The sequence below is a fragment of the Parasteatoda tepidariorum genome, chromosome 1, assembly GCF_043381705.1.
Source record: "Parasteatoda tepidariorum isolate YZ-2023 chromosome 1, CAS_Ptep_4.0, whole genome shotgun sequence".
In the NCBI taxonomy this organism is placed as follows: domain Eukaryota; kingdom Metazoa; phylum Arthropoda; class Arachnida; order Araneae; family Theridiidae; genus Parasteatoda; species Parasteatoda tepidariorum.
In genome coordinates this window covers 48,545,109-48,660,047 of record NC_092204.1, presented here as the reverse complement: position 1 = coordinate 48,660,047, position 114,939 = coordinate 48,545,109, and the positions used below count along the sequence as shown (strand labels likewise).

The following is a 114,939-nucleotide window of genomic DNA, read 5'->3' as shown; positions in this document are numbered from 1 at the left end:
TATATATATATATATATATATAATTCTCAATTTTATAAATTAAAAAAATGAAAAAAAAAAAACCTGGGAAGAAAGGCGGTTATGCGTTACCTTTATAAAAACTGTTATATAATGATACATTATTTTTGAGAAAATACAAAGTTTCAGTGGCTGTTTATTTGATCACCTTTCTACAGTGGCACCATCACTCGGAAAGTAATCGATTAATTTTTTTCTTCTTTTGTGTGGTGAAACATTTTGTCAAAGCATTAAAGTCACGTATTAAATTCAAAGCATTTAAATCATTAAATTTGCTTACTCTCATTTTTTATAAATATAAATCAATTGAATGTAAAAATGTTTTAATAACTTTAAGAAAAATTTTTAAAATTAAAATTTAATAAGTTTTTTAAAATTTTAATTTGTTAAACAAAATGTTTATAAATATCACAAAAAGTTATTGAAATGAATTGATTTATGTTTGAAAATGATAAACCAAAACTCATACTTTTATAAAAAACAATAGTAATATCGTTGATTACTCCGTGTAACTATATTAATCCGTGTCACTATTTTACGGTATCACGAATAATAAAAATTAGGCATATCCTTAAGTTATAATTCATCCTTTAACTTAATTTAAAAAGATACTGTTCTTGTAATATGAAGTATTAAAAAATTCTAATTAAAATTTATAAAATTTTCAAAATCCAATCATGTTTAAACTGTCAGCTAACAAAGTGAGTTTTAGTTAGCTCTTACTTTAAATTTTTATTAAATAATTTTGCATCTTCATAATTAATTTTAATTCCATGCATTCATCATTTTTATTGAAAACACACACATCTAAGGCATACTTGTTTTAATATAGAAACATTCAAAGAAGCGAATTACAAAATTATATTTTTCGTGATATTTAAATACAAACGAATGCTTTAGAATGGAACTAAAGTAAAAAAAAAAACTTATTTTTTCTTTGAGTTGTATTGCTCACTTATTTATTTAAAGTTTTTATTAGTTATTTACTGCTTAAATATGTTTTGCAGTGTTTTAAGTACACTTATGAATATTTTAATCATTAAAATGCATATTCTAAATAAATAATAATATTAAAAAAAACTGAGAACTTTAAATTTATTACTATTTTTCAATTATATTAATAAAAGATTTTTATTATAAAATCCGATAAATTTTCGAGTAGTTAAAACATCGTCTTATTTTTCTTAACAGTCCGTTAAAGCAATTTATTTTAAATCAACACCATCAAAAATATTCATTCGGGCGGCTCGAGCAAACGAAATAACAAAAAAAGAACTTCCCACAAGAGAATATGCCGACCGCTCGGGTTCATTCTCCGTTACCTCCGTGCGGTATATCCTCGAACTTCTCTGCCTCCAAGCAGTCTGACTGTCCTGCTATGTACGCACTCATCCTCCATCCCTCTTTTTGGCATCCTGCCAACTCCTCCCCATCTTCCTCTATCCTCTAATGCAAACGTCATTGCTACATTTCGACCTTCCTTCATTCCTTACTCTCTCACGAGGAAAGCCTCTTATAACTAGTTAATGTTTCTCTTTTTCGACTAACTAATCCATGATACAGTCGCTTTCTTCGATAAGAAAACTCAGACGATTTTGAGGATCGAATGTTTTCGACGGAACATTTTTATAAAGTGGAGAGGTGGCGTCGATATTTAGTGGCTAATAAAAAAATGATTTTTTTATGATTTTTCATTTTATTGTATTTCTGTTTCTTTTCTTTGGGACTGTTTCGATAAAAACCATTTTTTTTAAAAAAAAATTCTTGGAAAAGTTTGTTAATGTCTTATTTTTGCAGTTGTCTTTGGCATGCTTTTCTTAATTATGTCGCTTGTTGGCTCCCAAACGATCTAAAACTTAAAAATTTGAGTGACGCTTATCATGTTTTCAAACAGCACGTTGCTAAACCTTGATATTTGAATGCTTTCAAATATCGCTTAGCTTGTTTTTAAACGACGTGTTGTTAAACAGGAAAATTTAAATATTTTCAAATGTCACTTTACATGTTCTCAATCGGCACGTTGTTAAACATGGAAATGAGAGTATCTTCAAAAATTACTTGACATTTTCTAAAGCAACTTGTTGTTAAACCTAGAAATTCGAGAGTTTTTAAACATCACTAAACATATTCTCAATCGGAAAGTCGTTAAACCTGGAAATTTGAATGATTTTCAACGTCACTTAACACGTTTTTTTTAAAGCACTTCAGTTTTTAGCTAACACTTAGAAAACTGAATCGAATGTACCCTAACATGCAATCAAAATTTTAAAAAAAAATATTTACAGAAAATTTGAGTAGTTTGACAAACCATTGTATTAAATCAATTATATAATTCGCTGTATGAGATTTTAAGTTGACGTTAATTTTTTGTGTTTATTTTCAATGCATCTACTCAAACATATTTAAAAACAGAGCAACAAAAAATTCTGTTGTGCATTTGTTATTGTAGTTGTGTATTAACATTAGAGCACACTGTATAAATAATCCTGCGTTTTTTAGAATTAAATGTTTCTTTATAGAGTAATACATAATAATTCTACAGTCGTGTTCACATTAAAAGTCATAATTACATTATTTATGTACAGGTGCAATTTTTTTGTTAAAAAAAAATATTGCTTTCAAACTTAAAAAATATTTTCGACCTCTAGGTTTTATATCAATTATTTTACTTCCGTTTACTTAAAACGTAACTTATTACAAACTAGTAAACACATCAACCGATTTTACAAAATAGTATTTATTTATTAAAAAAACCCACTTAAATCTGGCATAATTTAACTTTTTACTGAATTGTTAAGCTATGATCTTAGTAATAATTATTAAAAAAAATATGGTTATGTCTTGCATAATAAATTAAGAAACATTATACTAAGAATAAATGAATAAGTTCATATAAAGGAGATGTTCGTTTCGATGCTTTACAGCTATGCAAAAGAATTAGAATAAAAGCCAAGGCGAAGGTACTGCTGAACAGCACCAAAACGATCTTTTGAATCAGTTACTTGTGCTTACTTTCCTTATTCTTGTAGAAACAAATAATGTAATTAGTACGTGTGAGTAGGCTCATAAAGCAGACGATCATTTCAATGCTATACAAAAGAATTTTCATTAATGTCAAATAAGGTATTTCGGTACAGTACGGAAACGTTCCCTGCTTGTTTGTTTTCATTTGTTTACTTCCATTTATTTTAAATTTTTAATTCATTCTTATTTATCGATTTTTGTTTATTTATTTATAGCAATTTGTTCCACGACCGGCACAAATATATGGCTTATATGTATAATTTTTATTTATTTTTTTTTTTTGGAAAAAAAAATTAAAACCATATTAATTGAATTAATTTATAATCAGAAGTTGCATGAAAAAAATTACTGATAAATTTTTCTGTTAAAGATTATAATAAAATTTTGCTGTTAAAGACTTCACTGTTAAATTTTAACATGATTATTTACACTTAACCACTCTCTTAGCATTCATTCTTTCAGTAGGACTAGCAAGAAATATTCCATTAGATTTATAGAACATCTCTCGAAGAAAAAAAAAAGTGTCACCAGAATTCGAGTCAAATATATCCCCTTGAAACGTTGCCATTGAAAAGTAAATGGAGGAGACCCAACTCCTCTCGTAGTAGTGGAATAGTCCGCCACGGCTTCCGTTTGTGACGTCACACGCCGGTCGAGTAGTCCCTCGCCTCTCACGGAGCAGCGTAGAAATTTTCCCCTCTGTACTTCAGATGGACGAGAAACACGGACGTGTAAGGAGCAGTATCTACTCCGGTCCGCAATAAGCCGCTCTTCACTTGTAAATATCTATATGTAGCAGGCTTCTTTGCGACACTTCACTATTTTCACCAAACTGAATTCTCGAACTGCTTTTCCGAGATGGTTCTGGGAGCTGTTGCTGTTATTGTGGTGGTACCAGCTGGAATCCTTTAATGTTATACCTGCAACAGAAAAGGTGCTTTCTTCATACTTTAGAACCACTGAGGTATTTGACCGGTGGTTAACAAAAACTGTGATTTTGGTTTTCTTTGAGATGCTCAGATATTTAACGCACAAACTTCGCACACAGTCTTTGAATGAAAGTGAAATCTACCATGTCAAGGTAAGCAAACGATATTTTTTTTTTCAGAAATGAAAATAAAATCGTCTGCGAAGTAGATCACTGGATATTTTAGAATAAATAAAGAAAAAATATTGATATCGTTTTCTAAAACACGTTTCTGCGTAAGCAAACGATATTTATTTGTTACAAAAATTTTAAAGAAAATAGTCGTTTGCAAACAAGTGAGATTTCCGTATAATTTAGAACAAATAAAAAATAATTAGTGTTCTAAAACGTATTCCTGCGGGATTTTAAGGCAAGCAAGCGATATAAAAATGTGTTTGGAAAAATAATCGTCCTTAAACAAATGGGAATAATCATAAAAGCAACATTTTCAGTTAATTAAAAAATCATTCCTTTTGGGATAGCGATTTAATTACATTAAATTTAGATTTTGTTTTGCTTGATTTAGTTATAAATATTCGCTTGGTTTCTTTTGTGTTAGGAATTCATTTTCATTGCTGTTTCCTCTTCTTCGCTAATCGTGACTTAGAAACTAGATGCCACATTGATTATTGGATTTTTAACGCCAATGGTCGGTTGATAATCTGTCGACGAGTACTTTGGTCTTAGCTGTACGACAGCGATATTTAATTTCACTTATCTATCGTCTTTTATTTCGAGGTTACAAGTTAGACTAATCTAATTTATCTAACACGTACGGAAAAGTTTTATACTCCTATACGCATCCATGAGATATATATCGTATAATTATAAATTATATTCCGATATCAAGTTGTAATGAATTAAAAGTTATTCATAGAATTTCTAACTAAGATATTCTCTCATTGAGTACTTAGTGAACGCAATCTGGTTCTCCAATTTTTTTTCTTTCCGACTTAGTTTTTTATTTCTTCTCTTATCAGCTTATATCTGAGCATTTCATAAAACGTTTTGTTGATCTACTTATCTCAATTTTTTTCATTTATTCCGAGATAAAATGTATCTTTTTTATCTGGAAAACACAGTTGGATTTTTTTCTTTGAGTTTGCTGAACTCGATTATATCCAAAATGCACTTAAACAGTTTTTTTAAATTTTATGTTAAATGATTTTCACCCTTCAGTGAAACTTTCTTTTAATCAGCATTTCATAATTAGTTTTTGTGACTTTTTATGACAAATTTTAATTCTACATTCGAATGTTCACTTTTTTATGTGCGTTTTACTAGATTTAAAGATTCAACTTTTGTCCGAATTATCGTTTTTATTTTTTTGTGAATCTTTTGTTCGCATGCAAGTGCTGTAAAATGGAGGTAATATCTCATTTAGCAAATTTGTTTGATAAATCTTTCGAAAGAATTTTATACATTTTTATTGCTTTAGCTTTTGCTACACAGTTTTTTATAATTTTTTTTTTACTAAACAAGATTGCGTTTGTGAAAAACTGCTTATAAATATAAAAGAAATCATTATATTATGATACGGTTCTTTTTTTAAAAAAATTAACACACATGTTAATTTTTAACGTTCTACTTTAACGCTTCTCGTAGTGATACTTTATATTTTGATATTATTTATATTATTTTTGAAGAATGGTATGAACTTGAATCGAATGCGTTGAAAACTGTCAAAAAATGTCTTCATCATTTTAATACAATTGGTTTTAAAAAAGATACACGATTTTTTAATTAGTTTTGTCCAACTAAAAGTTCTTTTTTTCGTTTCAAATTCTTACTTATTATGAATATGACAACAAAAAATCGCTGAATTCATAATGAATATTCATTGAATATATCAATTAGTGGAAAACAAAATTTAAAATCTCCAACTATTCATATACGTTTGGTTTCATTAGCTTATTTTTCGATAACTTTATCGCTTATTTGTACTAATATTACTTCTAAAACGATTGCTAAGCGTATTTTTTATAAGTTTACATTTTTTATTGAAACTATCTACAATCGATTAGTATTAACGTGTTCAGCATTTTGCTACTTTGTATCAAGTTCATTGAAATGCTGTTACCTCTATATTGCATTGTAGCATTTTCAGGAATAATCGTTTCATTTCGTGTTTCGAATATTGTTAGACTTTGTATTAAGTTTCAAGTATATTATAATTTAACCTAGCTATTTATTTTTCTTCAATTCATGATAAAATGGAACTTTCGTTGTATGAAACAATTCTTTTTACACTTGACTGCACTTCTCCTAGAATTTGCCGTTGTATTATTACGTACTCATGCGTGGAATTCGTTTCTAACTACTTATCTTGCAATTTAATCGATTCACGTGAAATCATTATTCATCGTGGTTTACTACAAATTATTATTTTCACCATTACTACTCATTTATTGCTATATTTTTAAGTTATATTTTTTTAAATCTTTTTAATTCTCTACATTTCTATCCCAGTAGCTTTCTAACACTTATTTTATATCGTAACTGTTTCACGATGTCAATATACATCGTATTAAGTATTTTAACTGTTATTATTCGACATTTTTTTTTTTAATTTTGATTTATTTTGATTAAGTTATGAATAATTTTTTTAAGAAAAGATATTTCTAGTTTCATTACTTAAATTTAATTAATTAATGATCTATTTGGATAATTTATTTGAATCTACGTAAAGAGATAATCTAGGCGAAAAACGTACTTCATATTACCGATATTTTGTTTAATAAGTTGCAATTCCCTGTTTTTAACATCTTTTGCGCCTGCTTATTTTCTAATCCGGGGGAATTTTATGATTTAATTTTAATTATTATTTTGCAACAATTTTTTTCTCTTTTTTGTCGTTTGAAATTTTGGATAAAATGCTTCATTGTACTAAGCACCTATTTATTAATGAATAATTATACTGTTCCAACGTTTTTTTAGATTTTTCTTGTCTTGAAAAATCAAATATTCATATTTATTTGTTCATTTACTCATGATGAAAGTCCATTTCAGCGTTGTGGCTTTTGAAACAGTTTTAAGAATTCGTAATTTTATCTGATCTGGTATTGATTCTAGGTGTTCAAATTGATTATTGTATCCTATCTGCATGATTGTGTAGTAGTTTTCGCCTGCACTGTGAAACGCAAAACTGCTCGAACTTATCGATACTTGAACTTATATTCATTCGTCTGTTACAATCCGTTTTTTTTCTCTTACGTTTTGAAGAATGCTGAATTTTCTCAATTAAATCGTATCTTTGCCGGTGTGATTAAAAATAATAACATTCCACAATTAACTACAATGATCTTCATTATTTATCGCTTTGATTTAGACTTATGTACATTGAATTTTATAACATTTACTGATACCTATTGATTTTTGAATTTTCGTTCTTATTTAGCTTAAAAGTACTGATTTTTCACAGTGTATGCAGTATGAGTACTTATTCGCAATGAATTTCATGGATAAATTCTATTAATATCCAATGAATTTCAAAAAGCTGACTTCTAGATTCATATACAGATTTTTAATTACTATGTATAGTCTTCTTTTGGAAAATATTGATTTCCATTAATTAAACCTCATCATTTTCATCGCGCTGTGATTTCTATTCTTAAGAAAATGTGGAGCGTGTTACAGTATATAACCATGTTGTGCACATTTACTGTAACCTTAATATGTTGCTAAGTTTAACCATATCATTGTACTCTTTTAACTTGGTGATTCGACATGGTTTGCAAAAACAGGGATAAATTTCACGTCTTAGTACGCTTGCCGTAATGGTACGGCTCAACGTAAATATTATTACTGATATCACTTTTTTCTTATTATTTAAAAAAGTGACTTTTTTGTATACTTAGTTATTATCAGAAATTAAAGTTTTGGTGCATTTTCATTCCGTTGGTATTTTCCATTTCTATTCGCTCTGGTAAAGATTACACCAATTCGGTTCCAGAAACAGCTGAATTCCACGACTTTATTCTATTTGGCATGATCACTTAGTCATTTTCCGTGATTTCGAATTTTCGGCTGCACGATTATCTATTTTACGACCGTTATTGTTCGTCACGCATGATGCCTCTGACGAATCTTCCCGATTGTAATTTGTACTCACGTTTGCTTGATTTTGGAATCTAGAAGCTGATGTTGTATTCATTATTTTGTTCGTAATGTTCCTTTTGCTGATCAAACGAGAATTCCTCTTTCTTTTCTTTCAAGCATTTGTTTACACAAGTACTGAAAAAGTTTTCATTGCAGTTCATTTTAATGTTTTCATAAGTCGCAATTCATGCCTTTCGTCTTTTTGTCTCATAATGATAGTTTCTTCCTATCTATTTAGCTGTCTTTGTTATTGCTATCTGGCAAATTTTTTTTTTGAAATCTTTATTAAATCTCAAGCTAAAATATTTCTCATCGAAAACATAATATTTCTCGTCTTGTAATTAAAAATGAAATATTTCGCGTTATTTATTTTTCCAAATTAACATACATTTTTAATTTTAAAACTTAGATTGTATTATTAATTTATATTTGTGGAATTTCTATTCATTCCTGTGAATTTATTTATTCCATTCCCGTGAATTTATTTATTCCATTCAAGCTTATAAGTTTGATCCTCATCAGTATCCAATTATTAAACATGAATTTATATTATTCCCGTGCATAAATTCAGTAAGCAACATTTAATAATATCCAATTGTTGTTTCCTGTGAATTTATATCATTCCTTTCTATGAATTTGAAGAAAAAAAAAGTATTTTCCAATTATTATTTTCCATGAGTTGAAGTGTATCATTCTCGAGTATGAATTCGAGCAATTATAGTATCTAATTATTATTTATGGTGAATTTATTATTGCAATAGCGCATCATAAGTTTTACTCAATTTCGTTCAACTAAATCGTGATTAAACATTATATTGATTCAGTATTAATGTATATGTATAATGTTTTCATTTAAGGTCTTAAAACGTTAAATCGTTTGGTAAAATAGTCATTCATATGAAGCAAAAATTTCCTTATTTTCTAATGAAAAGCATCATTTCAGCTACATTTTTATTTATTAACTTTATTTTTATGTAACGAACATATAAATTTTTAATTTTCAGTAATTATTTTAAAATTTTGCTGTGTAAACAAAATTTATATTATATATTATGTAATTTCAATTGGTTTTAAATTAATTTGCCTTTATTATGGTCTAGGCTTGCCTACTCTGATAACTTTTTGTGAAAATAACATTCATTAAGCATTGCAAATAAATCCTTTTAAGTTACATATTTTTTTATTTTTTTTAGTGTAAAAAAAAGATTTTAACAATATTTTTTTATAATTTTTTTATAATGATTATGCGTAGTTTATACGATATTTAAGAGGAAAACTTTCTCTTCTCCATTTTGAGCTTTGTGAATTTCGATAATTAAAAACTGAAAATTCACTGTTTAACCAATTTTTATCGTAAACTCCGATGTTTAGTTTCATTAATTTTGATTGGACATTAATATATTCAATATTATAATTATTCAAAACTGTTATTATAATTTGTCTGGAATTTTTAATTTTTGGTATTTCGTATCAAACTCTATTCGAGATCAGCAACTTGCTTCTATCAATTTAATTATTCAAGATCCTTAAAAAAACATTTCAAATAACTTATTTTGGCGATAATTTTTATTTATTTATCTTTTCATGTACTGTTATTATTTTATTTGTTAATGTATTAAATTTAAACTATAGTATTTGATTTATAGTAATTCAATAAAAAAAAATTACATTTATATTGTTAAAAAATGTTGTATCAAACATAAATCACAAACCAATGACTTGCGCGACTATGAATTTCCGCAGTAAAACTCGTTTGACTGCAATTCAGTTTTTCGGCGCATCATCTGAAGTAAACGACTTTGCCCCAATTATCACTTATTCAAGTCTTTTTTTCTTTATGTGACGAAAAGGTGCGATAAAAAGGGTCATCATCCATACCTGTAGCCTTTATCGTATTCTACTTACAGATACAATCATTCGTTTTTTTTTTCTCTCTTCCACCTACCTACCTGCGCGCCCGATTGTGCAATCGGTGATAATGAACCACGAGTAAGCAGAGAGAACGAAGCACCTGCCTAGTTTTGTCGCATGAAGTAGAAAAGGTATTCTGAATTTCGTAGTAAGATAGCATTCCTAGTAGTTGTAGTAAAAATTTTTTTTTCTAAAGCTAAATAAGGAATCGTCTGCTTTGTATCTCAGTAAATGAAGTTAATTTCCTCTCTTGAACTAAATGTAAATAATCGTCTGCTCCTATCGCAGCTGGCAGACAACTAACAGACTAATTAATTAATAGTTATCCTTTTACATTCAATGAGAAGCCATATATTTCTGATTTATTTCATAGTTTGTTGTAACGACTTTCTTCAAAATAAGTTCTTTAATTTCAGAAAGGAACTTAGTTGCAATTAATGTATTTATTAACTGTAACCATTTACACGTTCGTTTGCATTTTCATTTTATAAAGTTAACGGTTTTTGATTATGTAATTGAATTTAATATTAAAAGCAGTAATTGTAATCATAATTTATATTGATTTTATTTTATTCACTGTTCTTCAAACATTCAAAATAAAACTTTTAAAGACTTATTGTGTAAAAGATACCGTATCAAATTACGGTAAATTAACGGCACTCAGGCTGCAGGTACTTTTTTTAGGTAAATTCCATTTATCGATATCCATTATTTTGCAGGTAAAATCCATTTTATCTGGAACATGTTACGGAACAAAGAATCTGATACATTGTAATTTTTACAGTAATAATTATCGTAATCACTCACATTACTGAAAAAATTATCTTATAATATTTTACGGTGAAAATAGATTTTACGGTAAAAATAGATTTCGCGGTAAAATAGATTTTATGGTTAAATGGATTTTGCGGAAGATGCAGATACTATATACCGTAATTTGATCCGTAATTTCTTATAGTGTAGAGCTGAATAACATTTTCACATTAAAATACACTTTCAAGGGATGTATAATAATTTTTACGGATGACTTTTAATGACGATTAAATTTTCTGAAATAGATTTGACTGTTACGTTTTCTATTAGGTAAGGCGGATTATTTACAATTTGTTTCATTGTTTGACTAATTGAGTTAATTTTATTCTTAAATCAATGCAGGAGTTGAAACAGTTTAATAAATGGCTATTAAAATTACTTTTTAAAGTATTTGAGCCATTGTTCTAAAATGTTAAACCGTTACACTACTTTTTATCAATGAAAATTTTTGTCAATGTTATCGCTGATGAATTTTCGACGTGTTACGTTATAGGATGTTCTGTTTCCTTGTTTAATTTCCTTTAATTGCATCATTTTTACATACGTATGAATTTCTGTTATAACTTTATAGGCTTTTTTTTATTACCCTGCTGCTTTCCATAATTCGAGAGCTAATTTAAAAACGAGAGAAAATCAAGTAGCCTGATAAAAATTGGCTTTTTATCTTATTTAAAAGCTATTTGTATAATTTAAAAGCTATTTTTGAGAAATTGCATCTTTGCTGTGTTACTATTTTAAAAAACGTCGATATTAAATTTTATTATTATTTTTTTTATTATTACGAAATCAACCTAACTTTATTTAAAATAGTTCTCAAACTATTAAAATATGCTTAGACGAGTTTATTATTTTCTTTTTTTTTTCAAGAATTATTGTCAAAAATCATGTCCCATTCCCAATAAATTCAGCCTTCTCGTTTACAAAAATCAGGTTGCATAGCAAGCAAATGTATGAAACTAGTCTTATCGCTTGCTTATTTATTTATTTCCATACAAATCGTCTGGAGACATGAAGCATACACAATACGCCGGCCTTCATAAAATCGGACATAACTTCAAACGATATTTCGCGCTCTCAAATCGTGTAAATCCTCCCAGAGATTTCGAAGAATTCTATTTCGTACGAGATTTTTTATATCGAACGATGATCAAATTTCCTTTCCATATAACCCGGCCATTTTGATAACCCCCTAGTATATATATATATATATATATATATATATGTATATATCTATTTTTTATATCTTCTTTTTCTGTGATCCAGTTTTCCTCCACAGTACTGGTCCAAAAAATGTTAAAGTACGCCTTTATATCTTCTTGAAAAGTCTCATGCATCGAATACGTTCGAGTTGCTGCAGGATGGAACAAAGGCGCAAGAAAGAACGTGCTTTTTCTTCTCTCTCCCTAGTCTTTCTTCACTTGCTTTCTTTTTCTGAGAAAGCTTTCTTGATGGAAAAAGATTTTGTGAGCGGACTTCTAAACAAAATATCGCCGGAGGGTGGGGTGGAAAAAAAATCCGAGTTGCAATTTTTCTTTATTCAGATTTGAATATGTTATATGGCTTAAAAAAAGTAGGGACCTTTTTTTCCGAGTGTGATCTGTGGTGTTTGCGTAATAAATTTTTTTTCTTCTTGTTCTTTTACATTAGGTTCACGTTTTGGAGTGTCAGCGTAGTGAAATTGTAACAAGATCTCGGCTTGAAAATACCAATAATTGTTGTGCTGGCGCGTTGCCCATTTCTGGGTTAACTCTACGAAATTGAAAACGTAAACATGGATTAATTTTCTGTTTTTCGAAATAATGAGTTCTCTTATGTAATCTGAGTTCCAAATCGTGAAGACTGACCTCTTAAGAGCTTTTAAAAAGATAGTAAAAATTATTTGCATTATGGAAAAGTATTAACTATCTTAATTGTTTCAGTTTTCATATTTTGATGCACGTTTTGATTTGGTTTTGATATTTTGATAGCATCAATCATCAAAAATCATCATGGGTGGTAAAATAAAATACCGATATTTATGCAGATCATGGGTCAGCTGTCCATTATCGTCGCCAATTCTGATGCATTTTCGTAATTTCAATTTTGCTGAACCCAAATTCAGGTTTAAAGCACTTTTCTTAATAAATTGGCATAAAACTCTCATTGTCCTTTGTGTTGCGTTAGAAAACAATAATAATAAAAACAGTATTTAGTTGTCTTGTCCCTGAAAATCCAAAAATTTAAGCATTGGTTTATCTTAAAACGTGTAACATTAATAAAAATAATAACAATAAGTAATTTGCACTTAAATAAAACCTGCCATTCAATATATGTATTACTATTTAGTATCTATATAATATCTCATATTTCACCTATGACTCATCATTAATTAATAGCCTTAACTTCCCGCCTTAGGAAGAAAATATTCCAAATTTTTCTACTATTGTGTGAAAACAAATGATGTTATACACAAAAACGGGAAAAATTCATGCGGCTAAGACCTTGCTTAAGTATTAAACTGTATTAAATATCCGTGCAACCTAATGTAACGCGCATATTTTATTCACGGATATTGTGTCGAGGCGTAATTTTGTCTTGGCACTTTTAGACGCGAGATTTTGTCCAATATTTGTCACTACCTCTGAAAACTCATTTTTTAACAAGCTATATTTTTAATTACTCTCTTATTAGTATTTTAATTTAACGATATCCAGTATTTCACGTAGATTACAAATTACATTGTTTTTTTTGGGGGGGGGCAGAAACGGCATCTTAGTTTTTTATCACCAAAATTTGGATAAAATATTTAATGGTCGAAAAATCAGGAAAATAAAACTTCACTTTTATATTGTAGAGAATTAAATATAGTTGGAACTAAAATTTATTATAATATCCACAAAAATTAAAATATCAGAGCGTGTATTTTTTCTAGCAAATTTTTGACGTAAAATTTTGCCCAAATGTTTTTCTAAATGCTCATTTTTTAACGTTTTGCACCAGTAATACTGCTGTTTATTAAAAACACACAGTTATTCAGCATCGAAGTTATTTTTGAATATAAATTTTAAGTGTGCTTAATAGCAGAGTCTACTCCTAAAGATTCGAATGACTCGCGTGACTATCGACTTTTTGCGATATAATTTTTTTTTTCCTCTTCAAAATGAATCCGCTGTTTTTTCCCCCTTTTGGTTTAATAGTTTCACAATCAATCCTATAGCATCAGCTACTGTATCAGAATAACAATCATTATGCTAACATCGTAAGTTTAGTTTGTTTATTGGTCGAACAACCAAATGACATTCTGTTATTAGCCATTGAAGCATTGTAGTTATGGAAAAAATAATGCATTAAAAAAAGTTACTTTCATTTGGAAAAACAGAATAAACATATGCCTGATTTGTTTCTTTCATGGGTAACCCAATTAACGGTCGAGTTCTTCCATGCCTTGGTTAATCCATATGAGATTAGAACATAACGTCAGAATGCTTCACTTATTTCTTTTGCTCTGATTTGGAATAAAAAATTGTATACAAATCTATTCTATTGAATGGATATCATATGGGTTATTATATGCAAGTACCTAACTTTGCACTGAAATCGATTTTTCTTTTAATTAAAAAAATGATAGTTGATTCGTTTGTTGTCACATAGAAACTCTACAATACAGAATACATTTAGTAATAATGCATTATTGTATATTGCAGTTCATTTTTCTAAAACCTTACGAGTGGATTATCTAGGGTAGAAGTTTTCAAATTTATGTTACGGTACCACTAGTGGTACAGTAAAACCGTAGATGGAACTTGAAAGATTTTTTTTTTCTCACTTTGAATATTTTAAAAGATAATCTTTGTGAAATATAATTTTTAGTTGTTACTAGGTCTACAGTTATACCGTTTATTCATTTAATTTTCGTACCTTGGGTCAATGATCCCGATTAAAACATAGATATGGCAATATTTTTGTTAAAAATAAAGGAAATTAAATCTTTAAATTACTCGAGCTGTAAAGGGTTAAATATTAGTTTGCAATCTACCATTTGCATATCTTTTTTAATTTCCTTTTTAATAAAATTTCTTACAATACATATTAGTGGTTTACCATATGTGTTACACTATACTGTGTTAAACTATATTGTATTTAATGTTAATAGCATAATATAATTATATAGAGAGAATATGTATTTAATGTAAATACTAGTTGCTGAAAGTTAATAGAACTATAAAAAAAACAATAGAAACGTAATACTATAACTATAATACTACATTGGATCTAATATTTACGTTTGTAAACTATATTCAAAAAATTTTATATGTGTATATGTAACTAAATGTACATACAGAATGTGCAAAAACATAATTTTCAAGTCTTTTGCGAATAACATAATTTATTTTATTAACAAAATTACTATTTTCATTTCAAAATACGAAATTTTTATTTTATTCGCTATATAATAAATTTAAGCAAATATTACATTTGAAAGGCTCTAAACTTCTTCTCATAAACAAGCGTATGGTGTTCATGCAATAATAATGATTACTTAAAAAGTCATGATTAGTTTAGAATTCTACTTTATTTGAATTATAACTAGAGCGGGGAAAATAAACCCATTCGTCCTATTAAAAATTAAGATAATGTTAATTTATCAATGAATGTTTTATTAATTTTACGGGTTACAAAAATATAGCGTAATTCCTTAAGTGAATAAATTAATTATAAGCATCAAAATTTTGTTTCAAAAATTTTCAACGTGCCAATTCACACTGCCGTTATTAAGGAATTAACAAGACAAAGCTAATTGTTGCGATCTATTGTAATTTCTACTCTTATGTATCGCCATATTTACTATTTACACTCGTTACAAATTAACAAAAGAAGTATGTCCATTGTATATTAATTTAAATGTATATTGTTATCGATTATTAAATCTTACTGTATTGTCATTATAGATTTAAATAAGACGAAACAAAAACATTACTTGCCGACGCTAAACACGACAATTATATTCTCTTATCCTACTAAACGCGAAGAGTTTTTTTTTTATCTTTACTATTGACGATTTAGTGTTTGATTGGTAAATACAATGTGTTCTTAATCAACGCGAATGAAAGTTATAACAATCACTTTCTCAATCGTTTGCTTATATCGATCGTTTGCATCTCACAATTCATTCTATCAACGCAAGCGTAATGGAACAATAAAAGAAGGGAAATATTTTTCTTGCCAAATGATAATGTTTTTTTTTTTTTTTTAATTTTTATTTTATTTTGAATAAATCTCAATCTCGTTTGTTGTTTTTATTCCAGAATAAATTATTCTTTTATTGTGATTTAATTAAAATAATTTACATGTGTATTTGTTTAGAATCCCTTTGAGTGCTATAGATTACTTTAAATATGTTGACTATAATTAAAGTAAATAATTTATTTTATTTCTTATACGTTAATTTTGTTTTAATTTTTCTTCTGCAAATGCACTTGTGTTAGCGTATATATTATGTTATCAACGGAGATCCGGTTTTCTATGTACTGAAATGGCATCATGAATAATTTATATTCTAATTTCGTTTTACCTATCAGGTTTTCTTTTGAAGACGGTTCTGCATTTTTGGTACCTTACAGGAATATTTTTAAATAATAAACCTAATTGGTTTAACAAATATAATCAATAGAGCCTGTGCTTTAAAAAAAAACGATATTCGTTGCCGAAAAAAAATAACTATACTTTATTAAAAATTAATTTAAACTGTTAATCTCCGTGGCAGAATTTTATCGGGCTTTCTACGACAAACCTCCCTAGCGTTAATATTTTTCTGCAAGATACTTTTAATAATAACAAATATACATGCGAAAAAGAAAACCAAAATTTTTTACATTATTATCTAAATTAGAAAACTTCTTTACTTCTTTATTTTCAAACTTCTTTTCTTCTTTATCATTTAGAATAGAAAAATCACGATAGCTTATTTCCCCCACCAATGCCCGAGGAAGACATCTTTTGAATATAATTCTAGCGGGAAAAAAAAGCTTTCAAAAATTTCTGCATAAAAGAATAACAAAATGAAAAACCAAAGGAAAAATCTCTTTGCAGGAACTCTGTAACGTTCTGCGACAATGTCGCCGTGTCGCCTCGATTCTACCACGGGGCTGTTAATGATTAGTTAATTTATTGATGCCATTTCAATGAGATCAAATTTTATCTTATTTTATAACCAACCTTGAAAAGCTAACCCATTTGTTAGTTTACGATCACCTATGTTCTACTTCGTAGCCTTATAATTTAAAAACCAACCCAGAAGACATGGGAACGCTTTGGATAAGCATTGCATCGGACTAGCCCATGTGACGAACCACGAAAACCTTCCATGGTTAGCCTTACGACAAAAGAAGTTTTAACCATCATGCACCACTGAATTGTTTTGCGTCATCATTGTGAGCTTAGAGCTTAATTCGTATCGATTAGCCATTGTTGGAATTCGAACCTCGGTTACCTCATTGGGAGACGAGTGCTCTATTCCCTGAGTTACCACAGCAGAATAAAATGATTGAATCGAACAGTTCAGACTCTGTAATTTGGAATAGAGAACGCTGAGAAAGCTTTGCTTTGTGTTCCTTTGCTGCTTACGATTCGATAGAATACTGACAGAAATTAACTCCACCGATAGAAAAGCGGTGGAACAGGATCACATTGTCATCAGGCTAACCCCTGGAAGTATCCGTTCCCCCCCCCTTGGTACAAACGGGGATTAGTTACACTAATATGATCTCCCTCATAGCCCATGTCGCCCTATGCTTAACAAAAGAATTTCTTTGTCCTTTGAGTTGGATTCAAAATAGCAAGGGCACAGAGGATAATGTCATTGACACTTAAATTTTAAACATAAGTTGTACTTAACGTTTATTAATAGTTAATACTGTGGCTCCAAAAATAGGAATGTATTGATTTACATTTGATTTTATGCTACAAAATCCATATTGGTTATAAATTTGTGTAAATAATTCAGTTTACAATGCTTATAGTATAGCTTGTACGTTATTATAAGTATAGCTAAGTACCGTATCCATACTTTTGATTCAATAATATAAATTTGAAAAAATGCCCGTATGTATTTACTAAAACATTTAATTGAATTTCGTAACACTAAAACTTTCCAGTTTTTTTTCTTCCTTTTTTTTTTCAATCATTATTTACTAATTATACCGTTATATAAGCACAATCAGTTTTGGAATAATAAACAGTACAAAATAAACATCCCTATTATATAATTGCAGATTTATTAATTTTCCTTAGTAAAATACGAATAGCTGTAGAATTTCGTTATTAAATACATTTAATGGTATTAAGTATTTTGATTTATGTTTTATTTATGAGAGAATTCCATACAACTAAGAAATGAATACAGATGAAATTTTACGATACTGTTTAGACAAAAGCTGAATAACATTTTCGTTTATTTCTACTGAACTATTATATTAATGTTATTTTGCCCTAAAATTTCGTTACAGGACATTGGAAGGTTATTTAAAGAATCCCTGTTAAACCGGTTTTTCATAGTAGAGATTCACATCTAGCAAATCTTATTTATGCTATTCTAAGAGATGTAAGACGAGACCCTCTTTTCCACTCTTCTTAAAATTATCTTTCATAAATGGTTTAAACTTTTTGGCGATTTTTTTTCGGAGTATATTAAAGAAATAAAATTGCACGTTGCTTTGGAATATTCATTACATAGTATGTTATAAATTTACTTTAGTTATTTAAAATATTTATTCAAATTGAATCGTCTATTTTTAATATATATATATATTTTTTATAATTTACGGTGAATTTTGTTATAAAAGAAACCAGTTGAAAATAAAGTTAAAACCCAAAAAGCAGTTATGTTATTTCAATTTAGATTTTTCGTTCAATACTTTGTATTTGATATTTTTAATAACTATCATGTATTTTTAAATTTCATTTTGTATTATATATTATTTTTTAAAATTAAAACTATAACCTTTTTTTCCGCTAAATTGGAGAAAACTATAAACGTAAAATACAAAATGCATTGTTTAGTCCTTTATTTATAAAATAAGTTGCAACTGTAAACAATAGATGGCGCTCTAGAGGTTCTAGTGGAGCTGGTTTTCGGATTTGACTGAATTGAGGGGATTATTTTATTGATCATGCTTTTGGATGTGAAATGGGGAAATATATCTCTTCTATAAATTAAATAAAATATATACTTATATTTGGTGATTGTAATGAATATTAAAATCGTCAAATAGGGTTTTGAAGAAGTTTGAGTATTTGTTTTTTATTCAGAATTGGGTATTACTAAATTTCCACATTTTAACGTTACGCTTGCTGACTTTGCTTTTCGTGGAGTTCATGTTTTTGCTTTATTATACAATATACATATACGCAACGCAAAAGAGTGTGATTAAAGAAAACTTTCCGCTTCTGTTTTATTTTTTAAAACACTATAATCTTTAGAAATATAGAAGTAATATTCCTCTTCTACGTAAATGTAATCACTATAATATTTATGTAAAATTTTTCGATAGCAAAAAAGCTTACATATTCTTAAAGAGTAACAAGTAATTATTGCACTTTTATAGAATCTTAATTTTCAAATATTAACATTTAGTTTATTATAGACAAGTTTATTATAGTATGTATAAGTAATTGCAAAAAAATTTTAAATAAACATTTAACTTGCATTTTAACCATTTTAAACACAATAAGACTCTTTAGAGTAAAAGTAAAAATTTTACAAATTACCATTGCTATCTTGATGTTTAATACCACCTAATATAAGTTTCCACCTAATATAAGTTTCAAATTTGAGTATATCACTATTTATTAAATATTTAGATCTCATGTATGTTTTAGAATATTATGCAAAATATTTAGATAAAGTTATTTAAGTAATTAGGAACATTTTTCACAAAAATAAGAGATATTAATATTAATAAAAATAAATTTAATTACTTTAAATATTTTTTTAAAAAAAGTTTGTGCTTAATTATATAATATGTTTATCACTAAAAAAGTATTTATCGAATATTGTTAATTTTAGAAATGACTTCTAATTAACTGTATCTTGTTTCTTAAAAAAATATTTTTATTTTATTAAACGGCAATAAAGGATAATTTCATTGTATTTTTTTTAACCCTAACGAAATCTATTAAAAAAATCTTTCTTATTAAAGTTATAGAAATTTTACTATGTTATTTTTAACTTTCTGAATTAAAATAAATCAATAAATAAGAAAGGGTATTTCCAAATCAATTTATACAAGTAAACACAGCTGTCATATTGTAGAAAATTGCAATCTGACGGCTACAGTTTTGATGTCGACTTTTCAATTCGTAAAGACCACATTTGGGTACGCCACTTCCAATTTTAAATTCAATACTCGAATTCAAAGACTATTCTGTCTTATTTTATGACAAGAAAATTGCAGATCTTATTAAGCAATAACACCAAAATCGGCCGGAAACTGGGCAATTAGGTAAATTTCCCCAATGCGATTGTGACAAGTTTTATTTTTTTTGTCCTGGCATTCACAGTTCTCGTCAATTCTGTTTTGGAGTGGGCCATTACATTTTCCGCATCATCACCATTCAGAAAAGCAGGAATTAAGCAAACAAGCAGTGGCAACGCATCAGTAATTGTTCGTTGTTCATGCAGGTGATGCGCTCTTATGAGTAATGGTTTCGAACAATTGCAATAAAACAAGTTCGTCGTTCTCTTTGACATTTTTCACGCAATTACGATTCTCTAAACATCTTGCTTAATTGTCCCCTCACAGAAGCTCCCATTTCGTTACGGGCAGCAATCTCTTCTTCTGCGCTTCAACGAATAATAGAGCTTCTTGAAAGATCTTTTATATTGTGATAATTGTTCTAATTTCCCTTTCTTCTGCCAGAAAGACACTGAGTTTTGTGCTTTGTGGTTTTTGACAGTTGAAGTTAAGGAATTTTTCTTTCTAATTATGTAGAGAAATGATTTTTAACGCATTAGAAAGACAACCACTAGATATTTAAACAATTAAAAAACACATTGATGTCTATAATTTTGGAATTTTGGTTTCAGACAATTCTCTTCGTTAAAAACGTCAAAAGAAGTAAATTAGAGCAAAGCAATGTATTGCACAATACCGATATTTTGTACTGCAGTTGAATCTGTTTAGCTCAAAATTTCTAAAATTCCTTACTTTTCCTTTCTAAAATCAATGTATTTTCCATGTTAATCTCGATTTTTTTTTTTTTTTTTTTTTTTTTTTTTTTTTTTTTTTTTTTTTNTTTCGAATAAGCGAGCACAAATGCCCATACAACATAACAAGCGAAGAAGGTTAGATGTCAAAAATCTTTAAAAAGATTATTCTCAGTGTTAAAGGTATGTTAAAAAGATTTTATGTAAATAGATGTATGCGGTGTAATTAATTTGCAGAAATGCCTATATTTTTCTACTAAAAACAATTAAAGCACTTTTAATCGAATTTCTTAATTAAATTTAATTTTTTAAAGTCCCTGTATAACTCGAAACCTCTATTTCAAATTTTTCGCCTTTCCTGTGAAATTCGAGATAAACAGGTCCGACTGTATTTCGAAAATAATATTGCATTTTGGCGATATATCGTGACTATCATCTCTGACGATAAATATCAAATGTATGATAATAATCATCAACATTAATATTGTGATCAATATCAAGCATACCATAATATTGCGAGCAACTTTTAATCTAAGATAATTATCAGCAACGATAATATCGTGACCCTTTTTAAAAATACGATAAAAATTCTAGTCAAACGTGTCAAAAGAAGTAAATGTAAAATAGACATAAGCAATATGTCATGCAATATCTATATTTCGTACTATTTCGATAACAATATTATATAAATTATCTTGGCGATATATTACGACAACCATCTATCTCTTACGATAAATATCAAATGAATGATAACTATTGACAACATTAATATTGTGATCAATATCAAGCATACCATAATATTGCGAGCAACATTTAATCTAAGATAATTATCAGCAACGATAATATCGTGACCCTTATTAAAAATACGATAATAATTCTCGTCGAAAGTGTCAAAAGGAGTAAATGTAAAATAGAGATAAGCAATATGTCATGCAATATCTATATTTCATACTATTTCGATGACAATATTATATAAATTATCTTGGCGATATATTGCGACTACCATCTCTTATGATAAATATCAAATGTATGATAACAATCGTCAACATTAATATCGTGGCCAATATTAAGCATACCATAGTATCGTGATCAACATTAAATTCAAGATAATTATCATCAACAATGAAATCGTAATTCTTATTAAAAATAGAATAATTAGCGAAAAATGGCATGGTCGTGATGATAAGCGATTAAAATAGTATCGTGCGTACTATCGATAATGGCAATCAACAATATTATTTTAAATTCACAGAATGCATTTAGATTTTTGTACTTATACAACATATATTTATCTAGTGTATGCAACAATGTACAAAGAAATATATATCACTAACACCCGATATAAGAATTATGGTATCTTTATAAATATAACGCGTGAGTACAAATATTGATGAATATTGGAATTTTAAAATTGCTATATATCGCCAGTAAATATGGATATTTCATTATAGATTGTGAAATTTTCCATATTAACCAATTTACATTGGTCAAAATTTTCGTTAATAAACATGAAATTTATCAACTCTTTTAATAATGTCATTATCGATGTAGGTCTTGGCATTATCGTATATTCGATAATGACCGTATTTTCGTTACTTACCGTAAGTCATGATATTCGCGATATATCTCTCGAAAACATTTAAAATAATCATTGCGATAATGAAGAAGATATCGATCTTTTACAATAAATCAATTTTATCTTCTGACTCCAGTGAAAGTATATTTTAAAAATGAAACAGCATTGGGAATAAGTATTTCTAGAGAAACATCTCATGAGTTTCAAATCTCTTTTAAAAAAGCGTTAAAATTGATGCTCACTTATAGTTTATTTTCTTTGCAAGATCGACTTCAAGAATATATTCTTTGGAGGGAATTAAAACCGCGCTGTGGGCGTGTATTAAATCATTTCCTTCTTTCTTTTGCCTTAACGACTTAGTCACATGTGGCTGCACGGTGGGGGTCATTCTGTCTAAATTTAACCTCGAACCCCCAACATTAACTTTTGGTTTGTGTGTCAACGCGGGATCAGTTTCTTTCTCCTGACGCGGGTTTTTTTTTTCTTCCGTTTTTTATTGATGTTAGAAAGAAGGGGAACTATTCGTAATCGTATTATTTTCAGTTTATTTTATAACACCCGATCTGTTAGTCGCATAATCTCTCCCACATTCACACTCGGTTTCTCAATTTATCAAAAACATAAAATTCCTTATAAAATTTTAAGCACTTTTCTAAAATAATCAATAAAAAACTTAATTACATTTAGTTATTGAAAATTATGTTATTTTGGAACTGTTAAGCATGAATTTAATATGACAAAATTAATGTAACAGAAATGGTGATAAAGTCTGTTTGGGATATATTATTTGGCCTTTAATTCAGCTAAATTATATTAAAAAAATCTGGCTGTCTAACAAATGAAAGCAACCAAGGTTCGAATCTCTGTGATGGTTGATCAATTTGTTTACTGCACTCGGTTAGAGCTGCCCTTTCAGTGCAAGTCGTATCATGGTTAAGATTTCTTGGTTAAAACCGTAGAAAATTTTCGTGGTTTTTATTTTCCCGTAACGCAATTTCTGGCAAATTTCAGTTAAAAAATCCTTTACGGAAGCACTTTAATCGAAAGTTCCGTTGTCCTCTGGGTTGGGACAAAAATTGCAATGCTAATGAGTTGATTCTTAGCCATTGTTTAACAGTAGTTATAAACTAAAATGAATTCACCATGAGATTACAATACCGAGTTGATCACAGAAAATGTACTCGAAGAATCATCGATTAGAATTCTATTTAGCTTGGAATTCACAAGGATGCTTCGCCAAAGTTGTCCTTCAATTCCATTACCAATGGTGAATCGTGATACCTGTTTTATCTCTATTTATAATTCATAAACTTTTCCTTTTGATTCATTTTTTATTTTATTTTTGAACGAAAAAAATTGATTCAGTTAATTAATTTTTTATAATTAAAATTGTTCGAAAATTGTTAATTTTTTTTTATTCCTTTGTTCGTTGGCTCTCCAAACAATTTTCGGAGACAAAGATACTGAAGCGGAATAAAATTTTAAAAGTAACTCTTTTAGCTCACATTTTTCTCAACAGTATCTTATTTGTTACGGTGGAATGATTCTAAGTTCAAATCTGACACTTGTTCTAATGCCCGGACTAAAAAATTTTTTTATTCCACATTCTCCCATTTCTAATTTTCTAAACGTTAAAAAGAGCAGTATGCTATAATTTTTTTCTTGTTTAAATAAAAAAGGTATTTCTCCGATTAGTAATATTTAGCGGTAGGTAAAAGTGGATGTAAGGAATAAGAACAGTGTTGCCGTTAAATTACCTACGTGGTAGTCTAAAAATTGCTGCTTGAAGAAAAGAATTTCCTGCTGAGAGCATGCTGCGTGAAATTGACTTCCAAGAAAACCTTTTCTTTCAAACATATTTCATTACTTCTTTTTTTTTTATTTTCTTGACCTCCCTCCTCTCTTCATTTCTTCCACTCTCTACTTAGAGGCAGCTGTTCGTCTTGTCTGCCACTGCCACCGCTCGTTTCTTAACTTTTCCTTGCATATCGTTTGGTGAGCAAGATCATCTTCCGCCATGTTGCTTTTCCACTTCCAGCCAGCTTTTCGGTTATGTGGGCTTAAAAATTTAAACCTCGCCGCTTTATTCATTTCGCCGTAGTATTTTTTGTACTTCTTTAAAAACTTTTTTTTTTCTCTCCCTCTCTCCTATCTCTTTTTGAAGCGTTTGCTCTTAGATAAATGCATAACTTCGAAAAACTGCTTCAAAGTATCTTTCAAGAGGTTCTGCTATAGAAGATCGTTTTTCTTATGCCTCGGCATACTTAAACCACGTTGGTAAGCTTATCTAGCTTTATATAAAAGGCAGGAATTTTCTGTTGCACTGTGTGTTGATGCTATTTGGAACGAAAAACTGAAAAAGGAAAGAAGAATGATTCTCTCAAAGATTCTCCCAAAATACTTCTCGTCCAACAATTTGAGATTATTAAGTTTTTATGTTATTTTGCATTTATATTGTTTACTAACAAAGAGACCTTGAACCATGTTACAAAAAATAAATAAAAATTTGATATTTACTCGCGTAATTTTTTTATAAAAAATTTTGAATAACTTTTTGGTTAATTTACATCGCAAACGAGTTCTCGTATCTTTTGTGTCTTTGATGCATCTTATAAAGTATACTTTGAAAGCACGTAAACATTTTTAACAAATGAGAAGTGTTTTAATGTTATAGTCAAATTAGAACATGATTTATTTTCCCAAAGATTTTGTTAGTTAACAACAAGCTTTATTAGAGTTTTAATGTTTATAAGGCAAGTGGATTATTATATATATATTTTTGTGTGGGTGTTTTAATAATCTTTATTTTTATCCGCCTATTCTGAGACATTCTTCATGCTTACCTGAAAATTCATTTGTTATGATAAAATTATTTTACTATTTAATCGTCTAATGTTAATTGTAAGAAAATAATTTATTTTTAGTGTATTTACTTTTGTTAAAATGCAATATGAAAGGTTTTTTCTGCAAACATACTCTTAACTTTTAACGACAACGTTAGCATAACGAAAATCACCAATTTTTCTTGTTAGCAGTTATAATCCGCAACCTAAAATTTAAGTAAATTTTCTAATCACCATAATATAAAGTATTTGTATTTAACTATAGAAATAAATTAAATGGGAGCTAAAAAATACACTTACGTGTTTAAACAATAGTAAAACTTAGTGCCTTAATTTATCCTTAATAAGTGCCATTGCAGTATTTTGATTTCTAAGAAATACCCTCATGAGTTTAACATGACTGAAGAGACAAAAATTTTATTTTAAGTATTTAAATACAATTCTTTTAATCCACTGGCGGATTAGCAAATGGAAAGAATTATGAGAATGTTTCTCACTAATTCACTTCTTCCCCATTTAATAACATGGAAAAAATGGTTTTGCTATGCGCAGAAGACTGCAGATTTAAATACCACTTTTTACGTGTAAAACCATCAGTGGATAAAAGAATACGTTCTATTATTTAACCTTAGTTTTTTTTTAATTTCTAAATTATTTTTTGGATTACAAATGCAAATTATATTTAGTCGGAACTAATAAACTAAAAAATATTAAAAACTCCTAATAGAATAACGTGTTGATCCTATGGGGCCGTTAAAGTCTTATGCAAGCACTTAAAGAGCAATGGCTATATTTTTGCTGATAAATTGGTGATGTGTAAGAGAGACATTTTTGTTCCAATTATTTAAAAAAAAAATTCAGCTTAATTTTAAAAATAACTCTCTTAATGGAGGTAAAAAATTATGTTGAGAAGCATATGAGTTAAGATTCTCACCAAAACTATATGCTGAAATATCAATTAAACGACAAACGATTTTGTTATTTTATACATAAGTTAGGCTTAACTAGTAAATAATTTGAAGTCATTTCATCGAATGTTTAGCCTTTTATCTATTTAAAATTGTAACTACATATAAAGGAGGTTTTGGGGCAAAGCTTAAATAAACGGAAACTAGTAAAAACCAATTAGATTTTTAGATTATTTCAGGAGTTAGTCAACTTGAAAGACATAATTTTCTCATCTAGAACAACCTTGACTAATCAATCTTGCCACGTACTGAAAGTGGCAGTTTCTAATTTGTTAAACTTTTTATCTTACCTCTTCCTTCTATGTTTTTTCTCTTTATTCCGATATTCCTACAGAAACACTGCCGAACATTTTTCTCAGATCTATGCACCAGTGAATTTTAAGTATTCATCTGGAGTATTAACACAGCGATAACAATTATATTTCCACCTAATTTCAGGATTGCAATTGTAGATAAGTAATTGCTTACTGATCGTTTGTCATGGATTAGTTTTTTCCAAACGATCAAAGACACCTTAAGGCGTTGTAGTCCTTTGGAAGAATGGTGGCTATCAATTATCAGTCCGTGTTCTTTTTTGTTCAAATTTGTATACTGAATGAAATATGACCGATATCAGGTGTTTTTTTTTTCTTTTTACATATGCGCGAGTTGAATATTGATGAATGCAATTTGGAATTATCTGAAACCTAAGATAAAATCATTATCATTCTGTTACCATGAGCGAATTAGTAGAGTTAGCTTTTCTTATAGATCAATATTATCAGCACACGTTAGTTATTGTATTGTTAATATAACCGAGCATACGTGTTCAGAAAAATTGATGTTCATGCCACTACAATAGTTCATTATAAATATTCTAATTGAATCTATTAAATCATTTCATCAGATACTGTTCAATTATGCCGATTTGTTTACTATTATAATAGAGGAAATGATATTATCGTTGGTCATTTTATAATTTATAACACCTAATAAAATATTTTTATTGATTGAATCTCGCTATTTGTAATTTGGTTAAGTTATATCTCAATTCACGAGGTTCCTTGTGACAAATGAGAATTTAAACTTATAAGCCATAAGTTTGTGAATATGATGATTAGATCTAGTTGATATTTTAAACTACTCCTTCAAATTTTAATAGTTTCAGCTGAATATTTTTTTAATTTAAATGATATATTTTCTTTAAAATTGTTTTGTAATAATCTTCATGTTCTTTTTTTGTCAACACTTCTTTTAAAGCTAATTAAAATTGAATGATATTTCAATAACACTTTTGTTTCAATGAAGTTTTATAAAAAATTAGCAACGTAAAATGTGAGCTTGTTAATTTCAAAAAATTCAATTTATTAAAATTTTGATGTGTAAAAACGAAAGTTATTGTATTTAATAAATATTTTATGTATCTTACGAAAATGTACGCAAAATAATTTCAAAGCACAAATCTGTTTTGGCTTTTTTTTTTCTAATTTAAAATACATTTTTTTAACTTAAGTGATTTTAAACTTTCTATTACGTATTATCTCAGAATTCTATAAAACACCGGGTAAAAATAATCAATTTGACCTTTGTAAAAATAATACATTGTATTCTTAGTTTTGCTTTCATAACGACAAGCAAATGCAACATATAACTAACAGTTATTTGCACTAACCGTTATTTGCATTATCCGTTATTTGCATTAACAGTTATTTGCATTAAAAATACCAAACAAATATCAGTTATGAATGCACAAATAGAAATTCCTCCCCTTGGAAGGACTATGCGAGGTCACGCTAGGAAATGTTTTTTTTTTTTCCTTCACATTATCGTATATAATCGAAATGTGATGAAAAATAAATTTATATCTGTTGATGTAGTTGGGTTAAAAACGATAATTCAACAATGAATTCTTATTTGTATTTTCAATGGAGAACATAATGCTTTCTTGCAAATTTTTAGAGAACATAAAACTTACATCACAAGTGTAACAATAGAATATAACACTGTTATAAAGCAAAATAACCTTTATAACCTTGGTTTTATTCCTCAATGTATTTCAGCGAGCTCTTTTGGAGGCGTATTTTATAAACTTTATTTTGCAAACGATTTCAAACCTACTGTGACTATGAATTATCACAAATAACTCACTACCTTTAATACTTACTCACATAAAAGTCCTTCCCTAAAGCTACAACTGTAATAGAGGTCACGCTAAAAAACGTTTTACTTTTCTTTATACCTTCATCTAATCAAACAGAACGTTGTGTCACGAGTTTTATTCTTGGTAGAACGAAAAAAGAAGTTTCTGAATATTCTTTTTAAGCACCGCCTGTGACGTCATTCAAGGAAGTTCTGTAATGCAGAGAAAGTGTATTTTAGTGCCTCAACATGGCATAACGGATAAAGATTTGCCAGGCGAGAGAGTTTTGTTGCACTTGCTATGCCTAGGCGAAGGTCGTTTATCTAGTTGTGCCATTGAAAGTCAAGTTACTATACAACTCTACTCCTCGGGAAATAGGCGGGAAGTGAGGGCGCTACGGATGCTAGTGGTGCCATTGTAAAACGAAAACAACCGGGTTCATTATATTATTCTGTTTAACTAAGTGTATAAAGCTAGTCGATGGAGGGAAATTAAACTTACTTTTTTGGTGTTCTATACCCTGCAGTGTTTGTGTTTTGACCTAATTTTAAAACAACATACCGCACTTTTGCGGTTTTGGAATTTTTTTCCTATTTAATTCGGTGAAGTTATACGAGTCGTTTCGAATGATTTTCTTTTTGTTTTTGATTATTATGAAACATATTCCTCTTGTAACAAACTATGTAACAAGCAAATGATTTCTTTTGAATACTTAATTCTTATTCTGTGTGCTATTTAATAGCTCAGTTCATATTTTTCAACTAACCTAATTGTAGACAAAATTTCATCAATAGAAACGTGCTTAAAAATAAGAATATTTCTTCTTCCAGGAACTTTTCCAAAGACGTTTCAAGATTTTACGGGACTCTAAAATATTAAATTACATTTTTCTTCTTCTTTTAATTTTCTCTTTAAAAACAATCAGCTTAATGCTCTTTATTTCATTTATTTGTAAGTTATATACTATCATAAAATTTTCTAAATGATTTAATAAGCATTACATCATATAAGTAAAACATTTTGCGTCTATGTACCCATTTAAAAAAAATCATCTAAAATATCTTATTTTATTTTCCTAATTCTATAATTTGAAGTTCCTTTAATGATTTTTCTTGTTTGGGTGCATCTCAAATTGTTATGATTATTTCACTTCTATCAGATGCCATGCCTTTTGCTTATCATTAACTATGATTGCAACCAAAAGAAAGTTTTTAAATGTTCAGTATTAAAAGCAAAAATTCTTGGCCTTGGGCCTCCCTACAGTTCTAGCATGCAATTGCTATTAATATTGGCACCCTGCTAATGCCAATAGACTATTATTAATGCTATTTTCAAAAGAAAAAAAAAAGTTCCACTGAATCACTGTTAAGTCCTCCACGAAGGAAAATTCTCCCAATACTTGATCCAGGAGTTCCCTTGTCTTCTGGATTGGGTTCAAAATTGCAAGGGTACGGAGTTGAATATACTTAACTGAAAATTCGGTCGGCTGTTCAACGGATGCTATAAAATAAAATAAAATGAATCCTGTTGAGTCGTGGTGGCGGAGGGGATAGAGCATTTGCCTTCCAATGAGGTGAAACGGGTTCGAATCCCAGCGATGGCTGGTCGATACACAATCAATACCAGACTCGCGTCGACCACAAGTGCTGACGTAAAATATCTTCAGTGGTAAGAGGATAGTGGACTAGTCCACAGGCTGTCACACTAACCGTGGGAGGTTTTCGTGGTTTTCCTCTCCATGAAACGCAAATGCAGGCTAGTTCCATTAAAAAGTCCTCCACAAAGGCAAATTTTTCCAAATGCAGGGACCAAATGTTCCCTTGTCTTCTGGATTGAGTACAAAATTACAAGGCTACGGTGTTGAACATTAGCAGTCGTAAATCTTAAAATTGCGTCGACTGTTCAACGGTGGTTATAAAATTAAAAATATGAAAGTTTATTATTTAAAGTTTTCTGCTGAAAAATCTGGGAAAAAATTTTAAGTTATTCGTTTTAAATTAATATTAAGTATTGATTTAAGTTAAATTCGTGTAAATGATAAGTTATTAGTTTAAGTTATTCATTTCAACGACGGCTATAAAATAAAATGAATCACCGTTATAAAATAGATAGTTGTAAAATTTATTAGACATTTTTATTTATTTAGCAAATGTATTTTTATGAAAATAAACATGCCAACTTTGTTTAAGTTTGTCTAGAAGGTTCATACAAAAGTTTCTTTGGAGACAAATTGATAGACACCATTTGAATCTGATTGAGTTAGTGGAGCTCTATTATTTTACATAAATCAAAATATAAAGTTACACATTTTAAAGGCGGAATGAAACTTGGTGCAAATGTTTTATTACACCACTTAATAATCCTTTCCAAAAAAAGACAAATAGTTTTCTATAACAAATTCACGTGTAAACAGACGGTTGACAAAGAATTCCTCTCATAGCCCCAGTAGTTCCTTGTTTCTAACAAATGTGTTTATTGCTTATTTAATGTAACCTTGCTCAGGGTTGGCACACTCATATTTTAATTTTCTCTCTTCTTAGTCCTTCTTTCATTTGATTATTTTAAGAAGACAAGTTGTTGAATGTGTTTACGGAAAACATCGGAATGCTCGTCTCGAATAACAACCCCATTTCTCATTTCAAATGCAAGACTGTGATAAGATAATCGCCCAGATTTTTCAGTTATTTTTTTTTAGTCTTCTGCAGATGTGTGTTTGTTCAAGTAGTAACTCTATACTGTTATTTTTCATTTATTATTATTATTTTTTAAGAATTTTAGATTAAATTGATATATTTGAAAACTCGTCGATTATATCATTTTGCTACCTACCAAGAAAATTGCTTTGATATTTCTATAGATTCTAGATTTTGCAGATTGCGGAAAAATTTCCAATCGAGATTCTAACGTTCGACGAGCAAATTCAACAGGCAATTCCCTTAAGGCAGTGTTTATCAAACTTATTACTTTTGTGTACCCTTTCTAAATTTTTCGTAAAGCTGTGTACCACTAATAAGAAAATGAATGTATTTTTTACTATAAAAAATTGCACAAAAGTTAAAAATCACAATTGGCTGTTGACACCACTAATTATTAACTGTTAATTCTGCAAAAAATAGCCAACAGAAAAATACGTAATCGTAAATTTTCATGGCTAGCTTTGTTTTTAAATAAATTTTTTTGAAATTTTCGTTTGTTGCAAGATATTTCGCATAAGAACGCGTACCCCCGCTAAACTGTTCCCGTACCCCTGGAGGTACGCGTACCACACTTTGGGAAACACTGCCCTAAGGGAACAAGAAATATCACATACTTTAGTTTAAATGTGGGAAAACACCCGTAATTGAATTTTTTTTAAAGTCATTTGCAGACATGTGCTTGTTCAAGTAACTGTATACAGTTATTTTTCGTTTATTAATTTTTTACTATATTAGATTAGGTTGGTATTTTTGGAAATTCGTCGATTATATTATACTGTTGTCTATCAAGTTTTTTCGCTATTTCTGTAGATTTTAGATTCTGCAGAAGGCGAAAAAATTTCTAATCTAGAATCTAACGCCTGACAAGCAAATTTAAAAGGAAATACTCTAAGGCAGTGGGTTCCAAAAGATCTTCCGCAGAACCCTAGGGTTCCGTGCAAGTTTTAAGAAAGTTTAATAAGTTATTATTCTTTTTAACCAGTAAGAAATTTTGAAAAATCTGATATTTTTTAGAAAAATATTCGTAGACAACGTTTTTTTTTAGAAGAAATTTGAACAGATTTTATAAAGAATAATCTAAAATCGTATTTTTTGCATAATACATTATTTGAAACATGTTTTACACATATTTGTTAAGTTTCTAAGACTTGGTAATTAATGTTCTAAAAGACGAATGGTAAAGCGAAACTTGAAGAATTGAAACTTTATACTGAAGTAATAAGTTTTGTATTGCTGATTTTCTTAAAAAAGATTTTTCAGACATGAATCTTTCGTCATTTTTTCAACACATTTTTTTAAAAAAGAAATTAGAATTTGTTTTGTTAATTTCGTTTTTGTTATTTTTCTGTTATAATCATAGCGCAGCATTTTAACGAAGCGTTTCTTATAGACTTAATTCTTTTATTGTCACTTTTTTACTGTAGGATAAGACAGATAGAAGATTAAAAAAAAGTGCGATTTTCAACGTTAAAGTTGCATTTCAGACCTAAGAACAATTTTCTTCTTTTGTTTCACTTTTGTTTTTTTTATTAACTTTTCTTTATCGGCGTTTTTATTATGATCAGCGTTTTTAAAGAGCGTTTCTAATAAACGTTGTTGTTCTTTTATGGTCCCTTTTTTCTGAAAATACGGCAATGTGAAAAAGTTAAATTGAGATTTGTGACGTTTAAATTTTTTGTTTAAACATTGAGAATGATTTTTGTTTCAGTTTCTGTCTAGTGTTTTCTTTTTCACTAGGACGCGGCAGTAAAGAGGGTTTCTATTAGACTTTATTCTTCGCTTTTACAATAATTGGATAACTGAGATGTTGAGATTTAAAATTTTCTTTCTCAAATTAAGATCGATTTTTATTTTTTCTGTTTCTTTTGTATATTATCTTTTTTATGGTCATATTTATGATAGCACTGCATTTTGAAAAGCGTTTTTAATAGGCTATCTCTTTTAACGTTTTATGATAATTATTTTACCGGAAAATATTATTTTTAGCATTGAAGTTTTGTTTTAAGAATTAAGACGATATTTTCTTCTATTTCCCTTTTTTCAACTTTATTACTTGAGTTTTATTTTAAATCGCGGTTGCTCAGTTTTTGATTTATCTTAAATATTTCTAATTATCTTAGTATCTAATTATCTTTATTATCTTAATTATTTCTATTATACTTTTTTCCCATTACCTACCGCCAATAACATAGATAAGTAAATATCAATTTTCAGTAATTACTAAACTTATTTACGTGCATATATGTAAATAATCATCAATAATATCTATTAATAAAATAAATGTTGTCATTTGGCCAAATCACTATTCATTAACTTCCTCATACATATACTAAAAACAAATTCATAACTGGACTAGATATAGCACAAGGAATTTTTTAAAAATTTAGCCATCGGACATAAAACCTAATTTAGGAATATTTAAGATAAAACGATGAAGAATCTTCATTCTTCTAAGTGTTTGTTTTAAAAATAATCTTTTATGGTTCAGAACGTTCACAATTACTTTAATAAACTTTATTTATAAAGTCAGGGTTGCGTCGAAAAAATTTTGATTGTTTAAGGTGCCATAGAAGTAAAAAAATGGGAACCGCTAATCTAAGGGGTCAAATATATCAACAACATGCGTTTTATTGTTTGAAAACACCCTTATTTTTTCGTAATTGGTTATTTTTATTGTAATTTGATGTTGTGTGTTTATTTTTGTATCAGTATACTGATATATTTAAAATAATTTTAGTTTTTATTGAATTGATAGTTCTGAAAAATCGACGATTTTTATAAAATCGCTAGATTAACAACTAAGGATTTTTCGCAATTTCTTTAGTTTCTGGATTTCGTGAAGTACGTAAGTAATTCCAATGTCATATTTAGAAATTGGTCTTTGACAAGCAAATCCAGAAAATAAATCAGCGGAAGTCGTATAATGTCGTCTTCACCCTTTTTTTCGTGCATAAACACTTATCTTTACTAGTCATTTTCGTCAAAAAATAAATAAATATCGTCCAAAACACTAAGCGCGATTTAATCTATCAAAACATCATTGAAACAGTATCTCGCGCCGCAAGCAAAACGTATTTAAAAATTACATTTATTGTAGAATTACGTAAACGTAAGAGCTCCTCTTAACCAAAAATATGTATTTATTGCTTATCTGATTGTTGAACACTTTTTATCAACTATAAAGTAAAATAATGTAAAGCATTCCCTCAATAGCCCAAATGGGCATAGGGGTCATGGAGGTTAAGACTCCACAATTTCATGACCAACGGTATGATTGTGACAATGCTAAAGATTAATGATAACTTTTCCTTTCATTAAATTGTATTTGTTGTTATGATTAGGTTGTGTACATAATTTTAACGTAAATTGAAGCTTGATTGTGGGTCTTTATCGTTATAGTAACTAATACTCCCCTATAATAATTTTTTCTTGTTAGTTCACGTTTTAGTGTAAATTAAATATTTTTAGTTTTTGTTTACATTTGTTTTTAATTTAATAAACAATATTTACATTGGCATAAAGATTAATATAAACTTGCAAAGTGTCATACTTTATGCCATGTTTTAGAAGAAAAAAATTATCAAATGCATCGAAAATTTCTATATAAAATTTAACCATTTCACAAGAACAGTACTAGATTCAAATGCAATTTAAACTAATTCAAGATATTACATTTATGCGCAATCATAAACCTAATATTTGAACATTCAAAGTAAACAGTTAAAATCATCAAAGTAATGCATTATTCCTGAAAGAGATTTGATTTAATTAAGGATAAACACTAATTCATTTCATGTGTTCACTTTTAGTGTCAATTTACATGGTTGAATCGCTTTTGCTTACGTTTACTTTATTTTGGTGTATTTTCTAATGCGTCAACCCTCCTGTTGTTTACTAATTATCCTCTGTATTATGTAAACTTACAAAACTATTAAAAGCTGTCCGAGACGGTCAAATAACGGTCTTTGTTTATACAGTCGATGTAAACGGGGTGAGAAGTATTTGCTTGGGATCGCTGTAAACATTGTGACGAGATCACGCGTTTTCACAAAAGTTGCGCAACTGTTTTCGAAATATTTTGACACTTCCAGCAAAACTTATCAATCAACCAACTATGTTAGTATTTAGAGCGTGCGTGTGTTGAAAGAGATAAAAATTTTTTTTTAATTCTATCCTTCATCTTGATGAATGTTTCATCAACTTTTCTAAACATTATTTTTTTTTTTTTAGATTAAGTTTTAAAAAACAATAAATAAGAGGGCTGAACTCTTTTTATCCAACTGCATATCGCATTGTAAACATATTATGCATCTTTGCAAATATTGTGTACAGTATAAATATGCAATAGATGATGCATACATTTAGTGATCTTTTAATCAAGTTCATAATTTTTGTTAAGTTATGACACACTTCAAAGTGGCTTTTCCCGATTTTGGTGATTTGGTTTATTCTTTTTAGCTCTTTATAAGGGTTTTCTTTTTTCGTGATTTTAAATGCCAGTACACATTTCAATCTCTGTTATATTTGTGTTACTTTGTAGCACTTGTTTCTGGAAGCTAGGTGTTTTGAGTTTCTAAATTAGGCAGACCTTAATCTTATCTCTACCTATAGACGTTCCGTTAAAACTAATTATGAAAAATTAAATTTTTATTGAAGAAAAATCAAACGTCATTTTAATTACTTGTAAAAAATAAATCCGGAAATTACGCTAAAAAGTACTAGCACTCAGGTTGTCTGTGCTTTTTACCGTAAAATCCATTTCTACCAGAACATGTTACGGTGCATAAATTTCATTTACCGTAAATTTTACAGTAATAACCACCAAATTACTCTAATTAAATAAATATTAATGTAAAAGTTACGATATTATATTTTACAGTATAAATGAATTTTACAGTAAAAATAGACTTACGGATTAAGCACCAAAAATGCCGAGGCTTTATACCGGAATTTTTTACAGTGTATATCGAAATCCGTTTTAGTTCCAATTCTTCGCAATACTATTAAATAGATTAAATTTTTTCACTTGAATTTTTACCTAATTAGGTGTTAAGATTAATATTGTGTTTATTCAATACAACCTTGCATGTACAATTTATTTTTCTTGTTTAAAATCCGTCAGGCATTTTAAAGTCCTTTAGAATAAACGTTATTAAATAGTGGGAATAATATAACGTCATTAAATGGTCTTCCTTAAAACTGTTCAAATTGAACAGTGGCACTTATTAATTTGTGCAATTGAATGGTTCGGATGGGTCTCCTGCATTAGGCATCTAGGACGTTCCATGCAACAAGCTGCTCCTAGAATATAGGATGATCAGAATTTTCTCTTTTCCTCTTGTTCCATCCTGAAGTTCGATTTGCACGTGCACCCCAAAGTAACTTGGCTGGTCGCCAATCCCCTTCCCTTTCAGAATAACAAGGTTAAATTATGTATTAACGTCTCCTGCTAAATTGTTGCGAGCCGCTTTTCCTGCAGCAGTCATTTGGTTCTCGCCATCATTTATTCTCCCATCGATAGAGTTGCAGTTACAGTTAATGGCCATGTTTGTGTGAGAGCTGCATGACTGTTAGCAGACGATCTGACTTACCAGAAAAGCTTTTATTCATTTAGGTACAAGTTGTAACGAATCCCAGCTTGTTTTTATAGGTATAGAGTTACAGAATATCCTAACTCTGGAAATGTACAAGAAGGGCTCAGGAAAAAAATATCTATTTAGCTCAAACTAGCTTATTTTCGTATTAGCTCAAACAAAGCATTTCCTTTTCTATTTTTTTTTCTTGGCTACCTTTCTCTAAATATTATTGCGTTTACTTCTTTGTTGTACCTTACAAGTTTAGTGTTTTGTAAGTCATCGAAGTTGAATTTTTTAGCTACTTAATTTTTTTCGTTTCTTCGAGCTTTCTTAGCAATCACGCTGTTTACTGAAGCATTGTGAGGCCAAAAATTGACAACACAACTGGTTAATCATCTGCATTTGCTTACCTCAAACTGCGGATATTAAGAGGAGGTTTAAATACAAAGTTAAGAAACTCCAGCTTTTATTTCTCATGAGAATCCGTACCTTGTTACCGATGAACCTTTTCATATAGTGGATTTAATGTAATAAACGTTCACTTAACAGAAAAAACGACAAATTTGTTTTTGCGATTTATTTTTAAAATGAAGGAAATCCGACTAGAAAAATATGAAAATATTTTTAGATTAGAGAGACGGCAATAGGACTTTTAACAATTATCCTTGTAAAAGTTTTTACTGAATCGGGATAAATACAACACTTCGTGCCATATCTGGATATAAACCAGGGTCACCTGGGTCGAAAGCAAACATTGATCAACTTTGGATCATCAGGGCTCTCCAATCGGTAAATTGTGATTGCGCAAAATTCGCGTAAATAATCACGATGTTTATAGGCGTGTCAAATACGTGTCACTAAGGCCAGATTGCGCTAATATTGCGTAGCTGAATTCACTTTCTGCCTCAGTTTTTCGACCTCCAAGCTTAACTCTTCCTGTTGCAGTGTATCCAGCCTGGCAAACCCAAGTCAACGAGTGTTACAAATCACTAGATTGTAAAACTAATTGGTATTAACGTTTGGCAGCCACTATTCTTTAAGAGTACGTCGCATCAATTAAAATGTATAGTTGAAGGTTGCACTTGCCTATGTGCAACACGACAAAAATGTTCAATCGAAATTTGTTGTTCCGGAGAGGGTTGAACGAATTATTGGTAAGGAATTCTGAGTGTATCTCATTTTCGTTGCCTCTTTGATATACAACTTCCTCCTGAGTTTCAGTTCAAAATTACGATGCTACGAAATGATAAAGTAAGATTGTTTGTCGAATACTGATAATAAACTGTTGCAGTGCTTCTGCTTTCCTGCATTGAGATTTTTCTTTCTATTTATTCAACACCATAGATTCGAAAAATGTTGATTTTTATACTCCTAAGATACGGAAATCAAATATTAACTTTTTGTGAAATTATGAAAATGTACTCATAATTTTGCGAATTCGTGAAAATAGAGGCTTAATTTTGTGTTAAATCACAATAACCAGTGGTCTGTTCTGATTGTTTTGCAGAGCTTATTTTTATAGAAATGTAAAAAATCTACTAAAAGTTTTGTGAAAATAATATCTTGATTTCGTAAAAATTTATAAAAGCCTGTGACTTGTTCATACTTTTTGTAAAAGGTCTGTTTTTGAGAAATTTGGAAAAACCATTTCGTAGTTCTAAAAATCTTTTGAATGGTCAGTTGACGGACTTTTGATGTCTTATAAAATGACCCCTAAATAAGGAGGCAAATCGAGATAAGTCACCTAAATAGTTTGAAAAATTTAGCATTTACGGTTATTATATAGCTTTTGGTTACGATAAATATATGTTAAAAAGTAACACAAAAATATGCACTCTACAAATGCACGTAACTTCAGGCATTCAAAACTTTTATGGCTTCCTCAACGGCCCCGCACATAACAATCTAACAATGTTTATTTAAGCAGCCTATTCTCACCGACATTCGTCCCACTAAAAAGTATTGTGTAATTCTTCTAAATCTTGTGATACCGTCATAAAGTGTTGGGTATTACCATTTCAAGGTAACTCTATTGTGATCGACACAACACCCATAATGACAAGCTGCTCACTAAACTCATAATGATTCAATTGATCTCCGAATTGAATATTCGACAGACTTTTTGTCAGCCATTTTTACGACTTGTTCGGCGAAATACTGTGTGATAACATCGCTGGTCGTGTTATTTTGCCATTACAATCTAGCTCTGGATATAACATCAACGCTGTAATTTTTGTACTAAAAAAAATTTCAGTCTGTACTAAATAGATTTTTCCTCTCACGGATTCACATTAACACAGGGTTTTCAATAGTTTTCGCTTTTTCTGTCAATGTTCGTATATGTGTTTTATTTCCTGGGAAATTTATACGCGTTTTGCTTTTAGCGTGTCAGACGGGATTCCGTTAGATAATCAGAGAAATGTTTTGAAAAATAGACTTTTATTTTATTGCTGATTCAGTTTTATTTCTTCTAGGTTGTGTTCTACGGTTGCTGAAAATTGTGAAATAACAATCTGAAAAGGCAATGCGCGTTAATGTTTTTGCCTCCCTCATTTGTCATTAAATAAAAATAAAAGATACTGCCCTAAACGTAAATGGTGTTATTGCATCTAGGTAAGCATATCAAACAGTGATATAAGCTGAATTTGAGAAAAAACTTTTATTACTAGGGTCACGATGTGGCTTGATTACGTTTAGATTGATTTAAAAACATTATAAGGGACTAATAAGAAACAATATCCATGTGATAGGCTACGATTTAAAAGATTCGTTAGGACAGTCCCGGGGCCCTGCTCGTGACTCTAGAGCCAAAAAGAAGAGAAATTAACGATTAGATTTAAAGTTGAAGTATTTTATTTTAGAAGTATGACATTTAATAGTGATCTATCTTAAAACACCAGGTTTCTGTAATTGCTAATAATTTAATAAATGTAGAAGGGGATCTATTAATTAGATGTTAAGAAAAGTATATAATTGAGTATGGCCAGATCGATGTACTTAATAAGATTGTTATTTCTGTTCTTAATTTATTATGTAAAACACCATTATTTAAAAATAGTGATATGAAGAAATTAATATTTATTTTATTTAAAATAATAGTTTGTAGCAAATTTTATCATTCCATATATGAACGAAAATTAACATTAAATGATAAAAGGGCAATAAAATTCCCCCTAAAATAAACCTTTTATAAGATATCGCTTCTGAAATAGCAACATCATTGCTAAATGGCGCTGCTAAAATGGTAACATCAACTTGAGTATATTAATAGTTTGATTTGTTTTTTCTATAAAATTTTGAACTAAGAAATGGGTTACTAAACTGATGTCTATCTTGCTTAGCGCAAATTGTGCTTAAGATAATGTTAGCGTACTTAACAAAATGCTTGAGGTAGTTCTTTTCTAAGATCAAAATGCAATTGAACTTTACTTTTCTATAATTTTTTCAAATTGACTTTGCAACTTACGATCGAGTATTGATTTAAAATAATTTGTTACTCCAAAAACGTAGAGATAAACGTCTATGTATTTAATAAATTCGTTAAAAAAAGCTTTTTCGTTACAAAAAAAGAAAACTATTACAAAAAACTATTTATAGAATTGTTTTCCCACTAAGTTTTCTTCTTTTTCTGACTTATTAGGAATAATTATTATTCATATAAAGGCTATCTGGTTTACATGATTAAAAAAAAAGTTCGAATTTAAGGCATTTTTTTTTTATGTTACTGTTTTAAAGTGCACAAGATCGCTTGTTTATTTATGTTGCTTTTTAGTTGTCATTTAGTTTTATTGAAAGTAAAAATAAGGCCCTTCAATGCTTTATTTTATTCTAATGATCGCCACTCTTGTTTAGATAAACAATCGTCTGAAATAGTTTTTGTAATTGATGGTATACGTGACTTGCATCTCGCTTCTTGTCGCCAGTACCACTTGTTGATTTCAAATAGAATTTTCATTCCAACATTTCCTAATAAAGACTGTTTATCACTTTTTGTTCTAAGAACAAATCGAAATGCTCAAAGCTTTCGCTTACTGTCAGCAATCATTCCCTGATTGCATCTTCGAACTTTTGTCTTCGGAAAATCCACTTGACTCGACGTACAACTAGACGACGCCAAAATGAGCACTTTTTTTGAGAGAGCGCCACGCGCCCAATAGTGAAAAGTCTCATTTTAGAATCGTTACCAATGTGCTTAAATAATAATTATTCTTATAAATAGTCTGTCTGAGAGGAAAAGTGGAAAATTGTCTAAAAATGATTGATTCAGCTCTAAAGTGGTCATAAAAGGATTTAATAAAAGTGTAACCTCTACTACGGCTATGGCAATATGAAGTTTTAACTTCCCACTGCCTTTTCGTTTTTTTTTTTTTTCCCCTACTTCTTTCGCAAAAGATTTTATATTCTTCCACTTGCCACTCAACTCTTAACTCTTGAAAAATTAACTTTTTCTCCTTGGGTGAAATGCAGTGACATATTAAAAATTTAGCAGAAATGTTCAAGGGCCTATTGTGGCACACTCTTTATTTCTTAATTTCACTTTCGGGGAAAAGGTATGGTGCACCAGGAGTTCTTTTTTTCTTTCTTCTTTCGTTAGATTTAAGCTCACTTTAACAAGGACGTCGAAGCACCGAGTATGAGGCCTGTCACAAACAATAGCAACTTCTTCTGTAATGAAACAGTTGATGAAGAAGACCTTGGTTCTTTTGTAATTATATTTTGAGCCCGCTCGTGTGTCTAATAGTTTATAATCGCTTTGCTGATTACTTCAAATTTTTCTGCGTTTTAATGAGTTGCTCTCTCTTCAAAAGTGTCACACCTTTTCTGTTCTGCTGTCGGGAATTAATTGGAAAACTTTGCATTGTATGCTGTTTTTAAATTTAATGCTCTAATTGTCTACTGTCAAAATTAAGTTTTTTTTCCTTCCCTTTCGTATTTTATTTTCTTAATTGCAATGTAGATTTTTTAAACATGATTCGTTTCAGTGATTTATTTATTTAAATTGTTAAAATAAGTAAAATAAAACATTGATCATGGAAATTTTAAAATGAATTTAGTACCACTTTAACTTATTTTAAGAAAATGTAACAATATATTGATTGAATTTTAGCTCATTATGTACATTTGACTGAAATTAACATTTCGTTTGGACTGAAACTTTTATTTTGAACTATATTTTTATTGGACCAAATTAGTTGGAAAGTTTTGCGTGGGATACCTTCAAATTTTCTCTTGTCGAAATGAATTTTTTTTTTTCATTTTCTGATATTTAATGTGAATTTTTAAATATAATTATCATGATTTATTTACTTAAACCGCTTAAATTTAAAATTTTTTTTTTATCTTTTTGAAACATAATAATTTTAAATGTTGCTGAACAATTTCAGTGTATTACATAAAATTCCACCAAAATATAATTTTCATCTTTTAACAGATAACTCATTTTGCATTGTTTACATTATTTTTATAAATTTTCCAAAAAATTTATCAATTAAATTTTAGAATATTATTTTCTTATGTTTATTACAAAAATAAAATTTGCCATTTGAGAAAACAATTGTGGAACTAATATTTATTAACATATTTTTCAAGTTTGCAAAAGAAATCGTTCAGATCAGCTTCATGAAATAAAAATTAAATAATTAGTTATTGCTTTTGCATTTAAAAAGAATATAAAACTGTAAGAATTTTGAAAATATTTATTGTTAAGAAACAAATTGTTAGAATAAGTAATATTTTTTTCTCAAAAAAATTTTTTTTTTCAAAGTTGTTCAAAATTTTTATATTTATATTCAGGAAAATGAAATAAAATGTTCATTCAGTTTTTTTTAAAGATTTAAAGTCGGTTGAAAGTGACATGAAAGATAATGAGATGACGTTTCAATTTTAGAAAAAAAAATTAAAAAAACATAATGAAATTTAAACGTAATGTCATCTTATAAAACATACCTAAAATGCTTTCAAATATGACGTAAATTATCCAATTTTAATTTATTTTCTAGCTACAACTAGGTCACATTACTTATCAGATCAAAGGAGAATTTTATTCAAAATTCCTAGTTTATATTTCCTTTTATGATAAGAACAACTATTTAAAGTGCGAGTTAATTTCTTGCACCACGTTTCTATTCTTAATATTTAAAGAATAAAGCATAAATGATATATTATTTAAGATAAGAGATTCGCGACATTTTTCCACAATCATAACGAGATATGTGTACTACGTCATCTTTCTCTACACTCTTATATTCATGGAAAGATAGTTCTTTGGCGCCTTTTTCTACTTGGCATTCTTGGCGATTCTATATCAGAAATTTTCACCTTTTTTTTTTCTTTTTTTTTCTGAATCTTTCTCTCTCGAGATGTCCGATGCTTCCTCTTATTTTTCTTAATTCTTTTTTCGTTATCTTTTTATTTTACTTTTCTCACTTTGTGTCGCTCTTATTCCTTTTATTTATTTCCTGCGAATTGCTTCGATTACAAATGATTTAGATTCCGAGAGTGTGTGGCAGATGTTGCTGTTTTCGCTTTTTTTATTTTATTTTTTTATATTTTTTTTCCTTAATAAAGCTGCTGCAAGGAATGGCCAAGAAGAGGAAAATGTAAAAATAAATAAAATAAAATAAAATTGCTTAAAAATGTAAACAGGCTAGTGATTTATTGTTTGAGCGGTATTGCAGTTAGAGAAATTAATGTTGTTTTCTCCTGTTTTTTGTGTGCTTTGACTTCTAATCAAAAGTAGTGTTATTCTTATTGCGAAGTTCTGCTTTTAATCACGGTAATTTAAATCCCGCGTGTTCTGTTAACTCAACTAGAACTGTTAAATCGTTTTGAGTCTTGCCCAAAACGTTTTTTTCCCCTCAATCAAGCGTTGAAAGTTAACACTGTTTAACTTTATTATTAACAAAGTAAAATATTCTTTTTTTTTTCGATAATGAATTTTGTTTTGGTATGGCAACGATTATGAATAAATTAACAAATCTTCTAATGCGTAACTACTAACTCTAAATTCATAACTTATTTTTTATCTGTACATTATTCTTTGGAATCCCCTCAGTGTTTCCCAAAGTGTGGTACGCGTACCCCCAGTGGTACGGGAACAGTTTAGCGGGGGTACACGTTCTTATGCGAAATATCTTGCAACAAACGATAATTTCAAAAAGCTTTATTTAAAAACAAGGTTTGTTATGAAAATTTACGATTACGTATTTCTCTATTGGCTATTTTTTGCAGAGTTAACAGTTAATAATTAGTGGTGTTAACCAGACAGTTGTGATTTTTAACTTTTGTGCAATTTTTTTATAGTATAAAATACATTCATTTTTTTTATTAGTGGTACACAGCGTTACGAAAAATTTAGCAAGGGTACGCAGAAGTCATAAGTTCAATAAACGCTGCCTTAACATATAATCGCTCTTATTAAATATTTTCAAAATCCTTGTGCCAAACATCATGTATTAAAAATAATCAGATCGCACAAAAATATTTAATCGTGGAGAAAGAACAAAAAATTCTATTGAAACCTTAAGAAACACTAGTGAGGAAGGCGGGATTTAAAACATCAAATTTTTTATGAGTGCTGGAATAATAAGAATAAGTTTGAAAGGGGATTACTCTAATCAGGCAGTTGAATTGGTTTTGATGCTTTTGGTTCCCCTTTCCTTACTAGTCTTTTTTCAGAATTTGTTGATTTTTCCACGATGAAATATTAATTTACATACTTTTTATTCCTTTAGAAAAATACTTATTATATATTTTACTTATATACACTACTTATATTTTAAGAAAGGAATTAAAGGTCAGATAAAGTAAGAATTATATTTGTTTTTAAAATTTAAGCATTATTTTTCTACCCTGATAAATTTGTTTCACACAAAACTCATATGTTGAAGGTTAATACAGTAAGTATAAAATATACATATATAGATATAGTATATTATTTTGAAGTATTTGGTGATTGTTAAAACTACGCGGCAGTGTAGTTTTAATAATCACCTAACGTTAGTTAATAGTTTTAAGAGTATAAGCAGTTTTAATACCGATAGTGTGGAAATAAGCGTCTTATTAATCCTTGAAAGGAATATGTACCGGAGAAAATTACTTAATAGTGGTAAATTTTGATTAATTGACCTTTGAGCAATATCTTCATGACAAGTGATGCTGAATACAGTTAATCTCTATAGATGGGATAACTATAAAAATCGTGTTTTGCTTTTAACAAAAAGCAACCAGGAAGGGCGACAAATAATAATAAATAAATTAATTAATTAAATTTTTATTTACCACTGCTTAATTTTAAAATAAAATTTATTCAAGCATACTAATAACTAATTTGAATTAATTATTTTAAGATAAAAGCAAAACAAAAACGATTCTGTTACATTTGATGTATCCATATTGAGGCAACCACTTTGTTATTTTCACTGATTCATTAATACCCCAAAAATGTCACTTACTTGGTTCTTCCTCTAAGGTCTTCAATAGTGTCATTATACCCGTTTCAAATTTGTGCATGATTTTTTAGTGTTATTCAGTACTGATTAATTTTTTATTTTTTATTTACCCCTTACAAAAAAACGAGTATTATGCTAGTATATATATTTAAATAGCAAGCAAATTTAAAGGTCATTATTTTTTCTAAAATCAAAAAATTAAGTAACATTATTAACGAAACCATGCCATGGATCTGCCTAATTTTAGTTATCTTCTGAAAAGTCACTCTATTTCGGTTTTAATCCCAAGTTATAATTTTCTGTCCTCTTTGATTTGTTTAAATTCTGAAGTAACTACACCAGAACAAAGCTTTATACCAGTGATTCTCAACCTTTTTTTTGGTGCGGCACACTTTTAACGATTTCGAAATTTGACGGCACANATATAGTTATCCTCTTTATATCCTCTATCATATTATCCTCTTTATATAGTTATCCTCTTTTTATATCTCCTTACATAGGCGTATATATTGATATCCATTACGGCTTATTATAGACAGCAAATGCCTAAAACTTGTCGATATTAGCTTTATAATTCACTGAAGTTACCAGAAAATACTTTTCTAAACATATTAAAGTAACGAAAGTGACTGATTAAAATCTCCTTAGTTGACGTACTACCCATATTTATAAATTTTTACATGAATTTTTTCATTACTGATTGAGTTACGAAACTTTTTTTTTCTAGTTATTGCAAATGATGTTGTACTTTATTAATAAATATTCCGGCATTAGACGTAATTTCCGTGCTATGTTAGATAGCTTTGAATGTATTTTCTGATGAAAAGATGATTTTGAGTGAAAAGCATTTATTTAATAAAATTAGCTTCTTGGACTTTTAATTTTCAGATTTTTTTTACAATAATCACATCAATCTATTTCGTTCCGAATCTTGTTCGTCTGCTTTAAAGGTAAATTGCCCAGAAAATTTCATCATTTTCCCAGTTAATGAAAAAGATCGTAGATAAGTACGTGTATTTTAATGTTCCCCCTTTTTTTTAAATGCCGAAAAGGCACTCAAAATTTAAACGATATTTCCCCGTCTTAACTGTAAATATTGGCTTTAATCCATCACCGAATAAAAGTATAAAGGAAAGGGTAAAAACTGAAACTATTTATCCTACTTTTATTGCAACGTTTTCTCCACCCATCTTAAGTGGTAGAAGGGGGGAAGGGGGATAAAAGAAATTACTCATCCTGATGAAAGTGGTCTTTAAAATATTCCATTAAAACCTCTTATAACAGAAAGCTTTTCTTTTTGTGTTGTTCTTTATATTGTTTAAAATCTATAATGGATGGGAGACTGGCTGGCGATGGATTGTTTTAAGTAAAGCAAGAATTCAAGGTAAATGGTACTACATTGTTGGAGAATCAGTTATTCCATTTTTGTTCTGCTGGGGTAAAGTTGGCTTCGTTTTAGAACGAATTTAAAGCATCCGAATCCAATAACTCGTAAGCTTTTGCGATTGGAGTTTAATATGTCGATTTTAATGGTGAATTCTCAAGCCTGGAGCTTTGTGGAACGATGATGCTAATGTCTTTTAAGATTCGAAACTAGGATTTGTATTGGGAATTAAAATTGAAAACAAGTTTATAGTTCCAATTTAATGTCTTTTTTGCCATGTTAATCTGTTTTCTAGTGAAGTTTTTTTTTGGACATAATTATTATTTTTTTTATTTTGTATTTTAGTGTTATCTGAAACAAATGTTGCGTTTTAGAAAAAAAAGTTTATACAATGTTTGCTGCTTTAAAATGTTAGGTAGTTTGAAACGTTTTGAACAAATTTGGAATCTTGCCAGTTTTTTTTTTCTATTCGCTTGAATTTCAAATACGAATCGTGTCGTAATCATCGGCCTAAATATATATTTTTAGAATCATTGTCAAATAATCAAAGTCATTAGAGCCTACACAGGAGTATCAAATTAATACTAATCCAATTAATATCAAGGATCGCAAATTAATGACAAAGACTGCAAATTAAAACTTGTTAAATTAATATCAGGGATCGTAAATTTGTGCTCACCCTGATTAAAAAAGTGGTCTTTAAAATAATCTGTTATAACCTCTTATAACAGAAAATTTTCTTTTTGTGTTTACATTGATTAAAATCTATAGTGAATGATAGACGAGCTAATAATCAATTATTTTAAATAAAATAAGAATTCACGGTAAATGTTTAATGAACACTGGATGCATTTTTTTTCCGTTTCAGATCAAATTTTTAGAATCTGAATACCAATGACTCGTTTACTATAATATCGAAGTTTAATATGTTAATTTTAATGTGAATTCTCAGGACTTGTTCTTCGTATATCAAAAACTCCAATGTCTTTTACGATTCTAAACTAGAATTTATGTTGCGAATTAAAATTTAAAATAAACTTATCCAGTTGAATGTGGTTTTTTTCTGTGTTAATTTGTTAAGTGACATTTTTTTGTTTGTTTGGTATATTTTCCATTGTGTTTCCATGCTGTTTAGAGCAACAAAAAAGAGAGAAAAAAAGTGTTGCTTGATGCTTTAAAACATTATGCAGTGTGAAGTATTTTTAATATATTAGGATACTAATATTTTATGTTGCTTGAATTTAAAATACGGAATTTAAAGTTGTTTTTAGTTATATTTAAAAAAAATAATATCGATTTAACGCAGTATGATTCAGCTAAATTTAATAAATGAACTAGATTTAATCTCGTTTTCATTTATTTTTTTAACATCGTTTAACTTTTGGAACATTTGCAATTGTGATAATTCATTCAATAAAAACAAACTAAATGTGTCTTAAAAATTTAGGTTGTTTTTATTTTTTATTGAAATAAAATTAATGAACCGCAAACTTTTACTTCTGCTTGTTTTGCTACGGAGGCAATTTTTATAATTCTTACATATAAATATGATTCGTAAATCTTTGCGAACTGCTTAATCTAAAAGAAAAACGCAAATGGAAGAAGAAAAAAAATTAAATCAAAATGGGTTTTAGTCTTATTCCTCGACTGTTTCCCCCCTTTGAAAACTAAGCACGACGGAATTAGCTCAATAAGATTGTACATATTTAATTGACGAAACCTTGGGCTTGAAAGTTAGCCTCTTAATGTGCTCTAAGAAAATTTTTATTTTTAGGAGAGTGTATATTAGAATCATGTACGGGTCCGTGCTTTTGAAAGGGGATTATTGGATTATATTCCGTCGCACTTGAGAAGAGTTGAGCGGTTGAAGAAGCAGAAATCGCTTGCCAAACGATGTTTTTTTTCCACGAGTTTGTTTCTGTAATCCGCTTTTCTAACTAGATTTCGTTGTCTATCGTTGTTGCTGGGAGCTGTTATAAATGTTGTCTACCCAAGCAAATAAAGGGAAGTTAGAAATATTGTCTAAGGAAACTAATGAATTTAACTAAGTATGTGAATATTATTCCCCCATGTCCGAATTGTTGTACTTATTTTAACTGTTCTATTTCACGGTGCATTATTTAGGCATACAATTACCCATTTCGTCTGCGTTTGGGGAAAATAATGGTGTACCCGCTCCAATGCGCCTTCAGCTTTTACAGCAGTCGGAATTAAAAAGAAAAGTAAAATCTAGATCGTTTTTTAAAAGTACATTTATTTTATTGAAACCATTAGCTTTGAACGAAATTCGTTTTATTTTCAGAACTTTGCTCTTTCCGTTAATTTTTTTTAAAAGAACGGAATGGATGGCATAAATTTTTTAATTGGAAGTTAAATGATTTCGTTTTTATGGTCGAGTCCTAATTATCAACTATCTTACCGTGTAATTCTGTAAAAATCTAAAATTCTTTAATTTATGTGTTTATATGAAGTTTTAAATTGTGCGTAATTATGTTTGGCGTATTTACTTCTAGACATATATGTTTAAAGCAAAGCACAACTGTATAAAATTATATTTTGAGCAAGTACAATTACAAAATTTTTTCCTGCTTGTGCATTAAGAGTTTTTTTTAAATATACTTCACTATTACTGTATTGCAATTAAATATTTCACTTCAACTATTACTATAATTTACAGTTTTAAAAAATTTTAACTGGTCTGTTGTAGAAAACTGTAAAATGCCTATAAATATTGTCACTATATCGAAGTCTTGTTAATTGTTTAGTTCAAGACATTCACTTTGTCATTCCTTGAACTAAATAAATAAAAAATACGAAATAAATTAATAAAAAATAAAGATATCTATCTCGGGATGTAAGGAAATTATTATGCCCAACCATGTAATTATAATCATATTTAATTGGATACTTGTTAGTGACGTCATGCGTGTGTGCCGAATCTGATTGGCTTCTGAATCAACAAATGCCAAGATTAACCTACAATCACGTCATTTGCAAATATCCATTTAAAAGTCTTAGAAAAAGTTAGAAAAAAGAATCGTTTGAATCATTTGAATATCGTTTTTAATTAAGATACTGTGGAAAACTTACTTAGCTTATTATCATCGAAAAAAAAAAATTTGTAAAAGTTAAAACAAAAAAAAAATTTAAAAATGTGGTACTGTTTGTTTTTGTTGTTTGTGATGTTGTACTGAAAGCTGTTTATCTATTAAATCTCTCTTCTGATTTCTCAAATTGTGCTAATGTAAATATATAGGTACTATTTAGTGTTCAGCACGTTTGCACATTAACAAAATGAAATTTGCAAAAATTAAATTTTGTAAGATTTTAAGTTAAGTTGCAGAAATTAAGTTTTTCTATTTTCTTTTTAAAGTTTAAAAAAAATAAATAATCGAAATAGAATTAAATCAAAAGAATAAAAATAATCGAAACATTATTTTTTGATTAATTTAAAATAAAGAATGTCTCTCCTGAAAGAATATTTAATATTCGAATTCTGTATGTCGACCCGCATTGCACTGTGTGAATAGTATTTTATGTAAAAGTATTCCATTAATTCTTTGTGAAGAATCAGAAGGAAATACAATCATAAAAAATAGAATACCAAAAGAAAGACACATAAAAGAAAGAGAAAAAAAAGGGGGGATAAGAGACAAGGAAAAGAGGATACACAAAATCGGCATTCTGTTCGATTTACGTCCTTTTGTTGCGAAGTCCTATTCACTTAGGCTTAGCTTCTCATTATATTTCTAGGTTAAAAAAATAATACCCACAATACACACGCAAAAATAAAATACCCCGAAAGAAAAAAAAAATAATCCTTCAAATCTATGGAAGGAACAAAGGGCAAAGTTTTCGTATGCTGAGTCACAAAAGACATTTGCTTTTCGCTCCAATGGGGGGGAAGGTTTGGAAGAGAAGTTTGGAGAGCGACAGTTAAAGTAGCTTTGATTGAATAATTATGCAAAGCAGGTGACTCCAAGTTCATTAGCGTCATTGTTCCCGGCCACCCCTTTTCAATGGTGGACCACGGAAGCTCCGGAGAAGAGAAAAATTTGTGATGGCGGTCGCAGTTAGCTGGTGAACAAATATTTCAGGTTTGATGGATGTTTTAGGAAATCCAACAATAGCCCTAGCAGTGGAATTCATTTTTAAGTTCATTAAGCAATTCGCATTCAGTAAGATCGTTTGCAGCTTTCCTCATCGTTTGCGTTAGTACTGAGTTCTGAATAACAAATTTGTTAATTATCGAATAGCTGTCGCGTATATTCCTAATCAAGTTGCCATAATTTATTAGTTTCTTCTTTTTTTCCCCCCTTTCTTGTTTAAGATATTTTAATTAAGAATGGATAGATGTTTTTCTAGAAAAAACTTCTGTTAATGAAATTCTATTGAAGTTCTATTGTTTTACAGTTTTCTTGAAATTGTTTAAAATGTGTGCATGGTAAATTTCTATGAAACTGTTTTCCCTAATGTATTTTGTAATTTTTTTTTTGTATTTACAGACAGACGATGATCGAGATTCTGGGACCGAGTCAGATGATGAAGGTGCTGAAATTGAAGAGCTACAAAAATGTAAGTTTTCGCCAATAGTACTGATTTTTTGAATTATTGATATCAATGCATTCTTTTTAAATTGAAGCTGTGCGTGGGCAGTCCAATGATCAATCCGTTTGCCGACGTACTTTAGTTTGATCCCCCGCCCCCTAATTTTTTCTGATTTTCCTCTTTGCTTATCCAGCCACAAGTGATCTGTTAGTCTACTGTTAATTCTGAATCGGAATGTGGGGCAACCTTAATCTAAACATATATTGCGGTAGAATTTGGATGTTCTTACTACAAAAATCTGTAATGTTAGCGGTTAGTCCCTTGCATGAAAATTTAAAAAAAAAATTTGTGTTTAGCACACATTTTTTAACACACACATTTCAAATTACATAGTAAATTTCGGAAAAGGAAATCTACTTGAAACTTCACTGTTAAAAGATACATAAGTGAAATTAAATTTTAACTGCAACAAACTAACAAACCTTATTTCCTTGCTGCTTTTGATGCTGGAACACAGGAGAGGATTGAATGACAATTTTGCCACTAAGATAAAAATTAATGTTCTCCCTTTATTTAACAAACTGTTTGATTTAGTTATTCTCCAGAAGATAAACTAGTTTAACACTAGAATGTCGTTCCCATTGTGTCTAGAATGTCGTTTGACGAAACGATTGTGTTTTAAAGCTGTTTCTTAGACTCCATTCACCAATTTTAACTACCAGCTGTAACTCTGTTTTCGAGTTCAAATTACATGGTTTTATCAAGTTTGAAATGTGGTATAGCTATTCATTTTTCTTGTCATTCAAAACTAAGTTAGCTTTAAGATTAACTGAAGTTGAAATCAAAGAATAATGAAGGATTATATATAGTAGTTCCCAACCCAATGCGGACCAAAAATCTTGGAATAAACAACCTTGAAGATCACTAATTACGAAATGCACGAGTAAAAAACGTATGACGAAGTAATTAGTAAAAGCTACTATACGAGAAAAATAACAACTTGCGGGACTTTTTTTTTAAATTATTGGTTTCGGTCTGTAGAGAGCTATTGAATATCATAATACCTCACTAGGGTTAATGAATCAACCAGAAACATTGATATTGGATGGATCCCAAGATTCGATGTTCGCACCTCGGAATATCGCTGTCTGTTATCCACTTGTGGCCGCGACCCATAAGTTGGGAACCAACCACTGGTTTTGGATAATTGGAAATAAGTTTGTATTATTTACTGAATAGATGGTCTGAAACAATGTATACGTAACCATCTCAGAATGCTAATCTGTATGCAGTACAAATATGCTAAAGAGAGTGTGACATCATCCAAATGGAAATAAATTTACTAAAATATAAAGTTTTTCAGAACTTCGATGATTAAGCGTGATTTTTAATTTTTAAAATTGCATGTGATGTCTAGAGTAGCTTGTTATGAAATTATTCTGAAAATTTGTTCGATATTCTTTCAGACATGGAGAGCATCATCCACATTGACAGCAACCACCACAGTGAGAAACGACGTTCCAAAAGACATCCACTGCCCCATCAGGTGACGAACGGGGATGAGGGTGGAGGTGGTGTTAGCCCCGACCCTCCGCCCAGACGTTACCACCACCATCACCACAGACGGAGGACGAGCAGCAACCGCTCCCCCGATGCAGCGGCCTTAGACTCTGCGCTGCCCTCGGACAGCGACCACAACTTTGACCACCACAGCTCCGAAGAGGAGCTGGAGGTGATCAACAGTACCAGTCCGCGCCTTCAGCATCCAGCAGCCGAGAAACGTAAGTGGGATTTTGGCGGTGGTGCTGATGATGAGGACGAAGAAAGTCTTTACTTGTGCTGTCCCGTTGAATTCAGGACTTCGCCCCCCGCCGACGTCCACAAACCGAGCAAGTGTCTGCGCCAGGCGCACATCCCCCCACACGAGCTGTGTTCGGTGTCCCCCAGGAAAAGGCATCGCCGGACCCCTACAACCAACGCCATCCAGCGGCCATGTCTGGACTTTGAAAAAATGCAACAGGTAATTGAATATTTACCTGTTTGTTATACGGGAATCAATTAAAAAAGTGATCCGCTTAAGGTATGGCAAGCTGTGATGAGCACATCTATGTAAATATAATTAATATCATCTTTGGTCAGATTTTTATTCTTACATGTGTTCGATGTTCTTATTTGCAGTATCTGATGGTTTGAGTAGTTCATTTGTAAAACGCGTTTAACATATTTTTTTACTCGCAGTGAAAATATTTTCTGTAAAAGAAACTTATTTCTTATCTCGTGAAAAAAAAATCTAGCAGGTTCACAACTATCTATCGTTTTTAAGCAGGTGTTTTCAATCTTTACACTGCCTAAATTTATGCTACATGATGCTAAATTTCATTATGCTGGCTTTCTGTTTTAATTGTTTTTGTTTTCTAGTCAGATGAAAGGGAATGATTAGATCTTAATAATGTTTGAACTATTACATTCCTATGAATTGAAGAATATGCTGGATCAGAATGAAAAAGAAAAAAAAAAGTGAATTCAGTTCGTTTTGAGAAACTGTTACGAAATACATTAACCATATACATAAACCTGATTTAATCTGGTATATGTATAATTGATTTGTTTTTATACACTCTTCGAAGTCCAATTATATTCAGTTGACACAAATATTAGACATGTAAGCTGATATGCTTGTAGATCAACTCTAACGATATACAAACCTTAGGCGCGTAAGCTGATATGATTGTAGATGAACACTCGGGTAAGACAAATCTTAAGCACGGAAACTGATGTTTATCAACGCTCAGGTAACACAAATCTTAGCCGTGTAAGCTGATATGATTGTAGATCAACACTCATTTAACTCAAATCTTTGGTGTGTAAGCTGATAAGATTATAGATCAACACTCGGGCAACACAAATCTTAGGCTTGTAAGCTGCTATGCTTGTGGATTAGCACTCGGGTAACACAAATCTCAGACGTGTAGGCATGATTCACTTGTTGCATAACTAGCTCTTGCAATAACACTCAGAGAGTACTAGATTCTATTTTAAAAGTTCGTTTGCGTTGGAAAGGAGTGACTAATTAACATTTCAGGCAAAAGGAAAGAACCCACATTATTACAACTGGGTACACCCAAAACACTGATATGCAAATATTGTTACATATTCGCTTTCCTTAAAATCAGTCGTTGCGAAGCTTAAAACTAAAAAAATGTAGTAAAAAAGCAGCCTATTAGATACTCGCGCTTCAGATACTGCAAAAACATCTTTAAGTTTTTTTTTCGATTAACAATGGATCCAAATTAACTACTTAATTATTCGAAAGAGAAAAAATACTTGTGATTAACATTTTTATCAAATTAGATTTCTGATACTGACACCTGGGCCTATTTCGAATTTGGCAATCGCTTTAACTTTGCTTAAGGAGACGATCAAAAGAGGATTTTCACAGGTTTGGCCAAACCTTACAGTTGATAATCTACTGGTGAAAACTTCACTCTTAAAGATGGATGATACTCTCTTTGCTTTAAAAAAAATATTGTGATGTACTTATTGTGTGTCTATATTTGTTTACATGTTTATAGTAATTATTGCAAATATATCAAATATTAGTAATTTACGTGTCATTCTTCGCATTTTCATCATAAAAATCACAAATGGCTGTTTCATCCTGAAACAAAGCTAGTCATTCACATTAGGTATCTATTCAATACACATAATCTTCCATAGTACTTACAACATTCTTTTACAGTTATATGAACAGTTGCACCTAATGTCCGGAAATTTATGTATCCTGTAAAAGTTAATAATACCGTATATTTTTTTAAATCTTAATTTACTTTTTCGCTTTAATTTTTTTCACGTTTTTTTTCTCTCTTTTTTAAGTCTTGCATGTTTTCTAGGGCTGTTTATTTTGTTCATTTAAATACGTATAATTGTAAGTTTATTTTGAGGTCGGTGCATAATAACGACATTTGGTTTTTATCCATTAAATTGTATGTGCATTAAATGTATTCCAATACAAAGAACCATTCAAATCTTACAAGATATACATTCATTGAATTGTTTCCTTACGTAGTACTCTGATTACGTAAACAATTTTTCACGAACAAAGTGTACATTTAGTTCAATCCAAAAAAATAATTTCAACAATCAATTTAAAGAATTGTTAAAAAATTTTTACTCAATAAATTATCTTTTTTTTTCTATGCAAGATTATATAATTATATATTGGTTATTTCACGGATTAAGTAGCTTTTCTGCTAGTAAGCATAATACAGGTTATTTACAAAAACTGAATGTTCGTTTTTTTTCCTTCCTTGAATAGAATTGTCATGTTTTTAAAAAGAGATTCAACATCGATTATTACATTTAGACTACATTAACAATCGCCCATATTATTTATACGAAAATATCCTTTTGACTTGAGAATCGTTTCTAGTATTTGCCCTTTTGAAAAATCAAGATATCACAACCCAGGATTTTCTTTTATTGAATACAAAAAGGAATATTGAAAGAAAATTGTACTTCGTCCAGAGGACATCATAAGCACGTCCAGACGAACTAAATATTACATCATGCGACCAGAATACCAAAAGCTACAATTTTTAAACTTCTTTTCCCTTTCTGCAAACTTGGAGAAAGAATACTGAAGTAGGTAGGGAATAAAAAAGTACGTAGAATATATGGAACTATTTTCTTACGCGAGTATACGTTAGTTTGTCCGAGCACGTACATATCGTAACTGAGTAAACTTCATTCCTTTAGATCAGAGATCTGAGTTTAGAAAAAGATGCCATTTTTTCCCTTTTTTATTTGGAAGGGATAAAGAACCCACTCCTTTCGGCGGTGGTGATAGAATATTTTGTTATAGAATTGGAGAAAAGAGGGGAATATTGGAATTTTGACAGTTCATGCGCGTATTTGCATGACAAAGAATTTTTCCCGTTCTCATTTTGAGAAGTTATTTTCTTCCCGACGTGTGTTGATAAGGAAGGAGATAGCTTCATCTATTTAGTAGTCACTGTTGCAGCTTGTTGACGAGTGTAGTTGTAAGATTCCTAGAATTACGATATATTTCCACCAAATTTCATCTCGTTTGTCTTTTTTTTTTTCTGTAACTTCAGGTGTATAATCAAAGAAATAAATTGTACGAAGATGTTGCATAATCTTGTTCTCATTCTAGCATGATTTTTGAATTTTCGAATGATTATTCTGCGATTTAATATCGTACTATTCTTTAGATCGTTTAGAAAAATTGAATTATTAATAATTAGGATTTTTACTCAGTTTTCCTTTGCGAACAAAAGCAAAAATTTTATCGTGTATTTATGATTTTTACTTTTAACAAAATTTTATCGTGCAAAAACATTTAATATTTTTTATGCTCATTACATTGTTCTATATCATGCACGTCTTCAGATTGTTTAGTATTCTATTGTTCATAATGCTATTTTGTTCAGTATCATAGATTGTAATCTATTCTTTAGATTGTTTAGAAAATTGACATTTTGAAAACGAGAGTTTTAACATATTTATCATTTCCAAATATATGCAACGATTTTAACGTGTTATATTATTTTAACATGTAACAACAGATATTTAACGAACAAAAATATTTAGTCTGTAAAACATTTCTTGTAAGAACCAATTAAAGTTTTTTTTTCAATTACCATTGAACAAATAATAATATAAAATACATCACGGTGTACAGTATTTTGTTCACTATTATGCAATATTTTAGATTATTTTGTTTTCTGGATTACTCTTTTTTCCTTTACAAACACATAAAATTACATTAACGTCATTTAAACGTTAAGTATTGACATGTAAAAATATTTCATTCATAGAACATTGCTTGTAAGAATCAATTATCGTTCCTTAAAGAATCAATTATCTTTCCTTTAAGAATAATTGGTGAAATTATCTTTTTAACCCGTTTTACCTTTTTGAGCACTTTAACAATTTTAATGTTTGTATTATGTTCTCATCTGATATTAGATTTTAAAATACAAAAAAAATCTCATTTCTAAAGCAATGCTTGTAACAATCAAAACTTTTCAATTCATTTTACTAATAAGGTTGAAAAAACTAACTGAAGTATGAATTACCTTATTTACAATTTTTCGAATCACAATTATATTAAAAATATAAATTAGCTTCGCGGGTTATCAAATGTATTATTGAATGTTTTCAAAAATATTCTAGCAGAAAAGCTACTTGCTTAAGGAAATTAGTTTTTCGTATGATTGAGAAAACCTCATATTAAAATATATCTAGTTACAAATTATATTGCATTGCTCTAAAAATAATTAACATTAATTTTATATTATTACTAGCAACATATTTGTTCTTTAAATTTAAGATTAAAAATAATTCAAATTATATTCACAAATATCCAGCATGAATTGTAACAGCTAATGAAATTAGTTTTTCGTAAGATTAAAAAAGCTTTTTCATAAAGTATGTCTAACTACGTATAGTTCCTTACTTAAAAAGTAAGAAATCCACCTTAATTACAGGAAATAATAATACTTTTTGTTTTTTAAATTTGCTGACGTCTTAAATAAGTTTATTGCTTTTCAATAACAAGTATTCAAGACGATATGCGTTAAATTCAGTAACTAAAATACATAAAAATTCTTTTTAACTAAATTTTTATCCATTAATCTTTTAATCGGTATTATACTACGTTTAAGCGTTAAAATTCCATCATTATTATGAAGATCATGTTAGTTTTTTCTTATATATATTCATAGATTTGTTTAAGACCTAAGATTTATAAAATTTTCATTTTATGAAGCGATAATTATTCGAAAAACGTTATTTCGGTTTCTCATGAATATACGGAAAATAACGACGTTTTTAATTATTTTCTAATCTCAACTTAAGCCTACTACCGTTGAAATGGGATATAAAGATGGAGTGTTAAACTATCATTTTTCTACTTTTACCATCCATTAATTATCACATTACTTTGTAAATATCAAGAAAGCTTTAGATTCAGGATTTTTTGGCGAATTTCAGAATGCTTTGCTAAGAGTTTCAATTGAGCTGAAATATTTTTTGTTAATTTATGTTTTAAGTTTTTGTTCCACGATTAGAAAAGAATTCAATGTGTAAAAAACGTTCTATTTAGCGAATATAACAAATTTTAATTAAAGCCTTTTTTTTCCAATTAACTAGTATTTTAATAGTTAATTAAAAATTTCTGAAATATTTTTGAACAAATTTTTAATTTAAGTGCAGGAATCAGTAAATATGTTTTTATAAAAGTATCGTAATACATGAAACATATAATTTAAAAACGAATTTTTGAATTATATGTTTCCTTTTATTTGTTAAATTATAAAGAAGCGGACGAACAAGGAAGTTTTTTTATTGTTATTTTTATTTGAAAATGAATCATTTTTAAATATGTGCATCATGAAAACCATTCTTCATTTTTAATATTTCCAAATCTTTTGCACGATCATGTGAAATTTTCAAAATCACTGAATGTAATCTTATTCAAATTTACGCCTCTTTCTCTTCAACTGTCCATAACGCCTTCAGTAATTTTGCAAAATTATCGAATGATATACTTCTTTGTTTTGCTACAACGTTTCTACTTTAATCTCGTGAAAAACGGAAAAAAACTCATTTACTTTTGGCAGGTTCTCTAAAATTTTTATTTTCTTTTCTTCGGTAAACAATTTGATAATGTATCTTGATCTTAACCCTAAACTTTCATTGTTCTATTGTTTATAATAATAAGCCTCACTTTTTCGAAAAAGAAATGCTTGAATTCAAATAAGTAACATTGTTTTTAGAATTAATTTTCGAACAATGGTACCAGGTTCGCCATTCATCAAATTGTTTACATTTCCTTAGGTGTTAGTAGAGCAAAAAAGAAAGAAAAAAAAGCTTTCTGTTTGCTAAATTCTCGACTATTATTTTTTCTTGACAGTAAATAAGTTATTTTGTCTTTAATTTTGAATGATTTATCAGCATTTGCGACTATTTTATTGTAATAGGAAATTGTAGCAAATATTAAATTACAGTTTTGTAAATGTAATTGCATTTCAGTAAGTGTTTTCGAAAAAAAACAACAACATATTTTTTAGCTATTGAACCTTCACTAAATACTAAAACTGTATTAGCTGGTACTACAGATTGGGATATTTTCTGAGATTTGAAAATATGATTACCACCTTGCACATTAAAGAATACGAACCATTCTTCTATTGTTTAGTTTAGGAGCTCTATCTATTTCCCTCTCTTTTCTTCTTTTTACGTATTTCTTCGTTCTTCGTTTTACGTAATCCATCACTGGGATATACCCTTTGTACTTAAAGTTTATATAATTCTTGGAATTCGTTGATAACATTCTGCAAATGAAGATTATTTTGTCAAGTTTTTATATTTCGCAGATCTCTGTAGTTGACGTTATTTAAAGACTATCTACAACATAAAATCAATTATAACTTTTTTTTATATTTTATAATGGGCGTTGAAAAGCCGTTCCAATTTTGAGTTAACGACAAGCCTTGCAGATTTGAGGAAGACAAGGGAACTCCTGGATCAAGCATTCTGACGAACTAGTCTTCGTGGACGACTGTTTGATGCGACTAACCCGCATTTTCGTTAAACGGAGAGGAAAACTACCTTGTAACTTTTAAACCAACCTAAAAGACAAGAGAACTCCTGAATCAAGCGTTTGGAGAAATCTGCCTTCGTGGACGATTTTTTAATGGAAATTCCCCGCATTTGAGTTACATGGAGAGGAAGACCACGAAAACTTTCCACTGTTAGCTCGACGGCAAGAGAATTCTAACTAATGATCCGTGTACCATTGAGGATATTTTACGTCAGCTCTGTGGCTGATGCGAGCCGCGAGCAGAATTCGTATCTCTCAGCCACCACTAGTTTACTCAAATTCACTAAAATGTCATTTAAAACATTTATCCACCAAGGTTTTAAAATATCATTATACACTGTTAGAGATTTTAAAACCAGTTGAACCATAAGTAACGCTCAAATTTGCTTCATCCTAATCTGTTGCTAAGTTGGCCTCATTATTGAATTTTTTTTAAACTTGATTACACAATACAGTTCAGTTTGAATGAAAGCAACTCAGTTTTACACGTTTATAAGGTTGCAGCAAATTTCCACAATATTGTGGTTCAACGAATGCTTACGATATTATGGTTCACCAAATTTCACCTATTTATGGTTCAGCGAATTTCCACTTCATTATGCTTCAGAGAATTACCCCTATATTATGGGTTCAAGGTATTAAAACAATGGGTAAAATTTGAACGGATTTATCTGAGAGTGTATTTCATTTTATGGTAGTCTTAAAAAATATTTGCATTTAATTTGTCAGTTACGTAAAATTTTGCCTTCAAATGCAGTTTTCATGTATGTTAAGACTTATTTTCTTAATGTTCAATCAAATCTTATTTTTCTCCTGAAAAATGACTTCTTTTTTTTATTTATTTGTTGCCATTTCCAAATGGAGGAAACATAATTCGCTTAATAACTGTACTTAAAGCTCAACTCGAGCTGACGTTAACAATGATCTTAGTAGAAATGATAGATCTAGATTTTTTTTTTCCTTTTTCATTATGAGTGATTTGTGGCAAGCTGTAGTTTTCTACTCCCTGGTCACGTGTTATTCGGGGTTATTTGTAGATCGATTCTTTATTATCCCTGTCCTGTCTATTTTGGCGAAAAGAAAATGCTCCCTTATTAATTCTCGTTACATCCATTGCAACTTTCATCAAAACAAGGACTGAACGTAGTGTATTGTTTTCGAGTGTGCAAAAGCAATTAATTTTTCTTTCCACCCATTTCTTCAGGTCAATATAAAAGGTTTGATAATGGGCCTTTCCCCTATTTTTTCTAAGCCTAATGCTTTGTATTTTTGTTTTGACAAATTCATTAAAACATTGATTTATTATTGAACTTTTAGGTTATGAAATTGTTGTCAAGCCTTTTATCACCGTCCTATTCATTTATTTTAATTGTTTCATCACAAATACCCAATTTGATAAATGAACTTCATTTATTCATTTTTAATCGCTTCATCAGTAATGAGTCGTTTGAAAGTTATATATTTATTAATCTAACTGCGAAAATAATAATTATTTCATTATGTTATCCTGATCTTTTGGCATTGATCTCTAAAATATTAGCATGAAAACTACGGCTCTTGTTATATATTTAATTAAAATGTGAATGTAAAGTCATTTAATGTTTTATTTCATTTTTTTGCACTTAATTTTAGCTGAGGAATTGTGCATTGCATTAAATGTTTAGTTTAGATGCATACAGAATCATCTGCATTGTCTGTTGAGTAGCCCTGAGTGCATCGTCTATCGAGAAGCTTGAAAAAATTTCGAACTTTAACAGCCTCACTTTAAGATATACTTGCATAATGATATACTTTTATTCAAGCTGTTTTTACTTTATTTTGAACGCCTATTTTTAATTGAGGAATTTTGCATTGTATACAATGTTTAATGTGGATGCAACAGACTCATCTGTTTCCTTAGTTGACTTGTTCGAGGCACGTCATCGATTGAATCGTTCAAAGTGCTTTGTGTGTTGAGTTGCTCTTCGGCATAAACAACGTTACTTTTAAACAATTCATATAATCATAAACTTTATGCTGTTTTAGAGCAAGTGACTGTCATCAGGCAAATGGGAATTTTCGAGAAACTTAATTGCTTTCATGCCAATTCATTTCTGCTTTTCCGTTTCAAAACAACGAAATGTTAAAGAAACTTCCAAATGCATTTGAGACCTACTTTCACACTGAAAACACTGTAAGAATGTCACTAAGTGTACTCTCCATTAAGATAGCTGAAATTTAATGATTTTGCAAAATAAATCAATTTAGTCTAGGTATAACGATTAAAATAAGATCTCTCCCCCTGAAGTCTCAATTATTTTAAAAATGTCACTTAGAGCCTTCTTTCATTTAGGCCCTCTTCAGTTAAAAACTTGTTTTTCTAAAGATAATTCCATTTAAAAACAATCTCTTATGAGATTTTTATTTTAAATTTGTTTTCTGAATAATTTAATATCTAATGTATGCAATGTTTTACGTAACATAATAAACTGTAATTTTAAATGACAAAATCCAAAAAGCTACATTCATGACTATCAATAAATTAGTGAAATCCATCATAATTCTTCCTAATTAGTTTTACCTAAAGACCACAACATCATTTATACTTGGAAACATTCAAAGATAATAGAAATTGATCTTAGAAAAGTTTTTCCTCCCCAAATTCGGCGAATTTTAAAACTAATACCAGTTCCATTAGTATTCTCTTTTGCCGAACTAATCTAATATTGCGAAATAATTACTTATCTGTAAATATGGAGAATTAATTTTAAATGGTCTTAAAGGTTAACAGAGTCTCTCATTAATCAACCAAGTAGGATTCCTCTGCAAGTTAAAGCAGCTTTTCTCTAGAATTGGGCCTTAAGAAGACTTCGTAATTAAATGTTAATAATGTATAAATCTGCCTCAACTGAATCTACTATTTCGACGAGGATATGGATTAATTTCAATTGTTGTGGTTCGGAAAATTTCTTGCTTCGATGGAAGTATGCATTTGCGAACGGGTACGAATTTAATTACGAGTAGTTTCCGTTCCTTAATTAATGAAGGCGTGGTTTTCTTTTGATGATCAGGAAGTTTTTAATGATTGAATTTTAATTATTCATTATGTTTTTCAAGTGTAAAATAAAACTAAATTTTAATTTTTAAGATGTTGGAATAACCAAGAATGTGTAATGCACGTCTTTAACACCGGTGATAGATACAAGTATGTTCTTTTGGATTCTTGGATCATAAAGATTACGGTACTATGCCATGAAATATTCCGAATTGTGAATGTATCACCTAATGATACAAAATCACACACAAATATGCTTACTTTATATTTGAACGAACCCTTATACATCCAATCATCGTGCGTATTTGATGTAACTTTAATAACGAATTAAACTAAACCATTGTTTAAGTTCAACACAAAACCATATTATTGGTACTTTTAACCAAAAAGTATCGAGATTGTTGAAATTTTAAAGAAAACAATTGAACCATGTCTTTGTTTGCGATGAACCATAGTATTATGTAATAAAATTTAACAAGGTCTAATTTCAGACATTGTAGCTAAGGTTCCAGCAAATCTGTCGGATGGTAGGGTTCAAACACCACTGAACTTCTTACATTGTAATTGTTTCAGGCTACTCGTTTTTATTAAATCTTCGAACAATTTTATTTTTAAAGCACTACATTCAAACATTTGTGTGAAGCAAACAGCTTAACTTCATACTAAATTTTTTTTTTTCATTTGGCGAAATATTACGAGGTTGGGCAAATAAGTGAATGACCGCATGAGGTTAACCCCAACTGACTCTACTATTTCATCCAACATCGCCAGTTCAGAAGATTATTTCGAACCATGAAATTAAAACAAATTTAAATTGCACCTATATGCACTACTTCTCTATAATTAGGGTTATCCATTAGAATGAAAAATAATTAGAAACAACCGTATTGGACTCCTGGAAACATTTAAGAGTGTTAATCAATCCACAAATAGAGAAGTTGAACTTAGCTTGACCGTGACCGTGGCTGAGACAACTCATTCCACCATGCCCAAAAGCTGATTTGTTTTTCTAAACCAAAACTACTTCGGCTGGCAAGGTCACTAGTTCGGTCACGTTATTTACAGCTAAAGCTGTTAACCATAAATACTATCGGATCACGTGACATAATCGTTTATTCTTCTAGAAAACTGTATTCAATGGCCGTGTTTTTTTGAAAGCTTGAATAAGGTCGTGTATTTTGTAATCTTAACAGCCGAAGGCAATACCACATATCCATGATTTGAGATATTAATAAGTGGTAAAAAAAGGATTAGAAACGGGTTTGTCATTTATTAAAGAACAGCTTCACAATGAGTAATTTGGCGTTCTTTTTTTTTTTTTATCTGGCTAAGAATCAGAAGTTAAAACTGAATTAAATGATCACCTACGGGTATCAATTGTGAAGAGAACAATAAGTTTATCGTTTCGGCCGCTGTAGTTAATTCAGTATTTAATGTGTTAACAATTTTTTATTATATAAATCCTTGTTAGATTCATTTTTCTTTCTATGACTCAAGGTTTAAACGTATTACTATATATTTGAAATTTAATTTCGGGTAATCTTATTTGTTTCAAACGTTATATATTTTTGAAGGGTTGAGTCACAAAAATTACTAATAAAATATTTGAATAATGATTAATAATTATCATAAAAACGCACTTTTTAGATAGTACAATCATTTACAGTTTCATAAAATAAAAATGGGTTAATCTGTGAAAATACTTTTAGATGTATTACCAATTCATCGAAACTATAAGCAATGTCTTACCATAACAATTAACCATTCACAATGTCTTATAATTCGTACATATTTCGGCGAATTTGCACTAATGTCCTATTTGGAAAATGGCTCATCAATATATTGCTTAAACTCTTCAATTATAAAGATAAATCTTGTTTATTAGAAGAAGTAGGCTAAGTAGTAGACTAAGAAGTAGTTGTAATTGTCAGATTCATCCGATATTTTATATTCATTTTCAGCCAATAAAGGCTCCATATTCACTCCATAAAGACCAATATTGGCCCTATATAGGACCAGTATTAAAATCTAGGCCTCCCAGTATTGGTTCCCTTAGTGCATGTTCATATGAGACCCATATTGAGCCAAACTGGAGCCAAAATAAAATTGTGGCTAGGGCTATGATGTTGATAATAGATGTATTATTAGCATTTTTCGTTTTTTTCCCTTTATAAGGCAGTATTCTCTTTTTTTCAAGTCATTTTTAAAAATATAATTTTCCGTTTTTAGATAGTTTTTAGGTTTTATTAAGTTTTTATTTTTAAAGGCATTCTTAGGAATTTTAAGGTCTTAATCGTTGTTGCCCTATTTATTAAACATTTCAATCATCCTATCAAAAAAGAAGTCTAAACTCTGCTTTAAAATATATCTTTAGGTATATATTTTGTATGGGCCGAAAAATAAGAGGAGTAATTGCTTATATTTTTATTTTTAAAAGACTAAATTTTATTATTTTAGAAGCAATTCATCGCCATCTCATTTAATTTCTCATTGTATCACTTTTACGAATTGATACTTTTACGAATTGATACTTTCATAACAATGCTTTACAACATCACTGCACGCTCGGCAAAAAAAAAGCGGAAAAACTTCAGACATAACAAAAAATACCTTGACCTACGCACCCCAACTTCTGAATACCGGTGCAAAAGTTAAAAAATAAATAAGATTTAAATCAAAACATTCGGGGCCTTTTTTATCCAGCCCACACTTTTTGCCAGACCGGTTTCAAGCGGTGCTTGAAGGTGACCTAGGGCTTATATTTCTACAAATATATAGTTACTGTCCCATTTAGTATTTATTTTATATTTCTATCAGACACTAGAAAAAAGAATCTTATGATATTTTTTATATATTTTATTTTGTGGAATTTCTCAAAGAATGCAGTTATATTCTATATCGTGATATTCCCCGTTTAAAGATTTGTCTGTTTTTTTTTCTCGTCGAAGTAACTGTCCTTGAGTTTGCGAGATTATTATTTTTTGTTCTTGTTATTGGATGTGAAGAATATCATTAATTTCGTTCGAGGAAGAAAGTGTCATGAATTATATCATGATTACAGTAATTTTGCTCCTCTATAGCCACCGCCTTTTTATAGAGGGTAGATTTAGATGTATCGAATAAGAATTACGACTTTAGCGAGAACTGCTACAAAATTTTAAAGTATATATTCTTCGTTTGAATAATACGATTCAACTTTTCTACTCGAAATTTTCTTTTTTTTTCTTCATGCAAATGTGATTCTTTAAAATATTTGACTGAGAAAGTGGTCAGTTGACCAAATCCCGCTATTGTTTTTCTTTTATTTTTGCAGGATGTAATACACAGAAAACTAAATTCACATTTTCGTTGTTCATAAGAAAATCGTACGCGGAGAAGAAAAATTGTGGTAAAATTACCTTACTGTATGGTAATGATATTTCTAATAAAAAAAACCTGGTCAATCAAACCAAAATATACGGTCTTTTAACCATTCATTTAGTAAATTTTTCCCTTTATATGCTGACAGTTTACCGGAAATTTTGGTTTTCAAAATCGTAATTCTTAATACCACACTTTTAGTAAAAAATACAAAACTGACAAGTAATTTAACTGAATAGTTTTTATGCCATGCTCGGTGTCATGATAAAACTACCAAATTTTATCATGTATTATAAAATTTATACTTTATTGTTATATTTTCCAAAACCATTACCAAAGCGCTTCGATAAAAATTACTGAGCTTTTTGGTGCTTCCATAAAGCCAAAAACACTGTTAATTTAACCAAGTTTTGGTTGTTTTGTTTATATATATTTTTTTAAAGTTTGTAAATTAATACAATTGTTAAAACAAATGATCCGACACGAATAACGCGTTGAATTTTCGAAATCACTAAATATTAACCCAGTTTCACTGTTTTAAAACTTTTATTTTAATGTACAATAAAATAAGACTTTTGTAACCGAATACCGGGTCTTTCGGAAATTTTTTATTAAAGCAGTTATTATTTAAGGATTTATTATTATTTTTATTATTTACGATAACTGTATTTGATATATGAAGGGCTTTTGCTTGACCTTGTCTGTTTATAGCCTTGCCGGGATGAGGCACAAGACTAACCTTTTTTTTCCCCTCGAAAATCTGGAAAATTCCCAACTATAGGATAATTCATGATTTCCTTTTCACAGATTTTTCAGACGGTAGGTGGGTTCGAATTTCTCCTTTTCTATTTTGCAAATAGTTTCAACTATTTATAATCGTAATTGGCTCCTTGACTTCTGTGTGGGGGGAGGAGGGTTAAATTTTTAGGTCCTGTTAAATAAGCAATGAAGCGAGCATGAGGAAGCAGTTTTTTTTTTAAAAAAAGATTGGGATTTCCTCAACATGGTAAATGTTATTCCCAATCATTTCCTGTCTTTCTCTTTTGTTTAAAAAAATAATAATAAAAATAAAGCATAAATATTTTAAAATGTGTTTTTAAAACTTTTGAAGTTCAATTTAATAAATTTTAGTCTATTAATAACTGGTATCATTGTTTTATTTTTGGAAGTATGTTGATAATTTTCATTTTTAATCGTCTTGTACTTAAACTTTTATTTAATAACTGAATATGATACGACTTGCAATTGGAATTGCGTACCGTACAATTAACTACGCCTGGCGTTTGCACAAAGTGAAGTTTGGCTAAAGATTAATTGAAAAGGAGATAGGTTTCGCTACCTATTTCGCCTGCTCAAAACAAATATCCTCTCCAAGTAAACACAAATGGCGATTAAACAAAAGCGATTGCCTGCACTGTGCTTTAAAACAAGGCTCAAAAAGAGTCTTTGTATTTCTCTCTACTGATATCTGTGTAAAATTGTAGGCTTAAAACTTCTCCTAATTTCCCATTGGATCAGACAGCTTCCTAAATTCTTCAAACGCTTCGAATTTGCTAGTGTTATCCGCTTCAATGGCGAAGATTTATTTGCGAGAATTTATTGCACTCTCATCCAAAACAAGAAAGATGTCTAGAAATTATGAGCGCAAAAATACTGTTAGCCCGTTAAAAGTTCATTCACTCGCTTTTTGAAAAATAAACAAAACTTGTCTTTAAAAGCGCTCTTAAAACGCCAGGAAGAAGAAGGGGGGGCACTCTAAATTATTTGTAGCTTCGCCATTAATCTAGGTTTTATTTCCTTTCCATCTGGTCCTCTTCCCATTGCCACAACACCATTGTGAGGCTTCTTAAATGCCTTCTTTTTGCTAGCTTTTTATGTTTGACAGAGCTTTGCGCTCACGCAGAGACACTCATTTCAGGAGTGACCCTGCTTTTTTATTTATTCACTAGATGCGATGGAAATTAATGAAATCTAACTTTCGGTCGAAGCTATCGAATTTGATATATTGAAAAAGGATACATGCTGATTACAGAAAGGACCTTTTTTTCTTTCCTATCTGTATTTGTCTATATTTAACGGCAAGCAATGTAAGGTGCCTCGGTTCTCTGATCCATTTTCAGACAAAAACTTTCATTTAAATAACCAAATTTTTATGCTTGATTAAAGAAAATTGATAATTGAAAGGCTTTATCGATGTTATTATTGGGTATGGTGCCACAATTGGCAGATCAATATTCGATCGAAAATCTCCGTTAATAGGTTTTCATTAAAAGTAACTAAATTTTCATGGTTGATCATAGAAAATATGATAATTGAAAGGCTTCGGCAATCATCGGGTCTGGTAGCTCGATTGTCTAGTCCAGTGTTTCCCAAACTTACGACTTTTGTGTACCCTTTCTAAAATTTTGGCAACGCTGCGTACCAGTAACAAAAAAAAAAAATGAATTTTTTACTATAAAAAAATTGCACAAAAGTTAAAAATCACAACTGGCTGTTGACACCACTTATTATTAATTGTTAACTCTGCAAAAAATAGCCAATGGAAAAATATGTAATCGTAAATTTTCATGGCTAGCTTTGTTTTTAAAAAATTTTTTTTTTCAAATTTTCGTTTGTTGCAAGACATTTCGCATAAGAACGCGTACCTCCCCTAAACTGTTCCTGTACCCCTGAGGGTACGCGTACCACACTTTGGGAAACACTGGTCTAGTCCGTTTTCAACCGAAAACCTATTTAATTAAAGTAAATTTTTATTTAAAATATCTCATTTTTCAGGTTGATTAAAGAAAATCAATAATTCAAAGGTTTTGGACATATATCGTTGGGTTTGGTACCTCAATTGACTAATAATAAAAAAAAAAATTTATAAAATAAAATTTATAATTGAAAGGAAGAAATATGATGAAAAGTCACAAATGCAAATTGTTCAGCGTATAATTTTTAGGAACATTTTGGGAAGAGATTAAGATTTCTGTGTGGGTGATAACGTTGTTTTGATTTAATGCGAAAATTCTTAATTATGTTAAGTACATAATTAAAAATCTACGGAAATAATTTATTAGAATATCACAGGCTTTTATTAATAAATCTACTTCATTAATTCAATTTTCATTAATAAATTTACTATATTAATAACTTCAGAATTAATTCAATCAGATTTTGATATGACTTAAAACTAAAAAAAAAATTTTTTCCCTCCCCAGCATTTAATATTTTTCATTTGATTTCAAATAAAAATTCTCCAATTATATCAACCGTAAATTTGCCCTATTTGCAACTCTCTTTCGCGGGGAACATCAAACAATTGCCCACTATACACTACACACTCATCCACAACGAAATAATATTGAATCCACTCGAATTCCACCCTACTAGTTCGATTTCACTGACATCATTGATAAGTACGTACCCTTCAATTTCGATTAATCGAAAATCGGACACTGACAGTTTTAGCATTTTAACTAACAATAGCCCTTCGATCCCACATCAATGAGTGTTGTGTGAAGTCATATGTATCGAACTGGGGTTTGAGGATAGGCATGCCAATCCTGATTGGGTTGACGGATATTGGCCTTTTAAGCACTCATTTCCGTTTTGTGGAGAAGGAGGGGGGCGTAAGAAAGCCCCTGTCGAAAATCTAATAACAGTTTAGGGATGCAGCTGACACTATAGAGATAGGAAATTGAAGAGGAATGTTAGCTGAAAGGGTCGATTTTCATCGATTTGTGATTTTCGTTTGGCAGGGATTGAGAGCTGGGGGGTGAATACTTTTCATTTGTTTAGTTTCTTTTAGTAGATTCTTTAACTTATTTCCCTTTATTGTGTATCGACGTTGTGATGTGCTCAAATACTATAATAGTGGACTAACTTATCGTTCAAAGTTGCCTTAACTTTAATTTTATGCTGAGTTGATCCATATTACCACGCTTCTTAAAATTGATTACACTATTTATGTCTTATTGAGGTTGTAACGTATTATGGTTTAACTTTGAACCGATTTTTTTTTTTTTTTTTAGCACCTGAAATGAAGCAGTTGAATGTAAATGTGTGATTATGTAAATAGAAATTTGATAAGCCTTCGAAAGTGTGAAAAATAAATAATATTTTATTAAATACTTATTATTATAAAAAAGAAGAATATTTACAAAATATTTAAAAACTCAAATGAACTAATTCAGCTCGAAATTGAACTGTGTTGTGGACTTAGTGGGACATATAGTATTCAAAATAATAAATAAAAATTCACATATAATGGTTTCATAATATTAGCTTTGTTATTCACATATGATGTTTTATATGTAGAAATATAAATAAAACACAAGTTACTCGTGAAAAAAGAGTTTAACGAATTGAAAATAAATAATTAAAAATACATGGATATTCATTTAACTAAGTTCAGTTTGACGCCTTTAATTTATGAATGGAATCGTCTTTAAATTTTAGAACCTAAAATACTAATTTTTTCTGGTTCCAGTTCTATTTGTGTGATCATGATTATACGGAATACGAGTAGATATTTTTTAGTGGTTTGTTAAAAAAAAAGATTTTAAATGAAGTCTAAAGTATTTAAATTTTTGCAGACAGTGCATCGAAATATTATATTTTTTGCTAAAACAATCATGGGTTACATAATTCTCCTTTGTGTCTAAGAAACACACACGGCGCTTTATACGCGACAAAACAGTAACAAAATAATTTATTACATTTTATAAATTAATTACTACATTTAAATCATTTCTATAAAAACATCTAAAATTAAATGAAGGGCTTGAGAATATATCGTTATAAGCCACTTATTTTTTTTAAGAAAAAGGTGACGTGTTTAATTAAAAATGTTTCTTGGTAAGGTTTCCAGATGGGTACTTTAAAAAAATCCCAGAAGTTTTCCATAGATAACAACCCAATACACTGAAACATCCATTTGTCTGCATGGACCGTAGTGGTAATTTTAACCAAACTGACACTCCTGAACTAAGTTTGATAATGTGACTTATCATTATATTATCTTAGACAGTCGAAATATTCAGAAATTGCAAATCATAGCAGATTTTTTTTAACGCCATTAAAATTGTCATCAATTCGAAGTTGTTGCTGAAGTCATAAGATTTAATAAGTAATCCAAAAGAGTAAACGTTATTTTACATTACATTTTACATTATTTTAGCCCAGAGGTGTTAACTCTACTGGATTTATCAGTAGACTACTGTTTAATAAAAATTCACCTAGTTTGTGTACAATTTAGGAAAATTCCTAAAATTGGGTAAATTTTTTTAAAATTTTTTTTCTATTGAAATTGGGTTTTTACGCTATTTATTGCTTGCTTGAATATTCAAGTAAGTACTATTACTAATACATAATGAAGTGAGCCTCATTTATAGTTATCAGCTTAAAGCTCTTCTAAAATTTTCAGTTTATTTTAATTAAAATTTATAATTAATTTAAAATTAATTCCCTATTATAAATTTAAAAAAAAAATCTATTAAATATCAATAATGAATTACTTGTCGATTACCATTTAAAATTATGAATTTACATTAAAAACATTTCAAATTTTAAGTTCATTTAATGTCAATCATAAATCGGATACATTGCAGACCAATTATAAATATTAGTGTAATCAAGTTTTTTGTTTTTTTACGACAGTAAAAACCCTTGAAATTCCCTATATGTAAAATATTTAGTAAATTACTCACTAGTTATCATGAAATTTATATTATTCGTAAAATCTCATTGATTTTTCCTATCCTTGTTGGCAGCTATTTTTTAGCTTTTAGTGCTTTTATTATGTTCAAATAATTATAAATATAATCCCCCTAAAAGTAAATTGTACACGATTTTTAATAAAAATAATCATTAATTTAAACTAAAAGAGAGCCGATAGTGCTTTTAGATCACTTGCCTTTCTCTTTATTAATTTACATCTGTAGCCGATAATGGCAGTTTAGTGAACTGGGCGTTGACGGGTGAGGAGCAGGTCATGTAATTGTTATGATGACTGTTTCATATGGGATTGGCTTATTGACTAAAACTGGGGACGCCTACTTATTCTAAATTGTCCATTCATTTAAGAGCAGAAGAAAAAAAGAACATTAAATATATCTATCAAGTGCTATGCTATATATGCTTTTAACTCTTTCTCGAGTGCTTTCTTTGGAGTAAACAATGTATTTTTAACCCATTGAACCTTTTTACAGAAAATCACTCTTTACGGCCATTGTATTTGTCATAAATGGAATTTTTTTCATTTTTATTTTTTCGTTTACGCCTTCAAAGTGTAGGTATATTAGGAAATGACTCTCGGCTATTGAACGCCCATTTTTACTTAAATTAAGCGAACTAAATTAATGTTCTATTGCTGTATTGTCTGTGTAATAAAGAGAAATTTATTATCATCATTCGGTGTTAAATGTATGAAGAAAATAATTCTTTCCGCTTCACGGGCTGGCGCTTTCAGAAATATGATTTCTATTTTTTTTTTTCACCCTTGAAATTAATTCTGCATTATGTGTGATTTATTTAAACGTGAATTTTTCTTCTATTATTTGGTAAAAAGATTTTCTGTTTACCTGTTATTGTTTTCGTGATTTTAGTGTAGTTTGTATAAACGGCGTTATTTATGTAGATAATGTAGAATACCACTATAGAAGTACGAGTTTGTATACCCGGAAAAATATTTTCATTTTCTCAATGTCACATGTCATTTATTTGTGCGTGAATAATAAAATTAGTAAAATTTTCTAATAATTTAAAATAAAAGTGTAACTATTGTTTAGTCATTGATATATTGTGGGGAAAAAAGTAACTTTTTTTATAATCTCTATTGTTTGTTTTGTAGTATCAAAAAAATTTAAATTGGATTTCGCATTTGGTGGTCCGAGTCTGAACAATTTTAATCCTAGATTAAGATACATAGAAATATTTAAAGACCAAGTCCGCCCGAGCCCAAGATAAGCGTCTTAAAGAAAATCAAAGCCTTAAGCTAAATAAAAGTCATTTGACAATTAGTATTAGCCTCCCAAGGCAAAAGCAATCAACAGATGTTGCAATTAACAGTTTATAAATTTTACATTTTATTTAATTTTATATCCGTCGTTGAACAGCAGGTCCAATTTTGGGTTTTCGACAACTATTGTTCAACTCCGTAGCCTTGCCTTTTTGAACGAATCCAGAAGACGAGGAAACTCCTGGATCAGTACCCCTCAGAGGTATGATTTGTTATGAGAACATGGAGGACTTTGTGACTCCACAGATTTAACGTGCATCAGTCACCATTTACTACACGGGGAGGGAGTCTTCGGCAGGCGGGGATCGAACCCACGAACTCTTGGACATGAGCCCAGTGCTATACCAACCATGCTATCCCAGCCTAAATTTTGCATGTTATGTTTATTGGCTCGGCTGTTCAACGACGGTTATAAAATATAAAATATCTTAACCATACGTTTGTTTAAAAACAGTGAAAAAAGTGTATAAAAATTTTCATCATGAGTCCGAGCCCGTTGCCCTAACACGAAAATTTCTTTCAGTAAACGAACCAGAGTCTGCGTCGGGCTCAAGCTAAGGCCGTCTCATCTCTAGATACGTCACTTATTAGCTTTTGAAAAAAATTTTGCGCGAATGATTGTAAATCTCAACAATTATGGTTACAACGCCGCTTTATATAAATGCCTCGTCTTGGAAAGTTATGGAGTTAATAACTAGTTCAGATAAATTTTGATTTTGGTTAATTTTTAACTGCAAAATTTATCACAAAGTAATTATAAGCCATCGCTAGATATGCAATTAAAAATTTTGATGCATGAAAAAATATGCAAATTGCAACTATTTTTTTTTTCTTCTCCTGCTTAAGAAGTTTTGAAGATTAATCTTAATACAGTGTTCTATGTTGAGCCATATTATCCAGTATTTCAGCGTGCAGAATATAATTACTGAAGGTTTAAAAATATTTTAACTGTTACCTAGATTGGATCTTCTGCTATGAAGTACTAACATCAAATTTAAAAGTTATTTTTTGACTTTCCGCCATAAGTTTCATTAGTTAAATATGCTTTTATCCATTATTGAAACCAAAATACAGTTTGTAATTTCTTACATGATTTGGAAAAATTTTATTTACAAGATGGTTTGAATTTCGAAAAGTATAATTTTTATGCAAATCTTCTTCCCATACTGACGTAAAAAAGTAGTAACATCCCCTTGCTTTTTACTTTACTGTACAAGTAAAATTTTAAAATTAAATTCAAATAAAAAAAAAAAAACGTTTTATAATTCATTTTTATATTTTGAAGAATAAATTAATTTGCAATTTTTCCATCTATGCTCAAAGATCTTGACCTCTAAAACTACCTGTAGAATTTTATGACTGACAATTATGACTTATATTTTAAAATTTAAATTTTTCAAAGTGTAATTTTCTTTTTAAATATTTTTGTTTTTGCTTGATGAGATTAAAAAAAAAGTTTTTTTTTTTAATGTGAGAGGATTTTAATGACTTACATGATATATTGTAATGTCATGATTCACGAATATGAAAACATTGCTTATATCTCTTCTCTCCCTCATCAGACAAAATAAGCAAAACGCATACCTTCTCCCTTATACCTTATATTTGATCGGCCCCATATAAAATGGACTGATAGATTTTAGTTTTGGCTCTCTGATAAAAAATTTTCTCACCTGCCAAATTAAACCATCAACACGCATTGTATTTTTACTCGAATTCTGAAAAGTTCAATGCATCATCCAAAAACTATTGCAAGTGATTCACTTTATTTATTAATTATTTTAAATCTTCTATTCATCATTTCAAATAATCGCATGCAACTTTCAAAATGGTAGTTAAGAATTCAAATGATTTCTATCATAAATAAATCTGAATTACAGCATGAATATTTATTTAAAATTTCACAGTCGATTTCCGATAATAAACTACCATCTACATCTTCGCCAAAGCTTATACAACACTTAACAAACGGCGTCGGCCTACTTTTCCTTATCAAGTCTATTTGGCGATTAAATCTTAAATTATTCCTTAGCTTCTGAATACAAAGTACGTCATTTGTCTAGTATGGTGAAAGCGAGATTTCATTAGTAGCCAAAACAGAGCCAAACTGTTAATGGCTTTGAACAGCTTCATATCCATAATTTTACGCCACTGTCTCGTAGAATTAATATTTTTCGATAGTTTATTAAGTTTTTGAATCTTTTTAAGGAATGAAAACTAAATTACAGGGAAAGGCTGTACGATTTGAATATAAAATTAATGAATTATTATTTTTATCCTTGTGATTTGGCTGTTAAATGATGACGTTCGTCGTAGATACAAAATTAAATTTTGAATGAGTAAAATTAAATTTTGAATTAAGTTTTTAATGAGATTTCTTATATGTTACTAACCTTGAAAAAGACATTAATTCGACCAGAAATGGAAACTTATGATCATACATTTCTGCTAAGTAATTATTGCTACCATTTTTTGACAGCTTTAAGCTGCTTATCATAGAAAGTCGACAATCATGCCTAGGTCTGTTGTAAGAAGAAAAAAAATTACCGTGTAGGATGCAAGAATGATCAAACGATTTTCCTAGAAAAAGTTCAATGATAATAAGGCTGGAGAACTTACTTATTTTTATTTTCTATCAAATATAAATTAAGACTGATTTGTGGTTTCAAATGGAGCAGCCATTGATATATTCAATTAAAAGGAACATAATTGGTCACGATTTGTTCCAATTTTGCGCGGTATGTCGAAAACAGTTTTGTGGTTAACTTATAGTTATAGCTTGTTATATAATCACGTGAACATGGATTTATTGTATAACGTAGCGTTCGTGTATAGAGATGTTCGCGTAATAACGTTCGTTAATGTGCGAATTTTAATATCGCATTGTATTGTTAAAAAATATAAATACTTAATAATACATATCGTGATATATTCCCCATAACAAATTTTTGTTAGTTTTACATAGGTCAATATCTCTGTTTCTCAAATAAAATTTATCAAACATGGCAATAATATCGTATTCAATAATTATCGTATAATATTTCGATATTATCTTTCTAATTTGTTAACTCATCGATAAGGATCGCGATATTATCGTTTTCGATAATTATAGTTATCAATGATGATCCCAATGTAATCGTATTCGATATCGATTGTTCATGATTTCGATATTGTCGTATTTGATACACTTATGTGTATCTTTGGTAGCCGGTGACATTCGTACATAAAAATCAGGCTTTTTAAATTTTTTATTTTTAGACTATTTAAACTTCAATGTCCCATTAACAATTAGTACCGTTGTCAGTTTAGTTTAAAAATAGTGCAATATTTAATTTCGTTCACTAGGATATTTTTAAAAAAAATTATGTGACCATATGATTTTATCAAACATTAAATTTGCCCATGCGAAATTTTTCGTGGAATATTTTTAACTGCCATTCACACAAGGTAATTTTATAAGGCAACGAAGTAGAATCAAAAAAATTTATTTGTTACACAATGCATTTGTTTACGATGTACTTGTTTGCAATGTATGCGAAAATGTATTTGTTATAATGTATTGCTATTTCTGAAATATGTTCTAAAAATTTGCCATGCTAGATTGTAAATTAAATATGTTACAAAGTTTTTTAACTTTATTTAACTAGAGCAACATGGATGAATTTTTAAAATAAATTTTACGTAAATAAATTTTTCATTTAAGAAATATAAAATAAAATTCTATCAGAAATATATTCCATATATTTTAGTTATTTTTGAAAATAAATTTTACTTTGAAAATAAATTTTACTTTGAAAATGAACTTTGAAAATAAATTATACTTTGAAAATAAATTTTACTTTGAAAATGAACTTTGAAAATAAATTTTACTTTGAAAATGAACTTTGAAAATAAATTTTACGTAAATAAATTTTTCATTTAAGATGAAAGATAAAATAAAATTCTATATGAAAATCGGTGAATTCCATATATTTTAGTTAACTTATACTACTTAGTAACCTAAGTTAGGCATGAAACGTGATTGCTAACAAATGTCAAAAATTTTCACAAATGTTATGTCACAAATTTTCTTGGAATTAATTAAATTTTAAACCTGGTAAAAAGATTTTAAACTTGAAGATAATTATCAAATAAGTTTACTGAGATGATAGATGTGCATTTGAATTTTGTTTTGGGGAAAAAATATCTGCCATTAAAGTTAGATTATTTGCTAGATTTCGCTCATATGTCGTGAGACAAGAAATTGATCTTTGGTTAATGCATAAACGTAGCAGTATGCTTGTATATTTGACTGATTTCTCTTAACTAATGTCAGAAAAAAAAACTAAATAAAAGGGGCTAAAATAGAGGAGAAAAACAGCATAAGATTGTTGGGGTAGTTTGTGAAGGGAGGGAGCTCGGTTGAGGAGCGACGTGACGTCCGATCTTTCTCAGTTCGGAATTTCCTCTTCACAGACGTAGGAAAAGAATGAAGAAAAAAAGTGCTTCGCCAGCTTTTTTTTTTATTTTTATTTATTTTTTTTTATTTCTATTCGCTTAGAAAAGAAAAAAAAAGGAGCGGAGTATAAAGATGGAAAAAAAAAAATTCCACGCAAAGTTGAAAACAAGGTTCCAGCTTATGATGATGAGCGTTTTCCTATATCCGCGGAATGACGTCGAAATGCCAAGCTCTGCGTGTGGTTGTCTGTCATTTATGGTCATCCGGAATCAATGAAAACGCGCGTTTTAAGAACTTTAGTATTTGATGTAAAATGAATGTGCAGAATTGATTTCTGTCTACAAGATACGAATTTAAATTAGTTTTTGACAGCAATTCTGTATATATATATATATANATAAATTCGAATATATATATAACACAAAAAATAAATTGAAAATTAATATAAAGAGAAACTAAAAATGGGGAATCCAATAGTCGTTATCAAGGCACATCTATTGGTATAAATGCGATATTTCTGAATACGGAATAATTATCCTAAGATAAAAATTATATGTGTCGATATCGATAGATCATGAAATAAAAGAAAAATGTAAAAAGTAATCAAACTTACCGGCGTGTAGCAAAATACGGTTTAGGTTTAAAAGTACAATAATTAAACAGTTTACAAAATCGCGAAGATATATATATATATATATATATATATATATATAGTTGGTGAGAAATGATATATTTTGTGGTTATTGATCATAGTTTTGGTTGTAAATTAAACGAGTCTTTAAAATACCTTAATTTGGTTGCCATTGTAACATTTTTAATTTTTTCTCCCTTTTTCTCTTTAAAATAAATTTAATTTTCTACCTACGACACATTTTAATGGTTTTAAAACTGAGATAGTATCTTCAGAGTAATTTAATTTTTTTAAAGGTATATAATAAATTTATTTTGCATTGTAAATACATTTCTCCCACAACGAGAAATTTTGAGATTTATTTTTTTATATTTTTAATGTCACAAAAGCGACAGAGCATATACTTCGCTAGAAGACGTTAATATTTATAAGCTACCTACAGCGATGTTAAAAAAAGCCATTTAATTTCAAATGATAACAACCTTACGCATCAACTTATAAATATGTTTATACATGTCCATGCCGTGAACGTTTTTACCCCAGAGTTATAATATTTTCAAAATTTATTTTATTTTTTTTTTGTTTACATTTATGTAAAAAATAATACAAGTCGAACTCATCTAAAATCTGTTTCTGTTAGATTATTAAGAGGACTTATACTCGATACTTTTCTCTCTATTTAGACATTGTGTTAAGAAAAAGTTATCTTTGTACGAAATATTAAACTTTAATATTAAATTTTATTATCATCGTAAGTCTGTTTTAATTTATGAAAATTTGAAAATTTTTAACTAATAAAATAATATAAATAAAATTATATAAATAAAATTATATAAACTGTCGAATTAATTGCAAAAAAAATCGTAAAAGTACATAAGTGTAGATAGCGTATACATATATCGTCCACCACAACGTAAAATTATTATTGTTAAATAAACAAAATATTTAAGACCCCCTTTTACCTTTAAAAACTTGTGGTCTTCTATTTAAAAATATTTCAAATTAATGTAGTTCTTATGACTGGAAGCATTATTGCACATTGTTCAAAAAATAATGTATTTGGCAGTGAAGTAAATTGCTGGCTTTATATTTTGGATACATTTTGGTTACATTTATAGGTAGAAATGACTACACTTTTTTTCAATATGAATACATAAAACTTAGCATATTAAAAAGCTAATGATTATTTAAAAATATTTCTGATTAATATGATGCTTATGATTACCTTGTTGCTCTTGCTTAAAAAAATAATGCATAGAATTTGCTGCCAATAAAGTGTCTATTTTGATTATATTTCGAAGTAGAAGTAATTTATTCTTCAAAAACAAGTTATATATTTCTTTGAAGTAAACATAATGGATAGTTAAGTTTTATATTCACAAAAACTTTTAAAAATGGTTTACAGAAATTTAAATAATATTGTATTAAGGCTTAATAAGTTTTTTAATGATTTTATTTTGGTTTCTAGAGTTTCCCTCAATGCTTTATTCGTCGTGTATTTTGTGCTTTGATGTTTGCCTGCATAATTCTTTTTGTTTTTATATTATAACATGATTAATAGCTCCTGTCCATTATTGAAACTTTAATCTAAGTTTCAAAATCAATGTTTTATAGATATAAAAAAAATATATACAAAAGCCAAACTTACATGAAATTCGTCGTTTTAAGGTAAAATATAGATTACCACATACTTGTCTCCTCTTTTAAGTAGAATTTGTAAAATTAGAAAAAAAAATTGCAACTTATCATTTCTTATTTAAGAGCGGTTGTTTTTATAAAATTAACGTAATATTTTTTTAAAGGCTAGGTTAACTAATACGTTTAATTTACATTAGATTCCCTTTCATACATAATTTTAATTCTAATGTTTACTTTTCGCACTTATGTTAATAAGTGACATTGGTGTTTAACTTATTTGCGAGTGTAACTCTTATGCATCACTCTAATCTATTTTTTGCATATATTCTCATATAATTATTATATTGTTAACTTGTTTTAAATGCAAAATATTCCATTGCTTCAGCTTGTTCACGTGGTTAAACATGGCGTCGATTCTTTTCTCTTCCTGGCTCTTCGCCAAAATCGCCAACAGTGTTCTCAATGTTTTCTTTGTAAGATGCTCACACGTTGGTCTGTTGGTTGCTTTTCGAATCATTTTCGTTGTGAAGCGTGTCACTGCCTCAAAAGAAATAATAAAAAAAGCTATTTCTGGCTCAATTTTATTATTTTTTTATTTAGATTTTCAAGGTCAATTGTTTCTCTACTCTTTACTGAAATGAAATTTTTTCCCACACGGGAAAATTACTCTGATGTCACCCCCTTCTGAATTAGTGAAGTTTAGTCTTTCAAAATTGCTTTAAATACTTGCTGATAAATGATAACAAATTTAGGATAAATTGTTATTTTTTAGATACTTTTAAGATACATCATTCTGGTACATCAAAAAGATAATATAACATCTTTCTCTTATAATTTTATTGCAAAATAGTTTATAGATTTTTTAAATAAATTTTTTATATGCTCTAGCGAATTGGAATGTTCATAACGTAATAATTACAAACAGTGCTTATTTAGTGTCATATTGTATTTTCTCCTGTTCTTAAACTGAGCTTTTAATTTTGCGTCTCTAAATTTAATGTTATAGTTTTTTTTTTTTTTTTTTTTTTTTTTTTTTTTTTTTTTTTTTTTTTTTACCTTTGCTTAGTAGAATATATATTACAAAATAAATAAATATTTAATCGAAAATTAAAATATTAAAAGACTAAAGAATTCAGTTTTCCCCCTTTTTTTCAAATAATTTGAATGAAACAAGATTTAAATTCTTATAAATTTAAATTCAATAATACTAATATATTAAGAATATTATTTTTAATATAAGTATTATTGATTTTGAGTTCAAATGTTATAAAAAGATATTACTTTTCTCCCAAAAAACGTTAGTTTAATGGCTTTTATAGAATATTTGAAATCCCGTAATATTTTTGATGCTCTAATCTAAAATAATTTTTGGAAATAAAAAAAAGGAATGTTAAAACAGAATTTTTTAAAAACATTTTAATGAATATTTTCCCTAATTTCATCACACTTCAGAAAATTTCTGCGAAAATACGGGAAATACGGGCATAGAAATATTTAAAAACTATGGCACCCTTTAGAAAATTAAAACTGATGTATTTCGTTCCAAAATTAACGAAATTACTCTGTACTTTATCTTAAATTTTATTGTGATTTACTTGGGTTCATATCATACTTCAAGTCTCATAATTATAACTAAAACTTGAATAGTACTATTCGTAAAATAACATTTAAAAATTAAGCATTGCTATTATGATAATTTCTTACCTAATATGATTACTTAGTTTAGCAGGGCTGATTGTGCTCCGGAAAAAATTCGGATTTCCGGATTTTTCGCTAAAAGTTATCCGGAAGTTTCCGGAGATCGAAGGTCCAAACGTTTCAAAAAATCATTGATCACAGAAGTTTCCGGAAATCAAATTTTCAAAGGTGGAACTTAAAAACACAGTTTATTTTATTTGTATGTAAGGGAGAGCCAGAGAGATACTTTATAAACTTATATATTCATGATTAATATTCATTTTTTATTAGTAAATAGTTGTTATAATCATAACCTTAAGAAAGACAGGCATATTTGTAAATTTTTATTACTTCTCCAGGTCATCATAGGTATGTGTAAATGGTATAGGTATGTGCAAAATTTTAAATATATTTTAAGTAAACTAAGAAATATTGAGAAAAAGGAAAAAAAAACCTTGTTTAAATTTTTTTCTAATTTTTAAATTTAAACCGTTTTTTTTTTTTTTTTTTACTCAAGAAATTTTCCGGAATTTTGACTTGGACTCACAATCACCCCTGGTTTAGTACAGGAACAATTTAAAATTCTATTTACAAATGTCACATTCCAAGATTGCGTTAGGAATGTAATTTTAAATATCTAAATTAGGTTTTACATTTGAAGATGTAACATAGTTTTTTACTAAATTTTTTTATTCGTTAACGTCCTATACCAATTAATAATCTTCATTTACTTTTTGCTGTTTTTTTTATTGTTCCTCTAAGCAAAGAACAACAATACTTGTTTTCCAATTTTGCGCTATTTAAAAAATCTGTACGCAATTCAAATACCCAAAATACATTAATCTTTTCTTTAAAAAATTTAAATTATTTTAAGAATTGCATTTCTTTTTTAAAATTGAAGAAAAATCAAAATTTAAAATAATAAATTCGACGCACGTAAGAAATAAAATAATTTTCATGCTTAATTAAAAAAAAAGAAACTATATTTCTTTTTTTCTTCTTCTAATTTTATGGAAGTTAAAATGAATTTCAAACTGAAGCAAGAAACTTTAATTTGTTGTCACGGCAATTTAATCTTTTACTGATAAAATGTTCAATGTTAATTTATTGATAAATGATAAACGTTAATTTTTTATTGATACATGTATTGATTCAAAGCCTCCGCTGTCCTGTTTCTTGTACGACAGGTGCTAGAACCATTTAGCAAACCTGCTTGCGTAGAAGAAAACACTACGAAAGCAGCTAAATGACCGTCGACTTCCATGTACCACTATAAAATTCGTTTTTTATTCCCGTACCAGTTGTTGCAGACGACAATATATTTCTGCATCTGGCAATGACAGCAAACATTCTAAATATACATGAAAGAAGTCTTAAACAATTTCCAACTATTAGCAAGCATGCATCAGTGCAATTTTTATGTCCTCTCTACGAAAAAGAGTGCTATCTTTCCCAATAAAACAGAAATCCGCCAGGGGAAACAGAAACGACTTTTTAGAGCCTTACTCCCTCATATAAAACGGATAGCTAATTTTCGTCTCTGATTTATTGTCGTTTTCATGACGTTTTTACGAACTTTTGGGGGTTTCTTTGGCCGCGCATGAGTTTTCAGCCTGTGGGAGATGCTTTTGCAAGAGTTGAAATTGTCTGGCGCCTATAGGTCTCTTTGGAGAGTACCTAGAAAACAGAGAAAGTTCTGTTTAAATTAAGATTCATGCGGATAAATCAGATAAAAGAGGAGCACTAAAAATAGGGATGTTTTCTGTTTTCCCATTTTCTTGGTCGATCGTTAAAAATTGCGGACTCTTTAAATTTAAATGGAGGCATCATAATAAATTGATGCATTAATCTTTTGCACTAAGATAAGAAATTGTTTACGTCTGCAACTCTCTTAGTCGCTTTATTAATAATTTAAATGAGTCATTAAACGAATCTGTTTAGAAATTTAATTATCAGTGGAGTTTAAAGTCACTGGGTTCTAGTGTTTTCTGTTATTCACATTTACATTATCACGGTGTTTTCTGTTATTCTTATTATTTAGGGATAATTCTTTGTAATATTTTGGATGTAACAGAAATTTGTTATGATAATGCATTTGTTTCGATGTTAACATATTATCGCTACGGGTATGTTAAGTCTTAACCTGTAATTCGATTATGAATTGATAAATTGTTTATTTATTTGTTTGTTTGCTGTTTATTTATTATTTTTTTATGTTCTTTTTATTAATAATTGTTTTTAAAAATGTAAAAATAGGAAGTATATTTATCCATTATTTAAAAATATATATATTTTGTGATTCATAAACACTGCTCTGTTAATAGTTAGTGAAAGAATGCCTTCTGCTACCTTATCATTCTCCCAATTAGATGATGCATGAAAAACTAAAACATCTCCAGATTCACACCAATTACAGTTCTAAAATAAAATATCGGTAGTGATACACTGATCATGGATTAGAAATCCCTTGTTTTAGGGATAACCAGGGTGGGTTTAACTTTACATGCAATGCAAATGTGAATTGAATTGACCCAAGAAGTCCTCTACGGAGGTGAGTTAGTCTTACTACTTGATACGAATTCTGCTCCAGGCTCGCATCGACCACAGTGCTGAAGTTAAAATATCCTCAGTGGTAGGGGGATTACGGATTACAATCCTCTTGCTGTCGGGATAACTGTCGGTGAATTTCGTGTTTTTCCTCTTCATGTAACGCAAATGCGGGTTAGTTTCCTTAACAAGTCCTATACAAAAGCTAGTTTATCCCAATGCTTGATCCATGAGTTCACTTGCCTTCTTGGTTGGGTTCAACATTACAAGGCTTCGGAAGTCGTTATATGAGAATTGGGTCGGCTGTTGAAAGTCAGTTATAAAATGAAACAAAATACTTGATCTAGGTGTTACCTTGTCTTTTGGGCTGGGTTTAATGTTACAAACTACGAAGTAAATCATTATTGAACGATCGAACGGCTGTGAACTATCTATTGCCTCTGAAAAGCTGGTTATAAAATAAAATGACAAATATTTTTCCCAAAATGGAGGAAGAAAAAAGTTTCGCAATTGAAAAATTAGAACTTAAAATTTATATACAGAAAATCCCCAATGCATTAGATTTTAAATATTGAAGATCTTTTTTTTTTCATATACATTTGTAATGAATCTATATTTTTCTAATAAAATAAGGCTTTTTTTAAAATTATTTTACTTTTTTCTTTTATTATTTACAACCATATAAAATTATTTGTTAGCTGTTACTCAAAGGTGCTTTAAGTCATTATTTTTACAAAATAAGTCATGCAAGCAAAAGCGCAATAAATAGTAATCTTTCTATTAAACATTCAAATTATATCATAAATTGTAACAAATCATTTTATTTCATGCTTCACTATATTTTAATTGCGTTTTATTAGTTTAAGAAAGGTTCATTTATTCCAAATTTTTTTTCTTTCTAGCCGTCTTGATCCATATTTATCGTTAGGTTTGTGACGCAATGGTTCATGCTATCTTATTATTAAAATTAATTGCTCCATAAATCCCTCCATAAATTGTTTTAATTTACAACTGCCGCTTCAGAAAAATACAAGAAAAAAAGATAGCCGAGGAAATAAAATGCCACGCATATTGTTTTAAAAGCTCAGCTGCGCTGCAGCAACATGAATGTTGCAAAAATTTATAGTTACGGGATTAAAATGAACTGAAATCGTAATCCTAATTACCGATCGTAAGTGAAATTATAAAACCTTGTTAAAAATGAAATAAAATTTTAATTAAGTATGTGTAATTATATATGTTCTTTCTATTTCATAAGCTCGTGCATTTTATTATTCTCGCCGTTGTTCTTTATTCTTCAAAAATTAATTTCTTTCCCTCACTTCAATTCATTGAAATAGCGAGGCTCTTTTTCTTTTCTCTTATGTTGAGCCTTTTTTAAAGTATGATTTACCTTGTAGTATAAATAATAACAGGGACTGAATGGCAACTTGCATTTCTTAATTATGGCTATTAAAACCACAATTTGAATTTTAACGTTTAATTAAATTATTGTGATATTTTTTATCGCCTGCTTCTTTCAGTACGTTCTCCGGGTTAAAGCTATGTTTATGTTTTCTTAAACCCAGCTGTCTTTAAATCTGACGGAATTATTGTCATTGAATTGCGCTAACATTTGAAATAAAATAGAAAAGAAAAATGTCTCGGTCATTTTGTTGGTAGTAAAATTATTTTTAATGAAAAGAAATAGAAAAAAAAAGTTCCGAGATCTAAAGAAGGTAAATGGAAATAAATTTTCGTTTTCATTTTAAATGTTCCATTTTAAATGAAATGAATATCTCAACATTATCAAGCGAAAACCTTTTCCTAACTTAATGAAACACGAGGAAATGTTTTTCCAATTAATTTAAATTTCTTCCAACTTTGAACAAAGTCTGGTTTCACCAAAGATTAATGCTTTACCTTAGTTAACGCAATTACAAACCATCATTTTAGAAAGTGCAAGTGCGTTTAAACGAAAAAGAATTTGAAAAACTATCAGTATTCATAGCATATATTGCTTTCTTAACTGTACTTGCGTAAAAATTTGCTAGTCTTATTTTGGAAGTAATCGTTGTTATTTATAACTATTATTTAACTGAGTATTTTTCTCGCTAAAATTTAGTCGCGTTAATGGATCCTAATTTTAGTAGTTCATTATTAATGATGTGGATTCTTTTCAATTTGCTTTCCTTCTAATGTTTTGAATGTTTGCTTTTATTTACTTCCTAAGTTTTAAATGAATTGATTATTGTTTAAAGGGGACTTTTTACAAATTAAATTTATTTAATTCAACCCAATTTAGTGATTTAAATATTTTTTTCCAAGTTTATTTACAGTAAAATGTACATTTTCTAAAAAGTTATAAACATGTTTACTATTTAATAAACATTTTGTTTAAATTTCTTTGAGCATTTTTAATTTTGATTAGTTTTAAATATATTCAGTATTTTAATAAAAATTCCGTGTGTTGTATGGATTAATTTCAAAAATTAATTCCAGTTTTTTTGTTGCTTTTCCCAAAATTAAAAAAATATCATTAATAACTAAATTTATTACTCAACATAATAGTTAATGCTTTCCTATAATTTCTGTAGTGTTTTTAGTTGCATAATTTTTACGATGTGCCCAAAAAACTCAAAGAAAAAATATAAATTACGGAAAACAGGAATGTAAATCTCAAACAAATATCCAAATCACTTAAAATTATACTCTGTTTTAGGCTAAATTATTATTTATTATTTGTTTATATGACTTTGTCTTATTATTTATTATTTGTTTATATGATTTGTTTATATGACTATTATTTGTCTATATGACTTTATTATTTGGTTATATTATTTGTTTATATGACTTATTTGTTTGTAGCATATGACTTTCTAAACTACATCTTTTGTCTTTTTTTAAAAACTCCATTAGTATTAATTTTAAGATCATTCTTTAAACATTAAACTTTTTAATCCATACATTGTTTTTATTTTTTTCTACAAATTATTCTTTTTGATGGAGTAATTGTAATTTTTAATGGATATTGAATTTATAATTGTTAGCGAAAGATTTACAGATGTGAACTATAAATGGAATTTTCGTTTTATGCAAAACCTCACAACTGCAAAAAATAAAGGCCTCGATACTTTGGTGTCTTTCCCATTTATACAAATAACTTATGTTAGAATATTAGGGCAAGGCACAGAATCCATTTATTCGGTAAAATTTACTATTCAGTTTTGTATTTCTTACTAAATGTGTAGTAATAAGAAATATATTTTTGAAAACCTATATATTGAGCAATTAGTAACCTTCCTGCAACACTTTCAATTTGTATTTTATCTTTTAAGATTATCTTCAAAAAATTCTTAAAATTGTATCCTTTTCTTATTATTTTCACAAATTTAATAATTTTAAACTCTATTTTCTGGTAAAACTTTCTCCTTGTTAATAAAATTCTATTCTATATTATTTGCACGTAAATTACTAGTTGCGCATACGACTATAAAAACCCAAAATTTACATTCTAGATAAATTACATACAATGTAATAAAATAACAAAAATATATAAAATAAATTCAAAAAATGTTTTTATTATTCAGTCCCTAAAATAAAGAAGCGTCTACTTTTTCTTCTTTTTTTTATCCTTTTAATTTTTGTTGAAATAGTTCTGAAATATCTCAATCAATCAATCATAAAACACCGGAAATACTTCAAACACGACATGATGGGAAAATTTCATTGTTAAATAAAATAGAACATTTACAATATTACATTTCTAAGAATATGTGGTATTTATTATGAGATTTGTAACTCACTTTTTTATGTGATTTTTACATTTTTATCTGCATGGATACTCGCCACAACAGTAAAAGTAATTACCATGCATTTTAACAGAAATAAATCAACGCCGTTGTCGAATTAAATTATTAAAACTTAAGACTTCTTTGTTTTCAGTCAATTTATAATATAAAATTAAATAAATAGGTATATATCCATTGGAAGTTTTTTTTTCTTTATTTAAGCTAATTACTATCAGTTAATAGTAATGTATTTAAAAAAATTTTATTTTTCAAGTAACAAATTTAACCAAATATGATTTCTCTAAAAGGTAATGGCCTTTTTTTTAAAATTTTTTATAAAGCAGTAAAGACTCCACATTTTTGGCGGCAAATAAATTTTGTTTTAACATTTTCAGTTGATTACATTAGTTAGTCGTTAATATGCCACTTCTGAGAACTGCCAATGTTGTTAATATGAAATATGAAAGCTTATTACTTAAAGTTTTCTGCTGAAAAAATTGGGAAAAAATGTTAAGTTATTCGTTTTTAGAAATATAATTCTGCAAAGGTGGAAAAAATCGCATTTATTTCAATAATATAGGTGAATATTTAGGGTCTTAAATGAGTCACATTCCTAGGGGCTCGGCAGGAAGGAAGAATACTTAAAGGACCTGCGAAATCTAGCAATCGTTCTGAACTTTAATATTTAAAAAAAAAATTCAGTTTTAAAACAAAAATTCTTTTCTCACTTGAAATTGAAAATTTATAATCTTTCATACAATGTTATAAAGTTTAGGTTAAATTTGAATCTATTTATAAATACACTGTTTATATAGAACAATTTTTACCTTTATATTTACAAGAATAAAAAAAAGCAAGAAAATGTTAGCCATCTGTTGTTGAAATAACGTGATAGCATCACTGGCATTCATCATTCTACTGGGGCATCGTTTGGCATTTCACTTGAGCTCCATCTGGTGTCATAAAATTGCATTTCGCGTGACTGAACGTATAAGGCACGCATTACCTTATGCTCATCTGTACTCTGATTGAATCATTACTCTGTTCGACGTATTAAATTGCCAACTTGTAATCACTTTTCATAAAGTACGTACCTATGGACAGAATCGATTGAATAGATCTCGTACCTAATACAGGCTTTTCTGAATAATGTTTCCTTGATTTTGAGTATTGTTCTGACTACTGTAAAATTGTTAGGGGGAAAAAAAGAACATTATACATAATTTAGTCAAATAATTGATTGAAAAATTATTCACCCTTTGTTTCATTGAATTATACGAGGTTTTTGGATTATTATGCTATAAAATGTGCTTAATAAAGTAATTTTATTTATTAATTTATTATTTTTATAATAATCACTCTTGATGATTATGGAATTATTATTTATTTTTTTCACAACATATTATATAATATATAATAACATAAGGTGTTTATTACATGTAGTGTTGCGGAATCAAGTCGTTCATAGCTCAGATAATTAAAAAAAAATCACTTTGGCAAATTAAAAAGATGGTCAAATTATGTTGCATAACTAATTGGCAGATTTTTTCCATGTTTTTTTTCATATTTTCTAAAAACAAAATAAATTGTATTTGGAAATTAATTAATTTATTTTCGACAAAGATATTATTCTGAGCCGGGATAGCCTGTTTGGTAGATCACTGGGACCATGTCATTGAGATCGTGGGTTCGATCCCCGCAGGCCGAAGACTCCCCTTGTAGTAAATGGTGACTGATTCACTTTAAATCTGTCGAGTCACAAAGTCCTCCATGTTCCCATAACAAATCAATACCTCTGGGGGTTCTGATCCAGGAGATCCCTTGTTTTCTGGATTGGGATCAAAATTACAAGAATACGGATTTGATCATTAGTAGTCGTAGCAGTTATTTTAGTTAAAATTTCAATCGGTAAACAGTTAAACTATTAAAAAATTGTTTTTAGCTATTAAAATTCTTTTTCTCCTTAAATTTTTATTTTTAATTTTATATACTATATTTTACGTAAAGTCAAGGCTTCTCTAATAGTAAATTTCAAGAATCTGCTTTTGATATGAATATTCCTCTTATAATTGTGTTAATTTCTATTTTTAATTGAAATGAAGTTAAAAATAAAAATGGGAATTAATGATAAATATTTTACCTATTTCTCATAAATGCAATAATAATTTTTCATAAATTTACGTCGAAATTATCTCAGTAAACATCAGAAATAGAAGATTCGCATCTCATTTCCTAGGGGGTTTGCCTTTTTTCAATAAACGTGAATCCCGAAATATAAAACGGGAGCTCTCTCCTTTTATCGTCAGAGTTAGTTTATAACACCGTTTGATCGTCTTTCCTTTCATACGTAAAGTCGTTAACGTATGTAACGTCGTAAACTACGTAATAACTGATTCCAGCTCTGGTATTAGTAACTGTATAACTTTTATGCACCCTTATTGAAGCGATTGAGATTATTTCAACTGTGCTCATTTTTAATTTACTTAGATAAAAAAAGTAAATAACGGTAATCTTGTGTAAAGCACTATTTTCTTTAAAAACTGAAGTCAAAGAAAAACTAGCTGGTTCGATTTGAAGATAGATAAGACTACTTGTCATATTTTTATGTACTTGTATTTTTTTAAAAACGTATAAGGTATTTTAAAAGTAATGATCAAGTAAAGAATGGATACTCAAATCTCGCAAAATTTTCTGCGTTTTTTGACAAAAACATTTCCTGATTTTAGGGATAACAGGAAGGCTGGTGTCGCCTCTTTTTGCTGTTCTATATATTCAATAGCACTTTCGATAGCTTTTAGTTCATCTGTATGGGAAATTTTTATATGTTGATTTTCATCGTCACTGTTTTTATCATCTTCGCTAGATTCACTTTCATTATCGAAGATATTAACGATCATTTTATCGATAATTTCGTATTGTTCGTTAGCTTGTTTTCCTGAGTGTTTGGAGGATAAAATTCAGAATTTTTTTTTCCGGCTGTAGTTTTAAAAAAAAACTAAAAAAAAAAAAAAAATTCCTTGAAATATTTGATAACTCGGTTAAAGTGGAAAATTCAAATAATTCGAATAATCGGGACTCTATTTGCTAGTAAGAATCAAAAGAGTATTATGATTTTACCTGTTTATTTCTACGAAATTATATGAAACTTACCACCGTCTTTATTGAGTTAATATATACATTCGCATCCATATGACAGAATTATATATTATTCATTTGTATATCGTGATACTAAGGTAAAGGAAATTGACAGTAATCGATATGTGCTTTTTAACAACCGATCGAATATGATAGGTGAAGGCAATTCAACTTCATCGCGTGTTCTTTACGGTTACAGTTGACCCATTCATCTCGCCTGGGCCTCACGGAACTGTCTGTGATGAAATAGTGTTCTTCCGGCCTGCAAGATCACTGACTTTTTTTTCCTTTCTTTTTTTTTTTCTTCTCGTGATCGCTTTTCACGCTCCCTCACTGATAAGACGCTGATGCAGCGCTTGTCACTACATGAAAGATTATTTTCATCAAATTTTTATCTGTTTTTGTCCCCACATGTGTTTTTGCCTTGTCTTCACTTGTTATTCGGCTTTTGTATGTAAATATTCGATATTGATTTTACCGAAATTTGTGATGCTGAAAAAGATTAATCTGAGGTATTTCTCTGACTTACAGTTATTTTAGCAGTCTGAAAAATAGATAAGCCATCAACTATTGTGTATAGTATTTTGGTATTATTTATTATCTGTTTTTCCTTTGGTGGGGTATACTAGTATCGGTAATATAATATGTAGTTCAATTTGAATATTGTGGTTCAATATTAAAGGGAGATATAGGGTCATGATGTAATACATAATATTGAATGCGAATTTTCTCATTTTAATGCTATTGTATTTGATGAACATTGATGATTTGTTTTAAAAAATTAGAACTAACTTCATCCATTAGCACATCCAGTTTTTAAAATGTCCCATAATTGCTCCTAAGCTCATAATTTTGTTATTGTTGACATATTTCTTAAATATCGTATTAAATTTTCCATTCTTTTAAATTCTATCAATGTCATTACTACAGTGTCAGTAATTACGGTTAAAAGTACCGGTACTCAGGGTGCCGGTACATTTTTCCCTGAATTCCATTTTACTGGAACATGTTACGGTACAAAAATCATACACGTATAACGTAATTTTTACAGTAATAATAATCGTAAAATCGAATCACTCTAAAAATATTACTTTAAAAATTACGGTACATAAAATATTAAAAACGGCTTTTACAGTAAAATGGACTTTACGGATGAAGTCCAAAGTGCCCGTACTTTATACCGTAATTTGATCCAGAATTATTTACAGTGTATCATTTTATGCTGTTGGTTACTTATTCAAGCTTATTATAAATGAATTTTTTAATTTTTGTTTTAATAAAAATTTATCGTATTTCTTTTGTACTTTTTCCCATTTTCTTTTGTTTTTTATCTCCTTTCCAAATAATAGTCTTCTCTAAGTTTGCTTAATTTGTGAAAAACATTTTAAACATTTTCTATACAAAATATTTAGTATAGATGTTTGTCGTTTTTAACAAGCTCCTTTAACTTTTTCTGGTTTTTCTAAATAATATTTTTATCATGAAAGAATTATAATTTTTCATTCAGCTTCTTTTTTCATATTTATTGACGTTAAAGTTATTTATTTTGTTATATTCTGTGTTATAGTTACATTTTATGTTTTCTATTATTTTGTACTGTCAATAAAAATAATTGTCAATAAAAATAATTGTCAATAAAATAACTGTCAATAATTTTGTTTGTCAAATAAAATTGGTTTATTAATAAAGTGACATAAAATACCGCCTCCCATTCTTCATACTATATGATGAATCTCCAAAAATAAATTTCTTACACCAAATTTGAAATCCAATCACTTTAAAGCCATTTTCATTCCATCCTACTCTATTATTTGCCCTCTTCTTCGTTTCCAAACGATTCTCTCTTCGAAATGCCTTGCTGTTCAACAGTGAACAAAAGCTTCGAACCATTCATTTATTTAGGAATCGTCTGCAATGACGCGACGCCAAACTTCAGTCTTGCCAGAATTTCCAAGACTTTTCAAACTGGCTATTCAAAAAGTGGAACATATTTGCGGATTATTCTTTTTCTTTTTTTTCTTTCTTCCACGTCGTCGTCACCAAGGATAACTTCATGTAAAAAGGGAAAGAGAGGCTCGGGGAATGGAAAAAGTGCCTAATCTAATGGAGCGTGAACTGTCAAAGAAAGCTATCGGACCATTTACTCTAAAAAGAAGATTCATGTTGCTTTTTTTTTAACTCTTAATTCAATCTTCCAGTTTGCAACCCATTCGTATTGGACTAAGAGTTTTCGGTTAAGCTGGATGCATTAAAAGCGTTACTTTGTTGCTATATAAATGTCTAATTCTTTTGTCGTCAAACCGGAGGACTTGCCAACTAGATAAACATTGTATAATCAATTAAGTTGAAGCATTAATCTTAAAGATTGATGCATATTTCCAATTTGTAATATCAGCAGTATACAGTTTACTTTTTTTCTGATATTATTAAATTTAGTGTTTTTTATTTGAAACTAAAAAACGAGCTAAACGTTGAAATTTATTTTATTGTAATTCTAACAAAATTATACATAGTAAATTTATCGTCTCACTGCTGACTGTGAGGAATTTTACTGTTTTACTGTTATCATGCATACTGTGTTTTACTGTTACAATGCAGACCTTGTGTCACCACAGTGTCATCTCCTATGTATGTGTCGTACGTATATTTCGTAGATCAATTGTAAAACCCGTCTCTTTGCAATGCACTTACAAGTCTCACAGCAATAATAAGCCCGATTTTCTTATTTGTTTACGACATATGCATTTATAATCACAGGTCAGTGCCATAACCACAATGCCACTTCGGCTCTTTTATAAATGTCATAGGTTACTTGAAAAGCAGAATCTTTTCAAACCACCGATGTCTGCTTGCAATGCAACTATATGGTTCACTGCAATATGAAGTCAGTTTTCCAATTTGTGTACGACACATAAATTCATAATGACAACTCAGTATCTTAACTGCAATGCCATCGCGACTCTTTATGTGTGTATGTCGTAGGTTAATTGTAAAATTCTGTTCTTTGCAATGTATCTATAGCTATATTTTTCAATTAGCCTACGGCATGTTCTTGCATGAATTATGTTTTTTCTCTATTCACTTCAGTTCTGTAAAATAGTTACTATTGTACATTCTATACTACAATAGTTACTAGTGATATTTCTTCGGTGATGTTACAAAAAAGTTTTGAAACTTATTAATCGGAAATGCATGTATATGATTCTAACATTAATAAAACATTAAAAGAAGTATTTTTTGTCTTTTCAGATCAATAGGGTACGACTGTTGTGAGGTGATGTGTTGACCGTCTTCTCTTTCTGCCTTCTTCAACTGTACTTCTCTGATTCTCTTGTCGTTGTAACGTTCCGCCGCGATGACGTCATCCCACCAGGGGACTATTTTACTCCGCTTCGAAACAGCAACAAGAAAAAAAGAACCCAAAGCCAACTCTTATGTATTAAGTGTATCGCGCGCGTATGTGTGTTTTTTGAAACAGTTGGCCTGCTGCCGACTCTTAATCGAACTTCTGACATTTTTATACTTTAATTGTTTTCCAATTGACTCTCTGCAGTTGGTCAGCTAATCGGTGATGACTTCACAATAACTACAGACCACCGGATTCTACAAGATGAATCCAGGATTTTAAACACAATTTGTAGTTAAAAAAAAGTAAACTGGTAAATTAAATATATACATCAAATAATTAAATCTACTTGCTAAGCAACTTCATGAGTACCTGATGAATTAAGATAACAAAGAGCTGCTTGTATGAATGGTATTTGTCCCTTTGGATGATATGATAAACTAGTCGATTCCTTTATAGCGATTTTTGTTGTTAATGTCATAAATATATTTGGTTTTATGAATCTATTTTCTGTTAAGAAAAAAAAAATCAATTTTAAAATATGTTATTTCAGTTTATTGTACTCATTATAAGCTGTTGCTGTGTTTAATATGTATCTATAAGAATATTATTATGATAAAAATGCACTTACATTACAAATGACCTTTTCAATCGGCAAATTTCTATGTAAATTAATGTCCAATATTTTGTTTCGAAAATGTCGTAAGCTACCGCCATCTATCGACGGCTTTAGTAATAGTACATTAAAAAAAATTTTGATTTAAAAAAATTTGATTTCTAAAACAAAATGAATGTTTAGAGAAGCATTAAAAAACAGCTAAAAACGTTTAAATGCGGGCATTAAAATAATTACATTGAACAGGTTTTGTAATGTAAGTGGGTGTTAAGATATATTAAGATATACATTAGCCATTCAAGGAATATTTATTATAAATCTCAAACGTCTAAATGGCGTCATTTGAGGACAGTGATATTAGTGGATATTCCCTGGATGGCTAGTTATGAAATATAGCAGCACTAGTCTTTCCGAAGATGGTTAAATGACGTTTTAAAGAGGTCTTTTAGGCTTCTTGTGTCACAAACCCATTTGGAGTTTCTTTTGCAACTATGTACTCTTTAGCATTTTGTGTCCACTTATTATTTAAAGCATTTTGCTATTATGAAGTACCAGTGATTAACCAAAGGAACATAGTACACATTTAGAAGTTTAAAATACATATAAGAAGCTAATGGACAACCCCAATAAAGTATTTTTTCGCAAAAAATTAACAACTCTAATTAAACTAGTTTCTTATTCATTAAAACCATATTACTCGATTAACCTAAAACTAAAAGGCATTCCCTGTGCTGAAATCTGTTCATTTACGTCTCGATTTTTAACTTTGTTGGTTTTTTTTAATCAAATGATCAAAAAGACTAATTGCATTTTTTAGACTACAAAGCATATACAAGGAAAGAAAATAATTTTAAACTTCTATCGAATGCGTAAATTAATTTAACAAGATTCAGTTCATAATCATTTCTAATCGACAGTAACATTTTTCAAACTGTCTCTTCTAAATTTAACTACTCATGAGTCAGGAATTTGAATTCTTCATATCTAATGTAAAATAAAACTATTTTGAAGATTGAAAAATAAATGTAATTGGTGTAAAAAAAACAACACGAATACCTTTTATTTGTAAAGTTTAGGTACTAATAGTTCAACAACCCAAACGAGCTTTTAATTTCGTTTTAAACGGGTTCAAATCATTACTTTCAGCATAAGAACGCCATTCTTAAAAAAAAAAAATTATAAATGTATAGATAGATATTAGAGACGTTTAGAGTTGAATGTTTAGAGTATGTTACATGAAGTTTTCAGTCAAATTTTGATTACTTTCACATTTATCACGAATATACACAAAACAGTCTTTTTTGTGATATTTGTAACGATGTTAACAAGTGGTCTTAATTTCCTTGCCTTTGTTTATTTTTGATATTACTGGGGAGAGGATATTTTTTGCTTACCGTTGGTAGTGCCTTCTAATTTGGGGGCTTTTTTTGTATTCTTCGATGACAACTGGAAATGATTAGTAGAATTGATTGGATATCAGTGGGAAAAAAAAAGAAGCAAGCTATAAATTACTTCAACAACGCAATATATCCACCATATATCTTCTCCCGTTAAGCTTTATGATAGTGTTTAGATGTTAGAAGATATATCTTGGATTCTTAGCGTGAAGAGGTTATTGGATTAAATAAGAAAATGGTACAGCGAAACTAAAAATGTGATAAACGTCTTGAAGTGAATGCTGTTGGATGATTTAAAAAAATGAGTGCGTGTTGTTAGTTTGAAAAAGAAATATAAAATTTAAATTTTTATTCCTCTAACGTTTTCATATTATCAAGTATACAAGGTGCACACTAAACCCAGTGTTAATCCTCTTAACTGCTAAACAGCTGCAGCTATAGTTACAAAAAAGATATTTTGTTATAGTAAGGTGGTTATGGTATAAAGGATAAAACTTTCTACAGCGCCATCTGGTGTAGAGTTTGCGTTTCTATTTCAAAAACTGTTATAACGTATGGTAAGGAAGACAATTTGAATGTTGTTTAGTATCATCGATTTAGAGCAAATAGACTCCTTGTAGGTATAAATACATGGAAGAAGTTTTGTTCTCGAATTCGTACAGTGTGAAGTGACAAAACGATCTTATAACGAAAGAAACTTTATTTTCGATGTTAAAAATCATCTTAAGCTTTTAGCATTGAAATTTAAGGTATCTTTTTATAGCTATTGTTATGTAAGCTTGTTTCACTGCGTCATTGTGTGAAAAGAAGTGTTTAGAGCATTCGTTGTTGACTATCTTTACAGTTTTTCAACAGGTGGCGCTGTGAGGGGTTTCCTCTTTTAGCGGTTAGCTACTGTACTATGCTTAGACACGACTTTCATTACTGAAGTTGCTATCGTTCAACAGTTAATTGGTTAATTTAATGTGCACTTTGTGTTATAAGTTTAGTTTAACATATCTAAGAGTTATCTTCAATGAAAATATACTCATTTATGTTTTATTTACACATTATTTTTATTCATCATCGCATTTTATTTTTACCCTCTTGCGCAAAACATATTTTTTAAATATCTTACTGAAATCATAGTTTTAATTAATAATAGTGTTTCACAAAATAAATGAAATATTTGGCTATGTTGTTTTAAAAGTAATTTACATTAGCAAATATTTATTTAGTAACATATTTCTTAAAAATTTCTTCTTCAGTATTTTCACCTAACTTTTATTGACCCTGGCGTGCGTTAAATGTGATGATTGGTTTTATAATTAAAATTAGAATGAATCTTCTTATAATGTTATGTTTGGAACGCACATTTTTGTTTATTATAGTTGGTGTTACCTTTTGCCAAATATTTTGAAATGAAAACTGTCTCTAAACATATTGCTTATTTTTTCGAGATTACACAAGTCGCGCTGGATCAGTTTTCATTTTCTAAAGTTTGATCTCTCTAATTTTTATTTTATAATAATTAGAAAAAAGCAATTACATTCTAATTTGAAAATTCAAATGGCTTTATTGGGAATTGTGTACAGATTCAAGTGCTTATGCTAAGAGCTGTTTCTGAACTAATGTAAATAAATCTGTTATATTTTTGAAAACTGTATAGAATTGTATATGAGATTTGTAGTTTAAGATGTTTATTTGTATGATCTAGAATTTCAGAGGCATCTGAATTCATGCTTAATAGAAAATGTAAAATATTACACCTATAAGCTTTTTTATATTTTTTTCTTTAAATCATTTAACGGAAAAAAAGGTTTTGAAATAATTTTAGTTGCTAATTCCGATTTGAATTTATTTTAATTTTGTATCAGATCTTTTTAGGAAAAACAATGTAACATAACTTAGTTATTATTTACTAAAATTCGTGATTATTTATATCATCAGTTGTGACAAATTTAAAAAAATTTAACTACTGTGTTTCAAACTGCTTTAAACTATTATACTGTTTTAAACTATTATAATGCTTGGTATCAAAAAACATAATAAAACAAATATTATGTTTACTTTAGTTCGTCATTAATTAAAGATATAGAAATAATTATTAAAATTCATGTTTTGTAACTTATAAACGTATTGTGGATAATTTATACGAACAATATTACAAATGTAAAAATAATAAAAACAGACATTATTATTATGTTTGTAACATTTTTACTTTAAATATATTATCGTATTTTACATATATTTTTACTTTAAAAATAAATTGAACTTTAATATTTAAAATATAGCTTTATTTATTAATAATCACATTTTATGATTAATTATTGGCAATAAAGAGATTTAAAAAAATATTTTTTATTTATTTTAAACATTTAATTGCTTAAAATTAACCGATAAATATCCAACAAAAAATACTGACATTGTTTTTCCTAAACTAAAGTTACGATTTTATTTTATCATGAATAAAATAACTGTGTTTTACAGTTTAAAAAAACAAACAAACATTGCAATGGTATTTTCTTCAAATGTTAATGACCTTATTGCGTGAACTTAAAATATGCATTCAAAGCAACACAAATGAATGCTGAATACGAAATTGAGTACTATTTTGCAAACCCAAATTTATTTTGAATATTTGCTGTACATTCCAATATAAAATTTTATGAAACATGTCATATCTTATGAGCTATCTCTGTAACTAATGTAATGAAAAATATTATGTCTCACCTTTTAAGTGTGCTGTTGTAATTTTGGTTGGAAAAGAATCTTCTATAGAACTAACGTCAGAGAAAGTTCTAGGATCGTCGTGTTACAGATGATCCAACTTAAACTCGTATCGAGAACATCCACAGAATACACTCCGCTTTTGTTAATATTATTGGCACTCATTTTCACAACACTAAGATATTCTCTTTATAAAGTCAAAATTGAGCTTTATTTTACACAAGTATTACTTTTATAACGTTGAACCACGAAATCTTTCAAATTTGCTGCAACTTATTTGTGGCGAAAAGTTTGAAGCATATTACTATACTTTAAGAACTTGTTTATACGATGCTATGATTCAACTTGAACAGAAACATGTTTCAATTTGATCCGTTATTAAAGTTTCAGTTAATTTGCTCCGTATTATGCTTCAAGGTACTGATACTATTGTTCAACTGAAACAGAAACATGTTTCAGTTTGATGCCTTATTAAAGTTGCAAAAAATTTGCTCCAAATTATACTTCAATGTACCGATACTATGGTGCAACTTGAACGGAAACAAGTTTCTATTTGATACCTTATTAAAGTTGCACCAAATTTGCTCCTCATGCTTTTAAGTACCGATACTATGATTCAGCTTCAACGAAAACCTGTCTCAATTTGATACCTTGTTAAAATTGCTGCAAATGTGCTACGTTTTGTGCTTTAAAATACTAAAATGTCAAATTGAACGACAACGCGATTCAACTTTTCACCTTATTGAAGCAGTTGCAAATTTACAACGTTTTCTGCCGGTTTCAACGTTTTACCGATGTTTCAAATAGCTTAAACTTCACTTTGAATTTCGGAATGAAATTTGACCACACTTATGTTTTGACTTCAGATAAGTCAATCTCAACTTCTAACTAGATAACTTGAATTACTTTAGTTTCAAAATTCACTTAGGCGTAATAATTTGCAGTATTTAATACATCAATTTAACTTTTAATGCCAATTAAACGGGCAAAAAATGTACAGTTGTGGATATTCTCGATATGATTTCTTTCAGATAACTGAATGAGTTTGTTTTAACGTACTCATATTAATCGCTAGAATTTTAGTTGCAGTATACTGTTGATTTAAAATTCTTAAAGCCTGTGATAAAACAATTACATAGATTAAAGTGAAACCGCCTCTCCTTATGTATTGGTGCTATGGAGAACTAAGCTCAGGCTTATATTCGAAGAATATCTCAAAATGTTCGAAGAATATCATGTAATGTTATCGTTTTCTTTTAAAATCATGAAATTTCAGCAGCACATCTTTAAAGTCATTACCTTATATATACATAAACTGTGTGTCCATTTTTTCCTACATTGCCTCAGATTATGAAAATGAAGCAGGGAGCAAAATATTACTATAAAATATTGTCTATCACCGTATTAGCTGGCCAAATATGGCGGTTATGTGTGAGCGTGTACATTTTCTCGTGTGTATGTGTGTATGAACTGTGTGAACGAAAACAAAAGAAAAACACTCTTTTTTTTGGTTCAGTTCTGTTTTTAATTGTTTTTTAGGTTATTATTTTTTTAAATCCGTCTCGTCCGTTTCAACCACTTCATTGGTCAACACTCAAAGAACTCTGATCAATATAAAGCCGCTAAGATGCACAAGTGATAAGTTTTCTCAGCCCTACCTAAGAAAATGGAAAAAAAAATAAAAATAAATAAAAAAAAATATATTGCGAATCAATATTGTGGATTGACGGATAAACCGTTTTCATTGCTAAGTCTGCGACAGATGTATTGTTATATATATATTATATATAAATATATATATACATGTCCGTTCTGGGTCAGTTTAATGTCACCTGTAGCACTTAGCAATATTAAACACATTCAGTAGTAAAATTGTGTCTTGTGTGCTTATTTTTATTTACTCTCTATTGAGAAATAATCAATATTTTACATATATCTTGACCACACTTTTTATATTTTTAATGCATGATATGATTTTACACATAATTACAATTACCAACAAAAACAAAATTCAATTAACTGGCAATTTCCAAAACAGATCACGTGTTTCAAATTTAATGTTATTTTAGTATTTTGAATGCTCCGCTTATACTTTAACCTCATTGATAACCATTTAATAAATTTGATAAAAATTTCTGTCTAAGCCTTTTTTTTAAAGATACCATTGCAAATTTTTCCAAAAAATATTAAAATATAAAGTTTTCTTCACTATTCGACAATTTAACGAATTATTTTTTTATACTTGCAATGCATAATAAATTATTGTTCAAATATACAATTTCCCACAAAAACAAAATTTAAATTATTAATTTCCAAATAATTGCATTTCCGGTATTAAAACCGGTTTAGGTTACTGTTTTTTAAATTTAACTTTCACAGTTTTTTAAATGTTCCGTTTATGCTTAAACCTCATTGAGTTTAATAAAAAAATTACTGTTCCCTTCTGTATTTAATAACAAAAATAAAAACGATTTACATTTCTATTAAAAGGGACATTGAATCGTTGTTTCGTCGGATGACAGAGTCCTCAAATATATTAGTGGACTATAAAGATAATTATTTTTTAAATCAAATCTTGCAATTAAGTTACGAGCAGTTGAACTTTGTTTTTTAAACTTCATCTATTTAGTAAATTTTCCAGTCATAGCGGTTGCTATGAATAAACTAAAAATTGGTACTTAACAATTCCAATTAGAAGTTGTAATTGCGTTTCTCCGAAATCTCTTTTCAAAGCATTCCAATTTTGATTTGTTTATTCCTTTATAGAATTTCCAACTAAAAATCGATAATATATAGACAGCTTTGTACCATTTAGACTGGGATAAATGCAATAAACTACAAATATTTGCTTGGTTTGAAATTAAATAGGTCTTATAAATGATAAACGGTTCAATACAGTTATTTTTATTATAAACATAGCATCATGATATTTAAAGTAAATTAATATTTGACCTAGTGATATTGTAGGATTCTTTATTCACTAGACTACTTATTAAACAGAAGAGAGATTATTAAAATTTTATGTATACAATTATTATTATATTTCGAAGTATATAAATTCTGCTAATTAAGATAAACAAAACATTTATTCCACCTAAATATTTGCTCTTCAGTTGTCCTTTATAAATTTGTAATCTAATAATAAAATGTAACGGAATTTTTTTTTATGCAATCATAAAAAAATTGCAAATTTCTATAAAAACTTGTAAAACCCGCTTAAATAAAATAAGTATTATTTAAAGATGTGTTAGGATTCTTAAAATCAAATTTAAATTGTTCAAACCAGAACAGAATTACAAAAGCTATGTTATGCTTTTCTGAAATATAACATTTTAGTATATTTTACCACTTTTTACATTTAAATGCTTTGTGTCTTTTCGGTAAGGACAAATCTTGCAATCGAAATTTCGATCATTTTCCGAATAACTAAAGTGTATGGAACATCAACTGAAGCTTTATGTTGGAGGACAATACTAATTACGAGATTTCAATAGATTGCTTAGCACTGCATGCAGGATTAATGACAACTTATATAGCAATCAAAATTTGGACTATTTTACGAATAACTAAAGTGTATAAAACCTTAACTGAAGTCTTATGCCGGATGACAGTACAGATTTCAATCAATTGCTTATCATTGCATAGAGGATACATGCCATTTTATATGGTCAATAAAAATTTCGACCATTTTCGAAACCAACAACTAAATAAACACAAAACTAAAATGAAGAATGCCATCAAAGTAAAAAATTTAGTCATATTTAGGTAGATTTATATTCAAGCGTGGAAAAAAAGCTTTATTAAAACAAAAATATGGAGCATCCTGTATTTATAAAAAAATGGAGGTACACTTTTAAAATGAATAAATGTAGGGAGTTATTTTTTATTTACAATAAAATAGTTATTTGTGATGGTTATTTAACATTAAATTTAACAAAATAAATTCACTTAATTATGTAGAAACAAATGCTAATTAATTTCAAACAAATTGAAAACTAATGTGTAATTACTTTGTATTTCCTTGCTTCCTGTTGGATAGGAAAATGAATAAAATATTTAATTATTTTCCTTAAATTAAAATTAATAATCTTAATATAAAAAAAACTAAATATAAAGGGTGCAAATTTATTGTGTTTTAATTATATATAATGTTAATGATGCATGGCAAAGACATCATTTGTTAAAACCTAATAATCGGTAGATAAGGGGGGAAAGAAACCTGATTCCTTTTTGTTGCCACTCGAGACTGTTACCAGTGAAGCAAGGATATTAAGAAGAATTAAGGTTTCGGTTTTTACAATCACACACATGAGATAATTCATATGCGCAATAAGTCTCTTCAGCAAAGTTAGTATTCAAAAACGCATTCAAATCTGGCATTTGTAATTGCCAGGGCAAGGTTATTCATAACCAAAATATTCTTAAAAAATCCATAAAAAAGGTCTTAGAAACTATCAAAAATGACTTGATTATAAAAAAATTTTAAAAGCGTGTTTTATGTCTTTTTTATTTAATATAAAGCGTAACTTGTTATTATAAATTTAATAGGAAAATAAAGTAATTACTAAAATAAATATGCAGTTTTTGACTAATGCATAGTTATTTTAATAATTACTGTAATGTAAATAAATTAATGTGAATAAATACCTGATGAATAAGAATTCCTTAACATTTAATACCTAACTTCAAGAGCACAATTTATAAAATCAATTCTATGCAGAGATTTTGTTTTTTCTAAGCAAAACGCTTACTTGTGATGGTTTTTATAATAAATTTAATAAAATAAGCTTGTTTATTTTAAAATAAATGCTAATTAATTGCAAATAAAATTAATAATTTTTATAACTTCACTTCTAAATATCGAGTTTTTACAAAAAAGTAAAATAAATATTTTTCACAAATTTTCTTCTCTCTGTGTGTGTATATATATATATACACCAAAATAAAAAAATACAGAAGGGGTACATCCCCGGAACGATCGGGACCATCGCTATTCCGGATAACTGATTTTTCCGGTTTTCTGAATCGCTACAAAAAGCCGTTTTTTTANTGATTTTGCAAGTAAGACCACAAATGCTCGATTGGATTAAGGTCAGGTGAATTTGGGGGCCATGACATGACGTGAAAGTCACTGGAATGTTCCTCGACGCTTATGACATGGTGCATTATCCTGTTGGTAAACACCATCCCCCGCAGGAAAAACTGTTGCCGTGAATAGATGAACCAGGTCTGCAACTATGTTCCAAAAAAAGGGACCTCCTCAGAAAAATTAATTCTCAGGATATTTTTTTTTGGACAAAAAGCTTTGTTTTGCTATTATAAATGATACTTGAAAACTCCTCTACTCTCCTCTGTATGTTTCTACCTTTTTTTGAGAGAAACGTATGTGATTTCATCATCATCCTCAATTACTCGACAGCCCAGTATGGGGCTTAGGCCTTCTCAGATAGTTTTTACAGGATACTTCCTGCTACCGTTTTCTAGTTTTTAAGATAAAAAGGTATTTTTCTATGGCAGCATCTATTCATCTCAAACTCGGCCCGCCTCGTTTTCGTGTGCCAACTGGTCAGGCATTTAAACCTCTTTTTGTCTTCATTCAGTTTGATAACGTGACTTGCCCATTTTATTCTTTGTCGTTTTCTGAAGTAAATAATGTCGGGTTCATTATATATGAGATATTGTACATAGGAAACGATGTATCACTTGTCTGTTCATTTTAAGATACACAATTGTACAAAATTGTATTCTTTGCACATAAAACACTCATAACTTTTTAGTTACTTGTTTAATCGTCTCAATGTTGGTTTCATTCAATTTAACGGGTAAAATTACCTCAGAAAATTTATCTTTCATATTCAAATAGTTCCTAAATAGCAATGTAAATATATACATGTCAAAAGTTTTAATTTTTTTTTTAGATAAGAACTTTTCCAAACTATCTTTTATTTTAACTTGTGTAGAGTTTAATCAATAAAAAATACGCAGCATAAAAAATACACAAAAACAATGTCTTACTTGTTTAGGTAGCAATATCAGATGGGTATATAAATACAAATTTGTACTTTTTGTACATGAAACGCTTATAACTTCTTAACTGTTAGTCGGATCGTCTCGAGATTGGTCTCATTTGGTTCAACGTGAAAAAAATACATCTGAAAATATGCTTCAATTGCTTGCATCGAAAATATTCAATTTCCCCTTGAAATTCCCCCATTTTTATTCAAAAAGCGTACAGAGGAGACTCGTTAGTTTCCAGGTATCATTTATAATAATATAACAAAGCCTTTCGCCCAAAATTATCTTGAGTATTAACTATTTCAAAAAAAAAGTCTAATTTAACTGGACCACCATTATTAATTTAGAATTACTAATTTTTGATTAAAAATAATTCAAAATATATTTAAGTACGAACAAAAAATTACCTTAAAATTTCTTTTGTATATTTTTTTTTAAAAATAAAATAAATATGTGAAAATTATTATGAAATGAAAATTAGACAGTTTTTGGTTGAAAATAATTTAATTCATGCAAACAAATATATTATGCTGTTGCCAATTACATATAGCAATAATGAAACAAAACAAAGACATCGTTTATCTCAAATTCTAAAATCTAATATTCAGAAGCGAAGGAGAAGAAAAAAAAAGTTAATTCCTTAAAAGCTACCACTCGAAGCTGTTACCAGTGAAAGAAGAATTAAGGTTGCTGTTTCGCCTAGCAGACAAATCTTAAGATGATAAATTCACGTATTAAGTCTCCGTAGCAAAGTCACTATTCAAAAGCTCGATAGTTTCTTGCGTTTGTCATTAGGGCCGTTCGACGGTGTCGGATTCACTTATGGTAAATCGACCTTATCCAGAAAAGAAAACAGATAGCTGGATTCTGATGGAGTCGACGTCTGTCGCTCGCAAATAGCATGTCACTTTCCGACAGAAGCCAGTGAATTCAAAATGGCAGTTCTCTACGGGTTGGCATCCATCTTAAGGAATGATTTTCAGCGTTCTTTCATCGGAGGAACATTAATTGGTAGTCCGACATTATTCAATGGGACATTGCTAGATTTGGTTAAGGGAAACTCTTGGATAAATGTTATTTATAGTTACAGTCTTACTTTTAGATCCTCCACTCTTATCTGCGCTTCATTAAGTGAAGTATTATATGTTTTACTATAAATAAACTGTGCTGAGATAAAACCGACAAAATCTTAAGTATGAAAATCTTTCATATTGAAATATTCGTGAGAGTTTCTGGTGAAGGATTTAATAAACTATTCTGAGATAAAACCGACAAAGTATTAAGTATAAAAGTTCGAAATATTCGTGGAAGTCTTTATTCGAGGTAGAAATAAGATAAGCTGAGATGAATCCGACAATATCTTAAGTATATAAATCCCTCATATTGAAATATATGTGGGAGACATGATCTATAATAGAATAAGAGCTGACTTCTAAAATATACCAATAGTTTAGGAACTGTCTGAATTAATATTTTCTATAAGAGATATGATACAATTTGACTACAATGTGTTTGGATAAAAAATTATTTCATAGTACACCTTGGATTTGCTTTGACCAGTTTTAAACTTCTAGTAAAATTTCGTGCACTTCTATACCAGTTAGAGAAAGGAAATGATTTTTAGACTGGGCTTAGAGAAAGTAGAGCAAAATTAGGAAATTTTCCTACTCGCCATTCGATTAATTCTTAAAACGTGTAGCTACTTTTTTGAAATAGGAAAACTTTATGCGATTAAAAAAAATTTGAAATTAATAATGTGAGGTATTTCTTTTGAAGCATATCTCAAAACACGGTAAACATTTCAAGGTTCATTTTTAAAATGAAGAAGTATTTTAAGAAGCAAGCGTAAAATAAAGTTATTTCATATTTTTAAGATATTTTTAATAATCCGTATTTATTAAAAAATAATAACAAATTGCAAATGTGGTGCATTTTCAACGAAAAAAAGACGATTGGGTGGAAACAGATAGACAATTTTTTAATCGCCATATCGTCATATTTAATCGCCCCATGGGCAAGGGTGAGTGTTAATTTTGTTCAATATAGACAAGACGTTTAAAGAATGGTGTTTACATATATATTTATTGATTTCTTTTCAATAAAAAAAATGAGTGTTCAAAGCTACTCTTACAACCAAGGCAATTTTCACCACTAGATGTTAATTATTGAAAACTGCCTTTAAAGTCAACTTTAACCTTAGAATGGTTAAAAAAAAATTTTTATTGTCATTTAATAAACTATGTTTATATTAGAAGCGTTATATAGCAATATTCTATTAATAAAATTTTAGTAGACAACTACAGAAGAAGTAATTATAACGAAACAGCATATATTTTAGTATGCAATGATATTTGAAAAAATCTTGAGAAAATTTCATAAAAAGAAAATTTGTCTCACCGTTTTTTTTGGAGTTGGAAGTCGGTTAAAAAAAACTGTATTAATCTATTTTGTCAGGAAAAATGTGCGAATTCTCTTTGTCTGAGATAGAACAAATACAAATGTATAAATTTTTGCCAGGAAATATTTCAAACACTTTTTCCCAATAAACTTCGAAACTATCCATCATGTTTCTCACTTGCAAATTCAGGGATTCATCGATTTTAAGTTTTTTTTTTATTGCAAAATTTTTTCTCCCATCTGGAATGATTGAGTCGTGAATTGAAATATCAACATGCTCACGTTTGTACAATGCCAAACTTGCTTTTTTGACACTTAGTGACAGTTAGGGAGAAGTAATCAAAATAACCCTAATTTTTATAGGACCTTAAAAATAATTAAGGTATTAAAATTCCACAATAATATTTCTCTAATGGTTATTATATGCAACACAAATACAGCAAACAACATAATACAAATAATATGGAACTCTTACCAGTTATTGCTGTGGGCTTCATGGGCCAAAGTTGCTCACTCAAACACTGCTTGCTGAAAAATCACTTTGCAAGTTAATAACTTTCATACTGAGAAACTGTTACTAAAAGGAAATACATTTATCTCAATCTTGTCAAAATTAGATTTTATAACCATCGTTGAACAACCGACCTAATTTTGGGCATTCGACTACCAAAGTTCATCTCCGAAGCCGTGTAATTTCGAACCCAGTTCAGAAGACAAGGGATTTCCTGGATTAAGTATTGGGAAAAAATTGCCTCCGTAGACGACGTTATGATGAAATTTATCAGCATTTGTGTTACATGGATAGGAAACCCCAAATTCTCCCATGGTTAAAATGACGGCTAGGAGCACTCTACAACAAGATATGACTACGGCTGAGGATATTTTACGTCAGCACTGTGGTTAGTGCAAGCCAAGTGCGGAATTCGAATCGACCAGTCATCCCTGGAATTCAAACCCGGTAAACCTCATTGGAAGGCGAGAGCTCTTTCCCTATAAGTTACCATGATTCTACCTTAACACCATTGCAGCTTACAGCCTAGATTATTTAAAAAGCTCACAAAGGTCAAAGTAACTGTCTTTCTATCCAAATTTGGTTTTAGAGAATGACCGCAGCTATTCGAATGGCCAATAAGTTAGACGGTGTATAGTGAAAAGGAACAATAGATAAGCAAAAACTAGCATTTCAATGAGCAATTCACAGAAAAAAATGTGTAGGAAAAAAAAACAGAGAAGAAAAGCAACGGTAAAAAGCAATACTTTAACAATCAGGGAAGAGTTTTGTGCTTTTGCACCAATTTTAAATTTTTATTTCTTAGGACGAAAATAATAATTAAAATAATTCAGAATTTTGGGATAAATATATAAGTTTGTCTTTTAATCCAACTTTGAGTTGTTACGAACGAATTTTGACTTACACTACAGATTTCTTAATTTTTTTAATAATGAATACTGCTCCCAGGTACAACATAGTGTTGTACCTCCGGCTACGGGTCTCGGGTTATGTTGTACCTCGGATTTTTGGATAATACTCATTTTGATTTTTTTTCCTTTGACACTTGTTAGCTGAAGAATTTGATCATTTACTGAGACGTATATTATCTTTTATGTTTCAGACTTATCTGATATCTGTCATTCGGTTGCTTCGGAGATTCATAAGCAAAGCATTATGCTTTACTTATATATCGCCGAAATAACCGAATGACAAACATTAAGCATTCTTGCAACATCACGTTGTTAGCCAAAGGGGTCATGGAGGTTAAGGCTCTACAATTTCATGACCAACGACACGATGGTACCAATGCGCCCTGCATCACTCAGAGACTGCTTTTACTTTTCAGACAAGCTGGATCCCTCTATCTTGTGTAAGCTGCCAGCCCCCTGTTGGGATCGAACCCCAAGTTCTTCAAAATGACATTTTAGTGCATTAACCACTGAGCCATTTGCGAGTTATAAATATTTTTATTTTATCGATCTATTGGAAATCTTTGAAGAATTATAAGTCTTAAAATAAAATGACTTAAATCCGCATATTGTTTTCAAAAAAAGAAAGAATCAAATTGGTCACTTTGCTTTATCATAAAATAAAAAAAATAAATCAAATTTTTTTTCTTTGATTAAGTGTAATTATAACTGCTTTATCGACATCTTTCTAAATGGAAGAATGGAATTTTCTTCCATCGACTTCTCAGACAGTTCGTCTTGAAGAGAAATATATCTTATGGATTATCCTTCCAGATTGCTGAAAATTACATCTTTTTCCCTTTCGCCTCCAGATGAGTATACTAAAATCCCCATTTTTGCCTCTCACTTCATCCGAAAAGGAAAAATAAGAAGAAAAAGTATATATATTTTGCTGCATGGAAGAATATCTCATTTCTGGATGAAAGCAATGGCTTCTTTTATCGTCTACCCCTGCAATTAGGATGCCTCCATGGCGTGGGAGGGGGTTCTTCATTACGATGCCACAGTGGCCCCCGATGCATCTGATGACCCTTAGTCGTGGGCCATTAGAGATGGAATACCCGGGTAGGCCCTGCCCCCAAAAAGCTTTATTGTTAACAAGGAGAAAAAAAAAGATAGCCACCAACTTCCATCCAGATCCATGATGATCCAACTGACGTTGTTGACACTACTTGAGAATACGGTTGCAGTTATGTTTTCTGATTCTTTTTTATTTGTTGAAGGAACTATCCCATCAAGACACCGATTCCGGAAAAGAGGTGGAAGAGTATGGAGAGCTTTTATGAGTATAATTCCGTGCGGCTATTTTCGTTTGAAGGGGTGGATCAGATTGAATGTTTTGTTCTCATCGAATCGGTGTTTATATCGTTGAAGCTGAAGAATTTTTTTCCATTAAGGAACCCGATATTGAATGATTGCAAGGATGAATATTTCCCCTTAATTACAGGATATAGTAAACTAATGTCCAGAATGGTTCAGTGTGTTATCAACCTGATGTTGAGAGAAGTCATTTATAATCTAATCTTTTTACAACAGATCTACTTAATATGATTTTTAAATTTAGCTAAGGTTATATAATTAGATTTTAAATTAACTATGTATTTTCCGTTTCCTAGGTTTTAGCTTTTGCAATAGCTCTCCTGCTGCAGCGGTGGTTAATACTGTCGAAGGTATTTAGCAATAAACGTGTGGGCCTTAGAGGTCTGGGTCACTTAATTATTTATAAATTTTTGCATTATTAAAAATTTAAAAAAGATCTCTAAACAAGTTAGACATTTGTTTGTAATGTAATTCATTTACAATGAATTTTTAGCAAATTACGTATTTTGATTCGAAATTTTGGCATTGCTTATTCTTGTATTTTGACACAGGTATGGACTGAATAATTGCATGCATTTGAACAAGCATTAAATTTTAGTTATATATTAATTATATCGGCTATGTAATTGAATTATCATCATCAATTTTACTTATATCAGCAGGTTTTCTTATCAGCTTGTTTACTTTTCATTTCATCAAGCTAAATAAGAATGATTTAAAACTTACTTTTAAATTATACAGTTAATTAATAAAAAAAATTATTGTGGAAAAAAATATCTGAACTTCAAAATTAAAAAATGGCCGAAATAATTGAAAAAAATATTAAAATTTCTTTAAAAGTTGACATTTTGAAGAGATTTTTTGGCTTTTAATAAAATTATTTAAACTAGTTTTTCAATGACTGTTAATATTTACATATTTTTACGAATATAACAAGTTAGTGTTAAAAACTGTGGCTATTTTTAATTCCAGCATACGATATGTCGGCATGGACCTTAAAAATCTTAACCTAACAATCAATTATGAACGAATTGACTGAAGTTTCAAAAATGGCATGTTTTTTTTTCAATATTGACTGTATAGTTTTCGAAGTATACATAGCATCAAAATGAAATATAAAAGAGTATCTAACTCTTTAACAACTAGAAATTTTAAATTTGCTTACTAGTATCTAAAAATTTACTTCTTTTTAATCAAAGAATTAATTAAAATGAAAAACTATTACGATTTCAGGCAGTTTCACTTCTTATTTGTAAGATTTCCCCACCCCCAATTCATTTCTAATGATTACGCTAATTACCTTTTATTCTTTAGTTGCTCTATCATGAAATCATTTAAACCTATTCTGTACCATTTGGCATTGTTCTAACAGAAAACGGACCATCATTGTTCTCTGCAAATTAGGCAATTCTCAAAACAAACTCCTCAGCAAACTAAGAGCGGAAGTAATTGGTCAAGTTCATTCAAAAAATCAACTGACCAATTTAGATGACATTAAATACGGAGGGAGTGCCATTGATAATTCCATTCAACCCTTTCGATCTTCTACAACCATAAGGCAAGACAGATATTTCTGTGCAAAAGCTTTTTCCAAGAGGTCACTATCGTATGCCATTGTTCCTGTCAGCAGTGGGCGTCATATAACAATAGCCTTGGCTCGTTTGTGTGGCACATAATAAAAAATCGTAGGACCTTTGGTGAACTTTCATCACACTTAATAGTCAGTGAGCATACGTTTGAGTTTTTGTAGGGTAAGGTTCATAGAATTATTGTGATTAGTTTCTCTCTTTCATTGCTTGGTTGTCCTTTGTGCCAATTAGATATCATTGGCATTAAGGTGAAAGGGCAAGTTTTGTTTTCAAAGTATCATTGAAAGGCACTTTTAATGATGAACTATTTACGGGCCATCTAAGGGATATTTCAGGAACAAATGATATTGTCTTGATTGACTAGTAAATTTTTTTTTGTTTTTGTTTTACCGTAGTTTGAAGATGGAGTAAATCATTATGTACCGTAATATGGATGAGGTGAATTCGAGTTGAAAAACAGTTTTTGAAAAGATTTTTAGGTACATGATTTTATAATTTTCAGAAAAGTAATTGGTTCTTTAAAATAAAATGAAAAAATAATTGATAACTGTTGTTGTTTTCGAATAACTCGCAGGAGAATATATTTTTTATTAATTAATCTGTTTTTCAAAGACTTTGTTGTCGTGTCGAAAAATGCTCTTTTGAAAATAACAATGCTATTTATAACTGAAACATTTCGTTGTTCGTCACATTTATTCATAACTTGTAAGTTAGCATAGCCAATACCATAGCCAATACCATAATTCTAATTACGAAAATAGCCCAAAAATATATTTAAAACTGAAACCACAATTTTTTAAAAACTGAAAATCATTTCTGATCTAATTTTTTAATATTTAAGAAGTTACTTCAACGCAGAATTACCTAGGTTTATAAAAATTTGAAAAAAATTGAGAAATATTCATTGATCTTGATAATTTCCATTTATGAGGAAAAATCTAACCAATCTGGCGATTTTTAAAAAAGTTTAGTAATTTTTAAAAAGTTTAAGTCAAAAGCCCTGATTATTCTTTGGACAAGATATTCTATTTAATTCAAAATTATAGCTTTGCCTTAAGAATAGCACACTTAAATTAGGTTTTTTTCCATGGCGAAAGTGCTTTAGTAAGCCAACACTGTTGAATAAGTTTCGCTCAAAACAACTTGAAAGTTTTGATGTAGTCAATAAAGAACAACTCAAAGTTGATGATAAAAAACTATTACTAATCAAATGCAGGGCGTTTTCACAATCTCCGTCTTTAATATACATTTTTAAAACCCTTGTCAAAAGAGTATATAGACATCAGAAATCAAAAAATGGCATTCAAATAGGTAAAAATACCCAACAAAATTGTGGTTTGAATCAATGGAATTACTTGTGAGGAAGACGGTATGAAAACAGCAATATAAATTTGATTGGCTGATAGAGCTTGGGGATGCTTCTAACAATCAACTTCAAATTCACATTCGTTTCCTTTGGCAATAAAACAGGTTTGATTTCTTCAGTTTCCCTTTTTTTCAGCGGTAAATTTGTATATTTCGATTGGATTTTGTTCCTTCCTGTCTTAAATATTAGTACCCAAATTTATATTCTTTTGACTTCGTATTTGTCAAAAATTCTGAAAATATTTATTATGGTTGGTCATTACACGGTAAAAATTTTAAAATCAAATTACTTTAAAAGTACCATCATTCTGGGTGTTGGTACTTTTTTCTATAGAATCCATTTTTACCGAAACATGCTGCGGAAGAAAAAAAATGATATACCGTAATTTTTACAGTAATGATTACCATAAAATGACTGAATTACTCTAATTAAGAATATTATGGTGCAATATTTTACAATAAATATGGATTTTATGGATGATGTATCCAACTTACCGGTACGTACCGTAATTTGATCCTGAATTTTTTTACAGTCTACGGTACATCTTGAGGTTGCATATGAATGAAACATTATAAATAAACTAGCGCAATTTTGCTATCAGAAACTATTATAAAGAAGTATTGTAAATCCGAAGATTGATTTTAGCAGTAAAACTTAACAAGTTTTTGAGGTTTTCAAATATCATCAAAATTCCTTCAAAATTTACAGCTATATTCAATGTCCTACTTTATTTATTTCCCTATTCTCAGCCATTGCCTATGACTTTCCGCCGCAATATTTCTCCCAAATCTTCCATTCATATATCAGTGAATTAAGTAACGTATTTCCCAGAAAAACTAGCAAACTTTCAAATCTGCTAATGAAGGATGTACTAAACAATAATCGCTTACGAAAGTGGGGCTAGCAAGATGATTAAGAACTGAATCATTGATCATAGCCCTCGAGGATCGAAGTTTTCGATTTTGTCTGAGCCTATATATAACTCGACAAAAACTTCATAACTACGCTCTTACAAATATCGATAAAGCATTGTTCCTTCAACCTATCATATGGGATTGGTTTTAATTTTTGGTAATTGAATATTGGTTAATTTCTTATTTATAATGCTCATTGATTCGTAGATATCTGTATTTGCATGGAATGCTTAGAAAGATTGAAAGTTTAAGACTTTTTCTTATTTAGCTTTTTAAATGAATATCGTGAGTTCAATAATATAAAATGGTAAAATTCCACTAAAATAGCATACTTTTGCAGTTTGAAGTGATTATTTATTCCTTTTTCACCCACTGTTGTCTTTTAGCAATATATTTCTTGTGGTTTTTTCTAAATTACCTATTTAATTTTCGTTGACTTATTGTTGAACTTAACGCTGCTTTTCTGTTAAAATTTATATTATTAGCCTTTAAATAAGAAATATTATAGACTTCAAAACAGAAAAAAAAATCAATTATCGGTTATAGGGACTATGAATCCAAGTTCGCCAACAAGTAGAACTACACCAGGTAGGTTATAAACGACACCGAATTCCGATAATACATGTAGGTGAATCGAGAATATTATACATTTTAATTACCTACTAAACGCGTCAAATGAATGTAACTATTAATTTCAACTTTTTTAGCATAAATACTCCGTTACTCGGTTGCACTATATATATATATATATATATATATATACATATATATACATA

The 114,939-nt window shown here is 29.2% G+C and overlaps 1 protein-coding gene across 2 annotated transcripts; it reads left to right on the top strand.

The window, feature by feature from the left end:
* The first annotated feature begins 3,654 nt into the window (after positions 1–3,654).
* Positions 3,655–96,731, top strand: LOC107454516 (uncharacterized). 2 transcript variants are annotated; one of them, XM_016071728.3, is made up of 4 exons: positions 3,680–4,123; positions 51,132–51,201; positions 52,641–53,194; positions 94,283–96,731. In XM_016071728.3, exons 1-4 carry the CDS (start codon positions 4,055–4,057, stop codon positions 94,304–94,306), a joined length of 717 nt encoding a protein of 238 aa, XP_015927214.1. In that variant the 5' UTR covers positions 3,680–4,054; the 3' UTR covers positions 94,307–96,731. The 2 variants fall into 2 exon arrangements, with proteins under 2 accessions (XP_015927213.1, XP_015927214.1); XM_016071727.3 differs by lacking the exon at positions 94,283–96,731 and having other exon boundaries at positions 3,655–4,123; positions 52,641–54,777.
* The last annotated feature ends 18,208 nt before the right edge of the window (positions 96,732–114,939 follow it).

What these genes read in the sequence shown, in the direction of transcription:
- LOC107454516 (XM_016071727.3), top strand. Translation starts at nt 4,055, where the DNA reads ATGCTCAGATATTTAACGCACAAACTTCGCACACAGTCTTTGAATGAA. An exon ending in GTGAAATCTACCATGTCAAG is followed by an intron (nt 4,124 to 51,131) that starts GTAAGCAAACGA and finishes TTGTATTTACAG; the next exon opens with ACAGACGATGATCGAGATTC. An exon ending in AATTGAAGAGCTACAAAAAT is followed by an intron (nt 51,202 to 52,640) that starts GTAAGTTTTCGC and finishes ATATTCTTTCAG; the next exon opens with ACATGGAGAGCATCATCCAC.